The sequence below is a fragment of the Lytechinus pictus genome, chromosome 4 (genome assembly GCF_037042905.1).
Source record: "Lytechinus pictus isolate F3 Inbred chromosome 4, Lp3.0, whole genome shotgun sequence".
NCBI lineage: Eukaryota > Metazoa > Echinodermata > Echinoidea > Temnopleuroida > Toxopneustidae > Lytechinus > Lytechinus pictus.
The window spans coordinates 10,941,625-11,065,690 of NC_087248.1; the positions used below are offsets into that span (position 1 = coordinate 10,941,625).

Sequence of the window (124,066 nt, forward strand, 5' to 3'; positions counted from 1 at the left end):
CATATAATCGTCACCAATGGTTTAACGTCGTATGGATCGCCTTTGCCGACGACGTCCTACTTACGAAAGTGACTGGCGCGTATAATCTGGAGAGATTGAAGAGCGCCATCATATTCAACAACAACAACAACTTTCTTATTTATTTTTGACTGGGCGTTGTGGCGTGCGCCTGTAATCCAAGCTGTGGGGAAGTTACAAATTGATGCAGAGGTTCGAGGTTCGAGCCCTGGTCACATCTTTCGGATGGTGACGTTAAAGGTCGGTCCCAGACGTAAATAATCATATCTGATTGATACACGTCTGACAAAACTCAAATACACACACACACTTTAGAAAGTCGATTATCTGATCTGTCACAAATGTGGATGCCGTAATACTATGGATGACGGTAAAACATATGATAAGAACTCCTCTCTCAAAACGACAACAAACAATGCATAATGAAAAGGCTGAATTCTTAAGAGCAAGTCATGAGTTCATGGCATGAGTCGATGACAACTATTGTAAACAAATCGAAAAAGTTCACAGTGCCAAAAAGATCTTTGAAAGGATGGTTCATTCATATCTTATCATCTCGTTAACCTCCTTGAACAGCCATATATCAACCACTGTTGACTTAGAAATATCTTGTCATATCATACAATCACAGTCCACGCTTGATGTGTTTGAAGTAAAAACAGAAAATATTCAAATGTGAACCAGGGCAAACATAATACACGAAGAGAAATATCGCGATAAGCCTGCATGGATTCATGCTCACGTTAAAACCCGTATGTTATAACGAAGTTATTATTTTTGTAGAAGCCTGTAAACATGAACATGATGTTGGAAGTAAATATTTTTGACAGCCGCGAATCAAGAGCCCCCCCCCCCTTATTAACCTCCAAGATGATCCGTCAATGTCATGTCTATGACGGAATCCCCCCCCCTTCCTCTGGATTCGTTAAAAAATAATCTTTCTTACTTAAAAAAAAACAAGTGCACACCTAGTTCCAATAATGCAAATAGCATTTCCATTTATTTGAAAGCATGGTAAAAGAGCATTGTAGATAAAATGCCTTGCTCACGGGCATAGGTGCCGCGGCCGGGGGTCGAACCTCGGACCTTCTTACAAAAAAATGGGTTATTTCCGGGCTGCTTTTTTTTCGACGACAAAGTAACTTTGCTAAGCTGCACCAAAAAGAAAATTCTGCTCCCCCCCCCTCCTGTTATGAAATTTTGGATTGTCAATTGTCGGGGGGGGGGGGGGGGTTCATGAAAGTCGTCAGCACAGACTAAATAGCCTGCGCTGATAATTTCAGAGAAATCTTCCGTTTGGATTGGCTCAGTGCCCAGTAGTTCTGGCTTCTGACTGTTACTATGGTAACTGTAAGAGAAAGACGACTTGTCAGTGCTGACAACTTTCATGAAACGGTCCCTGATGTGCCATACAAGTAATGAAGAACGTGAAAAATGATATGTATCTTGATAATTATTGAAAAATTTGCAGATTAGAATATAATAAAAATAAGGTCCTGCAGCTTCGAAAAAAAAGAAGTTCGTAACCCCACATACTAAGACAGTGCATGGTAGTGTGGTCTAGTGGTTAGAGTATCGGACTCATGATTGAAAGGTTGTTGGTTCGAATCCCAGCTCGGCCATAATTATCTCCACTTCCACAAAAAGCCCTTAAAATGTTTCTGTCGTCTATTATATGAGGTCAGCCATCATGACTGATTAAATGTTTTTAATTAAGATTATTATATTAGTTTTAGAATTGGTTTTATACCAGCTCGGCGTTGATCCGGCAGAAAGCTGATTTACCAAGTTACTATGGTTTCAACAGAAAATATTGATCATCTAAAGATTGTACCCTCCCCCCCCCCCCTACCCTTCAAGTCTATTCTCGACATTACAAAAAAAATCTATCGTAACTTCTAGCTATTTTGAATAACAGAAAGTCGGAGAAACAATGACGGTTTGGCAAAATAACACATCAAAGAAAAAAGTCCAGATTTTGCTTTTTTTATTTTAAAAGTCACATGCGTGTGCGAGTAGCGCTCTATACGAAATATAATATAAAGTGAAACTCCAGTAAAGGAAGAATGTTTACCGGTGCATACAGCGAGACAGGCGTATTATTTTGTACTGGCTTTTATGAGAAAAAAATCTATCCATAAATCTAAGTCATCACGAACTATTAAAATAGCAATTCCTGAAACTCCACATTTTTCTGCTTTTATCGAATTCCGCCCCTTCAGTATACTGTTGGCGTGTACAAAGCCCACTCAGTTCTTTGTGAAATGAGAGAGATCAAATATGGTTATTGAAACTGAGATCGGCTAATTTGCATACAATACTTTACGAACATGATAAATGCTCAATTATTCTTTATCGAGCAATGCAGTTTTCTATGGTGAATGATGGAGTTGGAGTAGTCTAGAAAATAAATGTAGTTAGGCCTACTGATGCGAGATTTTCATAAGTACCTATTTAACGCCAAGAGGGTATTATGACCGAAAGGTAGAGAAGGGGTGGATGAGATTGTCGGTGGGTATTCTGCCTTTTAAAGTATCATTAGCAGATACACCAGTGTATGTGCCAAGCTCGAATGCATTGAGATGTATTCTATTATGTAGTGGTTATAATAACAAGGTGTTTTGATTTGAAAACATGCATTCAATGTAAATATTCATTTTGATATGAATAAATGTATTGAGTAATTTGAATTTATCTGATGTTATGTTATAAACGTCCGAATCTTGAAAGGCAATCGGATATTTAGCTTGTATGTTGATTTAATGTGTTTAGTATGTATGTACCTTTGGAAACCAATTTGAAGTAGATCTAATTTATTTGAATTTGGGGGCATAATTCAAAAAAATAACATTACTATACCGTTGATAATGGCGTGCTAACCATTTTATTTTTGTTTCTTTAGTGTTTTAGATCTACTTGAAAATATTGCTCTACATTTAAAATAACATGTACCATTGATACAGCTTGAAGGGATTTTTGTTTGTTCTAGATCTACTTAACAATATTGACCCCCCCCCCCCTCCGCGTAGGGATATTTTGCTTGTGATAGAAAATTGCACCAGACGGTGACTGCATGGCCGTTTTCTTTTACCAAGATCAATTGCCCGTTCCCTTATTAATAAACTGGTTCACATGCAAAGTGCAAGTTAACTTTCTGCCGGTTTATCGGTTTCTGTCCATGCAATGACCCGGCTAGCTGACTGCAAACTGCACGTATTTTTCACAGTGTGCAAGGAAAACTTGAATCCAATATTTTGTGGGGAAAACGACCAAAAAAGCCCGATATAGAAACAGATTTCTTCAATCTGTGAAATTAGTAAATCCAAAATGTTTTTATGCAAGTTCTCATTAAATATGTAATGGTAATTACCACAATATCAATATAATTTTTTTGACCTTCTAGGCAAATAACAGTTTTTTTTTGTTTTTTTTTCGGGGGGGGGGTGATATTCGTTTGGCAAGCAAATCCACAGAGTGACCCGCGAAATGTTCAATTTTCTTCTTGGTTGGGAGGGAGGGGGTGAACGTTATTTGCTGTAACATAAAAATGTTGTATGGTAGCTCAATGACTCTGTTTTAGGGGCCCAGAGTACCCCCCCCCCCCACCATTAGAACATTCATCCATACCCCTCTGTTCCGTTTCCTACGACCTCTGACCAACTTATCAACCACTAGAGACCTATTTTTGTTGTTGAAGTGTTATAAACTTTATTGATTACATTCAATTTGAGAGGGCAAGGTTTATATATTTATCTTTCTCGACATCGCGGGGTTTCTATGTACTTTTATAATGGCATGTTTTGATGTATCCGTATGTGACAAAAGGATGGACATTAATATTGAAAACTACAGTGTCGTCGATAAACAGATTCAAATAACATCATGTCTCGTAAAAAAACACAAATGCATATCTGCCAAGACGCCCCCCCCCCCCCAATTTGTTTTCTTCGCAAATATAGAAATACTTATCTGTATCCTATTCATATTAATTCAATTTCGGAAAGAAACATGAATTTCGTTAGCAAGTATAATACTTCGTGGACAGTCCCAAAGCCGTGATGGGGCAAATACCGAGACATTCACATTCAGCCGCCCACCCCCCCTCCACAATCGTCGGCAACGATCGAGACTCGAGTTTGGAACGTGAACAAATCGGCTTCTGGAAACAATAGGTTTATCAATTGGGGACACACCCCCAACTTGCCCTCTGACGCAATGATATGATAACAGATTAAAACTGGGTTTTTCAAGGGCACCAGGGTATAGTGGTGCTAGTCTAGCTACTCAGACTCGGTCAAAGAATCTCATAAGTGCCCAAGTTCAGGCACAGTAACATTGCTTTATGTGTGTGCGAGGGTGTGGGTGAGGGTGTGTGTGTTAATGTATTTGTTTTATTTTCTCATTGTTTGTTTCCAATATGAGATTAATTTCAAATGAATCGCCTGTCTCCCCCGATGTCGTCACTGTCTATTCGAAAATATGACCGTGATTGTTATGCAACTACTCGTGTTTCCGGCGGTTTCTTGCCCTGTTTTGAACAAAATGGGTATACATTATATAGCCTGAAATGCACTTGTTTTCTTTAACCATCCCTATTTCTGCAATTTCAAGAACACTTTCAAGATATAAACAGAAAATTACAAACGAAGGCCAGTCCAAAAAATGATATTTTTCATTTCGGGTATCAAGCTCAGTTTTTCATAAGTAGCGTACACTTCCTATTCATCATGAAAAAGGCTAAAGGTATCGCCTTTTTACAATCAATTTTGAAATGGATGTGGTGAAACCTTTATCATATAGAGAGACAATTATTAGACTCTTTACCAATTTAAATAATAGAAATGTAAACCTAAGTATCTTCATAGTCGTGTTATCCCGTTTACTCACTTTAAGTTCGACGAGTTGGTTTGCTGGGGAGGGGGTCTACCTAGTGTTTCAAAAAAAAAAATCTTCAAATATTGAACATTTCAATGGAAATCTCTGATTCATACACAAATACAGACTTTGCGCTTTTAACTTTTCATTTTCAAATCGTTTGCAATTATCTTGATTATCATGATTATCATGTGAGGTTAACAAGGTCTACACAAGTGAATCATTATACCCAATTCCAAACGGATGAATAATTATGATAACTTGGTATAACAATCAACTGAAGTATGTCGGAAAATGTCGCAAATCGACAGGTGTGTTAAGATTAAATACAGGTATGACTGATAACTTTATTCCAAGGTCATTACAATGTCACTAAACTATCAAAGAAAAGACCAGGACACAACTAGAAATTTGTGCTCTTATATAGGTCAAACACGACATACTTAACATTTCCAAGAATGATAACTTCAAACAATCATTGATAATGCTTATATGATTTTCTCTTTCTCGTGTTTTCAATATTTTAGTAGATCTGTCTATATACATACTGTCACTAGATATTGGTCAGTGTGGATGGGGTCGTCCCTTGCTATCCTCCCCCCCCCTCTATAATGTATATTTAGAGACACGTGTCTCTTAAAAAACAAAAGTTATTTAAACCTAATATCTTGCAATCAAAAACTTATGTATGTAATTTTGTTCATTTCTTTTGAAAAAAAAATGCTTATTAATTAAAGCTTTGCCTATGATAGCTGCTATCTGTATTTATATTTTTGTTTAAGCGAATTATCACTTCGTTTTCATTAAAAATTATTGTACATGATTTTTATCTGTGAATATACACTGTTAAAAAACCCTGATTTTACAGGGGAAAAAACAAGATTTTGCAGAAAGCAATAACAGAATCATTCTGTAAATTCATAAAACAGAAATTTTTCTACGATTTAACAGAACAGGTCTGTTTAAAAAGGGGAAACGTGTGTTTTATTTAAGGAAATTTGTAAGGTTCTATACACCCGAATACCAATTTCCTGTAATTTCACATGATATAATGTAAGATTACGCAATCTGGTAAGATTACGGGTGTTCTCGAAACTCTGCTGCAGGAACTTCTTTTATTTTAAGGGTAATTTTTTTTCTAACAGTGTACTGTATATGATTGTCTCAATTCATATACAGAACTGCTGCTAAAGATAAGAAAAATCTGAAATCAATTCGCAGAAAATGTTGAAAGTCCGCACCTCTCCCCATGTCCTACACTCTCTTCCCTTCTCACTTTCTCTCTCTTCTTATACATTCACTTTCTCCATCTCCTTATTGTTATGCGTCTGCTCGATCTAGTACAGACATCGAGCCATGCATCTTCATCGTGTCCACGACCGTGACCTGGACCTGACATTCTAAAGTGCATTTTATTGTATCAAAACATGAAATATTTGGTATAAATTTCATTTCGCAAGCAACAATCCATTTCCCTACTGTGAATCACTGTCATTCAGGGTCATCATGTTCTCCAGATGATTAGGAAAAATAAAACAGACAGCATGGTCTCCGCTTTTATGAATTAATCTCGTAGTAAAAACAACCGTGATTCCGCATAAATCATGTTTTTCAAAACGCAATAAAAGTGAATAATCCAGTGAATGTTCAATAAACGTAAGAAACATGACTTTAAAACAATGGTGAAGGTGAAAGGGGTAGTCAAGGCTGAACAATGTTTTATTTTAACATATACGTGACAGAATTAATCAGACAAGCATAACATTGAAAATTTCATAAAAATCGTACAAGGAATAACGAAGATATGACATTTTAATGTTTTGCATTATAGTAAAATAGCTCTATTTATGAGTTCAAGATTGTGCATTGAGCGAGATGAAGATGGCATGCCCACACATATTTTATATATTAATTTTATAAGAAGGAATTATGTTTTACTCCAATTTTGTAACAATAGGATTGACTATATACAGTTTACTGTGTGAGATAATCATTGCCAAACCCTTTTTTTTTTGTTACAAGGAGACAATTTTTTTTGCACACAGGTATGGAAATGTTAAAATGTGATTTCATAATTATAATTACATATAGGAAAAGGAAAGTGAATGTAGCAAAATATCACGTAACTTTGAAACTCAATAACTTCATTATTTTTATCAGATTTCGGTGAAATTTTCATCATGTTGATTATTGACTTTGACTCTCTCGCTCTCTCTCTACTTAGGATATAATTACTTTTAGCCTGGAGTACCCTAAGACATTGGCAACATCGGGGCATCGACATCATTGGGTATTTAATGAGAAGCTTTCTCTTGATCTTCTGTTTAAATTCATTCAATCACTATCCCAATTATTATTTTTGACGCATTTTTACTAATATTAAAGTGTTTTCTATATAGTATCTAACCTGTTATCCCTCCGTGTATATTCTGGGCCCACAACATAACACACCGAGACCATGTTAAAGTCCAAGCTATTATCATACCCAAAAGTAGAAAAACAAACTTATCCAATTACACTAATTGTAGACTTGCGTTTGATTGCAGTGCGTTTAAAATTACCTCAAACTGGCAGCGAACTGCTACTGATACACTCGAGCATGCTGATGGATAAAACAAAAAGTGAACATGCTGAAGATTTAGGATATACAGCAATGAAATCAGTGAAAGGTGAAGGCCTGAAATGTCATATCTCCAAAATATTTATATACAAACATAACATTTTCTGTGTCTGTTGTCATTTGATATTATTTTACTTCTTAAATGTCGGATTTCCAGTCATGCCATTTTGCATGACCACACGCAGATAATATTTCCGGGGGGGGGGGGGGCAAGACTCGAACATATTTTTGAAAAAATAAAATAAAAACGATATACATTTTGAAAAGAGCATTTGACAGGGTCAGACTTTACCCCTTTTTCAACATTTTCTTTTATGGCGCCGGTGAAGTGCAAAAATATGTGCGCCGCTCGGCAGTACGCCCCCCCCCCCTTTCGCCAAAAGCTGGATCTGCCTATGATATAATTCTGAAATGAATGACCTGATAAAATTTTGACCCTATAATAATTATCCTATCGACCTATACTGAAATAACAGTAATTATTATGTTCGAAGTACCAAAAGTGAGATACGTCATAGCATAATCCAAACGATATACATGTATATCCTTTGATTTTCAGCAAATTCAGCAGGAAATACAATGTCAAGATTCAGGAAACATGACAGGTATCAAGACATGGTTTAAAATATAGAAGTGAGAGTCTGTAAGACCGCAGAAACCGGATCAATTGCGTCGGTTATAGATAGCTCCAAAAACCGTATAGGATATCCGATGCGCAGAAACACTTTCTCCCACGAAAAGGTACTTTCATTCAGGGTTTATTCATTAAAAGGAAATACATACAGATAACCTCATTTGACTGCTTTGAAACAATTGTCAAATTGATAAACGTGACTTGTCATGCACTAAATTCAATTCATTGCAAGGAATTCGATACCATAGACCAGTGATTAAAATCGATAAAAGTTTAATTGAACTGCAATTGTATTTGACCTTGTTTCAACTTTGGGAGTTCTCATGCCTTTCGACTTTATGGAATCTACTGATCTATTTCGGAGAGAAATCGAGAACGGTTAAAACAAATTACAATGAGGATAAAAAAAGACAAAGGAGATCGGGGTAGGAAAAGAAAGAAAGAAAAAATTACTAAAAAGGAGGAACAGGTGGTAAGAAGAAGATATAGGAGAGGAAGGAGAAAATGGGTGGAAAAATAGCGGGGCCGGGGGAACAAGAGAGTCGATAAAGAAGAGCTTTAGCATTTTAACTGAATGATAGCTTTGCTCGTTCGGTCGCATGTTGAGAATTCAGCTAACCAGAGTATGTCTGTTTCTTCTGTGTGTGCAAGATTTTATAGGGGCAGAGGTAGTCGAAATACAACACTAAAATCAAATATGATATATACCCTTATTTGAGATCGAAATTGTCCTAACGAAGGAACTACATTAAAATTCCTTACAGTGTTCGGTGTAGTTTCCTTTTTGTTTTTCTTCTTAAAATGATCTACTACATTCATGATATTCATTTATGACTAAATTATGAGTCACTGGTCCAGCGAGCCGTTGGCATGGTTGGGTAAAAAATTGCCATGTAAAAAAATCTTATATACGTTTAACCTTCCGAAATTTTCTCAAAACGAGCAATGTCATCTATTTACATTTTTATACTTTATTGATATCAGACAGTAGTTTAGTTTGACAAGTCTGTTTCACTTTATACGGCCGAACTTTTCGAATTCTAATACATAGCTCCACCCGGACATTTCCAAAGGTACCCACCCCCATCGATCCCCCTCCCTGTTCCCATTCATTCTCTCCCTTTTTCAGAGGGGGTGGTAATTTTTCACTCCACAGAAGCTGCGTTAGCATGGTTAGAAAAAAAATTCACTCCCAGGATGTACCTTCCATTAACGAAATATTAAAAACTGAAAGGTTGTTGTATATACTATTTTATACTGTTATAAAAACAAACAGAAATGTGAATCGTAGCCCGTCATGTCCTTCACATTAGGTGTAAAAGTTATTTTACTCCATATACATGATATAGCTATAGATGATCGCATCTCAGGGCCTATTATATAGTCACCATACATCAATGTACTGAGGCATACATGATTACGCGATGACTTTCTATAACCTCATTCAGGTTGTAGGGGCTATGATCAGTGGCGTAGCCGGAAAACCTCGTCGTCGGGGCGTCAAAGTAATTCTAACGACTACAAAAGTACCACCACGTACAGGAGCACCTTCCTTTCAAAAAATATTTGACAATTACATGTAAGTCTAGATTAAAAAGAGGTCATCAAAATCATTATCAAGGGGGTACTCTGCGAAACCCTGCCAGCCCCCCCCCCCACCCCCCGTCACCGCAAAACCGTGTAAGGAGCTACAGGTTAAGAGAACAGTAATATTTGATATCTTATCAACCAATTAATAATTGATGAATTGAAAACAAATTAATTCTTAATAATAATTCATCTAGATAGATAATAATGAGTAAATTGATAATTAATAATTACATTACATAAATACATGCTCACCGACAGGTCAAAGTATACCGATTTGGGGGGAAATATTCAGGCTTAACAAGAGGGAGTAATGTGGTCTACCCACTATACCCCCCCCCCCTCCCCATCCCCACCCCGGTCTTGAAGGACTTTCACCCTAAGTCTTCAGGTGTGTGTTTCATATTATATAATCTTGTCTGACTTATGCTGTCTTCGATATACCTAACTCTATACAGTGCGTCCCAGAAAAAACGAAACCGAGATTTAGAGATGATTTATCATAACTTAATCATAAATACAATAGACAATTGACCTACCAATGTAAAGCTTAGAATCTCCTCTTTCATCTGATATTACTTAGATTATTCTTCATTCACGCATGAGTGAGCAAAAACAATTTGAAGAAAGGATACCAAAAACTAATTTGGCGGGGGGTATCTGAATTTCAAAAAGAAAATCACATAACTAAAAACTTCAATATCTGCTCTTTTGTTTGAAACCTTAATCACAGAAAATGGTCCAGAAGTAAAAAAGTTATGATCCCTCGAAACAATGCTTGTATTTCAATAATTTCATTGAATAAACATGTTTTCACTGGTTTCCCACAGAAGCTAACGCACGGTAACAAAAGACTTACTGGCTGATCGTCAACAAAACGGAGTGTCGAGTGAGTTTGAACGCTAGCCTGTAAAACCTCTTCATTTTATGAAATTATTGAATTCAAGCCTTATTTCAAATTACCAGAACTTTGTTATTTCTTGACCATTTTCTGTAATTGAGGTATCAAATTTAAGAGCAGATTTTGAACTTTTTAAAATGTGGTTTTCTTTTTAAAACCCAGATACGGCCCGCCAAGTGACTTTTTGGTATCCCCTTTACAAATTGTTTTTGCTCACTCATGCTTGAACGAGAAATAATCTAAGATGAAAGAGGAGATTCTAAGCTTTAAAATGGTAGGTCATTTGTCTATTGTATTTGTGATTAAGTTATGATAAATCATCGATAAATCTCGGTTTCGTTTTTTGTGGGACGCACTGTATATTATGCGTCACCAGTGTCACCGTGTAAGCAGGGGGGGGGGGGGGCACACTAAAACTGCAACATCGTATAAAAACCATGTAAATGATTGAATTTATTAGAAAAAATATATTTTTAAGAAATAACTGATTTTGTTGATGGTATAGTGTTGGATGCAGTGGTGCAATGAGCCCAAAATGATTGAGGGGCCAAATCTAAAAAAAAAAATCGATCTATTTCAAACGAAATGTAATTTCATTAATTTTTAAGAAAAAACAAATCGTATTTGACTCCTCTCAATTTCGTTCCTTTTGTCTTTTGTCATGCTCTTTTTTTTTTTTTGGGGGGGGGTGGATATACACTAGTGGTGTAAATCAATACGCATGTATGATTATCAATTTGCATTTCATACTGAATTGAATAAGATAAGTAAATACAAATGTAATGACCTCGTGTAATGAAAGAGATATGCTCATAAGTAGACAAACTTTTTTTTTATAATTTATCATGCGTACTGAAAGAAATTCATTATCACGTGAGCTTATATCGACTGGAACACATATCATCCCCCTTCCCCCCCCCTCTCTCTCTCTCCCATTCTATAATAGATGAAGGTTCAGTTGAATGCAATTATTACATTAGTCATTTTAGTTTACTATTTTCTAGTTACATTTGACGAAATAGTCATTTCTGAAGTTATAATGATGAGGATGACTTGGACCTATCCACGGAGGATATTGTTACTGGGGGTGCTGTGACAATGCTCAGTAACAATAGAATAATCCTCCGTGGATAGGTCCATGGATGATGATGATGATGATGTTAATGACGATGATGGGGATGATGATAATGATGATGATGATGATAATGAGAACAAAATAATAATAATCATCGTCATCATCATGATGAATTTTATGTAGCGCAGTCATTAAATCAGTATACTCTACTTTGTTTTGAAGGGAATTCATATTCCATTTGCTTATAGAATGAAACATATATGATTAGAGATGTCAGATGCACAAAGGTGACTAGTCATTCTGACTATTCTTTGTTTTTAGCTGGTCATTTCCTCCCTGTTTCTTTAATTTGGATGTATAAGCCTACATGTTACGCCACTTGATGTGTAATAAGAAGTCCGCATGTAGGCATGAGGTGGCCGACCTTTGATATTAGATTCAATCTCATATCTGATTTACGGAAATATATCCATTGTTCTCCATAGTAATCATATTTATCATCATCCTTTAACAGAGTACACCATCATGTGATCGAGTCCAGATATCAACAGCCCAAATATGGACTAATCACTGTTAATAAATGTATTGTTTCTGCGGCTTATGCATACAAAGGCCCAAGCTATAGTATGATAATATGATAATCATTTTAAATTTATTTGCGAAAGGGAAAAAAGCAATATACGCAGTCAGAAAAATGGTCCTAAATATTACAATGTATATGTCAATAACATAACAAGAAAAGTGATAACAAATACAAACAGTACTCTGATAGGAGTGACATGGTGATAAGTTTTATACAGCTGAATGTCACGTTCTTGCTTAGACCAGTGGACAAGGGAATCAATATGAGCCACATCTGTACCAATTATTGTTGTTATATTTGTAAACAATGCTAACATTCTGTAAGAATGTAAGCGGTGCAGATAAAATTATGGTATCTTTTTTTTTTTTTTAAATTTCAAATCAAATATTATCTGCTTCTGCACTTCCCCTTCTATTGTTTGAATTCCTTTCTTCTTTAAAGGTCTCTCTTTTTAGTCTTTTACCTCCATGATATATATCATGGACCTAGGTCCATGATTGTATGAAGTCAATTAAAGAACGTTGGTTGAACGGGCTATGTGTAAAATGACTATGAAGTAAACAACATAATTCTAAGTCTAAACTTCTCAATACTGGACAAATCAGACCACCTTTTGTGTTTCAAAAACTATTTGATAGTCTGTCTTCAGAGCCCTTATACCAACTGACATGGATAGAAGAAAATAAATACGTCTGAAACAAGAAGTCTATAATATGTGCCGGACCTGTTAAATGATTATAATTTCCGCAAGGACATGAAGGAAGTGATTCTTTGTTCACTAGCAAGTACAACCACCTGGCCCATATAGGGTAACTACTCTATTGAATGTTGGAATTATAGAACAATATTACGTTATCCGTTAAAAAGACGATTATACGCTTAATGTACGACCAGACATGTGGCGTAACTCGCAAATCTCGTCAGTATTTCGAATTTCCCAACCGATTGGGAGTTTTTCGCTATACGACGCACGACGAACTCAAGAACATAGAAAATATAAAGTCAAGCTGGTCAAATGCCCTTCATAACAATGAACAGCTATTAAAGAAGTCTTTGACGAAAAATTGGTGAATCAAAACTGCAGTTTCGACCAGGGCTTTGGACAAACGACATATTGCATTCCCCACCCCCCCCCCCCGTCAGCTCCGAACCTCCGGACGAAACTGCTGTTCCGGTTCATAAATTTTCGATAAAGACCTCCCAGCTGCTCTTTGTCACTTGACGGGCATCTTCAATGTATTAACTGTGTTCTTGAAAGCGTCGTGGGTATCGTTGCGAAAACTACTTAATGATGAAGCAATTAAGTTCAAGCAACACCATCAAAAGCAAAGGAAGTGAAATACCATTAATTAGTTTGAGGGTGCACTGATTTTGACGGTATGACAGAATCGAGAATGGGACATTATTCTGAGCACGTTGCCAATTTTATCAAAAAGCAACTTTTCAGATGTAAAAAATCTTCTTGGGGGAGTATTCATGACTATTATGGTGCAAAAGAAGGTGTTGCCCGATCTCACACTGACGTCATACCCGACCAATTTAAAATCACCAAAAGGATAGCGATCTCAACTTTTCATATTTTTCTTATGGTTTGTCCGATTTTGTTTTAATTATCACCTAAACACCCCTTTTCGCTAATTTGTAAAAAAAAACTCGATATGGGTTGGATTCTTCTTCAAGTCTTTGTCCATAGAACATAATTGTCTCTCCCTCCCAATAATAGCACCCCCCCCCCCTCATGTTCGTAACGCCACCAGCATGACCAGACGTGATGCAACATAACCTTGGCCTTCCTGTCCACTTTCCAAGGCTGGTAGGGCGAGACTAAGACCTTGACTTCATTTCACAATGGACACCATCCTGCCATCATAATCATATCGGTATCAAGTTTACAATAATTCCAGATTTGTTGTTATATACGTAATAATTCTTAAAAAGAAATTTCATCCTGACGTCGAGATGGGACTTAAAAAAATTGACAAAATTTCCAAGTAAAAACGACTAAACGCCATCTAAAGATAAGAGGGTAAAATGATTATTATTATGTTTTACCCTTCTTCTTTACGTCTTTATATATATATATATATATATATATATATTATGCTGCTCTCTCTCTCTCTCTATCTCTCTCTCATAATGTCGTGTATAAGAATTTCCATAAAGCCATATTTTTCAAAAGATTCAAACTGAGATTACCTTTCCATAAATTCTGAAAATAGGGCTCATTGCTCGAAGTTCTGAATATAAAGATCCATTAATATTCTTTTTATTGAAGCGATGAGTATCCCTTCTGATAAAGAATTTTCCGAAAAGTGAAATTGAGAAAACTCCCCATCAAAGAGCCAATGTGCTTGAACACAGTAATACCCCTTTCATATTGCGCCTTTCACCGGCGAACTTCACCGGCGAAGTTTGCCAGCGAAGGGGAAATTGTCCAGTATGAAAGGTACACAGGAGAACTTCACCGGTGAAGTTCGCCGGTGAACTTCTCCACCTCTAGAGGTGGAGAACTTCGCCGGCGAAACTGTTTCACCGGTGAAGTTCGCCGGTGAAAAGGCCAGTATGAAAGCAAACCGGAGAACTTCTCCTCTTTAATGACGTCAGAGGTCAATTTTTTTCTCTCCCAAAGTCCCCTGCACCGAGATTCCGCGCGCGATAGTTGCAAGCTCAGCTGAATGCTATGGCCAAGTAGATACCCTCGAACATTTTTTTTTTTCTAACAATATTTATTAAAAAGCACTTTTTACATGTATAAAATGCGCTAAGATATAAAAACAAGGTGATATTGTTTGTTTTTATCGTAATACTTCCAAAATATGTTGTAATTAATTTTTTTGATACCTTTTTGTAATAGGTTAGAAGTAATGTTTACAATTTTCTTTCGTTTGTTCTGCAATCGCCCGTTGACTTTCGCCGGGGAAGAAATGTCAGTGCGAAAGGGTACATTTTTTTCTTCGCCGGGGAAGTGAGGAATGCGAGGCGGAGAAGTTCGCCGGCGAAGTTCGCCGGTGAAAAATGAAGAGGGCACTATGAAAAGGGTATTCTAACAAGTTGTTTTAATTTTTTTAGTAATTGTTTAAACTTTTTAAACAACTTGTTCAAAAAGTTTAAACATTTGTTTAAAAAGTTTAACCAGTTGTTTAAAAAGTTTTAAACAGCAGTTGTTAGAGTGACGGGCTTAAACAACGTGCTTAGAATTTTAAACAGCGGTTATACAGTGAAGAGTTTTGTAATTTTGATAGCTTATGTTTTTACGCCTTAATTTTTATTCGTAGGTGCTGATGTACCGGGGGTTTTTTAATGGCGCGAGACGCCGCGAGATGACAAAGAATAAACCGCTCCATTCGTTTTCACACAATCATCGTCACGGAACAACTATATTTGATTGCATCACTTTCTTGAAAAAATATTGTCCAGAATTGCAATTTCTCTTTCATTTGATTTTAAAGATTGGCAAACGGTAAAAAAAAAAGAAATTCCTTCTCTCTGATCATGCGGAAATTGCAGTTTTGAATACCTGTTTTCAAACTAAACACAAAACTACGACTAAATAGGGGCCCTACATCCAGTGACATCAGAAAGATCTTTGTTATTATACATAGAAAGGATAAGATTGAGTGTCAGGTGGTATAAAATGGTTTTAAAATGTTTTAAATGTAATCAAAAAGAACAGGTGTATTAAAAAATTACCAAAGAAAACGTTTCGAGGAAGAAAATCGTTGAGGAAAATGTTACTTTTAGTGATCTTAAATCACAATATACATGTAGCAATGGGGCTACAATTCGGACGTTCTTCTCATTATAAAAAAAAATTATTAGTGATTTCTGCTGCCTCAACATTGGGATTGGGGCTACCTTCGATTAGCATTCTGCTATTATGTTAGCCCCAATTATCAAATTTATTTTATATCATAATAATTCTATTTTTCATGTCAGGTCTATTTTTTTCATGTAAATGTACTTGGCGTTGAGGTTTTGTAATGAATTCAAATCAATTCTATTCCAGCTAATGAAAGTCATTTTCAAATGCTCATAAAATTATCACCGTGTCGACATAATTTGCTCATTTTTTCTTCAAAAATTATTAGTTAAAGATTTTATGTTGGTGGATAAGGAGGTGCTATAGGATGTATAATTTTTCCACCCAATCTTTTTTAATGTATTTTTTTCATTTGGTGTTTTTTTAATACCCTCACATGCCAAATACATTGTCATATTCACACGATTTTTTTTTAATATTTATTAAAATTTCGTTGTTGTTGTGGTGTTGTGTTCTGAATCAATAAATGTCGCCTTAATCATGGTTGTTTAGGTGGATATTGCCCACTTTCTCAAATCATATGGACCTATACCATAGAGCCAATATGAGCTCGTATAGGCCCGTATTCTGAAGTCGGGTTTAAAGACCACGATCTATCTCTTTGCTGAAATTATGGGGAAACCCGGGGAAAACCAAACATTTAAATAATTTTGTTTAAATTGTATGCTTTTTATGTTTACTGTGCTCTTTCCTAATTCTTTAATCATGAAGACAACTATTTATCCTTCCTACACAGTTAAGAATGGTTTGAGAGTCAAATGAGCTGATGCATTCAACCTCTACTGTTAGAGATTTATGTCACTACTGGCTATCCCGCATAGTTAAACCACAACTCAAAAATTAAATCCGACTTTATAATACTTAGATGGTAAGTAAGGGTATATATATTTATCATTATTGTTATCGCTGTTGCCATGAGTGTGGGTGTACTCTTTTAATAGGAATATTTATGGGATGTGTTCGGTACAATGGTATACATTCATCATCATTATTGTTATCATCGTTTCGAGTGTATGCACTCTTTTCAAATGGATGTCATGGGATATGTTCGGACAATGACCGGAACAAAGGGCGTGAGACGAATCTATTCTTATGTCCACATATGACAACATTATTTTAAGAACTAAAAACCATGTGATAATGTTAGTTAATTGTCACATCCCTTAATTAAACCAGGGGAAAGAATTAAATAGGTGTGACGCGAATAACATTGCTTAGAGAAACCTATATACGGGTGGCGTTAATTTTACATTTATTATCCACATGCATGCACTCTAAATTACAGGGATTTAAAATAAGTCCAGATGGACTGTAGCTAGGGACCAATCGATTTCTGAATTTAGTTTTAATCCTAACGACTTAAATTTATATCTCAAATGATTTAAATTTAAATCTTTCGAGATTTAAAAATGAATCTTAAGGATTCAAACTAAATCCGGAATTCGATTGGTCCCTAACTACAGTCCATGTGGACTTGTTTTAAATCCCTGTAATTTAGAGTGATAAACAATATGTATTTTTTTCAATTCGAGATTAGCTTAGCTTTATCAACTTACTTCCGATAAATGAAAGATTTATAAAACAGTACCATCAATTGCTTGATCAAAGAATGTGAATTTCATGAGTTAAAAATAATGTGCATTTCACGAGTTAACAAGAAATAATGAATTGTACCTTATTGTGCTCCCAGCATGCAGCCACGGTGGGACTACTAAATCCTTGCACAATTACGGGCCTAACGTAAGCCTAATCCCAAGTTGAACTTGAAGTCCTTGAACCTTAAAAAGACATACCCTAGTCTATATAGCTAAGACGAAGCCTGTCCTCCACCCCCCCCCCCCCCGCTGTCTATAGGGCCTCATTAACCATAATTATAGACGTCCAATTAGCTGGATTCACTGAATACATATACATGTATCAGAAATCAACAACACTAATTATACCCAAAAAAAATTATGTAACATAATCTTGAACATTCTGCAACGATGACGAATATTTATAGTTTCCTGTTCAGTTCTTTTTAAATTTCAACATTATGATGGGGGCGATAGCCGAGATTCTACGTACACTTTTATAGTTCATTGCGCCCTCGACATTTCTCGCATATTCATAACCAGTCTACCAATAGTGAAAAAAAAAACTTGATAGGCAAATCTGACACATTAATTCAGTTCCTTGTATTATGTTTGCAGCCAATTTACCTCAAGGAATGAGCCATTATCGCTCAAGAACCTACTGATGCGTGTATGTTTTCGTACTGGCGAAGACTTTCGAAAATCCAATCGACTGTTGAACTGACAATAGTGTTTTGATTGTTAAAGCTTTTAATCCGATTTCACTTTTCTGGCCAGAGCGAATTTTTAACTTTCATATCGTCGCGAGTGTATACCGAGGTTTTGGGGGTACACGATTTGCAAAAAACAGGGATAGGCCTACATGGGGTTCGCTTCTGAAATTTTACTGTTATAATGGACAATGACAGTTTTAAAACAAATATATGCTAAATAATGGTGATCTGTTTCAAAAAATAGCTATACGTATGCTATAAAGGGCTATAAAGCTCCACCTCTCATTTCCATAGATAGTTGTTGCATATCAACATCAACAGTCATGTTGAAAGAAAACAGGACAGTGTGGTAGTAGATCAAAAAGTTGGCATCTACAACAGAACATTGTACAACACCGATAATGAGCATGAAGAAATTGCTGTCAGTTGATAATAATGCTATATCATCATGATCATAACCCCCCCCCCCCCCATATAGGCACGTATACAGGTGACCATCGTTTGTGTAATGCTGTACCTTGACATGATGATTTTAAAGTTTGCATGTTGAGAAAGTTTATCCAAGAATAGGTTTTTAAATCTCTGAAACATACTAACCATGATAACAAATTAGATATACATCAAAATAATTTTAGCATGTTTGCATGGGGATAATTGCAACTATATAAGCTTTATTTTTAAATTCTAAAATACAGACCCCTGTATGTAAAACATGATGTCAGACTAAAAAATGATAAAAGAGTAATTTCAAAGTTATTTTATTTCTGAGCTATTATTCCACTCCTTATATTGACTGGTGTTGATGTGTATATCCTAAAGCAAAACTGTCATTTACATGTATGAGTTTTTCAATCGCATATAATTGTCCATGAACTACATATAAACTTGACCGGTTACAAGTTAGAGGAAATGCGAACAAGAAGAATCAACCGTGACAATTGTAAGTTATGTCCATACAATTCCGACTGCCAATCAAATAACGCAACCTCATGATTTCATAAAGAGATGTATACTTTTGCTGAACTTTTGTACTTCCTTATTTTAATCACATTACCATAAAACAAACAAACTCTCTGATTTCCCTGTCGGTGCATTTCCAGTTATTTGATTTCTCTTCCCCCAATTATGTTTGGATGCTTTAGTTGATAAACTTGAAATAAGATCATAATTCCCTCCCCTTACGGTAAATGTTGATAATACAAGATTCATTTCTTCGAATTCGTATCTGCCTAAACCAAAGCTTTACTGACTGTAACTTTCTCAGCACAATTCATTCAAAGTAATGTGGTATAATGTCAAAGATAAATCCAACTTACAAAAAATTAAAATGAACTATAGATATCGAAATTGGTAAAGATTTCATACTCTTCATGACTTCCTAGAAGAGCGTAAGATATTGTAAAAACAAAGGTGACATATAGGTACAGAAGCAAAGAGTGTATACAGTCAGACTGCAGGTCCGAAGAAAGTGGCTTCTTTCATCCAAGTGATATTCATGACTTGAGATGTTTTGCATATTTAATGAGCTTGATGCGGACCAAAACACCTCTTTTCATTCGGTCATTGCTGCTCTAATTGTGCATCGAATTTCATGAATTTGGTATCATTGTAAAGAGGAAGAATCATTCTTTCAGGTCATGTGTTTGGATTTATTCAAAGATTTTGTAATATAGGTTAAAATTTTGATCTAAAATATGCTACAAAATAAATATTTTCACCTGACAAAAGCTGCTATTTTCACACTTTATTTTTGTTTGAGCCCAAATGATTTTTATATCATGATAAAGCTGAATATATATGCTTTGAAATGATATAGGTTTCAAAATAAGAATTGGTTTAATCGGGTCAAGATCACACTTTTCATTTGCCAAGTACATAAAGCAGTTTGAAAACAAGAATACTGCACTCTGATTGGTCAAAGAGACCACACAATGGCAAATTCCAACGGTCCCAGTGCCTGGGTTCGTGGGAAGGTCGCACTTCCCATGTGGTAATCTCCTCAAATACCCCGCGCCTGTAGTTCTGTGAACCTTATCCAGCCAATCAGAACTTTGGATTTCATGCAAGTACAAAATTTCAGAAATCTCGTCTTGTACCTTGGTGGGAAAAGTGTGATCTTGACCCGATTAAAAGGTGCCGCATATCAAGAGTGGCATTGTGAGAAAGTACAGAAATTCAGCTTTATGGTGATAGAGATATTATTGAGGCTCAAAATAAAAAGTTTTGCACAATTTGCAAAAGAAAACAGGGGAAGAAAATTCAGTTTTGAGGCACATGTTCGGGCCAGAAATTTACTTATTTAACAAAATATTGTATACAAAATAAATGACCAATATGAAAGAGTAACTTTTACTCTATCTGATAGTGCAATAATATTTCATTTAACTTGAGGTAAAAACAGGTAAATTCTTAGAGAAAGAAAATCTCACGAATTACGAGATTTTGCAAGGAGGAGGATTCATCCACGAGATGATTTGGATGAATCTGGCCTTTTTGCTCATTAGCATAGGGACCTGCGGTCTGACTGTATATGTTTGTTATTCAGACTGTATTCACCAAACAAAGGCAAGGAGTAGAATAAGAACATTAGTCAACATTGCTTGACGATTAACAGAACAGTCACTAAAAGAGATGACTTTATTTGCTTTTTTGTTTTTTGGTAAAGAATGAGTGTCGATGAAATTAGCTGTTAAAGGACAAGTCTACCCCAAGAAATAGTTGATTTGAATAGAAAGATAAAATCAAACATCGGATCTAAAATAAGAAAGTTATGACATTTTAAAGTTTCGCCTAATTTCACAAAACAGTTTAATATAAAAATTATGCACATCCCGGTGGGTATGCAAATGAGGGGACTGAAGACATCACCCACTCACTATTTCTTTGTATTTTATTATATGAAATATTCTCAATTTCCCCTCATTGTCATGTGAAATAAAGCGTTGCATTCCTCTCTGAACATGTCTAATTCAATTGTTATAACATTATCTGTTTCAAACAATAAGGTCCTAATCTTCAAATCTGTAAAAACTGAAATAATGTATAATTCAAACAATAAAAAACAGAAGAAATATTGAGTGAGTGACCTCATCTACTCTCTCATTTGCATATCACTGTGTTGAGCATAGAACTGTTTTTTTTTAAATAAGCGAAACTTTAAAATGTCATAACTTTCTTATTTTACATCCGATTAATGAAGTTTTAGCGTTATTCTTGTTTGATTTTTCTCTATTTATTCAAATTAACTTTTTTTTTCTGGGGTGGACTTGACCTTTAAAGTTTCACCAGGTGAAGTAATTAAAAATGACCTAAAAACTCACATGTCTTAAAAGCATCAGCCCCGTCGAGTTCGAGCATGACCACGTAGAGAACACCGAAAGAGTTGATGACGCCGAACACGACTCCATTCGTCCAGCAAGAGGCCAGGCAAACGATCCAACCCCAACCGCCTTCGGGCACCGACGTCGGTACGCTACGCCTCGTCATTGCCACCATAATCGAGCTGAAAATTAGATCAGATCGTGTTCGAGGTGGGCGTTACCTTGACAGAGGTCGACGATGTCCCGTTTTCACTTTCGGAGTCCTTAATCACCTCCTTTGATATTTTCTGCGGACTTCGGTCGAGTTGAAACAATTCAAAGTTGTAAGATCATGAAATGATTCTGTACAACTGGATGACACAAGTTCGAAGTATGACCATGAGGATGAATACACTACGACCTCTGTTCGATGCTGCCAGGCCGTCAGATCCTTGGTGGTCCAGTTGTTCAAATAAACTTTGGAAGCTTGTGAAATGTCCAACGTACATTATCCTTTCAATGCAGTCCAGCAGTAGTCACATGTAGTTGTTTCATTTATTTTTGATGCGGTTCTTTAGTTGGGGACAGCAATATGATGTTACAACTCCGTCAAAAATTAATAAAAGTTCGGAAGAGAAAATGGAAGTTTCAAATAAGTCATGTGCTGTCCGCTGGGCTTATAAAGGCCGGGGAAGAGGCTGGTATAATGCTAACGGAAGAATAAGGAAAAATGTCTTTTTCATGACGCACACCACGTTGCTTCTTTCTTCATAGTTTGACAAACTTGTCGCGACTATGGATTCTATCTATGTCAAAAATGATAACAATATTTGCTGTTGGTCAAAGTACATCGTATCTTATCAGTGATCAAATCGACTTTTGACACTAGCCGCCGCCTCCAACCGGCCAGCAATTGTCACCTCCCCGAACCTTTCCCGCCGGCTTGCCCGTGCGTTAGTGTACGGTGATACTTGAATGAACGTGAATGCGTTCGTATATGCAGTGGAATAGTACTGTGTTTATCTCGGTCAGCTGGGTCACAGCTGATCGCTGGTACTGTGATGCAATACCCATGTGCAACACTGAAACAGCGCATGCGCATTTTATGACGTACAGCATTGTGACGTAGTTGAAATTCGAGCTCTCTCGATCTCGAGCGAAAAGCATGGATAAAATGAAGAAAAAGTTAGCGTATATGAAATACAAAGCTTTGTTTGACGAAGGACAATGAAGTCGATCCATTGCCGTTCCAAAGTCCGAAAAATAACGCAACTGATATATATATATAAAAAAGTCTTCAATTTTGTTGATATATTTTCCGTTCACTTTTGGAAAAGGTGAAGACTTGGACAATAATAATAATAATAATAATAAAACATTGCTTATATAGCGCATATAACGACGATAAAATCATGTCTCTATGCGCTTTAGAAAGAAGAATAGAAAGAATGGAGAAGAAAGAAAAGCCTGTTCACAGAGGAGCAAATATATAATATCAATTAATAGGTACATGTATATCTTATTTTACAAAAAGGAATGTCTTCAAAAGGGACTTAAAGGATTCTACAGTATTAGCTTGTTTAACAATATCAGGTAATTTATTCCAAAGTTCAGCAGAGGACATTTTGAATGAACGAGCGCCGTAGAATTGAGTGTTAATTTTGGGAACTACAAGGAGAGATTTGTTGTTTGACCTTAATTTTCTTTGGGGTACAAAGATGAACTTTGCTGGAATAATACAAATACCATTATTATTGTATGTAACATGAAAATAAAAAGGAATTTCAAAAGTTCTCATCTATTTTCGTAACAGTCACCACTCTTATTTTTCTTCATCTCTTTTTTTCTACAATGACTAAAATATCTTTTCACCTAATGCGGCCCCAAATCCCTATGCTATCTTTTTTTTAAGTCTATATAAAGCCAAAACAGTTCCTACATGATTATAGCCGTATTCATATCAAGTGCAATATGCATTCACAATCACACAGGGCACCGTTGGAGACAGAGTCGATTATGCCAAGTCATGACTAACATCAAATAGGGCAAGTTATTCTCACTGGATGAACGTAGGTGGGGTCTCGAAAATAGACTACCAACTAAAACAGATAAGTGAAAAGTAGGTCATATCTGGAGCCCGTTGCATGAAGTCTTGCAACAATGGTAACTTAATCAAAATTGTAACTACCATGGAAACCTAGATTGTGATTGGATGCTGAGCATTGTTGCCAAGGTAATTACCAGGGTTCCAGAGTTGTAACTATTTTATGAAACGGCCCCCTCCCCCCCCGAGTCCCGTAGCATAAAACTTTTGCCATTAAAAAAAAAACTAAGGCAAAAGAATTGCAATTTTTTTATGGCGAAGTTTTATGCAACGGGCCCCTGGTGTACTGAATTTTGTCATCTTATCCAGTCTTTAATGAAAGAACGTACTATTTCAGGCGCGGGGATTATTGAAAACCTATAACACACTCATAGGGGAAGTTCTTCTTGATGATAAGCAGCAGACAATGAAAAATATAACTTAATGAATGTTTATCGACAGTCCTTCAGGAAAAATTCATACACTCTTAAAATTAATGGAATTAAAATGAATAAACATCGGCTGTGCTAAATGACAAACCGAACGTGGAAGAATGAAAACAAAATGAATTAAAAGCTTACATTCACTTTAGAGCCAAGAAATAATAAAACCAAGGCCTAGGGGCCTAATGAGGGGGGGGGGGTAACTTCCATTGAAGAGTGGCCCCCAAGCCCCACGTATGCCAGCGAGGGGGTGGGGTGGTAGTACTTAAAACTGAAGCTTTATGTATTATGCTAAATCTATTTCTACTGCCATACAAACTTGGTTTTGATTGGCTGCTGAGCCCTGTTGCCATGGTAGTTACCACAGAGGCAGGGTTATTGTAGTCGAAATGCGTCATAATGGATGTGATTAATTGAAAAAAATGAATGTTAGATCACTACAATAAAAACATAGAAACAGCATTGTTTAATGAGTTCATCAACGTATAACTCTCATTGGCAAAACATCCTCTTACATGTATATTCTAACAGTCCATCACAAAAACAAAACAAAACGAGAATACGTTATCAATGTTCATTTTAAATTTCAAAAGTTGTAATGAATTCAAATATACAGTGATCAAATCTAACGGCAATCAATGAAAATGGAAATATCTCAATGAAATTGAAAATTGTCAGAATGAAACATTATTGCCTAGAATACTAAAATACATTGAATGAATTGATATCAAATATTTCAATTGACAATAATAATACATTAAGAAAATACAACATTGCAATCCATAATACAGACAAATTACATCAAGGAGCAACAAAGCAGATAACTTTTCAAATCATTGGAGGGGTTGAAATGTTTCCACTCTCTTTCTCCGTTCTCCAAAAATAAAACCATCTATTTTTTTAAAAGAAGAAACACTCCACGTTGCTGCCAAAACAATTAAAATAAGTTATTCCCCTCCACAAGAGTGGCAAATACTGAGCACAGAGACATTCTTGCATATTAAGTAGTACTATTTGAAACTTTATATAAATAAGAAAATAAAATGTGAACATAAGAAGCACAAGGAATTTTCTTTTTTCAAATTTGAAGGTGGTAGTTGAAAAATATACGATATATTTATACCGAGATCTAAAATTGTCACTAATACTAAAAAAGGAAAATTTGACATAAAAGTTTTAAACATCTCCAAAATAGCTACCAATATCCAAGAAAAATTCATATCCGAAGCAAAATTTAAGTAAGGTACATTTAATTAGTAACTATATTCATTAACAGGAAATACAAGAACATTGTTTATAAAAATTGGGATTTCTCAAGTGAAGCAAAGTCAGAAGCAATCGTGACGGTGTCTACTCAAAGACAAAAATATTCTTGTTTCTCTCACCTTTCATCAAAACCAGGGGGGGTTCACAAAGATTTAAGTGCTTAATGTCAGGCCTCAGGGTGGATGCACACTTTAAACTATAACAGAACATTCCTAAATCTTTGATGATATGATAAAAATCCACATTCATTTAACAGACATTTCTCTCAAAATAATTGCTAACTGCGATGACTCAAACCTTTCTTAAAGTCATATTTCTGTGATCACTTTGAATTTTCATCATTTTACCAGCTATACTACCATTAGTATACTGTCCCAAAGCAACAGAGAGATCATGACCAAGTACTCTCTATATTAAAAGAATTCTACATTTCATTGGGTGATAGATAAAAAAAAATAAAAAAAAACAAAGACAGTCATAAAATACACTATACTGTAATAGATACAATTTTCTGAGTACATGAAATAAGCAATTCATGAAATTAACAAAATATGAAGGTAATAGTCAGGCAAAGTCATCAAAACGAGTTCCATTTACTAACTCCAATTATGCATATTTAATATAAAAAGTTCTTGTATTAAAAGGTTAGCTTTGCCTCATTTACGCTTTGGTATCCAAGCATATAAACAATTAAATATATGTTTTATATGGAGTAAAATACGGACTTCATAAAAAATTAACAAAGACATTTCAAACTCACGTTATGTGTTTACCAGTTTAACTGAGCCACAGTACACAAAGTCACAAAATTTGATATCAATCAATACTTGATATAAACTAAACTTGGGAATTCAAAACCTGTAACAAATTGGTAAATCTACAATTCAAATCATTGCCATATCAAATAAAAGATTATATCACAAAACACTAATTGTTAGAGTGATGCAATCTAAAATCTGATATGTAATATGGCTGGGTAAAATTAACTACATGTATTAGAGTGCTGAAAGTAAAAAAAATTATGGGATTGATACTTTGCTATTTACTTTTTTTTTTTCGTAAATACTTTTCAAACATAAAATGAGACATCACTTCAAGGATGTATATTTGAAGGGCTTTTTATAGTACAGAAAATAATGGCATTGGTAATAAAAAGTTACCAAATCTGAATAAGCAGTAAGATGCACATTTAACAACAAAAAAAGATCAACCATCAAACAAATGATATGACAGTAATGTTTGTTAGTTTTGAATGTTCAAAGAACAGTCAATTCAAATTCAAATCATTTAATCTTTTACCCCCCCCCCAAAAAAAAAAAAGTACTACAACAGGCTATAACTCATTAGGCATTCCATCATGTTTTCCATAACAATCATTAATTGCCTGTTCAACCAACATTGACATATGTCAGCAGATCAAAGGTTCAGGAATATAAATGTTGCTCTACTTTATATAACTTCGCAAAAGTGGTTTACGGAACACTGTGTAAAGTTCTGGAAGGACTAAGATTAAAAATTCAACTCATTAACTTTTCCGAAAAGAATACTCTAGTACTTCCCAACCTCCACTTTCTCTTTTTTTTCAATTTCACTTCTATCTTTATTCACTTTTCATCTCAGTCCTTCCAGGACTTAACACATGGTGCACCATAATCCACTTCCGCAATTGTTCATACCACCATGCAAACCTTCAAACATCTTTATATAACTTACACAGATATTGACATTTCAAACTTTGACAGTGAAACAAGGCTATTTGAAACAATTCTAATCCAATCGACCAGTCGCAAGCTTCATGTACGAGATGTCTGAATACAAGTTCATTTGGAAGTGAAGTTTGGTGAAACATCATACATAAGGAATGTTTTGATTGAAAGAGTACATTTATTACATAAAAAAGATGTATCCCTCCTGATGAATATGTTGGTACAGTCTGTGACTTGCATGAAATAACCTTTGAACTTGGAGACAGTTATCCACTATATAAATCTTTACCCCATTGCATGTCACTTGCTATAGGCGCTTGCATACCCACTCATTCACAAAACCGTCTGTAAAGCTAAGAACATATTCAATCCTTGTAGCAATTCATCAACATTTTCGTGGACAACAAGTTGTCAGATCTAAAAAATTTCCTTGATTTTGATTGGCTGAGAAGAATTGATACTATGGAAACTGTCTGATAAAATGGGACTTGTCAGATAAAACGTCTGACAAGTACTTTCATTAAGCGCTCCCCAAATTGGACCTTGACGTATAGAAGCTCTTTCATAGAGGGCATGACTTCCTAACCGAGTGCCAATCCACTCATCTGCCAACCACATCAAGGCCACTGAGTAAGGGTTTGGGAGTCAGACGCTGTCTATGTTACCTTTGGGAAGGAGAGCTTCCATTTACTTCAAGGTCCAATCTGGACTAATTCAATCCTCAAAAAGGTATACCTGATAACTTGTTTTGTGTGTTCGCATCCACCTGAACCAAATAAGTTTCCTGTATTATGAGCCATCAACCTGACGACTTATGATACATATCTTCTTTCCTCACATCAAAAGTTCTTGCAGTTTGCCTTCATACAGCAAAATCCCAAAGATCTCGGGAGAAATTCCTGCAAAAGACCTCATAAATCTGAAAGCTCTCCCGTCCAAGCCATTTTTACATTACAAAGTCATAGTAATTCAACACTTGTTAATAGTAACAATGATAATGAAAAAGGAACTCCTAAATAGTTTGATCAACCTATATATGTATTCTATTAATTTGTCTCTTGTGAGTGGCATGACAAATGTATGATTCATACCCCTTTTTTTAATATAATATGAAAACAGATTTTGAACTCCAAGCAGTCCAGTTGTAAGAAGTATATTGTCAACATTTCTATAAAAGTAAGTACCTGAGAAAATTTTGATCTCCTAGCGGTTCTAATGTACCACTGGCGTAAATCCTTGCGTCACACCTATTGTTCAGGGGGGATGATCTATTCTTCCATCCCCCCTACTTGAATAGAATGACATCACGGATTTACGCCCATGTAATGTACATTAACAAATGTCAAAAATGAAGAAACAATGCCCACAACACCAGAGAATCTGGTTTATCTTGCACAGGATTATCTACAAATCTATTCATAAATTGTTTAAAAAAAAAGAACAAAGGATTAGGGATCTTGAGTGTTACAATCAACTCCATTTCAGCAAAATAATACCCAAAAAAAGAATATTTGGTCCTTAAAAAAGGATGACATGAACAACAAAAAATAATGCTTCTGAATTCTTCTTAGAGCAGCACATCGCAGAACTGCCTAAGTCTGTAAGTTCATCATCTTGTGAAAATATGCCATTCTATTCAATTTTTCCATGAAATCATTTTCATGTGTTCTAATAGGGCATGTATGTCAAACTTGATCTATTAAAAGTCCTTTTCAATAATAAATCTGTTGGCTGCAAAAGGCAATAAATATAAATAACCCAATTTAAATGAAGAATGTACCTAATATGGTAAGTGTGAATGGTATTACATAATGCTTAACATTTAATTTATAGACATGAAGTCTGGCAAATTTCATTTCACCTTTTAAAGGTGAATTGTTCATACATATATACAATAACTCAATGATTACATTCACATAATACTGTACAGAATAAAACATACATGTATACACAATGATACATTATCAGCTGCCTTTTATATTCCAAATTTACAGATATTCAATTTCACATTGTGTTTTGTGTTCTCAAACTTTGGAAATACATGGTGTATCCTCTCCCTTGGTTCGGTTTTCTTAAATAACAGTTTTCTTAAATAAACATCTGAGAAAATACAATTTGCTTTCAATAATACTTAAACACACAAACCTACCCACAATCTTGAAAAATATGACTATATTGTTTCAGCGAGGAGTCCAGTCTGGTGGTTTGATTCAGTCATTCAAGTATAGAGATAATCTTTGTCCAAGAACAAAATGTGGTCAAATAACATTATTACACTCGCATGTATCAGATCTTTTTGGTCAGGTTAATTGTGCCCAACAACAAAACCTCTTAAACAAAAATTTATGTTTACAATAAAACATAATTAATAAAAAATAAAAAAAATAAATAAAAAAATTTGCTTTAAAACAAGCATTTTTTTACTTCAAAATTGTGTATTGTCTTATAGACATTGGCCCTGGAACACAATGTTTTGCGATTGATCATACAAATTGATTATGTAATGATTGCACACAATTATCAATTAAAATCAATCAAAATTATATGCTGTTCAACCAATCAACAAGATTTGGGTTATAGGCCCTGGCATCAAGAGAGTTCAATTAATCTGAACATTATCAAATGGACTTCTCTACTCTTAGTATACATACAGTATTCATTGCTTTGTCAGGAAAGCCTCTGGCAAGTCATAAGGTTATCAAGAATAGTGTAATTTTAGAGAAATTACGCCTATGCTATGACTATTATCGAATGCACCTTTTTGCATTCTCAGTACTGAAATACAACCATTTATCATCAAGAATATATACATGTATCAGACCCTCCACCACAAAACAAACAATACAATGCAATTTAGATTGAATAGTCTAAGGTTTTTCATAATGTAAAGAGCTGAGTTGAGAAAAAAATGTTTTCTTTACATTAAAGTTTGTTTATCCCATTTAATATATTGGATTTTGATAAGGAAAAAATGTATCTTTGGTTAAGAGTTAGCTCAACAAAGGTTGTATATTTTGCTAGTGACCAGGGCCCCGTCTTACAAAGACTTGCGATTGTTCTGATCAATCGCAACTATGGACGGCCAACAACGTCAACATCTATTATGCATGTTTGTTTCTAAATACTTTCTAGCTATGATGTAAATTCATGCATTTTTCTTTTTCTTGATAATTCACTGTGTTTCTCTCCAAAAGACATTGTGCGAATTTTCTGTAGAAAAAATCATGACCCTGGTGGATTTCCATAGAGTTACGATTGATTGGATCAATTGTAACTCTTTGTAAGACGGGGCCCCCCTTTCCCACAGATAACATTTCACATTAAGGCTTTGAAAATGTGGAAAATTGAATGGGTATAACATGCCGAGTAGGGTGTCATTTCATAATGTTTGACAAGTACGCACCACTGTACACAAACTGATGACCCTTTCTTTGTTTAAGATTGAAATTCTTATCAAAAATTATTTTGATGAAAATGTTATTGTCAAAATTGATGGGAATTAAAGAAAGTTCACTCTCATTACGATAAGTAGGAAAAATTTTGAACAATTCATATTTATTTTAGCAATAGAAAACGCCAACATTCGTACTTAACATATGAAAAACTTTGCCAATTGGCTCCTAGGACTTCTTATGAAATATGCAGCCGAGGGTAGTTTAGACTTTTGTATTTTGTCACTCAATCTGTCATGAAGCGATAGAACAAAAAACTTAAACATTACATAAAATCTACGAGGGAATGATAATTAGGCTGTTCATGTACTCTTAGACAAATACACATACACTTTTTGGCTGTACACAAACCGCCATTGGCACAACAGGAAAAAAAATATGTGCATGAAGCTATACTGTACATCTCTGAACTATCCTTGGAATATTGTATACATCTATAAATGGCTTTCTATTTCAGTTATCTTTACCAGGGTTCAGTAATTGTAAAATTTGTCATCAATAATAATAAAAAATTGTTATAAGCTAGTGCAATTTTTCAATCTGATTGGCAGAAAGTCAATTTGTTGTATAAATATCAAGATGATAATGATTCAGATAGTGATATGTATCGAGGTTTTTCTTGAAAGTGTCCTCATCCACTCTGTATAAAGCATTTCCATACTTAAAAACAAACAGGTATACAACATCAATATTATTAGTGATTCAAGAAATTTGGTTCTTAACTTTGATTCGGCATCTAAATTCAAAATGTTGCTCAGAAGCTACCATAAAAATTTTGGTTTGAAGCCTTACTGTTTAATCCTCTCATTTCTTGCATATCATTCAACTTCTTTTTTTACCACTTCTTGAGGTATTCCTTTCTCCGAATTCACTCTAACAAGAAAAAATGATACCTTTCAGAGACTAAAACATATTGTAGCACCAATTGAGAGAGAGGACAGTTTTCTAGAGTGACCCTTGTTCTCAATATCCCTTGGATGGCCATTTTAGACAGTTGTAGCTGTATACCTCTGACTCTCAAGATCACCCCATTCTCCCTTTGCAATTACACAAGGATACATCTTACCGCCTAGTTTATTTCTTCAGCTTGTACATTACGTACCACCTCCTTGAGGAAGGACCTGTATACTTGTCACATGTATTTCATTATCATATCCCTATTCAGTTCAGATATTCGGTAGTAAAACTCCTTTTCCTCAGCTTGACAGTGACAATGTAGACATACAAAGTCAATATCATGAAGGAGGTTGTGAAAAAGCTCTTTGGAAGATTTGTGCCTTTGAAAGTGTATGAAGAGACATATATATATGCAATATACAGACCTTGCGAATCAATCATAAATACCATCATAAAAAGTGACTTCATCTACTTCCATCTCTCTCTTTAATCATTTCATCGACCCGTCACTTTGTGTGCCTCTTTCATCAATAGCACTCCCACAAGGGTACGGTGCATCTTACCGCCATTTCTATTTCTTGAGTTTGTCTATGATATTACACAGCTTGAGAGCAGGACCCAGCTTCATTCCCATGTATTTCATCATCATGTCACTATTCAGAAGAAGGAATGCATTGCCATCAATTTCCTGCAATGGAAAAAAAAATGATTTTGTAAAAATTCACAGGTGAGACCTCTGTACAAGGAGTCGATGAAATGCTATCAAATATCCTGTAATAAAATATACTACTTATCAATATGCAGTTTTAGAGACAATATTTGGTTCGAAACCTGAACTTACATAAATATATGCATAAATGCAGATACATATCAGATAAAGAGGAAAGGAGTTTTAGAAATATATAGTAGTTGTCAATAACTGATGTTATTTATTTCAGAATTTACCCTCCACCAATCAAATCACGGGACTTGTGTAGCGAAGAATCAACCATGCTATAACCCTTGCCTTTTTATCATCAAATGATGTTTCAGACATCAATGTCAAGCTTAGTTTTGAGGTTATACATAGGCTATACCATGTAGGTCAACATCCAAGGTAGGTTTCAATGAGTTCATTGCATCTGTCACAGGAAATGAAAGCAATACCATGCCTGGCATAATCAAGAATTATCATAAGGACAGATAATTCTGGATTTAAAGGGGAATTCAACCCAAATAAAAACTTGTTTTTATGAGAAAAAGAAAAATCAGACAAGTTGATAGGTGAAAGTTTGAACAATATTGGAGAAACAACAAGAAAGTTATGATTTTTTTAAAGTTGTAAATATTGGTAATCACTATATACACATGGAGACTTCAAATTGGCCGCATATGGGATGTCATAGTGATGTAAGGCAAGGACTACTCTTCCATGTACTCCAATACATATTATGGCTAAAATGTCATTTTCCCCAAAAGTTTTATTTCAAATTATATATTTCTTTCATGAGGACATCAAACAATATACTACCTGGATTATATTTAGATTACTGCCCCGGGGGCATGGGTACTTAGGAGAAAACCACAAATCCCTGATAATAAAGTACATGGCCTATGGGAAAGTTGTCCTTGCCCCTTGTCATAATTTACTTACCCAGTTGCCAATTTGAACTCTACATACTATTAGTGATCTCAATTTTAAAGCAGCTATAACTTTCTTATTGCTTGTCCGATTTCGTTCAAACTTTCACCATTCTTTTTAATTCATTTTTCTCCTTCCCAACACAACATTTTATGGCCAAGGCTGGATTCCCCTTTAAAGGGTCATTTTGAAAAGATGTGATTATGGCTTTCATATCATGAAATTCTCACAATTGCAGAGCTTCCAAGTCTCCCGGATCCTGCGGGAGAATACTGGATTGCGATCCAATCTCCCGTTCTCCCGACCCCATGCCAAAATCTCCCGGATAATCAGGATTTTTAGCTGTTAAATTGTAAAATTCATACAAACGACTGTTTAACGAGTCTAGCATGTTCAACTCCCTAACACCCACGTGGAACCTCCTTATCACATTTTCATTTTACCCAGTAACTTCTACCAGTTTTTGTATAATCGTACATTGATTTCCCATGTAAATGAAGATAATTTTACTGAACGACTGGTGAAGTAGTCTAACAAGCCATTTTATTTCCGGGTTCTGCAATGTGTGTGATGAAAACTCTTCAGCGGTACTCCATGCACATGGCCCCCGATGCGCCCCGGCGCGGCTCCAGCCGGCCGCGCTGCACCGGGAAGCTCCGAGAAGGAAAGTTCACGAGCACTGCGAGGCATTTTTCGTAAGCTTGCTTGCGCCTTATTCGAGCTGAAACTGTATCAATGATGGGATTAACAAGTGGATTACTTTTACACCTAGACTTTCAGTTTCAGGAATAATTTTATTGACAATCCTGAAGAATTAGAAGCAAAGTGGAGATTTTTTCGCCTACTTTCACTTGGGTTGATCGGATTCGAACATTTTCTCTTTCGTGAGTGAGCTAGCCTCGCGCTGGCTGGCTGAGCTGTGCGAAGCACGCCCCGTCCCGATTCATCCACACTACAATCGCATCGCCAGTGACCATGGAGATCATGGAGATGGAGTCATCCAAGACCAAGACGACAAAATACTTGTCGAAGTATAAAGATACTTTTCAAGCAGAATGGGACTGTGTGACAATTTTCACAGGAATCCCTCAGAGACTTTAAACAGTCCACATTTACCATGTTTACCACTACTGCAGCCCCTTCCCCCTCTGGCCAATTAAAGGTATTTTCATGTTGAATGCATTCTTTTATGAATTATTTAAAAAATCTACTGTATTGCCTGAAGTGTATATTTAGTTAATGACAATACATGAATTCTCTCTAATGTGCATTTAATCTATCAGAATTTTTTTTGATGGTTTAGACAGCTGTCGGATACTATCAAATGTTGTTTCTTAATGTGTTTTGCTACCCAAAACTCCCATCCGTGGGACAACGTTCCGCCGCTCCCTCACAAAATCATACCTTCGCGAAATCGACTGGGTTCTATCATCCCAATGTTGGCAGCTCTGCAATTGTATTAATTAATACACATTGTATGGTTTAATGTGTGCATCCACTGCAATGTATGTAGCTGAGTAACTATATGTAGTATGTATTTACGTTCAACATCATATTTATGTCCAACATCATAATCAATTGATTTTTTTAGGTCAATCATTACCCGGGGACAAATAAATTAGCCAAAAGATTTTTAATCAGAAATCAATTTTCAATGCCCAGAATAGTCGTCCCTGAATCGGTTGTAAAATCACCTTAACAATAAAACCAACAGAAAAGTACCAAATTAAACTATATTTTGATTTGATAGTAAGATGAGTACTTACGTGTTGTCTAAACAACCCAGCATGTACTCCCATACTTGGGTCCATATTGACTACACATGCTATGACCTCCTCTATCGTCCAGTCGTTAGGGTCACTGCCAGCAGAAGGTGCTATCCTTGTCGGTGGTATTCTTGTCTGTTCTAATCTACTTTCAGTAGTTGAACTTGCAGCTGTTATAGGGGAAATAAAGACAAAATCATAATGACTTCAGTTGTGTAATGATACATGTGTTTCAAATAAACCTGTGTTTCAAGTAAACTTAGGAAAACCAAGTGTCTGAAATATAGAGTTTTGACGTGGGTTCCTTCCTTCTAATCATTTCTCACAAAACCACTCTCAACTACATGTGAACTGGGGTGGGGTACAAGCGATATGACAAGCTGTGAATAAAATTTGTTGGTAAACCTTTCAAAGTCATTTTATAAAATGTTTACTTTGTTAAAGGGGAAGTCCACCCTGACAAAAAGATTATTGTAAAAATAGCAGAAGAAATAATAAAAAATAAGGCCAAATGTTTGAGATAAATCCATCAAAGGATTAGAATTTAAATTATTTGATTGTGACGTCATATGCGAGCAGCATTCCTACATAGCGAATGGTAAAAAATCAACGAAATGTCATTTTCTCTGAAAATTGAAAACAGTTTTTTATTCTACCTTTTGTATATCAATAGACAAATCATTTCACACCCAATCATCAAAAGAAAACAAAAATATCAAAGTCATCAGGAACAATAAAAAAGTGAAAGTCATGCATTTTATATTACATAACATATGGGACACCTGCTCGTTTATGATGTCACAAATCCAAAACTTAAAATTCTATTAACTTTCTTAATCTTTATCGGATTTTCCTCAAACCTTCAATATTTTTTATCACCTTTTCTGCTATTTTTACAACAAACTATTCTTCAGGGTGAACATCCCCTTCAATAATAAGACCGCCATTATGACATAACTGGCGTTAACTGATTTTATTGTATTACTCTATTTTTAGTATTTCTATTTTTTATCATGCTGGTATTATTTGTTGTTCTCTGGTTTTTATAGTTGTTTTCTCTGTATGTTGTATGTAATGTTTTACTCTTTTTACATTGTATGATATTGTAATATTTTATTGTTAACATTTGAACAGGGCTCTCTTGTAAAGCAGTTGTATACTGAAGAGACTACCCTGGGTAAATAAAACAAAATAAATAAATAAATAAATCTCTCTTTCCATCCCCATGCTTCTCTTCATCACAATCCTATTCATCTGCCTCTCTTAAGTTCTGCCTTTCCCCTCTCTCTCACCCCTTCTTTCTTTTCTGCTCTGACCACAGAATGTATCCTCTTTCTTATTCTCTGTCGTTATTCTCCTCTGTATCTTATGACTAGGTGGTTTCCTTTCTCTATCTGGGCTTGTCAATGCATCTGGCAAACTACTCTTGAAAATAACCCCCCCCCCCCTTCCGCTTCTCCTTTCTCTTTCTCTAGCTGTAAAAGCATAATTCTTACCCTCTGTCGTTATTCTCCTCTGTATATTATGACTAGGTGGTTTCCTTTCTCTACCTGAGCTTGACACTGCATCTTGTAAACTACTCTTGAAAATGATCCCCCCCCTTCTTTCTCTTTCTGTAAAAGCATATTCTTACCCTCTGGCGTTATTCTCCTCTAAATCTTATGAATAGATTGTTTCCTTTCTCTAACTCAGCTTGTCAATGCATCTTGTAAACTACTCTTGAAAATGACCCCCCCCCCCCTTCGCTCCTCCTCTTTCTCTGGCTGTAAAAGCATATTTCTTACCCTCTGTCGTTATTCTCCTCTGTATCTTATGACTAGATGGCTTTGTTTCTCTTTCTGAATTTGTTGATGCATCTGATATACTCCTCTTCAGGCCCCCTCCCCCTGGTCTCATGTTACTAGCTCCACTATTCACAGGCCCTCTGTCATCAGAAGCTAGATGATATAAGATAAAGATAGCAAACACAATGAAATATTCCGCAAATATCCCTTATAATGTACCATAAACTATGAGTCTGTACATAAAGAAGTTTGTGGCATAAATTCGAACATAATGTGAATTATGGACGTAGAGAGGGAGAGTGATTTGACCCCTTTCCCCTTCTCTAAGCCTGGCACATCTTTGGATAACAAGCTTATAAAATAAGAAAGGGATCAGCATATTGCATTTCTGCTGAAATGACATTTTTCAGGAAATTGGAAAAAAATTAGTTTTCATAAATTGCTACACTGTATAAAACACTGATAAGTTGACAAATAAGATAATCATATTTTCTACAGTACAATTTAATTAATTTAAATCCTAGTAGGTATTTCATAGAGCTGTTTGTAATTTTTGAGCGACTTTACGAACGACTGGTGACCCTTATTTATGAATTAAATAACACCAATGAAAATCTGGTGTATATCACTTCAGGATCACCAGTCGTTCATAAACTCGCTCGTAAATTACGAACAGCTTTATAAAACACCCAACAGGAAAACAGACAGTCATAAAAGCAATGAAAATATATCAGTATTACAAATAATAAAATGCATAAGAAATTTGTAGAATAACAAAAGAATACATTCAACTTTGAAAACATATAACTATAAATAAAAAATGAGGGGTTAACCAGGCAACCTGCCTGAATTTTTACCTTGCTTTGCACACTTTGGGCAGGGACCCTGTAACGATTTATCGCTGAAGAAGTTCTCACAGCACAGAAGGTTCTCACATAACCTGTGTAACATGGCCCAGAACTCTGGTGTGTCGTCTGGGGCCTGGATGGTTGCTGAATGGCTCTCTCCACCGTATGTACCTGGAACAGGAAAATGGGTTTGTTTTGGATAGTAGGGTTAAAGCACAAATGTAATTTGAGTTGGGAAGAGAATTTTACACAGAATCTAGTTCCTTTCAGAATAGTTCATAGTTTACTTCACTCGTTAAACTTAAAAAAAAAACTAAAAAAGAAAAAGAAAAAAAGCAGCCTTGAGGATTTGGTAGGTACAACCTGACAATGTATTCTTCCATCAAACTGTTATACACTGCCTGTCATAAAAACATGGGCAACGTGTCGTGAAGTATAACAGCCAATTGATAGTATTATTTCACAACTATTTTTCATCAAACCATTTGATAACCAAGAGGAAATACAACATAATCAATCAACATTGTCTTCCTAATTGTCACCACCATGAGCATCGCCAACACCACGATCATTGCCATCATCATCATTATCATTACATGCAGCGTTACCATTCTCATCACCACAGATGCAGATGATGGGTTTGGAAAAGATGGTGGATCACCACAGATGCAGATGACAGGTTTGGAATAGACGGTGGATCAGATGACGAAGCTGAACAGAAAATGTTGGTATGAAAATGTGTTGAGGAAGGATGTTGATTATGTTTTGAGAAGGTACTTGAATTTGAGGTCGCTGGTCAGAAGGGGCCAACCGAAGAAGACATGGAAGCATTTGTGGAGAGTAGAGTGTGGGTTGAGGGAGGAGGATGTACCGAATAGAGTAAAGTGGGGGGAGAGGGAGAGGGTGAATTCTCTGAGTGCGAGGTGCATTCTGCCACCCTTGTAGTCAGGGACTAACTGGATTTTAAACCTGGATTACTATCACCATTTCCATCGCTTTCTAAATGCCTACCTCAGTCATTCACTTACCATTAACCGTGACATTGCCGTCATCGGCCTCCTCCAGGAACGTAAGAACAAGCCTTTGCTGTACGGCGCAGTCCACACATAGCTGCAGGATCTCCCTGAGAGCAGAACCGATACTGGTAGGTCCGACCTGACCACACATCACCATCCCTATCAACAACACCATCATTACCAGTACCATGACCATCATAATCATCATCCATATCTGAGTCATTCACTTACCATTAACCGTGACATTGCCGTCATCGGCCTCCTCCAGGAACGTAAGAACAAGTCTTTGCTGTACGGCGCAGTCCACACATAGCTGCAGGATCTCCCTGAGAGCAGAACTGATACTGGTAGGTCCGACCTGACCACACATCACCATCCCTATCAACAACACCATCATTACCAGTACCATGACCATCATAATCATCATCCATATCTGAGTCAATCACTTACCATTAACCGTGACATTGCCGTCATCGGCCTCTTCTAGGAAGGTAAGAACAAGTCTTTGCTGTACGGCGCAGTCAACACATAGCTGCAGTATCTCCCTGAGAGCAGAACTGATAGTGGTAGGTCCGACCTGACACGGCATCTGCCAGAGCTTATGCGGGCTCAGGTAGGGGCCGCTCACGCAGGAACTGTTCAGATGTACCAGCACTGGGAGACAGAGATATGAATTGTTCATTAATACTAAGCAAAGTTTTACATTATGGGTATAAGGGACATTGCTATGAATTTGCAATCAATCATCGATCAAAGACAGGCAACAATACTATGTCAACAAGTATCTTAAAATTCACTGCAAAATATAACTGGGGCTTATTTGTTCCTCACAACAGGTACAACATTTTTCATCTAGTCATTGCAAACTTTCAATTGCCTGTTATAAAGTACCTTGCAGAAAATATTGATACATAAATAAAAAATATCAATATTTCTTAATCAATTGATGAAACTTTATATCAACAAAATGTACAGTTTGGACTTGATTTTAGTATTACATTTTCCTTCATATTTTTTGTATGTACCTATAAATATTGAATGATTATCACTCTATCTATGATTCCCTTGAATACAATACATTTGTCTCCATGAATTTGACAATTATACAAATTTTAAGTCTGAAAAGGATAATTAAGATTTCAACTAAACATAGAAAATCAATGATCAAAAGCACCTGACACTGGACATTAACAGGCCCCATATAAGGAAAGCTTGGTGATTGATTAGAAGGCTAAAAGTATATGATTGATTACTTTCATCAGTATGAGAAATCGATCATACATATGTACATTGCAACAATTGCTGTACTATGTGCTACATGGCTCATATCTATCATAACTATTATTTTAAAACACTGACGTAACAAAATCAGTCTACAACATGCAAAAGATAGGAGATATCAAAGCTCAAATAATATTACTCTCATGTTGTCTTGGAGGCACGCCCATAAGAGGAAGGCGCTAATATTTATTTACGTAACTTGGCTTCCCCATCTTGTACAATGGTCTGTATTTGCCAGGTTAATGACCAGTTATTACCTGTAGGCTCTTCCACTGGTTCAGCTGATGGCAAGCAACTTGTGTCAGGCTCCACTTTCGTTGACAGGGCACCCCCTCCAGGTGACATTTGAGATGATGATGTTGATGAGCTGCTCACTCTTCTCACTTTGGTACTGGCTCCTAGTGACATACAGTACGAGCAAAAGATAGATTGAATATATACATAATAGCCAAAGTCACCACCACCACAAATGAAACAGCTATAACCATCACCTCCCCCCCTTCCCACCTTCCTTGTGAACACTATCACACCCAAAACCGACATATCACAACTATCAATCCAAGATAGCACAATCAATGATCAAACAAGCAACTGAAGGACACCACCATCAATTACTACCATGGCCATCTTCGCCAACACACCCCAAAAAACACATCCCTTCAGTTTTATTCGCATAAGAAATCAACCTCTTCTCAAATATCATCAATATCCCTACACCTCAACCATCCCACCACCACCATCATTACATTATCGAGGCTCTCGCCCCCATTTCACCTGGAAGTAGAAGTTAGTGTCAAATGGCTTTACAGGGGCCTACTTAAAAGATATCCCTTCCGTTTTATCAAAACCAGTCTTACTCCAAAGTAACTGCACCACAGGTTTGCTAATGGTGACATCCAGAGGTTTTGCACCCTCCTAAAGGAAGGACATCCATTGAGTTGCAGAAAGAGTTGCGTTTAAACGCAAGTAAAAAATCAATCGCAAGTCCAAAATGCGCGATGCTGATTGGTTGAAAATGAAGTTTCGCTTGATTTTTAGAGATGCGTTTGATTGCAACTCTTTCTGCAACGGGCCCCTGGTGAGCATTTCATCAAACATATAGTCAATGATTTTTACTATTGTTATAAGCTACTGTAAATCCATCCATCTGATTGGCTAAGAGCAATTTATCAAGTCTGGAAATCACTGACTAAACTTGTTATTTTCCAAGTAATTCCCCCATTTCCTAATATCACTATCACCACTAACCCTCCACCACAACCGTCCCTACCACCTTAATCTCTTCTACCAAAACTATCATCACCATGGCTGTCGCACCTGTTTTACCTGGCGGCTGCAGGTAGTGCCCCGTAGCTTTACACCATCCTACAGGAAAGATATCCCTCGAGTTGATTTCACACCAGTAATCAAAGGCGCCCCTCCAACCGTCAAACTGGACAAAGATGGTGTTGTCCTTGACCTGCCCCACCGTGGCGGGGCAGATGAGGTGGGGATTCTTACGGTCTACGGCCTCCAGCTTCATGCCCACTTTGAACTCGTTGCCCTTGGGATCGGGTGGTTCCTGAGAGATGAGAAAATCAAGAGAAAGACGAGTGGAAAATGACTTCGAAAGATCTAAAGAACATTTCTAGTTCCCGATATTTACCCCACCACAAATATGTTTTTCCATCTAAATGAAAGATAAATGACATTAAAACTATCTATTACAGTATTTTTTCGTTATCACTATTATATCATGAAAGTCCTAAGGGTCATTATGAATCGTTTGTGTATAAAGGACCTCTAAACTGCAAAGTACATTAATAATAAACTTCCAATACTTTAAAAATAAAATATAATTTTTAAAGGGAGGTGGGATGGAAATGTTCCTGCTTTATTTTTAAACAGAAAAACCCCTATGTGGAAATTTGACAGGGAAGTTTCATTCTTTGGAATAGTGAAGGTACATGTATTTTCAAGGATGCCACTTAGGCTTGATAAAAAAAAGTCTGAAAATCACCAAGAATAACTCCTTTCCTACTTAAAAAAGCATTTTCTGTGGTCAGAATAAGGTTAAAAACGTCTGAATTCAGACTTAAGGAAGTCTGAAAAGTGCCATCTCTATACTTTTACTGTTCAGTATTTGCCAAAAAGCCCAAATAGCACATACAAAATATTGATGTATGTTTACAGAGTCAGAGTACTCACTGGTTTAAATGCTTGTGTCGGTGCAATGCTGGCATTGTTGAGTGTTCTTAATAGAAACATTGGCCAAGAAGAGGCATTCATTCTGAAACCTGCAAATGGATCATAAAAACTATCAAGTTAACAACGGCATTTGAAACTATCATTAGAGCAAAATGAATACATAGTACTGTAGATTAAATGAACAAACTATAACTATAATTTCCTCTTTCTCAATTTACTCTAATCTTCTCAATCCTCTTCCTGATCAAGCCGGCATAACAATTTCCAGTAAGTTTTTGCCTAATTCATAATGGAAAATGTTCACTCTACCCTCATCCTGAATAATCTTTTACCCCATACCTGTATTCCATACATTAAGAATCTAGCTCGCCTCTTCATACATTGTACTTAATATTCATATTATACAAATATACAATGACACTCGAGGATCTGGCTAAAACTATTTGCATCGAAGGAACATCATATAGTACTATTCTCCCGAGGGCCATCGGCCCGAGGGAGAATAGTACTATGTGATGTTCCTGAGTGCAAATAGTTTTAGCCAGTTCCGAGAATGGGTCATTGTATATTTGTTTTATATCCCTTCCACTCATATGTATTCTTCATACGATATTCTTCGTTGATACCCGACTTTTACAGCAAAACGATTTTTAATAAGTCGATGATGGAACAATCGTTGAGAAGTTGAGAAAACAATAAGCCTTGCCGTATTGATCGTCTGTTCAGCGAGCGCACCTGGTTAGTAGTGCAGTGCAGCTCGCCTAAAGTTTCCCGTGGCATGCAGTAGAGAGTACCGTTGGGCTGAGCAGCGCTCTGCTCGCATCGCCCGCACAGCTCGCGAATCGAGGAGGGGGCGGGGTCAAAAAACGTATAGTTCACTTTTTCCCTAGGGAAAAAATGGACTATGCGTGACGTCAGCAAGGAAAATGAACTATTTCATGGCAAACGTTTTTCGTAGTAAAACTATTATTTTTCTCCTTGTGTACACTCTCAATACAACAATCTTAAGTAAGGGATATAATAATGAATATTTATATATGTATTTTAAAGATTATCAAGACATTGACAGTCAGGCATAATGTAAATTCCTGGGACACAAGAGAGCCTAAAATTCAAGACTATACTCTATATATTAAAAAAAAAATGATTATAATTTTTGAAGGGGTACAAGCAGAAGTATTAGAGCGTTTGATGAAAAGACTTATCAGAAGTTTAATCGAACAAAGTTTGTTTATTAAAACAGTTACTATGGTAACATCACTTTTCTGCCAATCAACATCAAGGAAAGTTGTCAGATCTGAGAAATTGTCGGACAAAAACTTTGATGAAAAACTCCCCTGAGCTGACTAAGGCTTAGAAGCGCAGCCATTGTCAACACACAATTGCTTGCGTTTCATTCTTTTGACTCCTCAGAACTGGGTACAAATATAGCACTTTGGAAACGAAAAATGCATTCCAGGGCCTGAAACATAAAGCTTGGTCGATGACCATGGAGCTGATTGACATGATTGACCATACACAACAACCAATTAATCAATCGTAAACATCCGCCCCAACATCATTCCTTATGCTTTATACCAGGGCTCCACACTAACTCTTTTTTTCTTCTGGTCCGATCTGATCATGTCGGACCAGTACATACCCAGTTTTTTTCACTTGTTACTGGACCGAACCTATAATTTACTGGTCCAAAAAATATAAAAGACACTTAAGTTTATTTTGCTGTCTTTTATGTTACTTCCCCCCCCCCCCCAATAAAACCAGCACACACACAACATAATTCATGAGAGCCATTTTTTGAGATGCCAGAGCCATTTTCATAATTTACAAAAGAGAAGAAAATATATATTGCATCAGTTAGATATAATCTTACTGGTCATGTCAGAAAATATCTGGCTTTTTCTGAAAAGTTACTGGCCCGACAGTAATTTTTACCGGTCCGGGACCGTCGGACTAGTGCCAGTGTCGCACGCTGTTTATACTACTGGGCCCGGACCCTCTGGGACAAATGTCAGTGAGAGGCCTAAATTACTTTACATGTATGTGCAATAGATTTTGATTTGGTGGTGGAAAAAAGAAAAAGGAAAGCAAAAAAAAAATCAAAAGGGGACAAAAAAAAACACTATCCACATACCAAGAGGAGGTTGGAGCATGCCACCATTTTTCTCACAATGGCCAATCGGCCTGATGTCAGACGAGTCCACCAACCTCCAGAAGTCATTCTTGTTGTCGCTTCCATCCAGTCGCAGTCTCAACCGTGGCCCGATGAGACCGACTATGGTTGCGATGCAGGTCGAGGTCACGTTGCGAGGATCGAGGGCTTCAAGTTTCATCCACAGTCCAAACTCGTTTGGTGGTGGTATCGGAGCCTGTTGTAATACCATCAATTACATAAGATGACAAACATGACCTGGGAGCCTTTTCATAAAACTGTTCGTATAAAGTTAAGAGTGATTTTAAGAACGACCGATGAACCTTTCTTACAGTATGCTAAACCATTGCCAAAGAACATTTTGCTTTTTACCATTTTCCACAAGAAAGGATCACCAGTTGTTCCTAAAGTCGCTCTTAACTTTCAAACTTATGAAACACCCACCAGAGCCCTAAAGACAGAGATCTGCCTTTATGCTGAGTTTACAAATACTATTTTCTTTCATAGATGTATGCATATCATGGTGGGTCTTAGACAAAGCTATAAAAAATGTATGAACGACTTTACGAACAAATAAGGGCCCTTTCTTGGGAACTAAAAAGACACCCAAGAAAATCTAGTAAATGTCATTTTAAATACAAGAAAGGGTCACAATTTTTGTTTAAGTCGATTGTAAGTTACAAACAGCTTAATATGAAACAACCACCAGGTAATAAATCTGATATTTTCTACATACCTGTTTGAAACATTCTGCTGGAGCACATGTTGCACCCGATTCTTTCAAATAGACATCCCAATCATAGGTCACTATTAAAATGAATAGACAGAGATATTAACCAAATGTTGTATTAAGAATAATATGGTAAAAAATATATATCTGTGGTCTTGTGATGATGATGCTTCAACATTATTTTTTAAAGGACATATTGGGGGAAAAAAGCAGAGGTACATTAAATTTCACAAATATCAATTAAATTAAATCTCCAATCTTTCAAAAGTGTGATTTTAATTGAAAGAGTACGGTAACCAAAATTATTTTTTGGCAAGATGCAAATGAGAGTGTGGATAAAGAGTACACATGTAAGAGTAGGTTCTGCACTTTGTATTTAATCATAAAAGTAATTCTACTGAATACAGTATTTTGCAGTTCACTGGCCTTGGTTTAAAGATGCATATTATATTCCCTTTGTACTCTCAGAATGATATCAGACCACAATAATACAATAGAGGTTTGACCACATAATTTGATGAATTATATTCAATGCTGGCTAGCAATATGTACTGTATACATGCAATACACAGGCAAACAACACGTGTATGTACAAGTAGCTTTTAATACAAGGGATAAATTTTTTTTAAGTTTACACTATTATCATTCTAACTTCCTTCATGAAATTATTGGAATAGCAAATCATGCGCATATATTTATCACTGTATACTGTTGACCTCTGGCTCATTGTGGCACTTGCATTTCATATTTTCCCTTAGGAAAACAAAATAATGATGGTATGAATTTAAACCTTGAGGGGAAAAGGCCAGGATATATGTATGTTCAAACCAGAATATAGTTTATTGAGCTGGGAAGGTTGCATTTTTAATGTGCATGCATAAAAATGATGGTATGCACTATGCATGTTTCCAGAGTACAGGAATTTTAAACCTTAGTTGAAAGACCTTTACTGCCCAGAGCCCAGTACAGTAGTGATCATAATTCATAAAGGACATGAAATACTACATTACATAAGTACTGCAGGCCTATAATACATGTTCTGTTGGATAGATTTGGAACTTTTTTTACATGAAAATCGATTTTGATCCAGCGCACAATCAAAATAAATATCTTGGGAATTTATTCTTTCTGATACCGGTATTCAAAACCATTTCTCAAGTAACTGCTGGTAACTTCAGCATGATCTTTGTCTGTTGATTTGTGAGATTTACAAGCTCAAAGAGTCATTTCAGAGAAAATTAAAACATAGTCACAAAATGGCGCTACATATACAGTATGTATTTTAGATACAAAATCTCAACTCAGCCAGTTTGGAAAAAAATCCAATAGCCACTAAAATTTTGTAATATTCAAATATCTAGGTGAAAATCTATATTATTGACCCTAAACCAATGGTTCACATTTGATTTGCACATTGTAGTTTTTCAGCAAACCTCCATGAAAGTAAGAAAATGCATGACAGCTACATGTATGTACATGTACAAGCACTTTTTGACATATCGGTAAAAAGAATTTGAGATGAGAGTGAAAAGATAGAATATGATTTCCTGTTTGGGGATATATCAGTGCTCAGTGCATGCTTACAACTACCCAGGTGCATCGTAACATGACTCAACCATGAGTCATATTCATGTGAATAAAAGCATACATGTCTAAGATAAATTGCGAGCATTTTGGGAGAAATACAGTATTTTCATCAGAATGAAGAAGGTGTCCTGTTACTCCTTGTAATTTTCCCCATTAGTTGAGATTAAAAAAAATCCTATATGTAGGCCTACATGTATGTGAGACTGTGTAATTAGTTAGGATACATATAAGATAGAAAGAGATGAAACAGGCACGAGCAAAATTTTGGTCCAATTTCAATGACAGTTGTTCCATTCAATAGTAACTGATCTCTCACAAATTAAAAAAAAATCATTCAAGTGAGGTTCAATGTTGTACTTCAGGGAATAATTTTCCTGGTATCGCATCGCAATTTGCTCCACATTTTTGAAAGTCTGCTATGCATTTTGTATAGCATATTTTTACATTGGACTGTACATTACTTAGTTGAGAGCCTTTTCTCTTATGACCTTAAATGCTATTCAAATTTGTAAAGCAAAATTATTCCCTGTACTTCATGTACATGTATATAAAAGTTCTCTTTATCAAATGCAAGTGAAGAAAATCATTTAAATTTGATTATATTTTAAGTAGACTCTTTAATAATGGTCATGTGACATTCACTGTACAAAACATGTAGAGTAAAATTAATAAATGTTCAATTGCACTGAAAACGAGATGGACAGAAAAGTCAACCCTACATGTATCTTCAAACAAGTCAAAATTTTAGGCAATAGAATGATTATTCATTCTGATGACATTCTATCCCGTCTACCTCTAGGGACACCTGAACAAATGGAATAAGATTCAGTGTAAGTAACACTGAATTATTAATGCAAGCACATGACTGCATGCTCCCCCAGTGGATATCAAATATTCAACGGCTGTGTTGTGACCAGCACCTCGCTTTGCATAATACGTGAGCAAACACAGGGAAGATGCTGTTTCAGTGGACAATTTATGATGCATTACAGTATGTAAAGAAACTAAGTGAATTTACATGTATTCATCTTGCAATCTATAATTTCCACAGAAATATCTCGACATGTATCTCGTATTTTATAGATTTTATGTGTAATTTCAAATTATTGTCAACAAAACGAAATTATATGTTCGCACACTTTGTTCATCTATGAATTATCAGAAATGTTATTGAATGTAAGCTACATACTGTATGTAACGATTCTGTATTTATTTTTGGTAGGAAATCAATAAAAAAAAGTTGTATTTGTATTTGAGTTATATATACATTATGATTTTAATCCTACATGTACATGCAAATTATTTTAAATGCAAAAACCTTCATTTATCGTCTCAGTTTCCCAATGTTTGCATACATGTAGCAGTTACATGATTTTTATTTGGCATTTTTAATGAACAAGTATTGAAAAAGTTACATTAAACATTAGAAATATGTATGTTAATAATTACCTGGAATCTTACTTGCTTTTGCCATGGTGGATCGATGTGGTGAGAGTGTTCTGTTTACTCAGTGGTTCTCTGCTATTTATAACATCTTACAAAAACCCTTGCCCACGATCAATTTCAAGTTACGTCAAAGCTCTGCAGACAAATATCAATGGGAGAATGGTCAGTGAACAAGATGAGAATGAATCGTGATATATATATGCATTGATCAAAAGTTGTCAAAATTTACATGATATTAAGAAATAAGATAATTGACGAGTACATCTTTAGAGGGGGGTAACATGGATTAGCCTCACTGTGACAGGGGTATTTAGAAATTTATAATATATATAGCAACCACATAATGATAAAATAATAAATAATAAAGTCTTCTACAGTACAGCTGTAGTGCCCCCACGAAATCAGGGGTTTGTGATGTGCACTCCAAAAGAAACAAAACAGTTGGAAATTATTTTTTTTTAACATTTCAAAGTGCTACATGTATAAATTATGTCGCATCACTAATGGCTAGTTTTTCAAATTAGAGAAATGTCGAGTGGGAGCTTCCTTCGAAGTCTATTTTAAGCTACAGTATGAGGATCCGATGGTACGTTCGTACAATTACCTCAAGAATTGTAATTAGTAGTTTTTCCCCTCATCAGTAGAGGTTGGTGATACCATAGCTCTATAGTACACGTACAATTTTCATTAACATCTAGAAAATAATTATCAGTATCAATGGTGCAATAAGGAATGCAAAATTCAAAAACATAGGAAAATAGTTATCATTATCCCTTCAGAATCAATTCAGAGTTCAAAACACATCAAATGATAAATTATTGAAACCAATATAAAATAAAATGAAGAGTACTGCAAGGAAATGAATAATCTCTATGCTTCCATCAACATTCGCAATACATACATCTACATGTATGCACTCAAAATTTGGGACAATGATATTTTATTTACAACCATCACTGTTGAGATTGTACGGAGGTAGAGTCCCAATGAGATTATGAGTCAAATCTCATGTTTTAAAGATCACTCATCGCCAAGCAATCATGAGTCATCCCACAATATCCAGCAAGGATGGGGTATGCTACATGTAATCAACACTCTCTTTGTAAAGTGATTTTAAAATGACCTGCGTGACCATATATATACTAGTTCCCTGCACGGAAAGCTTCTAAGTTGTTCTGTGCTATAATATACTGTAATAGCATAATAGCAAGAAGTATAATGTTATGATTTATTAATCATTCAATTTTTTTTAATAGTATAGTTCCAATCTTACTAAACCCATTTCACGAAGGGCTTCCTAACTAGAGTCCCTTGATATCGATACTATCGGTAGAAAGAGCAGACGAGACGTAGGCTTAGTCACAAAACAGCATAATTTTCATAAACAAAATTTATTATTTATTAAACTGCAAATATTGTGATGAATTGGGAAATACATCTAATCAAAATAATAGCAGAGGCAAAATATGCCACATGTACTTAAAGTGATCATTTCACTTTGTTCTGATTTAAAAAATTATCCTTTTGGTTCCTGAAAATGGGCTAAACATTAGGCTTATAGTGTAAAAATACCATCCCAAAAGTTTCAAAGTATTATATTTACAGGATCAATTTTAAAACCTTGGAGATGTAAACCAAAGTTTGAAATAATTGGGAGTTGGTTTCAATGACTATGTGTATCCAGGGAATCTGTGCACCACAACACATTAATTCTAGATGAACACAGCATGACCTACATACAGTGTGTACAAGGTATACACTGAATGTACAGTGCAGCTAATAGTGTGTGTATAGGAGATACACACAACAGATGGCAGTCAAAATAGCCAACGGACTTTTTGAATTGGAGGAAACTGGTCATAAGCTGAACTCGTCTACTAGACGGTTCTCAAAATCAGGCTAATAAATTGCTACTTGTATCTAAATTAGAGTTTTTCATCCTATATTGTGGTCTGTTTCAGGGTTTTTGAGGACAAATACATGCACTCATACGCACGTTTCCACTCAGTATGAGAATTTTTTTAATCAGCTGCTCACAAAGTTAAACGATCCCTTTAAACTATGAAGAATGGAGTATTCAATTGCTGAAAAATTGAAATTATTAATAACATGACTAAACAAAAGTGTCGCTATAAATAAAGGCGAGCACATAATACGCCCGCCTGTAACACGGAAAATGGAGTTATTGGTCAAGCAAGAAAAGTGGAAGGTGGCGACTTCATCTTTGACCTTCTGACCTCAAAATCAATAGAATTGCTGATCATACACACCAAATTATATGAGCCTAGATTAAGTTAAACTGAAGTTATTGCGTTTACAAGGACTGCAGAAGGGAAAGATAAAAACGTGTCAATGTGACCTTGACATTTGACCTTTTGACCTCAAAATCAATAGGCTTCCTGGGATCCATGCTAGTATCAAACACACCAAATTATATGAGATTAGGTTAAGTTAAAGGTCAAGTCCACCCCAGAAAATTGTTGATTTGAATGAATAGAGATAAATCAAACGAGCATAATGCTGAAAATTTGATCAAAATCGGATGTAAAATAAGAAAGTTATTTATTTTTCACAAAACAGCTATATGCACAACTCAGTGACATGCAAATGAAAGAATCGATGATGTCCATCACTCACTATTTCTTTTGTTTTTTATTGTTTGAATTATACAATATTTCAATTTTTACCAATTTGATATCAAGGACCAACTTAACAGAATCATAAAAGGTTATAACAATGGTAATGCAACATGTTCAGGGCGGAATAAAACTTTGTTTCACAGGACAATGAGGAGAAAATTTGAATATTTCATATTTCATATAATAAAATACAAAAGAAAGTGAGTGAGTGATGTCATCAGTCCCCTCATTTGCATACTGACCAGGATGTGCATATAATTGTTTTGAGAAATTAAGCGAAACTTAAAAATTTCATAACTTTCTTATTTTACATCCGATTTTGATAAAATTTTCAGTGCTATGCTTGTTGGATTTTTCTTTTTATTCAAATCAAATTTTTGTTGGGGTGGACTTGTCCTTTAAACTGAAGTTATCGCGTTTACAAGGACTGCAGAAGGGTAAGGTGATAACACGTCACCGTGACCTTGACCTTTGACCTCAAAATCAATAGGCTTCCTGGGATCTATGCTAGTATCATACACACCAAATTATATGAGCCTAGATTAAGTTAAACTGAAGTTATCGTGTTTACAAGGACTGCGGAAGGGTAAGATGAAAACAGGTCAGTGTGACCTTGACCTTTTGACCTCAAAATTGAAAGGCTTCCTGGGATCCATGCTAGTATCATACTCACCAAATTATATGAGCTTAGGTTAAGTTAAACTGAAGTTATCGCATTTACAAGGACTGCAGAAGGGTAAGGTGATAACATGTCACTGTGACCTTGAACTTTGACCTTTTGACCTCAAAATCAATAGGCTTCCTGGGATCTATGCTAGTATCATACCATCAAATTATATGAGCCTAGATTAAGTTAAACTGAAGTTATCACGTTTACAAGGACTGCAGAAGGGTAAGGTGATAACACGTCACCGTGACCTTGACCTTTGACCTCAAAATCAATAGGCTTCCTGGGATCTATGCTAGTATCATACACACCAAATTAAATGAGCCTAGATTAAGTTAAACTGAAGTTATCGTGTTTACAAGGACTGCGGAAGGGTAAGATGAAAACATGTCAGTGTGACCTTGACCTTTTGACCTCAAAATTGAAAGGCTTCCTGGGATCCATGCTAGTATCATACTCACCAAATTATATGAGCTTAGGTTAAGTTAAACTGAAGTTATCGCATTTACAAGGACTGCAGAAGGGTAAGGTGATAACATGTCACTGTGACCTTGAACTTTGACCTTTTGACCTCAAAATCAATAGGCTTCCTGGGATCTATGCTAGTATCATACCATCAAATTATATGAGCCTAGATTAAGTTAAACTGAAGTCATCACGTTTACAAGGACTGCAGAAGGGTAAAAGATGAAAACATGTCAGTGTGACCTTGACCTTTGGACCTCAAAATTGAAAGGCTTCCTGGGATCCATGCTAGTATCATACACAATAAATTATATGAGCCTAGGATAAGTTAAACTGAAGTTATCGCGTTTACAAGGACTGCAGAAGGGTAAGATGAAAACATGTCAATATGACCTTGACATTTGACCTTTTGACCTCAAAATCAAAAGGCTTCCTGGGATCTATGCTAGCATCAAACACACCAAATTATATGAGCCTAGATTGAGTTAAACTGAAGTTATCGCGTTTATAAGGACTGCAGAAGGGTGATACAGTGATACAGTGATTTTTATTTCTTATACGGCCCCTTCAGGGGCATGGAAGAAATACAATAGTGTAGCAACAAATATAGATATACATAAAAAAGTTAAAAGATAACAAAAGCTTAAAATATCAGACTTTAAAAACAAACAGGTAAAACGCAAGAATCAAAAATAAAATATATGGACTAATAACATAGGGTAAGGTGATAACACGTCACCGTGACCTTGACCTTTGACCTCAAAATCAATAGGCTTCCTGGGATCTATGCTAGTTTCATACACACCAAATTATATGAGCCTAGATTAAGTTAAACTGAAGTTATCATGTTTACAAGGACTGCAAAGGGTAGTTGAAAATATGTCACTGTAACCTTGACCTTTGACCTTTTGACCTCAAAATCAATAGGATTCCTGGGATCTATGCTGGTATCATACCATCAAATTATATGAGCCTAGATTAAGTTAAACTGAAGTTATCGCGTTTACAAGGACTGCAGAAGGGTAAGATGAAAACATGTGAGTGTGACCTTGACCTTTGACCTTTTGACCTCAAAATTAAAAGGCTTCCTGGGATTCATGCTAGTATCATACACACCAAATTATATGAGCTTAGGTTAAGTTAAATTGAAGTTATCGCGTTTACAAGGACTGCACAAGGGTAAGATGAAAACATGTCAGTGTGACCTTGACCTTTGGACCTCAAAATCGAAAAGCTTCCTGGGATCAATGCTAGTATCATACACACCAAATTATATGAGCCTAGGATAAGTTAAACTGAAGTTATCGCGTTTACAAGGACTGCAGAAGGGTAAGATGAAAATAGGTCACTGTGATCTTGACCTTTGACCTTTTGACCTCAAAATCAATAGGCTTCCTGGGATCTATGCTAGTATCATACACACCAAATTATATGAGCCTAGGTTAAGTCGAACTGAAGTTCTCGCGTTTACAAGGAAAAGTTAACAGACGGACACCGAGCGTGATATCATAATACGTCCCGTCTAGTCTAGACGGGCGTATAAAAATCACTTGTGGATGTTGAGATGGGTACCCCCGGGATCTCAAATTTTAATAGTTTAGAGAAGTAAACCATGAAGGTTTTCTTTGTAAAAGGATGATAATCATACATTTTTTTTATGATTCCAAACATCATCAAAATAGTATAACATAGGTCTACACTGTTTAAATCTTTAGATACCGAAAAATATAATTTGACAAATTTTCATGCATATAAATTAAAGATAGAATTTATCAAAATGTCGATATTCACGGAGAAGCCAACTGAAAGTGGAAAAGTCTAATTCATAAAAATAACCAATAAGAGATAGAGGATGGAGATGAATAAGATATTGGGATGATTACATAATATTAATAATAAGAATGTTGAACAAAAGAATCAGATGTGGGAATGTAATGAATAAACACATCTGAATAGGAAAGGAATGACAGGAGAAGCAGGTTGAAATTCAAATGTAAATGGATGACAACAGAAGCATCAAGAATGAATGTAAACAAAGCTGAACTAAATACCAAAGCTTGGAGTATAAATAACTAAACTATCAAAGGAAACCAAATGTCAAAATAACAGTCGTACATTACCAACAGTTTTAATAGTTTCTGTGCATTACAATTATTATTGAATGATCTATCACACCTGTTTTGTAATGTAATTTCAACTTCTATGATTGATTACGTAAGATAATAATTTTCAAATTTTGAGGCACTTTTGCATGTCAAAGTCCATCCACGTGATGCTTAGCCTTGAGGACTTCATGATATTTTTAAATATTTTGACATATATATACTTCTTCATCACGAAGCCTTGACACTCTTCCCACAGACGCATAAGCGAGACCTACACACCCGGATGGATTTCCCTAGGAAATCCATAGTTAGAGGGTGAAATCGGTTTGTACGGGTGAATTTTATTTATCTATGAACCTTCATACGCCTAGTGCGTATAAAGGGATGAAAATTATTTCATTATAAATGGCAAAAATGAGAGGTTTCTAACCGGACTGATCTCGTGTAGATCCCTCGATCCGTTTGTCAACAAAGCAAATACAATAGGCCTGACCCTTGAACCGCTTCGTTATGACATACCTTCGATCAGCTATGTTACAAAATGCCGTTTAGAAGAACAATTCATAGATAAAAATTATTATTTAACAAATATTAAAATTTAATACGTGATTATAAATTATTATTATAATACTAATACTAAGTTCCAAGGCTCACAGCAGGGGCGAGGCCGGGGGCATGTGTGAAGTACATTGCACTGAATGTTATGAATGATACCACGTACCCCAGCTCAATGATTTTTTCTACTGTGCATGCGCACTTACGTTAATCTGCTGATCCATTTATTGTATTTACACCCTAGTAATGTGAAATGTTATTGAATATTTTTTAATGAAGTATTCAATAATGAGTGATATAAAAAAGTTTTTAGTATAGATTGGAAGCTACATCAATATGAGATTAATATTAAATTTCCTAGTCTTAAGGACCTCTTAATAAATAATATTTGTATTAAACATTGGCTTTTGCCATTTCTTTTCCATTCAGTTATAACTTTAATTAGGCAATTTTCCCATTCGTTATGTACAAATGAATATTCATTTATTACCTAATTTGCATATTATTATATTTATGGTCCCAAGTAGGCCTGACTTGAAACGGATATTTCAATATTCGGATACCTGACACTGAAAACCGGACGGCGGACGGGTATCCGAAATTTTACCCTGAAATATAAAAAATAATATCCATTTGCACTTATTTGAGTTATATTTAAGATTTTCATTTATATTTGAGTTTTGAACCTATCCCATGATGGCGAGAGTCAGCGTGTGCTAATTAAAATATTTCTGAAAACCACGAAATTACGAGAAGCTGAATATTTTGGGTTGAATCTGTTTTGCAATCGGATTTGACTAATGTGAGTTAGCGTGAGGCTACGGCTACAAATGTAGATCATATGACTGTGTAAGCTATTAGTAAATGACTATTATTTGAGTATACAAGTCAGGCCTAGTTACGATCCCATTTAATGGTTGCGAGAGTATATGTGTTTATTTTTTAGTTCCGATCGAATGAAATAAGATGCAATGAATTTGACCGAGGCGAGTGTAAGTGCGAGTCTACTATTACTGAAAGTCTAAAACCAGACAGGCCTACATCATTCAGCTCATGCACGTGCTGTACTGTCTGGACGTGTCTGGAGTGAATCGTCCGATATATATTTGGTCACATTACACTCGCTACACCTTCAAATGGGATCGTACTTGGAATATTTTCATTTTCATGACGGGTTTCTCCCCATTCCCCAAATCATAGCCAAACTTCTCATTTCTCAACTTCTGAAACATAATCACACTTCTAACAAAGATTCAAGACAAGATTTAATCACAGTAACAGTAACTAATCACTTACATTCATCACCAGTAAGTTTTACTGCAAAACACATCGATTCATAACCGACCACATACCGGTACTCCGCGGGCGCACATCATAAACCTTTCTGGCACGATAACGCCTTTTAAGTATTGTTGTTTACGTGATGATGGATATCAAAATTTATAGTGGATATGCCATTTAAACTGAAATAAAGGAAAATGTGTGTTTTGTAATTTATATATTAAATATTAATTCATGAAAGAGATTTTCAATTGACAATTATCATTCTTTCATAATTCAATAATTCTACCAGAATAAAAAATGAAGTTTTGATCCTGATATAAGTTTCTACGAACAAGTTATCAAAATATAAACATACGTGAAATATTTAATATTTGCAAAAACACAAATACAATTGACATCTAGATAATGGACAGTTTCATTCTAATTAATCATTATTATTGACAGTTCAAGAAAGAAAAGGGATGATTCATTATTTTGGATTTGATAAATAAATCAAAAGAAACAAAATAAAACGGCCAATCAACATGTATTTGACGTTTACATGATTTCAAAATTATCTTCATTCTTCATTCATATCGAAAGTTGATTTGAGAAAAAAGTACTGAAAATGAATATTTCGTTACACATTTCAATTTAAATAAATTACAAAAAACAACATGACACACGCAGCCAACATTCATTCGACGTTTTCATAGTTTCAAAAATAATCATCTTCATTGGTAACCAAAGTTGCTGTGAGAAAAAGTAGAATTCATTTTGCATTTGATGAATAAATTACAAGAAACAACATGACACACGCAATCAACATTTATTCGACGTTTTCAACTTTTCATAGTTTCAAAAATAATCATCTTCATTGGTAACCAAAGTTGCTGTGAGAAAAAGTAGAATTCATTTTGCAATTGATGAATAAATTACAAGAAACAACATGACACACCCGAGTAACCCGATCAACATTTATTTGACGCTTAAATGGTTTCAAATTATCTTCATTCTTCACTCGTATTGAAAGTCGAGGTAAGAAAATATACGATGAGTTATGCATTTGAAATCATCAAAACATAAGATGGGAAAGAAAAACGATCTTAAGCGACACCATAGTAAAATCGCCATCGTTGTCAGAACGGAAGTTTCCTCCATTCACGGATGGTCATGCTCCAAAACTGATATAAAAACGATGGTTTTCGGCGGGAATATATTACCGAAGAAGATTAATTGATATTGGTGATTATATTGGCGACTAAAACTTATAAATTTTGTTGGTGAGTCTTACCAAATTTAATGAGTTTTTGTGACAGGAAGGTGGTGAATCAGTGTCCACGGATACCCGAACCCGAAAAATGAAAACCGTTATCCGTCCACGCGGGCGGAAATCGTTCGGATATCTGTTTGGTGGCAGCACTAGTCCCAAGAACAACAGATATAAAGTAAACTTAAGAACTCTGCACCTCTGTAAAATTTGGTGATTATTTGCCTATCCCTGTTCAAGTTATATCATTTTCGCATTTTAATTAGGCATTTTTCCCATTTGTTATGTACAAATGAATATTTAATTACTACCTCATTTGCATATTATTGTATATATGCTCACAAGATCAACATATATGAAAAAAATTACAAACACTACATCTGTGTGAAATTTGTGATTACCGTAAGTAACGGTGTATTAACCGCACCTTTTTCTCGGCGGGATATAAGCAAAAGTCGGGGGTGCGGTTTATACACGGTGACGGGTCTGAGCCCGCCCGCGTAGCCCCTCCCGAACATGTAAGAAGTCTGCCAGTTCACAACACATCGAGTGGCCGGCCGTAGCCGCCCAGTGCAATGTCGTTTAGAGGGGTATGAGCCGCGGGTAATGGGTAGCAATTATTATGATCTTATGATCAAATACTGTCGTAACAAATGCACCCACCTTCATGACACTAATTTCGACTTTATTCTCGATTCAAAGCAGCGAAGTTCCCTGGCTAAGTTCATAGAGACGCCAAGCATTCTCGGTAATAATTTGTCACAGCTGATTTTGGTTTTAGTGCGACTTAAGCTGGCGCTATTCATTTAATTTAACCCCTCAAAGTCCCGTTTCGCGCCAGCTTATTTTTTTTCTTTCCCGTACACCGTGCACCACGCACGATAGAGACGGCACGAAGCCGTCAAACAACTGGAAAAAATACAAATTTCTTTGTTTCTTGAACCTTCCTGTAATCCCGTATCCAAAATTCATGCTAAGACATCGAATGCTAGACAAATTCTGAAAGTGATTGTGAGGTTGTGATGCAAGAAATGTGAAAGACACAGATCACAATTTGATAAGATGTACTGGTAGTGGTACCGTATCGAAGTTTGAAATGTACATGTACAAGAAAGGCAGTGCTGTGTGTGTGTACACTGTGACTGTGAGGTGAGTGAGTGTGTAAATTGCCAATATTGGCGGGACCTTTCTTTCTTGCTAACATTTGTAGATGAATTGATCAAGAACAGCAGATTTCTGCATACTGGTAATCTCTTTGAATACTTTGAAATCTTTAACTTAGTTTTTGTTTCTTCGTACCTAAAATATGCATGTAAATGTGAGGATTTTTTTTTTTTTTTTTTTTTTTTTTTTTTTTAGTCCAAAATTGGGGGTGCGGTTTATACACGGGTGCGGTTAATACACCGTTACTTACGGTAATTGCCCATCCACTTTCAATTTAAGCCATTTTCACATATTAATTAGCTGGACTTAGTCATTTTTTGCCAACTTCCTCTGGGTCCAAAGGTGAAAATTTGTGTTTTCCCCATATTTTGAACTCCGTTAATATGGTGTTTAACATGTTAGGAACCCCCAAGGAAAAGCAACCTCTATACTTCATCAAGTTTTAAAATAGGTAGCTTTAAAAATTGCAAAAAAACATATTTTTGCCACTTTTTGGCAGAAAATCTGCCTTATTTTTTAAATTTGAATTGGCCGTATCTCGGCAACCCCTGGTCCAATTTTTATTTTCTTGGTGTCATTTTACTCGTGTTTCAGAGCTTATTCCAGATAAACTATTTAAAACTAGATTAACAACACTTTAATTTTTGGGGTGACGTCCCTACTAAAAAGGGCACCGTAATCTAGATAAGGGAATTAATGAAAATTTCAATTTTATCCAGTTATGTTTTATGAATCTTTAAAGATTTTTCTCATTTTACCTCATAAAGTAAGCTCGATCGATACATCAATTCTACAATCAGTAATAAATAAAAAATTTGATCTCCTTTGATTTATTGAAATATATGATTTTATAAAAAGTCGTCATTCAGAAATAAAACTAAAAGTAAAACTCAAGGTTCATGTGACGATGAAGACTAAATATTTTTCCGATACTATCCGATCGATATCAAAGTTCAAACTCAAAGTTCAAACAACGTCGCGGACTTGAGTTGAAATGAAAGACAAAATTGCCTTCGACTTCGTGAAACGGAAAGCGCTGATATTATTATTAGTGATATGTCGCCAATCTTCCTATCTCGGAAGAATGGTCCTAAGGACGTTCCTACGTATCGCTCATCTCGTCATGCAACAGGCCCATGGATGCTAAGCTTAGCTCATAGCTGTCTGTCAGTTCTGATCCCCCGATGGCGCGTTGGCGATCGATGGGATGGGTCCCGTCGCTCCATCTCCATCTCCATCTCCACCGGCCTGCCGCGACATCCCCGCTCGATCAGTTCAGCCGTGCTCCTCTACTCGCGCAGCTGTAATCACACCATTGGACAACCACTGAACTTATAATGATTTATATTGCTTTAAGGATTAATAATTCTCAATTGTATACTTACAAAATTACAAAATATAAAGAATTCGCATCAGAAAAACAAATTCTTACCACTTTTCCGTGATTACCGTGGCACTGGCAAGTAAAAATTGAGAGATCAATGAAGGTCTTGGAATAATCTATTTTTACAAGAGGGGATAATAACAAAGTGCTGGACAAACGAAAATTATGAAATAGGGTTTGTCTGTTTCAGAAAATGCATACAGTAAAATACTCTGAAACTTTGAAAAAGAAATAACCACATGCCCATTTCTTGCATCTAATTGAGTATAATATGGAGGGCTTTTAAACTTAATTTAATAATATTTTTCCAATGGTTTATTAGAACCCTTCAATAAGTGTTATTCGAACAGTCCTTAAAACAACGCACAGGGAACTTGCGATTTGCACGTGTATTTAAAGGACGTCTGTGCAAGGCAATCTCAAGAAATTGGAATCAACCAAGTAAATTAGATATTTTATATATATTATACATATTCTTCTGCTTTGCGACTGAACTTTTGTGGGTATTAAAGAGTGTGGACTAAGAAATGGGTGAGAATTCATGTTATTTTGTTATGAAATTGTTCGTTTACTTTGTTGTTGAAACGATATCTTTTACCATTTTGTCGTGTGTGGTCCCGCGTGTTATAAATGGTGTTTCTGAATCTGATGTAACTTAACCATCATCAACTGTACGTGTATACTGCACTGTATGGATATGGATGGCACGGGGGGGGGGGCACTCGATCAAAAAAGTAGGCCAAAAGTAGTGGGTATGTGCCGCGGGCGAGACAAAAAACGGAGGCCTTGGAGCGGGCTTATTGTAAAAAAAAAAGGAGGGTCCTCGGAACGGGCTTCGGAACGACAAGTGACGAAGTGTTTGTGAAAACGGGGGTCCTTGGTCTTGAAACGGGTCGCCTGCGTGTGATTGCGTATGCATCCCGATGGAACGGGCCTCGTGCATGCAGCAAGCCCGGCAGCACGGGCGCTTGGTGCGCTAGCGCAGATGCGATGGTCGGACAGCGCTCTGCGGCCGCTTTTCACAAAAATTGCGGATCATTGTAGCAGATCAATACGGCTGGAACGTCGTAACTGAAAATATGCGAAGCTTTTAATTTGGAGCGGATTTCTTTCTTCTTTTTTCTCGATAAGAAGAAAATGCTATGCTTTGGAGCGGCTTTCTTTGTTCTTTTTCTCAATAAGACAAAAATGCTATGCCTTGGAATGGAAATTTGAGTGTAAAACTAAAAATGGGGGTCCCCTCCGCGGCACATACCCACTATGCATTATGTACTGAGTGCCCCCCCCCCCCCCGGGATGGATGGACAGTGGCGGACCGTGACCTGGAGGAGACAAAGCATTGGAGGGGCACAGCATTGTTCACAAACAATACAGTGCCCCTCCAATGCTTTGTCTCCTCCGAATCACGGTCCGCCACTGTGGATGAATTAAGTCATTAACGACTAACGTTACTTACAATTTACATCATACTAATTACTGTGCATTTGATTTTGTACTGATTTCTGATAAAACTAAAGCAGAGGAAGAAGAAGATGCATGATGATCGGGTGTAGATCTAGAATAGGTTCAGCATTAACCTGGTTTAACTTAGCCAGGACCAGGAGGCTCCTAGAGAGTAAAAATCATTTACTAACTAACGTAGACTCTCCACGGAGCCAGGGATTCTATTGCATTCATCTACACATACCGCCAAAAAACCTCAAACTTTCGCCCCCGAGATTTTTACTTTCCTCCTAAATAATCTAGCCCTGAATCATGTAAATGGGATACAACTTCATTTCCGACATTTCTACGCTATCAATTTCATTTTTAAACAAGAATTCATCAAAAAAAAAAGAAAAATATTATGAAAAGACGAGGGAGACTCGCCCGATGTTTACGCCGCCATCTTGTTTTCTATTGTTCTTCCCCAACGTTACTGACTGAAGAATTGACATTAAAAGAGAGAAAGAATATTGATGACCAGGACTTGGGGACGAGAGAAGAGAGAAATAGAAAAAAAAGAGGGGAAGGTCGAGACTCGGAGAAGAGGATATTGATTGTTTTTGGTAAGAGAGCGAGAGAGGGGTGGTGAAGGGGAGAGGATGGGTTGATTGGAAAGAGAGAGTGGGGAATTAAGGTAAGCAAGAGACTGGAGATAAAGAAAAACAAAATCAGAATGAAAGAGTGAATTGGGAATTTACACGATATTAGATGGTATACCGGTATTGAAGCAATTAGGAATACTGGTATTAAAAATATCAATACTGAAAAAGCTTACCCAGGATATCGAAAATTCTAATTGAAAAGCTTTGATAAAAGCCTAACTTCACAAACGTAGAGGGCAGCAACACATGGCTGCCAGTTTTGCATCTCCCGCAAACAATTTTAAAATGTAAGGAATAAATCATTGGTAACGTATATTTTCAGTATTTTATTTGAAAATAAGTAGTATAAAAAAAAAGCTTAAGAGTATAAAGAAAAATGTGGCCCATCATTAAAGATGATATGTCATTTAGACCTAAATAAAATTAAAAATCAAGACAAAACACTATAGGCCCAAATTGGGCGACATGATTACACATGCGGGCTGGCACTAACATACTACTGTCGGTGAATGGGGATAGTAGTAAGATGTCAGAAATTGTCAAATGTATCCCCTGAAATGATGGTTATTCCTGTCTACATTCTGTTTTACTTGTATGTTGTAATTAATAACTAATTATTCTCAAATCTCGATCTCATGAGCTGTGTCTAACTTAAAAGAGTAATGCCATTAATCTCAGTCCAAAATACTGGAGGGATTACCAAAGAGGTACCTCAGGTGATGATTCATGTAGGCTCCACTACACTTCACTACCGCTACACCTACCCAAACCATCAGGGTACATAACTCGTTCTGAAACTCCTAATGACACTTTATTTCATCACTTTATGTGATGAAATCATAAAACTCATGCAACAATGTGACCTTACAAACAATCAAAAACTAATCTTCTTGCATTTCATCCTGTCTCACTCCTTGTCCTTGCTTCTGTCAGGCTCAAAATTGGTGATTTAAAGCCAGTAACAATTTCCTCGCACGTATTAATTCACTGCCGATTCCAAAACATCGCAAATGCAAATTGCGCATGCGCGGGTCGGGGTTTGCAGCTCAAGATCATGAATATTCATGAGTATTCCTATAGATCTGGATTGTTTCGCTATTTGCATATTCAGGGAAGTTTATCATGAGAAAAAGCTTAATTGTATGTATAACAGAAAAAAAAAAAAAAAAATATTGTTGAAGGTTTGAGAAAATCCATCAAAGAATAAAAGTTATTAGAAGTTTAATTATTGGATTTGTGATGTCATATGCAAGCAGCTTTCCTACGTACCACATGGAAAAAAATCGAAATTATGTCATTTTCTCAGATAATTGAAAATAGTTTTTAATGTACCTTCAGTATATCAATATACAAATCATCTCACACCCATTCCTAAAAAGAAAAAAAAAAGGAAAATTAATGCATACATATGGGGCAGCTGCTCATTAATGACGTCACAAATCCAAAACTTAAAACTCTAATAACTTTTAATCTTTAATGGATTTTCCTCAAACATTTATCAATTTTTAAATTATTTTTTCTGCTATTTTTACAACAAACTTTTCTTCAGGGTGAACTTCCCCTTTAATGACATCAAAGCTTGGTATGATATCCATGGGTTACTTAAAGGTCAAGTTCACGCCAGAAAAATATTAATTTTATTCAATAGAGGAAAATCAAATAAGCAGAACGCTGAAAATTTCATCAAAATCAGATGTAAAATAAGAAAGTTACAACAATTTAAAGTTTCGCTTATTTTTTACCAAACAGTTATGCACAACTCAGTGACATAAATAAGAAAGTCGATGATGTCCCTCACTCACTATTTCTTTTATTTATTGTTTGAATTCTCGCTACCCCAAATAGCGATTTCGCCGAGATCCGGGAAAATCCCTGTAACGTGCATTGCATTATGGGATAGCTTTTTCGGTATTACAACTTCCTGTTCGGAAGTCCAACGCACTGTTTTGCCATTCAGATCAACAGTGCCGTCATGCACAACAACACAACGTAGCTTTCGCTCGGAAAGTTCGTGATCACAACCCTCTCTTTCACTAACAGTTTTACAGCCTTTTCTGCTAAAGTCACTAATTCTGCCCGACGCTTTCCATTGCACGGTATTCATCTGTCAGTTTAGATTTTTTTAAGTTCCGAAACTGATTTTTATCCATTTTGTGGTCGACGAAAAATTGAACGAAATGAATGCTGTATATATTTAGTGTCTACTGTCTAGTTGAATACGATCGTGATGTCAGGCCGGTCGCTAAATGCAAAATTTTAAGATATTCATTATTTGTTTGATTTTTTATAACCAAATAAAAACATGAATAAAAATTATTGTCACGTGAAATATATTTTTTATTTTTATTTATAATTCAAATGGAATCAAAACTGACCAAATGTAATAAAAAGTATTATACTCTGTACATATTACGCTGATTGGCATCGATTTCAGCGTGGTGGAAAACTAAGTATCGCGAACCTCGCGCGAGCATGACTCTAAACCGGAAGTGGTGATGACGACCCGACGGAGTGAAAATTATCTCGTCTCGCGCATTATGAGATTTTTGTTCCTATTTGGGGTAGCGAGAATTATACAATATTTCAATTTTTACAGATTTGACAATAAGGACCAACTTGACTGAACCAAAAATGTTCAAACAGTGGTAATACCACAAGTTCAGGGAGGAATGAAACTTTGTTTCACAGGACAACAGGGAGAAAATTTGAATATTTCATATAATAAAATACAAAAGAAATAGTGAGTGAGTGCTGTCATCAGTCCCCTCATTTGCATACCAACCAGGATGTGAATATAACTGTTTGTGAATTTAAGCAAAATTTTATGTCATAACTTTCTTATTTCACATCCGATTTTGATGAAAGTTTTTGGATTTTTCTCTTTTTATTCAAATCATCTTTTTATATGCCCGTCCTAGACGGGACGTATTATGGTATCACGCTCGGTGTCCGTTCGTTAACTTTTCCTTGTAAACGCGATAACTTCAGTTCGACTTAATCTAAGCTCATATAATTTGGTGTGTATGATACTAGCATGGATCCCAGGAAGCCTATTGATTTTGAATTCAGAAGGTCGGAGGTGAAGTTGCCACCTTCCGCTTTTCTTGCTTGACCAATAAGTCAATAACTCCATTTTCCGCGTTACAGGTGGGCATATTATGTGCTCGCCTTAGCGACACTCTTGTTGTTGGGTGGACTTGTCCTTTAATATTTTTATGGCTAGATATGGATGTGATGTGCGTATTATGCATAAGAATTTTCTTACTTTTCTGCACCAGTTTTCTTTTCTTTTCCCCAGTTGTATATAAAAATGGCAGTAAGATTCACATGAACCTAATTAGGAATGAGGTGAGTGTGAATGCAAAAATGATAAGTTTAATAGAAGAAAAGACATTTTATGCATTACTTACTGTATTTCCAGTCTTATGGACTGCATGTAGCAAAACCCTGATATCCTATTAACTGTCTAATCCAATAATATTGAGCTGGCTAACCCCCCCCCCCACTAGTTTTGCCTATGGCTGCATCTGTTTTCAGGGTTTATGGTGTGTTCTTTGTTTTTGTGTTTGCCATAGATATTTTACGAAGAAAATGACTTTTGTTCTTGATTTTACAAAAAAAATTATACAAAATTATTTTCCGTCTCTTCCTTCCCATTGTTGTGCAGATTCCCAGCAATCTCACGCAGTGACTTCGACCAATAGTGCAAGGAAGAAGAAGAAGATCAAGAAGAAATCACTTTCAGGTGATCATTTAGCATCTAATAAAAACATGTACACCATCAACATACCAATGATGACAGCCATATTGTTCTAGGATGCTTGCTTTCATCAACCCATATAGGACATTTTCACCTTTTCCCCCATTTTTTTGTTCACATACAAAGTACAAACGTATTTAACCAAAGCCAGTGGAGTAATAAACAAATATTTAATAGGTTTGAGTTTTTGAATGGCACATTTTCTGCAAAATTGCTAAAGAGCCAAAAATATTGGCATTGTTTATTATACACTGTATGTTGTATACTTGATGTTGTAGCAGGAAATAGCATGAACAGGTCAATTCAGATAGTTATCCAAAGAAATCTGATACATAACATATGAAGATGATGTTGAAAAAAAAATTACCCCTTTCCCATATGCACTATTGTAGTTGATAATTAGGGGGGTGGGTGTTTGAATGTATTATGTGTGTTTAATATTTGAAAATGTATTCAGGAAGTGGCAAAAGGGCATTCTTTTCTGAATGTGCCATAACTAATTCTATCAATTTTCTTTCATGTTTCAATTCTTTTATTAGCTGAAGAGGAAACACTTTCAATTTCAATGGATGCTAACACCAATGAAATATCTACACCTGGAAACAAGAAGAAGAAAAAGAATCAGAAGCAGCAACAGGTACCAGACATTTCAGGTAATAATGAGTAGAATTGACTTCTTCATTACCAACGGTCATGATGATGAGGAGGAAGAGGATGAGGGGTATGATGATGAGGAGGAGGATGAGGGATGGTATTGTTAGTATGATGATGATGGGGGTGAAGGCAATGGTGGTGATGATGGTGGTGATGATGATGATGATGACGATGATGATGATGATGATGATGATGATGATGATGATGATGTGTATTGTGATGATGATGATGGTGATGATGATGATGATGGTGATGATGATGATGATGACGATGATGATGATGATGATGATGATGATGACGACGATGATGATGATGATGATGGTGATGATGATGATGAGGAGGAGGAGGATGATGAGGAGAAGTAGGAGGAGAAGGATAGTGATGGTAATGATGATGATATGATGATGATGATGGATGATGAAGATGATGATGATGACAACGACGATGATGATGATTATAATGCTGATGATGATGATAAGAGGAAGATGATGGTGTTGATAGTTGTGATAATATTGATGATGATAATGTGATGATGGTGATAAAAATAATGAACGTGATGATACTTCCTATTATAATGATACTTTGTTTTTATGTAGCACCTTTATAAAAGATTTCAACTTTACAGTAATCACACAGAATCATAGAAAATCATATTGTTACGACTCTGTACAAAAGATTCATTCAAAAGAATATTTACAAATACAATTCAATAAAATTCATTCCAATATTTATTTGGTCTTTTTAAAAATAACTTCCGGAATATTGTTTTATTAAGAGAAAATCTCAATTTACTGTAGATTTGACAAATTTTGTCCCTTTGTTGCATTCTTTTCCTAGATAATGAACCTCTACCTGAAGAAGAAGCAGCTCCTTCCCAAGAAAGCAAGAAATCTAAGAAGAAGAAAATGAAAAGGAAAGCTGAGAATGAAGACCAGTCTCCAGGTGAATTGATTTAATTTTTTTATTTTTATTATGATTTATGGCGCAGTCACATTTCCCCTATGGTGGCCGTACGGCAAGTCGAACATTAACATTTTTTGTACCAGCTATTATTATTTGATACATGTACATATAGTTGGTTTGAATAAGAATGAATAAAACTGCTGTTTTCTACTCGCCGTACGGCCGCCATAGGGGAAATGTGACTGCGCTATTACTGTTATTGAAGGCCAAATCTATAATTTTGCCACATGTAAGACCTCAAAATCAAGTAAATTCGGTATCTTGTTATTAGCTAGTTGGTAGAAAGAAATGGGCAAAGCTAAGATACTGTGCAGGTCTTTTGGGATTTTTTTTTCTTCGTATTTGGTGCTTGCAAGCACACACAATGGAAGCCTTGATTGTTTCTTGCCCATTGAGATGATTTTCATTTTGTCTTTAAAACTTTCAGGAATTGTTGATTGTGCACGCAGAAAAGATATGGTATACGTCTTCTGTTGGAAGTAATTTTCTTTTCTACTTTTTACAAAGTTACAAATAAATGCAGGTTGTGGTAGCGATTTTAAAATAAATTCATACAGAATCCAATTAAATGGTCATCCAAGTGTCCGTATGTATGAATTAAAAAAATTGTGCCAAAGGATTCTGGAAGAAATAGTGTAATTGCGGGGATGTAAACAAAATAAACATGTCATTTCACCAAATTGTTGGGTCTCTTACCAAGCAATGATAATACACTGTCCCATATGTTTTCATCTGTGTTGGTAATCTTCAGTGTGATTGTTTTTCAGCATGGATTTCATGATTTCACAAAGTTCAGTTTATGTAACTTTACCAGATCTAGATCTAGGATTATATGGTGACAAGTTGTTTTTACAGACTTATTCACAAAACCAGTGTTTGCTGCAACTATTTTAATACATTTATTAAAAAAATGTTCTCTGTTGACCTAGATACAAAGATACCTCGAACTGAAGAACCAGAGGATGAAGATGCAGAGAGCGAGAAAGAGAATGGGGAACAAGATGAAGATGAAGATAAAGAAGAAGCCAGTCAAGAGGAAGAAGCTGACAGTGAGTGTATTAAACAGAAGTGATTCTAGATTTAAGGAGAAGCCTGTGAACTACTCAAAAGCTGAATATATTCCTCACATGGATCGAAAAGTCTTGTTCATAGATGAGTTGTAATCTTTTTTATACTTGCTAACATAGCGTTTATATCACCTGACATTATAAGCATATTAAAGAAGCAAACATGTTGATATAATGGTGTGTTTTATTCAACCTTAAGCATGTATAACCTTATATAACCAATATGCATGCATAATAATAACAACCTTCATACATGTATATCTCTCTCTGTGACAGGTACAGAAGAGATTTTATCAGACACCAGCTTCTCCTCGCTGACGGATAAAGTTTCTGATCTGACGTTGAAGGGCGTGGCCGATATGGGATTTACTCATATGACGGAAATCCAACACAAAGCTATACCACACATGCTGGAGGGCAAGTGAGTATGAGTTCAAAATGATGGATTAGGATTAGGATTGATAAATTGCTGATGGAATACATGATAAACAAAAGGAAGATGATGATGGTGGTGATGAAGATGATGGTCATGATCATCATGGTTACTGATGATGATGCTGATGATGATGAATCAGGATGATGGAAATGATGTTGAATGCTAACGATGATTATGATGATGATGGTGGTGATAATTAAAATGGTGCTGATGATGATGACGAAGATGATGATGATGATGATGATGATGATGATGGTGATGGTGATGGTGATGGTGATGGTGATGGTGATGGTGATGGTGATGGTGATGGTGATGGTGATGGTGGTGGTGGTGGTGATGATGATGATGATGGTGGTGGTGGTGGTGGTGACGACAACGGTGATGATGATGATGATTGTATTGGTACTGATAGTGATGATGATCATGATCATGATGGTGATTATGATAATGATGACTATGATGACAATGATGTTGATCATGATAATGATCTTGATGACAGTAGTCATGACTGTGATGATAATGGTGATAATAAGTGTAAAATTCAATTGCTTTGTTGCAATGATACATACTTATACATTTTTCCTGATTTCACCAATTCCTCCACATATCATCAGAGACATTCTGGCTGCTGCGAAGACGGGAAGTGGAAAGACGTTGGCCTTCCTCATCCCTGCAGTAGAACTAATGTACAAACTCAAGTTCATGCCAAGAAATGGTGAGTTAGTGTGCATGTAGTTGGGTTTCTTTTCCCATTAAAATTTCTTATTCCAGTAAAAGCATGTAAAAAATCAAATTTGATTTTCCCTTTGTTAATAGCTGATCAAAACAGCTAGATGCAACCATTTTTGTTACGCATGGGAATTTTTAAATCCATGTAAGTTTTGTTAGTTTGAGAAATGCATTATTAATTTTTTGAACTGTTACAAAGTATAGTATAAGAATTATCTGAGGCAAGATTTTTTATGCTTATCTTTTTTTTTAAGTAGCCTAATCATTACTCCTGCTTTAACCAGTGCTTGAGCTACACCAAATTTAAACACTATTTTTTTTCAGTGATATTTTGTGAAATATTTTTATGTTGACAATGCTTACACAGATGACTTTATGGATACTGTTCTCAAAGACATCACCTTTCTGTTGAGCATTGACCATCATACACATTTCCTCCCTTACTCTCTCTGTGATCTGATACAGGTACTGGAGTACTGATCATCTCTCCAACCCGCGAGCTCTCGATGCAGACCTACGGTGTCCTCAAAGAGCTGTTGGAGCACCACTACCACACGTTTGGACTGATCATGGGCGGGACTGACCGTACCACCGAGGCCAAGAAATTGGCCAAAGGAATCAACATCATGGTGGCTACACCGGGCAGACTTCTTGACCATATGCAGGTAAGGCTCAAGTGTTTGGACAACCATTTGAATTAAAGTGGGATATTTTTTAATTCAATTCAAAGATCTGGCAGCTAGATTATATAAAGTCCATTTCTACCAAATGCCAGCTCTCCTCCAACTACCAGCTTTCCATACCAAATTTGTTGCAATCATTGTCCAAAGAATGTACTGACCACATTTCTATATGGTCGGTGAACTTCCAGCATCTTAAACAAAGCAATGTACAATTCCTGATTTATGCGAACAGAAGTTTCTGAGGTCAGACAATGACCCAAACTTTTGCTAATAATTATTCAAAGATACAGAATTTTAGACTAGCATTCTATGCCAAGCTTTATGCCAATGTTCATTCTTTCTCCTCTTTATCCTGCTTTATTCACTATGTTCCTGCTAGAACACCAACTTGAAGACAGCAACTACTCTATTTTTTTCGGAGGGCAATTTTTTGTACTGGATTATTTTTTTCTACCAATGGTTTCTGCATGTCCCAATAGAAATCTCTCTCAGTTGCCTTGTTTCCCCAAGCATTTCTCTAATACAAAAATGGCATCCATAATCATGTATACTTTCACACTCTCTACTTTCAGAACACACCACAGTTCATGTACAAGAATCTCCAGTGCCTGATCATTGATGAAGCTGATAGGATCCTAGAGGTTGGCTTTGAAGAAGAAATGAAACAGATCATCAGACTACTCCCAAGTAAGCCTTCTCTCATACTTGCTTTAGTTATAGATATACAGAGATGCCAGTCTTTTGGTTTTTGCCCAGTCTCATTTCAGGCCCTGACCGCCTTACTCTTCAAGCTTTTTCAGAGTTTTATATTTTACAGCACATTGGTTTGTGTGTGTGTGTGTGTGCTTATATTTACCTTAAGTTTGTTTGAATGAAAACCTTAATAAAAACATGTTGAAAAAAAAGTGTGTGTGTGTTTGTGATGGCTTATTTTCAGGTATAGTAAGGAGAACTGCTTGTGCTAGCCTGTTGTACACAAGCAAATGGGGGGGGGCTCAATGTGCAACGTTCTTACTGCTGCACCACATACTGGCTTAATATGTGACGTCACAATACGGTTCAATTCATTGTGCTAGGTATCATGCGGATGCGATACGCGTAGGGCCAACTTGCTGAATGCGCCCTACTGCTGCAAGTGATGTGTGCTTGAAGCAATGCTAGTGAGCTACCAGTGTTGCTGCTTTTGATTTTGCTTCCACATGGTATGTCGATGGGTTAACCTTGGAAAAATCCTATTATCATTCACATTTTCGCTAATTTCTAAGGTGACATACAATTCTTATTTGTAAAATGTTAAGTATTTCGCATTGGGTGAAAGAGAGAGACACTTTGTTCAATGAGGTGCAGCTGAGAATAGATGAGAGCATCTCTCTTTCAGCTCATGCCTATTCGTATATGGGGAGCCATGTAAATTAGGTAGAAAGAACTTGTGTATAAAGGGATATTTAGGTTGGAGTCTTTGAACTGTTTGTTTATTTCTTGGGTTTACCTTGTCATTACACCTTTAAACAATGCTATAATGCATTGCATGATTGCCTACTCACACATGAGACTGCCAGGGGCATTCCACTTGTTATAGACCAAACAGTTATTTTAGTTGCCACTACCATTATCGCTCTTTTTGAGTGAACTTTATGACTACAGATACATTTAACATTTTATTCTAAAATAATTCATCCGTCCAGAGAGAAGACAAACAGCGCTCTTCTCAGCCACCCAGACCCGCAAGACCGAGGATCTAGCGAGGATATCACTCAGGAAGGAACCAGTCTATGTAGGAGTGGATGACCATAAGGAATCAGCTACAGTCGATGGCTTGGAACAGGTAGGGGAAGGTCAAAGGTCAGAGATGACCGTGTTAGGCGTTGCTGTTGCGTCAAGCCCTTGTATGTCTCTGATATTTAGTGTGATTGACCAGTGCCCTGTCTCACAAAAAATTGTGATAGATTTTAATCAAACTTGCATTGCAATTGATCTTAAATTGATATATCTGTACTACAGAAATTTTGAACAATTACAATTTGATTTTGATCTGAATCTAAACTGAAGTCTTATCTTTTTTAACAGTATCAGTTATTGGCACTTTGACACTCATCCGAACTCTCTCATTCTTTCTTTTCTTGTGCGCCTCGAAATAGAATATTTCTAGATAGATGGCGCTATATAAATGCCTATTATTATTATTATTATTAACCCTAAATAGACTGGGCTATTTCGACGCCTAAGAAGACTGGGGGGCTGATCTCGGCCGTCGATCGCGCGATCGCGACGAAAAATTGGCACGCGCGTTACCCATGGCATTATCTACAAAACTATAATATCAAATTCTGCGAAAAATCTCATTGCTCATTAATTATGCTAATTTATGCATAAAATCATGTTTGCTCTAATTAATAAAATAATGCCCCTAAAATGCTAATTTTTGTTTCACATACTCTAGATAGGCATCTGATCAAATTTATTTTTTCAAAACTTTCAACATCACATTTATTTTCTTATGTATTCTATTGTTTTCTAAATTTCTTATGTATTTCTTTGTTTTTCGACTTTTTGTTTTTTATTGTTTTTTCAATGGAAATTGTCAGAAAATTTATTTTGACCATAAAAAAGGTAAAATTGATTGGATTTTAAGCAGTAAAAGGAAAAATAATGATACATTTATGAATTTTGGCTAAAAACACTATTTGCATTGGATTTGTACACAAATTCATGTTTTTTAGTAATTTTGGGTCTGCATGCACTTACGAAATGTTGCGTAATTTCGGAACCGTGTACCCGGGGGTCACAATTTTGGTCTCAAAAGTTGCGCAAGACGTGAAAGTAAAAAATCAGCGAGCGACGCGGTCAAAAAATTTCAAGCAGCGGATTTATCACGAAAAATGTCGAGGGGGGGGCTGAATCAGCCCCCCCCCCCCCAGTCTTCTTAGGGTTAAGACAGCCATGTAAGCTACTTGTATCAAGTGATATCCACTGTGGATCTAGTGGTTCTGACTCTCACCTTTTAAACAGAGGGTCGTAGGTTCAAATCCTAGCCATGGCGTGTTTACCTTCAGCAAGAAATTTTTCAACACTGCACTGCACTCCACCCAGGTGAGGTGAATGGGTACCCGGCAGGATTAATTCCTTGCATGCACTGAGCGCCGGTGATGGTAGCTGGAGCTAAAGCCGGGGTAATGATAGCAAGCACTTTGTATCCTCAGGCAAAAAGTGCTATATAAATCTAGCTATTATTATTATCATCCAAATTTGTTTGGGTGTAATACCCAGCTTTGATGTTCACAATCCTGAATTCACTTGCTAGTCAGTTTAATCAAGGATGATAGTTTGCTTCTTGTACAATTTGGTGGCCACTAAAAACAAGGTTTCACTACAGACAGAAGGCCACTATGACAGGTTTAACTATATAATTGATGTACGGTTCCTTATATTTTGATACTGACTATTAGGGCTACGTGGTGTGTTCGTCAGAGAAGCGTTTCCTCCTGCTCTTCACATTCCTAAAGAAGAATCGAAACAAGAAGGTGATGGTGTTCTTCTCTTCCTGTATGTCTGTCAAATACCACAGTGAACTACTCAACTACATAGATCTACCAGTCAACTCTATACATGTAAGTCTTGCTGTGATCAGGCCCCTGTCTTACAAAGAGTTGCGATTGATCTGATCAAATACAACTATGGAAAGCCAGCAATGTCAACATCTAGAATGCATGTTTATTCAAAATATTTTCGAGATAATGATGTATATTCATTGTTTTCTTGACAATTCAGTGTGCTTTTCTTTGTTCACAAAGTAAATTGTGCACATTCCCTATGGAAAATATTATGACATTGATGGATTTCCATATAGTTGAGATTGATTGGATCAATTGTAACTCTTTGTAAGATGGCCCCTGATGTGTAGATCGCACTGGCTCCCTCCCGCATCTTTTTTATGTTCTATCCAACAGCTACAGGCTGGTGACTGTTACGATGAGAGAAAAAAAAAATTAAAAAGCAAAAGTGGGTTTTCGGATGACCAGATATTGAAGGTGATACATGTAGGTTTATAAGAAGTGAGGCTATCTTTGATGTATGTTGACATGTATGTGTAATTCCATGGAAGATTCAGCATTTTTGTACCTCCAACCCCCATTTTCCTCCAGTCTTCTTATACTTCATATACTGCTCGAGCCATGATGATTTCAGGGCATTTCAACTTTTCATTTGAACAAGAAAACAGATTTCATAAAGATCCCGCATATAGAGGGTCTGATCCCCACATGTTATGGAATTTCCCATTTGATATCAACATCATTTCTTTGTAGTGCTAGGCAATATTTTGATAAGCACAAAATTATGCAATATTTAAAAAATATTGATTCTTCGATAATGGTTATATAATTATGTTGAGATATCGTGATAACACAAAATGACCAGAATATTGTTGATTATGAAAAGGTAATCATTATTTATTGCATTAAACCAACTCAGAACATCATAAGTCGGTACCCAAATGCCCACATCTCTTGGACAAGCACTGATGAAAGCCTTGCTTCCATTACCCTCTTCCCTGCCCTCATGTAATTGCAGCTCAGAATGAATGCAAAAAGAATTTTCAAACTCGGCAATATTTTGCTGGCAATAATCAACTAACAATGACACCGACCAGCTCTATTTCTTTGTTGATTGATCCAGGGTAAGCAGAAGCAGAGTAAGCGTACCCAGACCTTCTTCAGGTTCTGCAATGCCCAGACAGGCATCCTCCTGTGTACGGACGTCGCCGCCAGAGGTCTGGACATCCCGGCCGTTGATTGGATCGTTCAGTATGACCCGTCAGATGACCCAAAGGTCAGTGTTGTCTTGATGTCTTTCGTTGAAGCGCAATCAGGGGCAGGTGACACAAAGTTCAAAGGGGGAGCGAACTGACTGTGTGTTGTCTCTCATTGACTTATGTTATAAACAACTAGTCTTAAAATATGTAGATAACTAACAACTAATATAGTGGATAGATTAGCCCATATTTTATTTGTGTAGAGAAACTAAAAAAAAAAAAATGAGAGGAATGGTACCTGTTTTGCTATTTTTAAACATAAATATTTCGATATGAATGCATCGAGTCGTGAATTAGTGTGTTATAATTCAATTGGGTCTGTATTACAAGACTACACTGCTGAGAATGGTGCATGATGGGTAATGTATCTGGCCAGATACGAGTAGTTGAGGACTTCAAGAAGGGATATTAATGTTGCTGGTTCTTATGGCCTTTAATAGCAACTGATTGTAATGTGATAAAGCCTAAAAATTCAAAGCTTTGTGTTAGATGGGCCAAACTGTAAAATGAATGTAGTAAAATCAGCCTCTTCCATTTCCAACCTGATACGTATGTAATAATCTTGAATATAATTTTTGTACAGGGATACTTGAAATATGTTTTGTTATTTGTATGTCAAAATGTACAAAACAAACTGTAATTGTTGAAAATGGAAATAAACGAAATGAAATGAAATGAAATCAAATCAAGTTGATAATCTGATAGCCTGCCCTTGATCTGGTATAGTATGTAAGCTGATTTGTCATATGATAGAAGTGTATTGTTATTTGGACTTTGTAACAGATATGTAATGATGTGCTGTTACAGTTGACAAAGAAACTAATGCTATTTTGATAAAAAGGTTAAAAAGAAATTTTTTTTTTTTTGTAAATGCACTTTCTTGACTTATTTTTCTGCAGGAGTACATCCACAGAGTTGGACGTACGGCTCGAGGGTTAAAGGGCAAAGGTCATGCCCTCCTTATCCTGAGGCCAGAGGAGCTTGGTTTTGTACGTTACTTGAAGCATGCCAAGGTACCGCTGAATGAGTTTGAGTTCAGCTGGAGCAAGGTCTCGGATATTCAATCTCAGGTGAGAGATTCATTAGCTTTATTAGTTTTGTACAGATACACTGTAAAAAAATATTGGGTAAAATTTTTACCACCACAAGGGTAATTATGTGTCCAACCAATTTTGGGCAGTATTGTATCCAATCTGGGCAGCATATAGTCCCGTAAGGTTGAAAAATAAGCAGCAATTACTTTAGAATGGGCAAGATTTTCATCACACTGGATAAATAAAAATGCCCACTGTTGGTTGGACACATAATTACCCTTATGAAGCACTTTTACCCAATATTTTTAGAGTGTATATGATATAAAAAATACCCAATCAATAAACACAAATCCTTGTGATTAATTGTACAGTTGACATGTTTGATCGACTACATATACGATAAGTCGTCAATCGTAAATATCAGCCCTGGCTTCAGTTGCCAGAAAATGTGAATTTCTGCTCCCTGTTGTATTTTCCACCAAAGTCGTAGAGCAAATAAGGTTTACATGCATTCATACATACAACACTGTAGCTGCCACTTTGTTGAAATTTATCAAAATACCTTGTTTTATCAGAACCACAGTAGGAAATGTTTAATGAGCATAGCATTGTAGTGTATAGTTTGCAATGTTATCAAATCATATCAAATGGTGAAAAACTGCTAATACTGAGCAGATTTTTTTTCAATTCTACATGATGTTTATCACTCTGATTTCTTATATAAATCCTGATGACAATAATTTCCAAATTTGGCTTGACAATTATATCTGATAACCAATCAAAACTCAATATCCTTTGTGCTACTTTTTTCCATTTTACATTACGTTTGCTTTGTTTGATTTTGTTCATTCTTGCATTTACTTTTGATCAGTGCAAAAGTTACAAAAAATTTTGAGCATCATTTTATTCAGTGCCATTTTATTAATAGATCTAGTAGTTGATACATTTCAGTTTTACATGCTCTTTACCAAGTGATCTGTCCCCTTCTTTTAATGCCATGCACTACTGAAGATCTGAGTCCTATTTCATAGAGACTTGTAACAAATGCTAGATGTTTTAAAACAAGTTTACTGTTCACTATTGGCCAGCCAGATCAAATGATTTCAGGAGCTGAACATTTTTAACCCTTTCCACGCGTACTTCGCACCAATGCACACTTGGTGCCGTGCGAACTTCGCATTTCACACTCAACAAACAATGCATTGTTTCCCTCCCTGAAAATAATTCAGTACAGATGGGTTCATGGTCCAGCGCACAAAGAGTTAATTGTAAATTGGTTATTATAACGAGTTTTAGGAAATTTGCCCCAAGAGTCTTTGAGCACCAAAGAGAGACCAGCAATGTATAATTTTATGTCATGATCAAGATTTATGTCATCAAGATCACTGGACAGGACTTGCAGTTGACCCAAGAAGATATTGATTGAAGTGGGGGCATCTTGTTCTAGTGGTTATGGCACTCGTCTCTCAATCAGAGGGACGTGGGTTTGAATCCCAGCCAAGACTTGTTTTCCTTCAGCTAGAAATTTACCCACATTGTGCTGCACTCAACCCAGATGAGGTGAATGGGTACCCAGCAGAATTAATTCCTTGAAATGCACTGAGCTCTGGAAGGCTGCTTGCGCTAAAGCTGGGGTAATAATGATAATAAAATACACCTCAGAATAGATTATTTCTAGACAGCAATATAAATGCGAATTATAATTATTATTATTGATCTAATTCCTTTTTCAAACTCCCTATGTCAATAACTTGTCCAACTTTCTCATTCCTTTCAGCTGGAAAAGTTAATAGAGAAGAACTACTTCCTTCACCGGTCAGCCCAGGAGGCATACAAGGGATACGTCCGAGCATACGATGCCCACAGTCTCAAGAAGATCTATGATATCAATACCTTGGATTTACAAAAGGTTGCCAAGTCTTTTGGCTTCAAGGTCCCACCCAGCGTTGACCTCAGTATCCTTTTCATTGACCTATAACCTTTGACCTCCATTGATTCTATTTGCAAAAGTAAGAGGTTGGAATTTAACTGAGTGAAGTTTTAATATGTCGCTTTTGATATTTGTTGTTTATACTAACTGCACTCCATCAATAGTTGGTTTGTTACAACTTGATGGAGCAGAAAACAAATGGTTAAAGATCAACTGTTCTCAGGAGAAACATCCCTATTAAACAATTTTTTTTAATATAAGAATAAATCTTGCAGATATCATAAATTTATAATTGTGAAAAATTTGTCTATATTTCCATGGTAAATTATCAACAATTTCTATGAAGTATGTAAACACAACTAGTATCAGCAAGCGCACAAGTCCTGGATACATGTGTCTGATTTGCTCAAAATCAAATCGTGATTATTTTCGGAATTGCGTTTGATTGCAGTTGTGTTTGATTTGAACTCTTTCTGCAACAGATTATAGCTCATGGACAAATCACTGATAAGGTTGATTAAAGGACAAGTCCACCCCAATCAAAAGTTGATTTGAATAAAAAGAGAAAAATCCAACAAGCATAACACTGAAAATTTCATCAAAATGGGATGTAAATTAAGAAAGTTATGACATTTTAGATTTTCGCTTAATTTCATAAAACAGTTATATGCACATCCTGATCAGTATGCAAATGAGGAGACTGATGACGTCATCCACTCACTATTTCTTTTGTATTTCATTATATGAAATGTGAAATATTCTAATTTTCTCCGTATTGTCAAATGAAACAAAGATTAATTCCTTCCTGAACATGTGGAATAAGTATTGTTTTAATACTATATGGTTCAGTCAAATTGGTTCTTATCGTTAAATCTGAAAAAAAATGAAATATTGTATAATTCAAACAATAAAAAACAAAATAAATAGTGAGTGAGGGACATCATCGACTGTCTCATTTGCATGTCACTGAAATGTGCATTTAACTGTTTTGTGAAAAAAATAAGCGAAACTTTAAAATGTCATATATCTTTCTTATTTTACATCCGATTTTGATGAAATTTTTAGCGTTTTGCTTGTTTGATTTTTTTTCTATTTATTCAAATCATCATTTTTCTGGGGTGGACTTGACCTTTAAGAATCCCATTTTTGTTTCCCTGCCCTGAACGAAGTTTGGCAGAGAACTAGTAATCACTTTTCCTGTTGGTCTGTTAGTCCGTTAGTCCAGTGGTCTGTAACAAAAATGTTATTGTTCAACTTGCTCTCATTTCTTTATTTCTGCATCAGTTTTGATCGTACTTGGTTCAAATGATCCTTTGGTAATACCACCTGTGTGTTCATGAGGATGATAATGACAAAGGTCTTCTAGGGTCAAAAGATCTTATTGCAAATTGATCGGTGGAATCAGGCAAGAGTTGTGGTTTGTGAACCACCTTTTGTAATATTGTGAATGAAGCCAGGGGTCAGTGACACAAAACTAAGCAATTGATCATACTGTTGATTTGCACATTTGATTGCACAGCAGTCCCATGATCACTTAGCTTTGTGTGACCGGGCCCAGATAGATTTGATGTGGCAAGATTTTGTTTCATTTCCTTGTTCTGTTCTGGGAATCCAGGCACCTTGAATTTAACTACTATGCAGTAGTCCCGGTGGGTGTTTCATAAAGCTGTTCGTAAGTTAAGAGCGACTTTAAGAACGACTGGTGATCCTTTCTTGTTGTAAATGGTATTGAATTGGCGATTGTTTAGCGCGTATAAGGGTTCACCAGTCGTTCTTAAAGTCGCTCTTAACTTAAGAACAGCTTTTTGAAACGGCCCCTTGGGAAAGTATATGTGTGTTCATGGAAATTACATATAGATTATTTATAGCTGACAGAAAGGGAAACAAAGGTTCATAAAAACTCACAGTCAATGACTATTTCTTTGTATCTTTATATCATTTTTTGTCTCACCTGCATAGCAGAGTGAGACTATAGGCGCCGCTTTTCCGACGGCGGCGGCGACGGCGACGGCGACGGCGACGGCGGCGGCGACGGCGGCGGCGGCGGCGGCGTCAACACCAAATCTTAACCTGAGGTTAAGTTTTTGAAATGACAACATAACTTAGAAATTAAATGGACCTAGTTCATGAAACTTGGCCATAAGGTTAATCAAGTATTACTGAACATCCTGCCTGAGTTTCATGTCACATGACCAAGGTCAAAGGTCATTTAGGGTCAATGAACTTAGACCATGTTGGGGGAATCAACATCAAAATCTTAACCTAAGGTTAAGATTTTGAAATGTCATCATAACTTAGAAAATATATGGACCTAGTTCATGAAACTTATACATAAGGTTAATCAAGTATCACTAAACATCCTGCATGAGTTTCACGTCACATGACCAAGGTCAAAGGTCATTTAGGGTCAATGAACTTTGGCCGAATTGGGGGTATCTGTTGAATTACCATCATAACTTTGAAAGTTTATGGATCTGATTCATGAAACTTGGACATAATAGTAATCAAGTATTACTGAACATCCTGTGCAAGTTTCAGGCCACATGATCAAGGTCAAAGGTCATTTAGGGTCAATGAACTTTGGCCAAATTGGGGTATTTGTTGAATTACAGCCATAAATTTGAAAGTGTGTTGGTCTAGTTCATAAAACTTGGACATAATAGTAATCAAGTATCACTGAACATCCTGTGCGAGTTTCAGGTCACATGATCAAGGTCAAAGGTCATGTAAGGTCAAAGAACTTTGGCCACGTTGGGGGTATTTGTTGAATTGCCATCATATCTCTATAAGTGTATTGGTCTAGTTCATAAAACGTGGAAATAAGAGTAACCAAGTATCACTGAACATCTTGTGCGAGTTATAGTAGTTTTCAAAATCAGCACTGCTGCTATATTGAATCGCGTGATGCAGGTGAGACGGCCAGAGGCATTCCACTTGTTTTTTATAGGTTCTTCTTTTTAAATGCTCTTGTAATCCTTATATTCTCTTTAGTTTCAGTTTTGTTCTATTATGTATGAGGATGATACAGATAAGGTAAATCTGTGTGGAATAGTGGGGGGAAAAATGAAAAGAATTTGACACAAACAACTATACAGTAGATGGATTTTTTTTCTTTGACATGTTTCTTTTTGATATGTGATAATGTTATATGATAGATTATTCTTGGTTTATGTGGTGCCACACATTTTTTTTATCAGAGGTCCCTTGGTACTTTTATAAAAATGCAATAATAATTACCTCAAATATCACATCAAATATTAAAGCTGAGTACATGTTTTGCATTTTAGTGATTATTAAAGTAATTTCAGGTCCCCATTTACCTTGGTCAAGTGTGGGTATTTGCACTGCAAAAACTCTGGTGTTGATTTAACACCAGCCCGGCATCTATATATGTCCACACCAGAGAAGTGTTAAACAACACCAGTTCCTTTTGGTCTAACACCAGATAGGTGTTTATACAACACCAATTAGTATTAAAACAGTATCGGTTTGATTCCAAACTGGTGTTTGGAATACTGTTTCAATACTTCTCTGGTGTGGACATCTATAGATTCCGGGCTGGTGTTAAATCAACACCAGAGTTTTTGCAGCGTGGGGTTGATGGCTAGAGTGGGATTAGAACTCTTGACCATCTGATGGGAACACAAGAGTCAGAACCACTACACAATAACACTTCCATCTAATAATAATAATAATGATTACCTCTTGTCAAGTGCTTTTTCAAAAGTTACAAAGCACTATAAATTACAATTTGTAATATAAGATTTTTAGAACCATGATAATGCTATATAGAATGGATAATTGTGAATACATGTGAGTTTGACTAAGTCAAATGTCTTGGAAGTTGAAACCGCAGAAATGTATTCGACTAAAACAATTTTTTTTACTTAGAAGAAGTGAAAAATCTGGTCTGAAAATTTGCTTTGACTTTCAATATGCTACATTTGACTAATGGAAGGTTCAGAATTTAAGAATTTCTCATGGCGTGGATCTAAATGATCTGCTAAAATGAGTTGTTATCCTTAACCATCTTTCTCCCTCAGTGGTTTATGGCAGCAAGAAGCAGCAGCGTGAAACCAGAAAGAAGTTCAGCTATGCAGAACTCAACCAGAAGATGGCCCATAAGACTAAGATCTACAAACACATACCAGGAAAAAACAAGGACAGGAGACAGTTCTCAAGATAACAGCTGGAAGATAGCAGACCAAGATCTTCTATCAAGTCACAGGTCTGAGTCTGAGATAAGGATTGTGGACAGTTCTTAGAATCCAGATGAGGCAAGATTAAGATCTAAACACATACTAGGAAAGAACAAGGAGAGGAGACAGTATCATTGGTCTTGAGTCTCAGATAAGGATTGTGAACAGTTATTAGATTCCAGATGAGACAAGTTCTACAAACACATACCAGGAAAGGACATAAGGCAGAAGACAGTTTTTAAGATAACAGGTAGAAGATATTAGACCAAGAACTAAATTTACATCTAGGCCTAAAAGTTAAGGTTATAAATAGATCTAAATTTCCTGATGAGACAGGACCAAGATCTACAAACACGTACAAGGAATGAACTAAGACTGGAGACCATTCTCAAGGTAACATCTAGAAGATATTAGACCAAGATCTACTTTATCATCCTAGACCTAAGTTGATTATAGACAGAAGATAACAGATAAGACAAAACCAGGATTTCTAAACACTATCCTTGAAAGAGCAAAGGAAGCAGACAGTCTCTTAAGACATAAGTTATGACTTCAAGTATGACTGGTTACGTTGGCTTGCACATAATGGCCCCAGCTTTTTCTGTCTGAATATGAAAATGAACTGTTTCATAATTCTCATCAATTATTAATCCTGATTTAATTTCCCTTATACTCCACATAATCAAATGGCTTTGAAATGATTTGTGAACTCATGTGATATACAGAAATTAAGTTGAAGTTCGCTTTGAGAAAATTATCTTTATTTTCTCTTTAAAAAAATCTTGTCTCGATTCCTCCAGCTCACTTTCTCTCTTTTTCACATTCACATGCTGCTACTTATTTGTGTCGATTTTCTCCTCTTATTTTTTTTTTTGGGGGGGGGGGCAGCAGGGGGTGTAGATGAATTAAAAGTTAAAGTAATTCCACCCCAGAAAAAATATTTGAAACAATAAAGCAAAATCAATCAAGTGCAACATTGGAATCTAATCAGAATCAGTTGTGAGATAAGAAAGTTATAACATTTTGATATTTCGCTTATTTTTCACAAAACAGTTTATATGTTTAACTCAGTGATTTGCAAATGAGAGTTGATGATGTCACTTAGTCACTATTTCTTTTGTTTTTGTTATTGTATCACAATGTCTTAACTTTAAACAGATTTGACAACAAGGACCCTCTTGATTGAACCACAAAAGTGCAATTCAATGTTCAAGGAGGAATAAAGATTGTTGTACATTACCATCAGGGAAATATTAAACAATTCCTCATTTCACAAAATAAGACAACATAAATTATTGAGTGTGTGATGTCTTACATTCCCTCATTTGCATATCTACCAGGATGTGCATATAATTGTTTTGTGGAGTTAAGCAAAATTTATAAATGTCATGACTTTCTTTAATATTATATATTTGATTTTGATGATATTATCAGTGTTTAGCTTGTTTGATTTTCTCTTTTTATTATTGAAAATTCTACTTTTTGTTGTGGTGGAATTGCCCTTTGATATTCAGTAATTATAATGATTTTGTGAAAATAAGTTACCGAACACAAATTTGATAAAATAGTATGCTTTTGAAATATAAATGATACACATATTGGCAAATCCATTAATTATGCATGTCTGATCCATTATGCATGAGGACCCTTCCTGAAACCAATTTTCTCTGTTTCCTACTTCATCTTAGAAGTTGAAATGATATCATGGCCTGAGCAGTTCATAAAGTAAATGTAAAGAATGGAGAAAATTTGGGGTCAGACTAAACAAAAAAATTATGATTTTATGGTATTTCTGAAATACATATTTTCTTGGTTCTGTGAAAAATGCTCTACACATGCATAATTATGTGATATATAATACAATAAATTCACATTTTATCAAAAAAATCTTTTGAATTTTATCTTTTATTTACTATGTAGTATTTACAATTTACATGCAATATTTTTCTGAAAAAAATGTTAATGTTGCCTTTGTATTTTTGTCCTAACTTTCATGGATTTGGGGGTTGGTGAAAAATGATATTCTTGATGTTGAATTGTGAACATGAAATGATTTTTGGAAAATGACACCACAAGTATAATTAAAAGAATGATCTGAATAAGTATGTTTTAATAGAAGCAGAAAATATAGAGAAAAATATTGGTAAAGGTTTTTTGAAAGTCTTTCAAAAGATATGTAGTTATGAATTTTTAAAGTTTAGGATTTGTGACATCACTAACGAGCAGCTCCTCCGTATGCCATGTCAGGTATGTTCCCCAAAATGACATTCTCTCAAAATATTTTAAGTAGTTTTATCATCAGACACATCTCATAACCCCTTCAGTAGAAAAATATTTTCAGGATGTTCCATAAAAAAATTGAATTTGTATTGGGCCTATATGATATATTTGGGAGTTGCCAGCATATGACATCAAAAATAAAAAACTTGACAAATTCATAAGTCTCTTGTGATTTGATAGATTTTAATCAAACCTGTACCAATATTAATCTCTATTTTTTCTGCTTACCATATTGGTGTGAACATCCCCTTTAACCTGAGAGGATTGGATTCAAGCTCTTTCCAGTCACCTCTTTAGGTCTTTTTTATCGCCTGACGATTGGACTTAAAATCAGTATCCCGAATTCCATTTTTATATTGTACTATATGTTTATAAGTAAGTTAAATTTCTTTGCTAGGAAATATTCCAAGTTTTGTTCTTCACGAAACAATGTTTATGAACCCCATATTCAATTATTAACTTCCATAGGAATTTTATCTAAAATATTGATCTAGATTTGAAGTAGAAGCTCAGGCTTTGTAAGATATATGCTTTTGTTTGGAATTGCCCCAATACATGAAAAGACAAATACCATCATACTATAAACAGATAAATGTTTTAGTGGTTGTCAAGCCAGTGGATGAGTTGACCAATGATTAGTAAACCTTATTAAAGGAGAATGAAACTCTTGGAGCAAGTTAGCTTTTGTGAAAGCAGAAAAATCAAAGAATAAGATCAACAAAAGTTTGAGTAAAATAGGACTAGCAATAGAAGAGTTATGAGCATTTGAATGTCGAGATCACTAATGCTATGGAGATCCTCATATTGGCAATGCGACCAAGATCTATGATGTCACAGATGAACAACTCTCCCCTTTTGGACACTGAAAATATACCCCAAAACATCTCTTTTTGCTCATTCTTATCATGTGATAAATGATTCATCAATGATATAATGTTGTGAAACCTCTGTACTTGTCCTCTCATAAAGAGAACACCTCACCTTGTGATAGACTCTATAAAAGTGAGAATATAAGTGAAATAAGTACTAAAGTAATGAGGGAGTTGTACGTGTGTGACATCACAGATCTTGGTCGCATTGCCAATGGGAGGATCTACATGGCATTAGTGATCTCGACATTCAAATGCTCATAACTTTCTTATTATTCATTCAATCTTCCTCAAACTTTCAACAATATGTTTCTTTGATTTTTCTCTTCGATATGGATTCAGCTGGTTTCAAGGGTTTCATTCTCCTTTAAAGGGATACTCTTGGCTGAAGATATTTATATCTAAATAGAGTCAAATTCACCGAGCAAAATGCTGAAAATTTCATCAGAATTGGATAACAAATAAAGTTATTGAAATTTAAAGTTTAGCAATATTTTTTTAAACAGTTTGTGGTGTCATAATGAACATTCCTTAGGTGGGCCGATGATGTCACATCCCCACTTTCCTTTTTCTTATGTTATTACATGAAATCATAATTGTTTCCTTTTTTCAAACAATGTGTAAATAAATGCCGTATCTCTATTAATGAAATAATGAAATAAGTTGCAGCAATAAATAACCAATGCTCTTAATCAGTTGTCAATCCAATTGTTTTAGTTCTTGGTAGAAAAAATTTGAATAGACCTTATTTCACATAATAGAATACAAAAGAACAAGTGGGGATATGACATAATCAGTTTGCTTATTGAATATTCATGAAGACATGCCTAGAACTGTTTCACCGGAATAATGCAAATCTTTAAAATTTAATAACTTTGTTATTTGTTATCCGATTTTGATGAAATTTTCAGCATTTTGCTTTGTGAATCTTACTCTATTTATTGAGATATGAATATCTTCAGCCTGGAGTATCCCTTTAATTACATGTACACAGTATTCAGGTGGCAATCTGGACACAAGTGCTTGATACAAACGATTTTTTTATGACAAGAATTTATTATTCAACTACCAGCATACATATAGCATATATCTTAGGCACATAAACATATCTTTCTTACCACAAATTCTGCATTTCATTTTTACATGACTCGGGACAAAAAGCCAATGAAAAAATGGATCAATCTGGCCTTATCAGGCGCCATCGCAAACATTGGGAAAAATTGGGCTTTTTTTAAACAGACATTCTAGCTGATTGATGGACAGGAAGTTACGCTACATCGTAACTTGTCATGTTTCCTTGAATATTCATGAGGCATAGTCTGACTAAATAAACCGTGTTATATCGTCATTCCCTTAGATTTATTCATTAAAAAGTTATGGCTACGGTATACTGCCCTCTGGCGTCGGGTACACAAGTACTGATGGAAAAATATTACCTCCCGACTTCAACTGCAGCTCAGAATAAGTGATTAGCTGAATATCAAATGAAAACTGAATGCAGGATTGTTTTGTTTGTTCTGTTTTTTTCCATTCTAAAGTTTGGTATTATTTATGGTGCAACATGATGATGATAATGACTGAACCGATTTCTGGTCATTTCTTGCCTTGTAGCTTAGCTATCTGGTATCCATGTACTACTTATAAGCTATTATCAATTAATGACTCAACAGCACAATGTGTCCGGGAGCATTTTCATCAAACATCAACGGGTGTCCGAAACAAGCTGGCATATCTGACAACTATCATTTTTAATTGACTAAGAATCAAATGTATCTGAATGCCACTCTGCCAGCTGTCAGAGGACGGGTCTGTGCATTCCTCGTCTTTTAGCAGGAATGCCACTAAAAAAAGGCTTGTTGCGTCTTTTCCTAGCAGTTTTCCTGCCTACCCCATTTTGTTGTCTATGTATTACATTGTTTTGTCTTTGTCTAGTAATGACGTGTGAGAGCTAGTAATGAAAGACCGCTTGCAAGATTCCCGCCCAAAACACAGGACTCTGCCTTTTCACAAGGTACCCAACTTATCGACTTTAATGAAATGGTTCCCAGTTTGCAAGCATCAATTTTTGCAATGAATGTTCTGCAAACTTTCTATTGGCGAGAACATCAATTTCATGCATAGAATAGAAGCATATTGCGTAAAAAGTGCCGTTTTTTAGTATTAAAAAAAGCGACGTTAATTGCTATAATCATTGTACTCGCATAAGCATTTTTACCCCTTATTTTAGTTCTGCCTCGAAATTATGGGACATGTTATGTCCACCTCTTGCATTAAACTTGGTTTGCATAACCGTGCATCAATGTTGAAGAGTTAATTCCTCCTTCTTTTTTTAAAGAAACAATTTTAGAACATTTCATATCAATATTTTCAAGCCAAAACAATTACACCTTCACAAAAAGTACGAATTTACATTTGTTTTAATTAATGATGACATCACATTATTGCATTTGATAATTTTCAATTGGCAAAAAAGTATCACCTTACATGCACCGAAACTGAAAAATTATGCCGAGCCTCTCAAATCTAAACCTTAGTAAAGTGATCGTTTGTAAACTTACATCAAAACCGCATCCATCAGTTTTCACTTCATTGGCATGAATTAATTGTCTAACTATTGAGCAATAAAAAATAAAGGAATGCCATTTATGCGACAATAATAATCGTCATTTTTTTTATATTCTTCTTAACTTCGCTTACAATATTATACTACCAGTAAGGCCCGTAACACAAAGGTTAGCGATCAATCGTTAAATGAATTGGCCTATCAAGATCATCGTTGCATGCGCATTTTGCTCAGTAGACTGACAAGGAACCAATCTGAATTGCTCTTCCAAATTATCGGTTAAGTCACGCCAGCCACACCGACTCCACCCAGCGGCTCCGTAACAAAAGACGAGCTATCAATCGCTAAATGAACTGACAAATCAAGATCAAGTTTACACGCGCAATAGGCGAAAAATACTGACGAGGAACCACTCAGAAGTGTTCTTTCATAATTGCTATTCATCGCTAAACTTTGTGTTACGGTGCCCAGATCAGCTCAGAACTCTTAACCGTTGGTTTGGTTTGGTTTGGTTTTATTCACGATTAAAAATGCATAAATATAAACAAAATAACATTACATAATCAAATAATTAAAAAACAATATAACAAATTAACAATATAACAGTAATGAAGCTTACAATGCAGAATCGTAGGGATAGACCCGTTTCAGATTGGCTATTAATAGCCAACCTGTTCTTCCCCGGGGTCTGTTTGGAAAGGTCTGACCGACTCGATGGATTGTACAGGGGAACAGTTTAGGAAGTGCTTTCTATAGTAAATCAAAATAAATAAAAACAAAAACTAGCTACTATAAATAAAACAGTTACAAAAGCAGCATTTCTCTCGAGCACAACCAAAGGTGATTAAACTGGTGTATCAAAGGAATGCCTTAATTTACAAATCATAACTTGCGAAATGTCCTATCAAATAGCAACACAACATTGTATTACTTATCTAATTCCAAGCAGTTTATAATAAAAACAAAATCATTTCAGATCATCAATTATAAAAGATGAACAGATCCATTGAACCATATTTTTCAAATAGATTTTTTTTTTTTTCCAATTATATTTTCATGTACATTTTTCGTGATTTGATCAATTTTCATAAGGTTAGAAATGCAAAGAAAGTTTAAGGCAACGGAAGAAACTTCACTTTGAACTCAACTCAACATGGTCATGTTTAGTAATATACATCATTTTTTAACATTTTGGGTCATGTTTCCCAACCGAATTTTCCATGAAGCTATCAGAAACTGAAAACCGGTTCAACATTATATCCATTGAAGTAATGTTTTTACTCTGCAAAAATATTTCGTTCATCAAAACATTTCGTTGTATACCGATTGTATTAGTACTGTTTGCCAAAGTACTTTTGAATAGCTTCCTTCCCCGTTTATGATATCACACTTTCTGGCAGAGCAATGCAACGACACCCACTCCCTGTATGTTGCATTTAAACAAAAATGAGGAAGGGTTTTGCAGAACGGAAGATTCACGTAGCGGGAAGTGAGCTGTTGGTTGTATTTCCGTCAAGGGCTTTAATTATTTCAATCATTCCTGTTCTATGTTTTTTAAGATCATGAATATGTTAATGTATAGTTATTTCCTGGTGGAATATTATCGATATACCAGTGTACATTTATTCATTAACAAAACTAAGAATTGAGGTGATATTTCCGATTCGAGAATAAAATAATACTGAGCAATTCCGTAAAAATAATCTTCGTACAATAGTTTATTGCAAGATGGTTGAAGTAGTTAACATAACTACTTTTTTCCTCTTCAAATCTCTGCAAAAAAAGAGAGATCATAGGAAAAGGAATAAGTTCAGTATGTTGCAATATGGGAGCTCATAGAAACAAAGTTCACTCCAAAAGCTTGACGAAACAAAGTCTCAGTGAATGTTTTCAAGTACAAGATGAAATTATTATTCTTAGCTCTTATTATAGAGTTCTAGTTCTTCTTTAAATTAAAGTTCTTCAAGTGAAGTTAGTACTCGTCTTGGTCATCTTCGTCGGCTGCGTCATCGTCGACAGAGTCAACACCAACTTCTTCGTAGTCCTTCTCGAGAGCAGCCAGATCCTCACGAGCCTCAGAGAACTCTCCTTCCTCCATACCCTCTCCGACGTACCAATGGACGAAGGCACGCTTGGCGTACATCAGATCGAACTTGTGGTCGAGACGGGCCCAGGCTTCAGCAATGGCTGTGGTGTTGCTCAACATGCAGACGGCACGTTGCACCTTGGCCAAGTCGCCACCGGGTACGACTGTAGGTGGTTGGTAGTTGATACCGACCTTGAAGCCAGTGGGGCACCAATCGACGAACTGGATAGAACGTTTGGTCTTGATGTGCGCGATGGCAGCATTGACATCCTTGGGGACGACATCACCCCGGTACAGGAGACAGCAGGCCATATACTTGCCATGACGCGGGTCACATTTCACCATCTGGTTGACGGGTTCGAACAGAGAGTTAGTGATCTCGGAAACGCTCAGTTGCTCGTGGTAGGCTTTCTCAGCAGAGATTACAGGAGCATACGTAGCCAGTGGGAAATGAATCCTTGGGTAGGGAACCAAGTTGGTCTGGAACTCTGTTAGGTCAACGTTGAGGGCGCCGTCGAATCGAAGCGATGCGGTTATGGATGAGACAATCTGGCCGATCAGACGATTCAGGTTAGTGTAGGTGGGACGCTCAATGTCGAGGTTTCGACGGCAGATATCATAGATGGCCTCGTTGTCGACCATGAATGCACAATCAGAGTGCTCAAGGGTGGTGTGGGTGGTGAGAACAGAATTATAGGGCTCCACCACGGCAGTAGATACCTGGGGCGCGGGGTAAATGGCGAATTCCAACTTGGATTTCTTCCCGTAATCGACGGAGAGACGCTCCATAAGAAGAGAGGAGAATCCTGAGCCGGTACCACCACCGAAGCTGTGGAAGATGAGGAATCCCTGAAGACCTGTACATTGGTCAGCCTGAAAAAAAGAACGATATTTTAAGTCATCCCTGTTACTAAATGTCATTCCTCAACATATCATTTTAATCAAGTTTTATGGATGTTTCCTTTCGCCGTTTAATTCTGACCATGATGAGACTTTTCCATCCCCTTCCACATAGCTTTTTTATTTCCTTAACAAGCGTTATAAACAGTAAAGAAATAACTATCATATTTAACAAACTTCAGTTCCTTCCCTAGTAAACTACCTGAGAGACAGACGCCATAAGCCAAATGATCCAAAATATCTCCTCACGGACACATGGAAGCAAATTTATTCATGTTTGCACTGCGATTTTTAAAAAATGCCATTGAAATCGATTTGAGAAGAATAACCTTATAGCAATGTATAAAGAAGGGAATTCTGGACATATATATCTCACCAATTTCCTGATCTTATCCAAGACCTGGTCTACGATCTCCTTGCCGACGGTGTAGTGACCACGGGCGTAGTTGTTGGCAGCATCCTCCTTGCCGGTGATCAGCTGCTCGGGGTGGAAGAGCTGACGGTAGGTACCGGTTCGAACCTCGTCTAGAAGATGGAGAGTAAAGATGAACGTGTGGTTAGAATGGTATTAATATGTTGACTCCTATCATAAGTAACCATGGTAACGTATACCACTCGTTTTTGTCACTATAGACAAGCTTTGTTACCAGCATGTTTTTTTTGGTCAATCATTAGTATACTTTTTTGGATTTATTAATTTTATTATACCCCTTCATTCTCTCAATTCATGCCTTATGATAGCTTTTATTTTTTTTTACATGGAAGATGTTCACCTCCCCTTGACATTTTCATTCGTATGCACATGGAGGAACAATCAACATCCCCATTCTTCTTCTTCTTCTTCTTCTTCTTGTTTCCCCCTCTCTCCTTGTTGCTATCATTCTCGTACACAGCATCCTCTATCTATCCATCTCTCAGTAAACATATCATTTAACATAGTCATCACTTATCGGTCATTAAATACTTCATCGCGTGAGACGTGTTTATGACACAACGCACGGCGCTTTCAATTGACAATCATGTCATTCATGAAGTCGACAAATCATTGACATTTCTATTTCAAGAAGAACATGGTGGAACATGAGTCAGCTGTTATAGCACGTGACGACGATTGTGAGTAACATGGTCGCCAACGTTGGTTTGGTTGACGTGGAGGAGGTTAGATTTCCATGGAGAGCCCCTCAAACGATTGCAATCCATCACGACATTTGTGCAAATAAGAAACTTGGGGAGGGTGAAGATTTGAGACGGGGGGGGGGGGTACAAAATAGATGACATGAGGCGAAGAAGTTGAGAGCATGTATGCTTGGCGGATGGAGGCACATAAAGGATATACACAGACAGATGGAGGGCCCTTATACAAGTTTAAGTTCAAGTTTATTCAAACCAATCAATCAAGCGATATATTACAAAGTTTGACCAACAGAAATGTAACATTTGGGACCACAAAGAAGCAGAGCTTGACGTATGAAAAGGTCCCCAAAAGTATGTTCTGAGCAGAGGGGAGTGTGGAAAGAGTATGAGAGGGGGAACAGATGTATACAGAGTCTGACGGGAATGTGAAGATGGTTGTAGGGTTACATTCGAGAGACAAATAAGGAATCGACCCGGTTAAAGAAAATGATTTTGAGGGAGACGCGGAGAGGATGTATTGTGAAACGTCAACCCCCCCCCCCCCGCCTGCCCCCCCCCCCCCAGTTTTCATTTCTGAACATGTTAATTATTTCTTTTTCACCATTTCTCTATGTAATTCCATTCTCTTAGTCAGCGCGCTATCATGGTTATCTTCAATTAATAATATTGGCGTCCGCAAGCACTATGTAGACGAAACGAAAATTGCCTTTATCACTTTGACCATGATGACGACGCTTATCAACTTTCTGTAATCAGTATTCCAAATTGGCAAAAAAATAATTAGCTTTGCCGTACTGGAGGTAGATTCTTACTAAACAATGGAATTGAAAACAAAATGAGAAGGAAAGACAACTGGAAGAAAGCAAGGGGCAGAAGAAAAGATAAGATAGCAAGATAAAAGGGGAACTTGAAATGGTCACAACAAGATGAGGCAAGGGGTGTAATACTATTAAAGCTGTGAGCTGGGGTGATAGGGTCATGGGATGACTGCAGTGGGGCTTGTACCACTATTTAGGTGCAACAGGAAATAGAGAAACTTGTATGTTACACATACTACAGCCAAAGAAAACACTACATCATAAGTTTGTATTGGTATGGCGCCGCGTTTGCCTGGTTGCATGGGAGCTTATTTAGAGGAATGGACAGGGGGCTGAGAAATCACACCATAATGATGGACACGATAAGATAAAGCTGAACCAAGGATAGGTGAAAACAAGGAAAATAGAGTTGATACTGAAAGATGATGTATATAATTGATAAATGATTCCAATATGTTTGTGAGACAGAATGGACAACGAAGAATGGGATAGGCCAGTACACTAATAGCCTCTCCCCGAAACCATGGAATCCTCTCCTTCAATAAGGAGGCTTTGCTAGCTCACTTTTCAAGACCGACGCCCCTATAAAGGCTATAATAGGCCTACTCCATTCTTGACGCCGAGTATACATGGAATAAGAGCTGTGGAATATCTTTCAACCCCTCATCTCGCATTATCGCGAGAATTCGGTCGCAATATATTAGATTGCATGGTAAGATTCGTTATGAATTAGGATCTCGATAAATGCCTTCTTCAATTACGAGGATGTAAACAGAAGTTTATCCTCTGAAACCCATCCCGATTGCACTTGTCACCGCGATATCATTCATCAATGGTTTTGGTTTGATGGGTGGTGCGAGGATGGCGTCTTGGTTTTTTTTTCGAAAGAGTTTATTCGTTATCTTTCTGTTATGAATGACTAGGCGCTATTTTTTTGACAGTTGAAGATAATTATGGTGGTAACCGTCAGGTATAGGATAGAGTGGATGAGTATGAAGATGAAAGTTTTCACGACAAATCAATGGAGAAATATTGTACCTCATTCACCCTGCGCCGTCACCAGCATCCTCCCCCCCCCCCCCCACCGGCTTTACCCCAACTCATAAAAATATTTCTCCAAAACCAATTCACTTTTTCAAGTTTCAAAATGAATGTGAAACTTTGATATTTTCCTGATAGACGAAGGATACACAGCTCTATAGATCAGAAAGGAGAGTCAGAGACGTGGGTGGAGAAAGTTATGAAATATTGTATGAAGAAAGGTAAAGAAGGACAAAGAAATGGCAAGAACAAAGAGACCAAAAACAAAAATGAAAGAGAACTGAGAAGTAAACAAAACCAAACAGACGCGAGTTGAGAGCCCTGTTTTCACGCTGTTTTCTCCCCAAGCCCCCTAAGTATGACGAGTACAAAGTATGATAAATCCTTATGGAATGGTTGGAATGTTGCCGGTCGAGATGAAGGATCGACGCGACCCGACTAGACGCACTATTGCCCGCAGACGATATCCCAGTTTTATTTTGTTACGAACGATTATCCCCTTGGCACGCGCCAAGCATCAATTATCAATTTGCATTTCCGATGTAATGCGGAGCTGTCAAGTGCCATAAATTCGAATTCGTTGTCGGGCCCTGCCTTGATGAATGAAGCTTCGGTAGCTCCCTCAACATGTCAAAGAAAGTTCGTGATGGAACTTGGTGTAGATAACATCACATCTGGAGTCGCAGTAAATATGGTTAATGTTGTCTGAATTCGCAATAAGGACTTGGTCTGCACCAGATCCGCAGTCCCGCAATAAATAGTCCGCGCCGCAAGCGTAGCAGAGCGGAGCTTCAAGATTAGGGATGGCGCTGGTCTGGTGCTTAGCAGCGTCAAAATAACACCGGTCTGGACCTGCATGGCTATTTTAGCACGCGGCATTCCAAAAATTAAAAATTTACGACTTAGCTGGTCTACTGAAAGTGGTATGAGATGCAAGGCATGGATCATGATACCGACCAAGTAACGACATGATGATACTCTAGATATTAAACAAAATGCAATACTATTTCAAAAATACCAGTCAGAGTTTTACTGGAGTTTCGAGTCACATCTTTGTGATTCAGTTCTAGTCATTTTGATCAGATTCGGGTCATTACCCAAATTCTATCTCTTTCCACAAGTTTGACTTCTGTCTAGACAATATCGTTTGCGATCTGACTGTAACGTTCCCGTACAAAGCAACTCCCTTTATCACCACTATCTTATTTATATCGGCGGTGGTATTATAGGACGGTCGCTATGAGAACGGTACAAAATGACGTTCTCATCTGTCCTTATAACTACCGTCAGCATTTCGAAAACTCCCTATTACCACTATCACATCTATATTGACGTACTTTTCTTAACGTTCTCATACCAACCGTATAACTACCGTCCTCTTTTCGATAACTCCCCATTATCACCGCTGTTCTCATCTATATCGACGTCCTTTTCTTATAGCTCTCATACCGTCCGCCTTTAATAATAATCACCGTCCTAGTCTCAAAAACTCATTATCATCATCACTGTGAACATCTATATTGATGTTGACCCTACTTTTATTATTATTCTCATACCATCCTGAAGTACCGTCCTCGTTTCAAAAGAACCCTTTATCACCACTGTTCTCATCTATATCGATGTCCTTTTCTTAACGTTCTCATACCGACCGTCCTTATAACTATACCGTCCTCACTTCGAGAACTCCTCGTTATCACCACCTCTTTATCGTGTTCATACCGACCGTACTCAAAACTGTATAACCAAACCTCACAATTCTCATAACTATCACTATTCTACCATTACTGCACGAGACTAGCACCACCATCTTCACCACCAACAACTTTGCCATCATCTCCATTCTTCCTCAATATGCAAATTAACCAACATCCCAAATGCCACAATGATATATGTGATAGGTGCAACTTCACCCCTTTATAGGTGCATGTCTGCACCCTTCGTTCTAGTAGGGAGCAAAATTGCACCTTCAACGTTTTATTTAAATTTTTAATAATTTCCATTCGTATTGGCCATTGCTTAAGTTGCCAAGCTGTACCATTTTTTTTCTTAAAATGTTGAGTCATTATCAAATAGTAGTTGGCCTTACCGATGACGGTCGGCTCGAGATCGACGAAGATGGCACGAGGAACATGCTTTCCTGATCCTGTCTCGCTGAAGAAGGTGTTGAAGGCCTCATCGGTCGACCTTGAGGAGGAGGAGGAGTCTTTCCCATTTGGAAGATATCCATCAGGCTGGATGCCGTGCTCCAGACAGTACAATTCCCAGCATGCATTGCCAATCTGACATCCGGCTTGGCCAACGTGGACAGAGATACATTCGCGCTATTTGAAAGAAAGGGGGTATATAAGAAAAATATGAGATGTTAGATAATTGGAATCTAAAAAAGTGATTTCCAGAATTTGAAGGAATCATGGTAATTTTTGTTTGAATCAGTGATTGTTCTTCTCGATAATTTGTTACTTTACGTGATTATTCATTTTTATAATCGATATTTAGGTATACATCATTACAGGTCAAAAATGTAGTCACAAAATTCTATACAATGGGCGGGGGGTATCAGTATGTATACAGGCTTTTTATTTTACAATGGTAAGCAGGATTTTTTTTCACAAAAGGATACTATGACATTAAAATATCTTGTAATAAAACAAATCATAAAGGTGATATTCTTTAAATGACTACGGGGGGGGGGGGGTCAGACAGCAAAAAACACAATACGAAGAGTTGCAGCGTTTACCTATCACTGTGAGTGTCGAATAGCAAAAAAAAAATCTTACCGGATTTCCAACTTTCATAGCTGAAAACAAAATGATATATATCACCGGAAAATGATACAAAAATAAGACGAGCAATCCTCAACTTTTTCTTGAAGGTGTCAACTCTATCACCCTCATCTAATCAGCGACATTCAATCCCGACCGGATGCTAACATAATCGTTTATACTTCCTCAATAATTTCAAGATTAATAATTAATCAAAGAGCGGTTGGTTCAGCATCTCTATAAATATGTCAATCTACCATGAAATGGTTGAAGTCAAATATAGGTCGGTGATTATCCTCAATAAATATAATGGCAGCCAAACAGCTTTCCAACACACCTCGAATCGCAGCGTGAAAATAAATGAAGAGAACTTGGAAAGTTTCATATCTATATAAGGGTTGTTTTCGAGCGCAATATTTCATGTTGACGATAATATTATAGTTCCACATCCGTCTCCTCCAGTAAGCTACCAATTGGTCGTGAACCCCCCCCCCCCCTCTTCATCCTCTCGTCTCCGTGAAAGGTGTTGGAGTGAAAGCAGGTGTAAGGCTTTTGCGAGCAGAGATTTGGGTTGGAGATGGTACATAGTGGATAACACAAACATAATGGGTATATAATTATATCTTCTTTAGATATGAACTGACCCTTTTCATTCCATTGGAAGATTTCGTATAGTAGCCTATATGGGAGAGGGTCGTCTACCCCGCCCCCAACAGACCGAAATCCCATGAAATCGCCGCATCATCGGGGGGGGGGGGGTTAGGCAGCACTGGGGTTAGGAGGTGGCGGTGTCGGTTCATTAACATCCGACAAGACAAGTTGTCAGATCTGACAACTTAAATTTAAGGAGAAAGTTCCGATTGTTGCTGTCATATTAAACCCACAAATTTAAAAGGAAAATGGCAAAATTCAGCCTTCACATGGCATTTGATATGACAAGAAATCAAAGCGAGGACATTATTTTTTGTAGATTCCGATGACAATTCTGTTTTGTCAACGTATTATAACATGCCCAAGTTGCCCCACCCCTTCGGCTCTCACTGAATTTCAACGATTGGAATAAAGGGCAAATTTCACCGACCATAACGCCCAATTACTCGGAGAAAGGCCCCAGGTGGGCCCTTGATCTCGCCTCACACCCCATGGTGTCGAAACCATTTGCACTTCCGAAACACGAAAAATAAATGTAGGGCAAACGTGGGATTAGAAGAAAATTTGATTGAAGTCGTCACCACATCTTGTGAAGTGATGTCCATCAAATTTTGACAGGCTTTACAATTCTTATTTTGTTTCGTATAAATTTTGATAAAACTTTGACATGTTTTTTAATAGCACTTTTCCCGCCATGAACATTCGAGGCCGATCTAAGAGATATTAAACTTGAAACATTGAATGTTGATATATTAATTTCTCTTCTAAAATGACATCGAGAGAAAAGAAACATTAAATTATGACAACTACCGATAATTTATGTAAAAAATTGATGTATGTACCAATAACCTGATTATTCGATGTATAAAAGATTTATTTATCAATTAATATTTATCCTAATATTACTTTGAAGACAGGCATATCCATGATCTTCAGGAGCGGAACCAGGGGGGGGGGGCGGCGGAAGGTGAGGGCGCATCCCGTAAAATATGAAAACCTAATCGTACCAATAGAACACCACTTAGAATGCCTTCGTCATGCACCCATAGGTGATGACTTTTATTCTTCCATTTGTTTTTCTTTGCTTGTAAAATCTATCGTTAAACAAAATGCCCTTCATTTTCAACTGATAACCTTTTTTCTTCATGTTTAATTTATGTATTTATTTATTCAGTTATTTATTTATTTTCCACTTGCCATATTTTTCGGACAAGATCGCACCCAGTAAAACCAGACTCTGTTTCTGCGCCTGATATCAAATGTTATTTCATCAAAAATGTTAAACGAGCCTTGTTAGCTCCATTGGCATACTGGCGTTTTTTCTTGACTTGTACTCATGAGAGTAGAACTCAAGAATGAATAAAAGGCCAAAAAAAATATTTAAAAAACCAAGGAACAAACGGTGTGCAAATTGTGTGCAAAATTATGGCGATATTAGCCGGTGCTATGGTATTAAAATTGGGATATTATCATCATCATCACCTTCATCATCATCATCAATGATTATAATGGAAGTCAGATGAAACGTTACTAAGATATTATGAACATGGTCTGGAGAATCCCATGTTGACATCAATATAGGTCTCTTGCTTCAAAATTTCTCTTGTTCTAGAATGCCCAACTGAAACAATTAAAACCGTTTCTTGGTTGTACCATTGACCTACTACACGCAGGGAGTCATCAGCTGGAATCGAACAGCCTTATAATTGGCGGAACGCGTCACGGTGTGACCAGGTGTAGTAGAAATATAGGGTCTACAACAGCGAACAGTTGTGTCACTTATGACACATTATTGTGACAAACAACAAATTACACGCGTATGGCTGAGCTGGTGGAAGAAACTGGTGGGATATATATAATGTAGGTGTCTCTAAAGGTAGATTTATCTTTATGATACAAAGAGCTGTGTAATTAAAGGGGTTTACAGGCATTTAAAATGAAGGTTCCTGCTGTTTTCTGGTCATATTAATGCTTTTATACGATTGGGGGCATCTTCCATATATAAAAAATTGATAATAAAAAATACGCAAGGTTAAAGCCCTAATGATAATCGACTAAATAATTTGTTCAACTTTATGTCATTTATATTCACAATATTCACAATATTCCAATACTCATTATTCTCTATATTTCCTTTACATATTTCTACACTTTCCCATGCCCTCCTCGCTAACCCTTCCCTTCCACAAGACAACTTCCATTCGACTAAACCTTTTTTCATCATTGAAACCCAGACATGATAAAGTAACACTGAAGTATGCACGGCGCATTTTGAGTAGCAATAAATAATGGGGGAGCCATGTGTTGAACTTGAATTAAACTAATTATGTCGAGATATCTGACCTCATACTTCCTCAATTTGATTATTGTATTGTATTTGACCTATTTAATTACAATAATATTACAATACATTAACGATTGATCATATATAACATACTCGTTATTGTTTAATGTGTGTTTACCTTGATTAGTGTGAAGTTCTGTGAACTGGTATGGTGTGGATTTCGTCTGCAAAACTCGGTAAAATAACCATAGTAATGTAGAACAAAGAGTGGTGTAACGCTACTGCTTTCGTTACATATGATTTATCTCAAATATACCCTCGCCTGTATATTCTTTGAAAATTTTAACTTCAAGAATAGGATACCAGCCGTAATTTTGCTCCTTGCAATTCGGAATTAATATTTTTTCTTTTAATTAAAAACAACAACATTCTATCAATCGTGATTCATTCGATTATGCATCAAGCCCAGTCTGAAAATTTGTAGGACGTACAGACGTGATATACCAATAATTCATTCTCATCAATATTTTGTATAATGGATTATGCTAATTGTATATTGATTATGTATTGTAAGCAGTGTTTTGTATTGTCTTTATAACACAGAAATCAAAGCAAACTACAAGCAATTAGCGAGGCGATAAATAAGCTTACAAGAATTTAAATTACAACTTATGGTTTTGCCTTAAAATCACCGATCGTAAACGTGGTCCAGTACATACTTCCATTTCATATGGGTTTTTGTATGGTACATAGGCCTATTTTCTTGAGAAATGTAAATGCTGGGGTTCGTGTTCCTGGTTAGATTTCTTAACGGATGAAAAGACAAAGACAACCGTCGAGCAAAAATGAATTTCATCGGAAAATGCCGCAGTAGCTTTTAATCATACACGCTACATTACACCATGTATCACTACAATCTCTGGAGTACTCTATCATGTCTATTAAAGTTTTAGATATAATTTTGATCCATATTTCGACATAGTCCAGTATATAATGTGCGTTTGTTTAATCAGCGCTTGCCTGTAATATATGTACATTCTCTCCCCCCCCCCCCCCCCCCGGAGAGAATATTCAAGCAATGAGATATTTCACAGATGCCATTAGCTATTTCAGAATGTTTACGATGAATTCATATTCAACATGATTGATAGAAAATGTCCGACATCTTTCCATGCGAAATTTCTATTTTAAGTCAGCCTATACCCGTTAAAACATTACCGTGCACACTAATGAATACACATTTATGTGTGTAAAATTAACATGGGCATCATCATGAAGATACTCAATGTACAAGGAGGTAGTAGATTACTATAATGTAAATATGTTATAAGAATGGTATGGAAAATTGCCAAGTGGAAATGATTCGATTTCCTTGTTAAAAGCTAAAAAAAAAAAAAACTTAATGTTTCATGTTACATGACTGCTGAATTACATGAACACTTATTTTCACAGATAGATATCGCAGAGGCGGCGACGGGTTGCTTTTTCGATAGGGGTGGCAGCTTTTCCCCTATCAAAAAATGCATTATAAGATACACGACTCATCATTTTGATATCGCACTTATAATTATGACGTTATTTGAAAACGAATTAAAGTAAAAAGGTGTCGTTAAGAGAAAAATAGGTAAATGGCAAAGAAGAGGGCCTAATGGATTGGAACGTGATCCTCTGCCCCCCTCCCCCTCCCAGACCTGCACCACCACCATCACCACTATACCCGGATAATAATCTTTCTCTGCTTGATATTATTTCCTGATATGATATGAAAAGTTTCCTGACTGTACCAAATGTGAGATTCAGTGACTGCAATATGAATTAACTTGACCTCCTCATTTTCAAATTGGTAATCCTGCATTTGGTATGTTGTAAATGATTGCATGGCTTATATTGAAAAATGATATTTTGTGAAAAATTGAAGAAAACAAATGTTGAATTGAATTGAATTTGTGGACTGTTGTCATGGACATTTTATGGACACTGTTTTATGGACATTATTAGTCCATAACATTTCTCAAGTGATTTCTTACTGAGTCAACATCCCTCAAAACTTGTTTTAATATCGCAAATTATTAAAAATAGTTAGTTATAAATAAGTTTCAGACAAAATGAGCCCAATACTTTGTTGTTCTTTTTATCCAAAGACTCCCCCTGAAATAGCTCTTGTTCTTTAATATTACATCAAGGTAAATGTATTAATAAGGGGAATCGTAAGTTTGAAGAGGTGAGAGTGCTCAGTGACGTGAAGAGTAAGGTGAAGAGTTCTGATATCAGACAGTCTGACCCATGTAGCGTATATATATTAGCCAATAGGGGCAAGTAACCATCCCGTGTAAGGTGTAAAAGGTGGTATAGAAATAGTCATAGTCATTCCCCTTTCTAAAACAGTTTTAACTGCAGCGTAATTCTGAAACCATCAACTCCAATTAATGTCACAACCGTTTTCCAAAAAAGGAACAAACCCTGCAAATCTGGGACAAATGGACAAAGAAAGCGAAAAAATGAGTTATACATCGGCCCCTTTTTTTTCATTTATTCAATTTTTTCGATTCGTTATTGCTAAAATTTTCCTTTTCTGTTCTTTATTCACGTTTATTCATTATTTTTATTGGAGAATATTACATTCCATAGCCTATTTGAAACGATAAACCCTATCACTATGCACCAGGGGAGCGTTTCATGAAAGGATTTTATCCGACAAGTCCTGTTTTATCCGACAATTACCATAGTAACAGTACCTCTCACCCAAACAGAGGGTCGTGGGTTCGAATCCCAGCCATGGCGTAATTTCCTTCGGCAAGAAATTTATCCACATTGTGCTGCACTCGACCCAGGTGAGGTAAATGGGTACCCGGCAGGATTAATTCCTTGAATGCTTGAGCGCCTAGGCAGCCCAGCTAAAGCCGGGGTAATAATAGCAGGGCCCGCTGGGAGAACAGTTTTCGGAACTGAAGCGGCTACCCTGGGTAAATATACCGCTATTATTATTATTATTATTATAATCAGAATCAAGGAAAGTTGTCAGATCTGACAACTTGTCGGACAAAAATGTTGATGAAACGCTCCCCAGGTCCACCACTGCCACCATGATACCATCGTGCCCCTCGATTGCAGATTACACATTAATGAAGAAATGACCTCACCTTCTTAGCCCCCCCTCCAGATAACAGTACCCCCTAAATTGCTGATCACCTGACATTGACTAATGAAGATCGCATCTGTGGAATGATTTCATTCCCTGAGTCAGGTGAAGAGTCACCGTGAATGGACATGATGATGTATTAGCGTTGATGACATACCATTGGTATCTGAATAACATTAAAGTGATGACTGTGTTTACAAATATGATTAAAATGTTTTGGTTGATGATGACGATGACGATAAAGATGACAAAGTAGGTCAAGATTATGTTCGTAATGGTGATGATTATGTTGACGATGTTATTACGAAGCAGAGAGATCTTCATAAAAAGAAAATCAAGATGAGCATGCCCTCTGCAAATACATTCATGACATTAGGAAACACCAAACTAAGAAGATTCCCAATCATGCCAATCCGATGCCAAAAGAAAATGATTAAATAGGTATTGTCATTCTCTGTGATTTCTTCAGATTTCTCATTTTTTTCCCCTGGGGGCGACCTAGCTCTCTCCCATAGGCTTCTACACAAATTCGAAATTCGAAAGGGCACGCCCCACCCCCCCCCCCCCAATTACCACCAATGGGTATTATCATTAAGAAACTAAATTAGGTTGAAACGCTGAGCTATTAAAGGTATCATTATGTCAGGCAAAGTTTGTAGGATTCTTATTTTAGAACATTCTTTGGAATCAGTGGTGTGTCTCAATGTTACCAAGCCCACTGCCCTTTATTTTTCAGAAAAACGAAATGTTAAGATAAAATATGAATGTTGATGATGCTACTCTTATTCTCCTGGTAAAAGAAATGGAGATCTCATAATAGAGCCCGTATTTCGTACAAGTTGTATTGAAAGTGAAATAAGGTTATATGGAGATAGAGGCAATTAACAAACCATTGGCTTACGTGTCATTAAGAAAAGCATTATAATGCTGGTCGTAATGGCTATTAACTTTACTATTGTGGTAATTTTATCATCCAATGGTAACTTCCATGGAATCCTTCATTTCAATTGACTGTTACACTCTAAAAGTTATTGGGTAAAAGTGCTCCAAGAGGGTAATTATAATGTCCAACCAACATTGGGCATTTCTTTTGCGCATTTTTATTTATCCAGTGTGATGAAAATTTGGCCCATTCTCAAGTAATTGCTGCTTATTTTTTTAACCTTACTGGACATTATGCTTCCCGCATTGGGTAAGCTAATGCCTCAAATTGGGTGGACACATAATTACCTTCGTGGTGGTAAAGAAATTACCCAATATTTTTTCTACGACTTCAAAACCATGGTACTTTCTCTTGAACATGTTAAATGGCACATTTACTATATCATGATAATAGTACTTTGATACAACCACAACCATGACAATAATGACCCTGCATGGTTAAGTCACGATTGATAGTGTTACACTGTCTTTAGTTTCCTTTTAATTAATCATGTATTGGAAGTTATCAGGGCAATTATTAATACTTTCGATGCACTGGCTTGGGGCCATGCCCCCCCCCCCCCACCCAAAAAAGTTCAAAGTTCCACGACCAAGAAAAGGAAGGAAAAAGGAAAGTAAAAGTTGTAACATGCCATGTTATTTTCTGGATATTATGTCCAAAAAAAAGAAGAAGAAGAAGAAAGAAGGATGAGAAAGGAAAAAAGAAGACGTAAATATGGAAATTGGTCGGGTTGTGATTCACGCCAATCACGAACAAGCCTGGTGAACAGGCGCTGCATCCCTACGGAGAAAAGTATACAAACCGCATCTCAGCATCTCACAGCGGGAGAGACAAAACAAACATGTATTTGTGCGGAGGATGTATCAGACACAATCATTTGGGTTTTCATTAAACCTTCACCAATATTTTCTAACTTGTTCTGTTTTTATATAACCATCTTTTGTCGTCAGGGTGAATTTCCCCTTTAAGTCACTTGTGTCTTGTGGTTACAATGGCCAGACTTTTGTTTTCCTTATACAGCAATTACGGCAAACCACAAATAATAAATTATATATCAGTGTATTACGTGTTAATGAATATAATTTGCGACATAAAGATTGTGATGTTAGTAGCCAGAAAAAATAAACACTATAAAATCGTACTTCTATTGTAAGGCAGAGAGTTATATGTCTTCTTTTCGGGGTGATTTTTTGTAAGGAAGATGAGAATATGAAAAAGCCATAATCAGATATTCAGCGACAACAAATAAAGATACTTATTTGAAATGGATTAAACTCTAGGAATAGATCATGGTAATATAATCATACCAATGATAAATGAAAACCCATTATGTGCATTGATTTTCATGTATTATTTTAATTTTTACTTTGCGGTGTTTTTTTTTAAGGAAAGTCAAATCATATTCTTGGTGTGTAATTAAATTCATGACGATTTAATAGGGCTTGAATTATGTTAATGAAAAACAGTGATAACAAACATAGACAAAGGCGCATGCACTGTCATATAAGAGGATCAAGAAATAAAAGAATTTAAGATTTCCTTTTTTGGATTCAATTTACATTGTGGATGACGTTTTTCTTCTTGTATTTGAACCGATACTTGAAGAGAGGCATGCACGTGTAAATAACATACCTCGGATATACCGCACAAATATAATCTTGTGAATTCGGGGTAGTTTTCAAATGGGATTTAAACATTTTAAGTGAATGGAATAAGAGGACATGATTTCTCCCCCCCCCCTCTCTCTCTCTCTCTCTCTCCTTCTTTTTTTCTCTTTCGCACTCCATCATCACCATCATGACCATCATCCTCTTTCCTCAGTGTTGATTGATGATGCGATTTCGCTGAGCCAAGTGCAGCGGTGCACCCTGCCCATATTTGGAGGCAGCGAAGAGTTATTACAACTAAGATATGAAAATAGTTTATGTGAGACCACATAAACAACGTCAAGCAGCTTGAATTCCTTTTTTTATTCTCGCATCACTTTGTATCGTTCTTTTATCCTTTGTGTCGTCAGATGGAAAATTCTTTATTCAAACCCCCGAGCCCCCCTTCTATCTCTTTCCTGCACATTATTCTTATAACATGCAAGAAAACATATAATCTTAAGCTGCCAAGATTATTTTAGACCAAAGATACTCATGTATTTTCATTCAATTAGGATTTTATTCTCGCATGGTCAATCACATGACGTCAAATACTTTTTTCCCCAGGCTTGCAGTATCTTGAGTATTTTGCAATAAGCAAACGTATTTTTGCTTTCCTCATTTTAGGAATCTTTGTGTATTACTATTACCAAATCTTCCAGACAATTTTTCCTCGCTCCTCTCTTTCTCTCACCCGTTCCCAGCACATCCCTCCCCCTCTTTCTCTCGGAGGCTCTCACTGAAAACAAATCTATATAGAGAGGCTTTTATTTATCGATGTTTTCCCCTTCCCCTTTCATGCAATTTGTTCGCCTTTTGTCCATAATTCACATTGCATTTTCACATACACGTTCCAATTATTGTATGCAGGATGTAATTTCATATCTTAGGCATTTCATTAATTTATCTCAATTTAACCATGGACCTAGTAGGTCCATAATTTACTACATGAAATTCCGTCTTCTTTTTAACAAAGTCCATGCTCCCTCCATCCCGGCCCTTCCCTTGAAAATTCGTCTCCATCTCATACAGTAATCATCGCCTCGATCGTTCATGAGCACCAAATATCATTTTCGCGTTATTCTCACCACGTAATCTCCCTTAAAACACCTTCCCTCTTCGTTCACCTTTCTCGTGTTTGAAATCTCTTTCATATTTTCACCCTTGGTTGCCCGAATTCAAGATCACTTTCCCGTGAAAGGTACCCATGCATCTGTTCATCTGGGCCCGGTAACACAAAGCGTAGTAATTGATCGTGGGGCTGATTTTTACGATTGGTTGTGTTGACTGTTGTGTATGATCAATTGCAAATACTAGCTCCATGATTAATCGCTGAGCTTTGTGTAACGGGACCCTGATCATTACAGTACAACATTCATGACATTGAATCCTATACCGTATGAGGGTGGATGAATGATAAAACCGTATGTTCGGGTAAACAACGCCTCCTTCTAACATGAGTAAACTTTAATCATGCACATGATTCATGATACTATTCTCTTGACTTAAGGACATTAAATCCTGTGAAGTATAAATGTCATGAAGAAGTACACAGTATATACACAAAATAGAATAAAAATAACGTAGGGGTCGCGGAAACGGGGGTGGGGCTTGGTTGGCTTCACCCCCCACACTCCACACGCACATTAATTTTTTCCAAAACCATGTACAAAAACGTAATTCTGATAGCGATTTTTTTGCATGGTCAGCACCCCTCCCCACTTTTGGCTCACCCCCCCCCCCCTTTCAAAACCGTTCCGCGGCCCCTGCAACGAGTAGGTCTATAGCAAGTTACTTATCTATCTTTTAGCCCATTCTCCAGATTTTTGCTTTGAATAACTTGGGGATAACTCTTTTAGAATTGATGTGCTTGGAGTGTAGCACCTCGCATATTTCTGATGCAATGGTAGGCAAGGTCATGGGCGTCGGCGCAGAGGATTGTCCTTTGTTCATGGGGTACCATCTAATGTTGCGCCCCCCCAAAAAAAAATAATAATAATAATAATAGATAGATAGATAAATAAATAAAATAAATGAATGAATGAATAAATAAATGAATAAATAAATGAATGAATGGAAATAAAAATAATTCTCCGCTCTGCCGCCCATAGGCAAGGCACTGTGGGTAACTCACTGATATCTTAATTCCTTCATCATGGATATGAATGAGAATATAAAGTTATGAATTAACTCACTAGTTGTTTAACCATGTATGAGAGCTATACATGTAGTTAGAGAAGTCGTTGTGAATGGTTTCCAATGGTGACTCATGACGTGTGAATGATCGTGTTCAAACAAAGATAAGACATTGGGGATACTCGTAGGGTAGACGTAATGGGGGCGGATAGGCTGCATAACTCTACAAGGGGGGCAATTGGCGTGGGACAGGGGGCAGAGTGTCCTTCCCCCGGCAGAATTTTGTTGACCGGTCATGCCTCTCTAATCAATTTTCGGAAATGATTTTTTTCCCTATCCCGACGAGGTTTTCTAGGTTCTCCACTGGAGGGAGGGGTTCCATAAATATAATCAAAAGGAATGTTGAAAAGGGTATGGCTATAGCAAAGGGGACATAATTATGTGCATTGGATCTCAAAAATGTCAGAGGGCATGCTGCAAAACGAATTGAAATTAAACGTATATTAAAAAGTCAAACACAATTGATTATTAACCATTCAGAAACATGATACTTTCATTTTTATCCTTTTTTATTGTTGTTTTGCGATCCGGACAAGGGACTCCATGTGAAATATAGACCTATAAAGCATATCGATATACTATAGGATTATACCCCACCCCTCGGCAAGCTCCTTCAGATTGAAATGATTTCTACATTTCAAAGAAAAAACATTTAATTGCATGTATAATTCCCTTTGTTTTCGTATTGAACAAACAGGGGCCGCGGAAACGGGGGAGCCCCCACTTTTTTTGCAAAACCGTGTACAAAAATGTAAAATGTCCATCTGATTGTGATTTTTTGCATGGTCAGCCCCCCCCCCCCCCACTTTCAAAACCAATCCGCAGCCCCTGATAAACTGATAAACGTTATTTACAAACAAAAATAAAAACATCAAACAAAGATATATTCCACATTCATTCTTCTGCATGTTGGGTTATATCCTCTAGTCATGCTAGTGTAATAAGAAACTAAAACCGCAGCAATTCAGATCACGTGATACATTCGGTACTCTTGCACAAGTGCATGTCTAGGAAAATTAACCTCAAAATCGTTTTCCCAGTTTTTCCAGACAAGTCCATAACTTCACACTAGAGGCATATCAAGGAAATGATATAACCGAAGGAATGGGGACGGATATAATAAATATTTAAGAATATGCGTAGCAAAGGCAAACTGGGGCATCGAGGTCTCTTTTTCCTCATTAAGTTAAATTAGTGCTTCCATGTGAAAATAGTCTGTGATAAGATTATGGCAAATGCACATCATCAGTGATATTTCCCTAATCGTATTCATACGGTTTTTTTTGTCGATCGGAGACAGATGGAGGGTGGGGGGTGTCACCTGTAATTTAAACTAACGCATACTTTAGTATACAGAACAGCATAAGCAGATAAGGGCAATTACCCCCTCCATATCCCTCTTACCCCTCCCCCCGGGGGGGGGGGGTGGGTCACTGCCATTGAAGAGTGGACAGCATACGCGAAAATCGTCCAGACTGAAAAAGTACTCTAAACGAGGATTAAAGCAAGGAGATATCACTCTAACTATCTCCTTGATTAAAGGGCATGCCGCTATGACACTACGTGCAAATGTCCCAGATTTTGCATACTCTAGTCTAAACAGGGATTTCATATGATGATGTTTTTGATACTCTAATCGTGTTCCGCGCCTACCGGGAAAACCATCCCCCTTTTCCGCATTTTTTTTAAATCGCGGATGCTGTCCACTGGCCATGGCACTGACCCCCCCCCCCTCCCCCATTTCCGCACATCCAATCCCATCTATATAAGGTGTAGTCCTATATACTCTGTTTACTGCCCGATACATAGACTCTTCCTCGAACAATGTTAGTGTTTGATGAAATGAAATCGTTGTGTGGTTTGGTGGGTTAGACATGGGGAAAACATGTTTATGAAATAATTAATTACCAAGCGAAACTAAACACTCGATGTTCACTTGTCTTGTTTGTTATTTCTCTTTCGCGTTCATTAGTGTTGTCTCGAATTCACAGTAAATGGAACAATCTTTAGGTGGCTAACACAACATTTCCTTCTCTTCGATTCTTTTTTCACTTTACTTTTTTTTACTACACAGATCCCTTGGAGAGGACCTTAAGCCGTCGGCCCTCTGGTTGCTTGCTTACAAGCATTCATGCTTTCTTAGCAATCAGGTAAAAAAAAATCACCAACACCATCACACGGTTGGAATATTATGGAAATACTGTATCGTGTTTTAATTCATTGACGTTTTGAAATAAAGTTAGGAGAAGGCACTAATTTCTACTGGTAGCTGATGGTGGCAATAATCAGACATCCCCCCTCAAAAAGAAAATATATAAAATATACGAGAGAAATATTACAAGATGAAAAGTCAACATTTGGCTTGTTTTGGTCATTTGGGGTTATTTTTATCATGACTGTCATTGAGTTCATTGATTATAATAACGATTTGAGCTACGTTCATTATTTACGTGTCCTTTCTTTTTCTTCTAAAAACGTGAATAGGTAAGACAAATACTTATTTAGCAAGATAAAGGAATTTTAGAATTAATATCCCTCCCGTAACTCCAGTAATTGCCGATTTTTTTTTTTAAAGCTCACTCGCTCGCTTTGCCTCCTCTCACACAATTTGTCAGATATATTTAAGGAATTCAAGTCCAAAGCAAATTCTGTCCTTTTGATATCGTGAGTGTTTCGTATATAATTCACATAGGCCGAGTATGAAGTGAGCATATCATGCGCATATAGGACTGCAATGTCAATGGGTCTATAGTGTACCTGCACTTTTATGTCAAGACAGACAGACAGAGGCGAATCCAGAGGGGTCGAGGCAGGGAGATATTTACCCCTATTATTTCGTTTTTAAGTATATAGAAAAAGGAGGGAAAGGGGGTGAAATAAGGAAGAAGGGTATAAAAAAAGGTAATAAAAAGTCTGGGTCATCTAACCGACTCTATAATGCCCCGATAATTCGATTAAGGTAAAAGTCACCGTATATCAGTGTCAATATCTTATTCTTCTCTTTCACATCTCCCTTCGTGTGTATAATTTGTATTGTTTTGTTGTTGTTGTTTCTTCAGAGTAAGGAGAGGTCCGTTCGCCGTGCTCCTACCTCTATATATACTGGGGTGTTCAAACTGACACCAGTTGGTGTATCTATAGAAGACCACACCCTGAGGTGTTAAAATTACACCAGAGAGATTGAACATAATATCACCAAGCTAAATAGTGTTAAATAGTAACAACCAATTTAATGTGTTCACTCTAAAACACTGAGTACAATTTTACCCAATTTTGGGTAGAAAGTGAACATACATGTTTGCTGTGTTTTTTTTTTTTACCTCATATTGGGCAAAATGCATGTTGTTAAGGGTAACCTTCAACGCAACATTGCGTAGAATTTACAAAATATTTGGTATCTTTTTACCCAACCAACATGCATGTTCCCATTTTACCCAATATTGGGTAAACCTTTTTTTAGAAGTGTTGTAATGTTTAGATGTTGAAGTAACATTGTAAATTTAAAAGCGATACACCGGTTGGCATCAAAGTTTTTGTTTGTGCACTAATCAGATGGATGATAATCAGATCTGTCTGCTGCATGGTTTTGATTATCATGCAGCTGTATAACGATCTGGAACAGCAACACGCGTTAATTGTTTATCATGTCTATCTGACAGTGATAACATCTTGAAACCACGTCGACTCTAATCTCACAGACATGTTGACCTTAGAGGTGAGGTCATTTAAGAGCAAATGAGTGACACTGAATGTAAAATCGTCCTTTATCAATTATTAGGATTTATGAATTACATCACAATTACCCTGGACCTATACATGCTCTATATAATATGGTTTCACGTGTTGTCTTGAATTATAAAGCACCTGTGAAAATCAAGTTCATATTCAACATCATTTCTAACTCAGGTTTGGTAGAAGTGATGAAAGACAAACTGTAAGTCTAAAACGAATAATGAAAAAAATACAATTACGGTTTCATACTTTAAATTTATAAAGCGATTCATATCATGTTTGACAAATGGAAATTATATACCCAATTATATATAGATCAACCTCATTAACATTTGCCTTTATCCGACCATCTATGCCATATAGGACCTTAAATTGGAATAAAACATGACTGTAAATGTAAAGGGGCAAATGAAAACTATCAATGCGTGCATGGAATCATTCCACGTGTAAAATCAATTGGGTGAGACGAAACTCTGACTCACTCGACCTGCCGCGACCCATCGCTAACTTTATCAGATTTCGTCGCATTGTGTAAATGGGCATATTCAAAATAGGAGATGAGCTTGAATGAAGGAGTATCCCCCCCCCCCCATCCCCTTAACACACTCACACTCACATATTTTTTTTCTTCACATTTCTAATTGGGGCTTGATTCTTCATAAAACAACAGCAGACCTGCAATAATAATGATAATTAAATAATGACCATTAGGCATGTTATAGGAGCTATAGGATTAGGCTATATATTTTATGTTTGTGGGTTAACCATCTCCTTCCCTCCTCCTCCTCCTCCTTCTCCCCTTCTCCTTCTCCTCTTCCTCCCCTCCCCCTCCTCTACCTCCTTCTATTTTCTAAAATCTCGTTTATCTTCTCTCTCCCTTTCTCCCTCTCCCCTCCCTCTCTCGCTCCTCTCTATTTCTCTCTCCTTCTCTATCATCCAATCCCCTTCTCATCTGCAGTTTTACACCATTCGTGTAAACCATTCTCTTGGGAGAACCCGAAGGAATACAATACTAGTTTAAGGAACTGAGTGAGAACAGCCTCATTGAGGCTGTTCTCACTCAGTTCCTTAAACTAGTTTAGTGGAAACTAGTTTAGTGGAAACTAGTTTAACGCTAAGTGAGAACGGTCGAAGCGCTCTTGGAAGCGCTCTTCCAAACCAGTTTGGAAGACCACCTCGCGATGTAGTTTTCAAGATCGCTTCGCATCGGAAAAGTGGTTTTAGCGTAAGTGAGGACACAACCGTTCTTCGGGAAGCGATCTTCGCACATTTTGAGCGCGCTACTCCACACGACAGGTGTAGAATGCCTATGCTGCGGTTTCGAATTTCGCGCGAAACGTGTCTCCCCACTGAGAGCGTTTCCCATAGCAACAAGAGCGCTATACGTGAAGTGATTTTGAAAACCACTTTCGTGTGATCAAGTGAGAACGCTAGCAAAGCGATCTTCCAAACTGGCTTTCTGAACCGGTTCCCAGTAAACTAGTTTTAGGAACGTAGTGAGAACAGCCTCAATGATCCCCCCAACCAGAGGTACCGTACTCAGACAAGAGGTAATATTGAGATGTGTACATTCATGATGCGGTGAGGCGAAATTTGCATAGAAGTTGGAGAAAGCATAGACTTTGCGATTTCGACATCAGTTTAACCAGTACATAATGGAGTGACTCACTGCATTACGTATCTGTGTGATGAGATTGGAATGTTGAAAGCATTCGTGAATTGCTCATTCTAGAATAAAAGGGTGAATCTGTCACCCCCCCCCCCCGAAAAAGGAGCAAAAATATGCAAGAGAGAGGAGGAAGTGTTGCAGAAAGCCCTGCCCTTTGAAGAAAAAAGGAGCACGATATAAAATTAAAAATAAGATTTAAAAAAAAAAACACCGCCCCTTCCAATGGTATTTATGGATGAATTTGCACTTTTTAAAGGGCTGTGACTCCCTATCCCTATAAAAAACAAATCACAGTCCTTTGTATTTCTTTACTATATTATCATCTTAATAGTTTCAGTTTATATATTCTCTTAGAAGCATTAACATTCTTTCATTTCTTCATTTTCATTTATTGATTACTCATGTTGATGTGTGTTTTTTTTTTCTTCTTTTTGGAGATGTGCTTTTTTAGAACGACTGTAAAGTGACTTAGATGGGATGGAAAGTCTATATATGCAGGATTTTAATTTATTTTTAATTTTAATCATCTTAAACTTTTCACTTTAACTTGGCATAGGTACTCAACATTCTCTGTATACCTTCCATTTTCGTCCTGCCATCCACGACATCCCCCCCCCCCTCCACCCCACACACTCTTAAAAATGTTGGGCAACATACGGTCCACACAACAATTGGTTAAAACTTTATCCAATTCTGGGTAGTTTTACACCAATACTGTGTAGTTTTCACCCAAAGCACACATTATTGGTGTAAAACTACCCAGAATTGGATAAAGTTTTAACCAATTGTTGTGTGGACCGTATGTTGCCCAACATTTTTAAGAGTGCAGCCCTGTGAGAAAACATTACAGTTATGTTAGTCATTTCGTGTCCAACTCATACATCATTTAAAAGCAACACGTTTTCATCGCATTCAAACCACAGACCACATTCATTCATTATTCCAATCGCAGACTCTCATATTTATGCGCCCAATAGCTCTAATCAATAGATACTCTAGACACCGGATTTGGAGAAGCAAAAGGACTTTGATAAAACACACACACAAGTGAATCTTAACTACCTTTTGGCGTTTATGAGATGGCACATGAGTTGAATCCTCGATGACTCAAATATGATAATGGGAATAATTTTGTTCATGATAAATCTGTAAATTCATTAAAATGCTGTTGTTTCTAAAAGGGGATGGGGCAGTTTGTGACAATAAGTGTTTTCATTTCACTCATTCATTCAAATAAACATTTTTGCTTCAATTTTTCACAAAATATTGTTTTCCAATATGAATTATACAAAATCATTTCATAAAAGCTCCCTTCATTAACAATCTATTCGGTATATAGGTAATAACGCTAATTAATGCTTTGGGGAAGGGTGAAAACGAGGAAATATATTAACATTCCGAAGATTTTGATACTGCAGTTTTAAAATCGTCAGTAAACATTCACTTTAAATTGACATATCATGCTTAATAATTAAAAAAAAAATATTGAAAACAAACCAGAGGGGCAGATTTTTTTTCCCTTTCGTGCCAACTGGATATACCTCCAATATATTTGTAATAGAATGATTATAATCCGGTTAATGATAAACAGATTAGGGTATTTTGACCAACGCACCACTTGATCCAATTGTGCATATATCATATGGACAGTGGTATGCCCCCCCCCCCCCCATGGCATATCCGCCAAGGGAAATCGAACCCCTTTTAGTTAAGTCCCCATGATATCTTAAAAGAAACTTACACAAAATATCATGAAATAAGATCATTACTGCTACCCTTTTCCGGAAAATATCCCTCCAACATTTTTTTTGGGGGAAGCCCCCCCTCAATTTTACCGAACCCTTTATTCGCCCCGGAATCAAATTGTGTATAGACTGAGGTCTGTATCAAATGCATGTTGCTGAAGACCAACACACAGTCATGTTAACTTAACTGCCCATACTTGAAGGGGGGAAAAGCGTCAATATTTGGATATTTATAATCCTGTTATATGGACAGATCTCATAACAAGCCAATAAGGCAGGGTAGCTATCTCAATGCACTATTCAGGGTTGTATTTCTCATCCCATTCAGAGGTTGGTCGTTTTTATTTCCGCATCTCTTGAAGTTTACGACTCCACTGCCTGCAGGGGCAAGGGGGCGTGTTCCCTACTCAACCCCAGTAAAAATAGTGTTATTTTTTAAAATATCCTATCTGTGTGTCCACCGCTCCCTTTATATACCTCCGCCCCCTCTCTCTCTCACTCTCTCTCCTTTCACTCTGTTCGCATGCATGATATTACACATTGACTATGATCTATCTTTATTTTTATTTTTATCTCTTTCTCTCGTTCGATTTCTCTTTCACATACATACCCTGACATTCACCCCCCCCCCCCCCGGTCCATCACCTTAAATCTTTCTAGTTTACACACTCACACAAACACGTAGTCGATTATGAACTATTCACAAGGTAATACAGTACTAGCTGCTGTTATAAAACACTTTTGCTGGTATAAGAAGTTATATTTTTTAATATACGACTCACATAAAGTCGGGGCCCCGCCCCCAACAATGTAAGTGTCTATATAGCTGGATCAACGCTACTTAACTTGTTGCTACTTCCTCCTATTGTAAGCATAGAAAGTGGCCTTTAGATTTAGGCCTTTAACGCACATTGTCTATATACCTTTCGGTGCTCAACAATAAATCAAAAGTGGTCGTGGAACGGCTCTCCTCACACCTTTCTTCTTTTTTTTCAAAGGCGAAAATAATTACTTTTGATGTGAGTGTGTTTTGCGTGGCCAGCTCCCCCCCCCCCCACACATACACTTTCAAAACATTACCGCGGTCCCTAATTGATACTAAAATTGTGAAATTAATAACACTTAAATTTGATTAATATATATTTTTCATAATATTCAACAAGCATTCAGCAAGTTAACCTGCTGTTGCCATGAGCATCTTGTCTTGAAATACATTTCGATCAGGTCTACTGAATATTTCTTTTTTATTGCCCGCGAAGAAATCGGTGAACACGTCCCATTTGGAAACTGAAGACCAGTACTAAAAATTAGCTACGAATCATGCAGCCATGCAGCAATTCCTTTATTCTACCCCCTCCCTTTGCCCCTCTGTCTCCATCTCTCGCTCTTTCCCCCTCTCCGCCCCCCTTCATCACTTACTGTTACCCCTTACCTTATATATTTCTCCTTATTTAAAATAATTTTCCAGTCTTATGCAGTCAGATCAAATAATCATCACGATTACAGGGGCGTCTCACCGCCCTCCTTTATATACCATATAACTTTTAAAATGTCGTTTTGGTATAGAAAGACATATTGGTCATCAAAAGTTTGCAAAAAATTCACATATGATTGAAGGCACACTGATTGCCATTGCTCATGAAAATCAACAGATAATATCAACAAAATTGATATAGCACTTACCATTATTGCAGTTATTCAAGGCAAAGTTGTTTGACAAAGAATAAAAAAGGGCGTTATTAATCGACAAAGTGCACCTGGATCGCTTCGCTAGATGGAGTCCTACTTAAACAGGTCTTTGAGAAATATTATCGAAACTTTTGCTGAGATTGATTTGCTCTCGAGCTTCTTTTCCGTGGCTGTTTCAAAGTACTGCGACGGAAGGCGAAGGATTGAAACATTTACAACTCGGATTGCCGTTTTTATACCATCAGACCGCTCCTTGCGTCAAATGGACAGCAAGAAACTCAATGCACTATAGCGCCATCATGCGCCGACTAGTCAAAAGTTTTAAAGAGAAAGAACCAACGAATAATTGTATTTCTGTAGAAAGAACGAGGGGAAGATGTTATGTTTTACTAGTACAAATTGTAACTCCGAAGAGAGCTTAGAATTTGAAAACAAAATCGATTTTAGAAGTGGGTGAAGATAATAATCTGTGAGCAGATAATCTAAAAGAAATGAGAACATTTACAAGCAGCACTGCACATATACTTTATGCTCTCTAAATTCCTATGGGCCTCATTTTTTTCCATTTTTAAATATGTTAACTAAAAAAGATATCCATCTTTAATTCCTTTGTTTCCTGTTCTTTGTTTATTGAATCATGATTTATACTCCCGGGTTCTACTCGTGCTTTGAATCTCCTAGATTAGTGGATGCCTGGATAGTAACATCAATGATAACTTTTAATAGTTTTCGACAAAACTTTATCAATTAGTTTGTCTGATTTTTTCTGCTTTATTTGTAATCAACTTTATGTGCATCAGGGTGCACCGCAAAAACTGTGGTAGATGACTGCACCAGTCATTTTAATCCGGTGTTACTTTGTTGGTTTTCGTTCAACACCCATGTGTGTTAACACCTTTCGTTACTTTACGCTCTTAGGTGTTATCTTAATTCGGGGTGTAATTTCAACACATCTGGATGTGGTCCACTAGGGACACCAACTGGTGTCAGTTTTTAGGAATACTCCTCTGAGACCTTAAAATCTGAAGTAACCAAACCCATCTTTTCCAGCAACTTTTTGAATAATGTGTGTCTTAATTATTGGGGTGCCGGCGCCTTTGATTTTTTTTCTGTTTACAGAGAAATGCCGCTATACAAAATAATGCTATTCATCATCATCCAATATCATTTTATATTGTGGATTCCCCTTTAACATGTTTAAACGGTAATGAGTAGGCCAATTAATGATGCATGCCCAGCAAGAGAAGTGTATTCATCACCAGTTAGGCATGCAATATACCATGATGAATATTACGACAACAATGCTTTTCTTCGTAAGATGTCGGCTATACACTTTCGCTTTTCACAGAACTGTGTCTCTATAGCTGTCCCTCTCCTCCCTCCCTCCGCCCCCTCTATAACTCTCTCTCTCCCTCTGTTTCACTCTCTTTGTCTCTCTCTCTTTCTATGTATCTGTCTTTCTCTCTATCTCCCAATCATCCCCTTTTATTTGTATAAAGAAACTGAAATGTTTTTGAAAGGAAGACACTTATTTTGCTGTAGTTGGTAACTTAATTATTATAGCGTATGGATTGTAGTGGTGAATTAACATGCTATCATTCTAGTGGGCCTATACAATCTATTATAAGACTACACTGATCAGAATGTTGCATTATGGGAAGTGATCCTGGCCAGATAGGCTTTAAGCTCTGGTGACCCCCCCCCCCCATGCGTTTATTACTATTACAATTCATTACTACATCATAATTATGAATGTCTTCAGTAATTAAAGGCGCCAATTTCGTGAGATATTTTGTCCATCACGGGAGTGGGGGGGGGGGGGGTGAAGAGACCACCCTCTCCCATTATGTTCCTGCATAAATTTCTTAAATCGAGGGGGGCACGTCCACACCCCCACCTGGATCACCGCCAATAATGGAATAAATACTATGTTCTGGTTAAATTCTGCGATTTGTGGTTACATTTTCAGAGCTACCTATTGAGAAATTTCTAATCAATATAATTAAGGATTTTTTGTCACAGTTGAGTTTTTGTCACAGTTGAGGGCTTCACTTAGAAATAGACCACGTTTGAATCCTGGGTTTGAATTTCCGGTAATGAAACGGGGTGTCGTTCCTAGTGATCGAGGATCAAAAGATTTTCATCGGTAACTAATTGTCATTCTATGTAATTTCAGGCACTTGGGTATGAGGGGCTAATGCCTCCTCCCCGGCCCCCAATACAAAAAAAGGCATTTAAAAAGGACAAATCGTTCTAGTTAGCAGTCTGTGATAGTATTTGTCACGAAATTAGATTTTCATTTAATTTGTCTTCAGTACGCCTCCATCATGTTTCGTCCCCCCCCCCCCCCCCCCCTTTCCCCTACGCCATCACTGATTTCGGCCGGAGAATATCTCGAAATAACCTTGAACCCAAGTTTTGTTCAATGTTTGTGATTAATAAAAATGTATGAAGCATGGCGAGCAGCTGCTCTAACCTGACTTCAGTGGCGTAGGCTATGTATCGGGAGGGGCAAAGGGGCGCAACCTCTTTGGGGCGCAAGATCGAGAGACAGAAAGGGAAGAATATGGAAGAAGAATTCTCTCATAATATAGCCTAATCACCACGACAAGAAAACGACGTTGTCTAGGGTGGAATTCATAGGTAAAAAAAATTAGCATTTTTCCGTCGTCATCTAAATATTCGTGGGGGCACATTTTTTTATAACACCCCTACCCCCGGACAACGTTTTTCCCTGATCAATACGCCACTGGCATAGCTCGCTGAACTCGACTTTTTGTAGCGACATCTTGCTAGTCTTTAAATCCTAGACTCAATAGTGAAGATAGTTAATGTGACAGTGATGCACAACATTATGTCTTAATCCGGAATCCGAAGTTGAAAAATAGCAATCATAGCAACAACAACAAATCCAATAAAAAAGTAGGGACCCAATTCTAAGTACTGTATTTATTAGAAGTACTTAATTTTATTTGACCAAAGAATACCGATTGTGATAAAGACTAGCTTGGAAACACTGGTCATGTGACTGTGACTAGCAGCTAGACAGATACTGCATACTGTACCACGAAAACAAACGTCTCTCTAATGTTAGGGACAACGGTACATTCGGTATTTGCTCTATCAAAATCCCTACATACCATTGCGAGTGCGTCGAGCGCGTCCGTTGATCCTACGAAGCCCCAATAATGCATCCCTCTTGACTGATAATTTCACCCTAAATTGAGTTATTTCAGGTAGCTATGATATATTTGGCATTAAAAGGATCGGTAATTATTTGTCAGTAATTATTTAGTATTCTATATTTTCGAATGGCTTACCTCTACTTGTTCTTTGAATGGGAAAATATCGTACTTTGTCCTTGTATTCCACATGAACTGCAGAGTTTGTATGTGTATAAAGTCAATGGGGAAATTCAAACTTTTGCACACGCGACCCGTCACCATGACGTCACCAGGATTGCGTGTGAGCGAGCTAAGTTTGATTTGGGGGCGGCGCCCTCCAAAATTTAACCAATAAAAATTCTGCATTTGCTGCATCTTTTGGGATTTTCCCTAAATTCATGTCTCAGGGACCGTCTTGGAAGTGCGTGCTGAGCTGTATAATCTTTTTGAAGGACCCACCCTATTCTACTTAAAGATATTCAATTAAAACATCTTGGGGCCCGTTTTGGGACTTTTCATTCTTAAAAAAGATGGTTTTGAGACGAAGTCTTATATCTAGATTAATTTAAGAAAAAAAAATTAGTGACTTTATTGTTAAATTTTAAAATGCAAAGCAAAAACCTCCATATGACGTGTACGTGACGTAATTATCGTCATGAAGTTGAAGATCGCGCGAAGTGGTGGGAGGGGCCTATCGCGAACGTAGACCATGTATTAGTCTTGATTCAGGCAATTTTTATGATTTGTAAAGTTCGTTGAAACTCTGTAACGTTGTGAACGGATATCATCCAAATAAAATAAATGAAAATAATTTTAAAATGTGAAAGGATGAAGGCTAGCACAATCTTTCTCTTAGGAACATTCAGCCCCCCCCCCCTCCTCAGTTACAAATGTTAATCACGTGTAATCGCCGTGATACAAGGAGAGATGTTTTGGAAGGTCATGTGTGTGTGAGATATTGCACATGGCATAATGGCGGCATATACGTGTGATACAGGGAATTCTGTACAAGGATGTTTACACTTGTGTGTGAGAAGGTCTGTGACCGAGATGGTGGCATGGGAATAATGGAGTTAGAGTGGATTAAAAAACTACGTGTGTAAAGCATGGACCTGTACGTTGCAACTGCACATTCGCTCTGGGGGCTAAATCCCGGGGCTAAATTAAAATAGGGGAATCCCGGTGTGTATAGCTTGATTAGTAATCAATTGTTAAGGCCTACTAAAGTATATTTTGTTTATTAAAAAATCTAAGAAATCAATGTTTTAATTTGCAATGTTTACGCACAATATATGTATATATGCCCTCTCACAATCACACACATTTAAGATTTTATTTTTAACAGTAACATACTGATTGTTGTAAAATTAGGATACAAAAATTACTCTACGAGATGTCAGTTATTTTTTTATTTTCTAATGTATAGGCGGAGGGGGGCGGGTGGGTTCCCTCGGTCCTGCGCGCCCTTGCTCTTAGCAAAAATAAATAAATGGATATTAAAAAAAAAAAATCCTAATTGGAGAAAATTTTCCCCAAAACGTACGTATATATCTCCTATCTCCTGAATTACAATAATAATTTCTGCCAATACCTGCAAAGAATCCGTTTACACCCCCCCCCCAAAAAAAACCCTGAAAATTGGAGGCCATTTATATGATTGAGCGGAGAGTTGGAAAAAAAATGTTTTCGGTGAGAGACCCCCCCCCCCCCGCTGACTTTTACATCCGTAATCTGCTTTTTTATGGGAACATTTTTCTAACACTTCGTCTATCATGCCCTGTCATGAGTGAAAATATAGTTCAAACAGGGATATGCAATATCCCTGGTTCAAACATATGGACCTTTTAAAGCGTTGACAAAAAGTGACAAAAAAGTCACGCTATTATGGGGCTTTTATACCAATGTAACCCGATATACATGTAAATAAATTAGGTATCCAATGCGACTGTCAAATTGAATTTACATCTGATTTCAAGGGATCGATGTGCCATAGGCCTATATTGATTTTTTTTACACGGGGAGGGGGCCTACATAGCTCGTTTACATTTCTCGATTTGACTCCTTTTTCCGCCATGAGTCTCAACTTCCTACATGGGATATTATGGAGGATCGATGGGGTGGCCCTTAATTACCCCTTTTATATAGCTATCCCAGTAGAGGTCAGGGGTTGGATTCTGAATTAGGGTGGGGGTAAGGGTATCATCATGTAACAACGATCAGACGAGAATACTCACTTGTTAATTATTATATGAAAAGAGTTGCCCCCTCCTTCGGTGTCTCTGGTCGGTGCCGGTGAGTTTTCCAAAAGAAAAATATTCTGAAGTTTGCTATGGGGAACTCTTCGTCAATTTTGAGATATGACATTATTTCACTTATTTCACAAGTCATAATCATGAACATAATACAAACAAATATTACATCAGAAGAATTAACATGACGTACAAATAAGACATGGCATCATTTATTTAAATTGAATAATACGGCGAATAGAAACATGAGGGAACCTGCATTAAAAAGCAACGTTTTATTTCTTCAGTCTGCAGGATCCAAAAAAATATGAACTCTTCATGCAGGACAGCACAATAAAAATGATAATTTGATTACGTAAAGAAATGCCAAAAATATCACAACTGTAAAGAAAGTAATTTACATGGACTTTTTCGGAATAAGGAGGGTGTGAAAAAATAAGTTGTTTCTGTGAAGTTGCCGCGGTGTATACTTCAAAAGATCAATGCAGAAGGGTGTTGACAACAAAAAGAAAGTAATTTACATGGATTTTTCGGAATAAGGAGGGTGTGAAAGAATTTGTTTCTGTGAAGTTGCCGCGGTGTTGACAGACATGAAACAGCCTGTCCGATAAGGTCTTGGAAGCCAGACATTCCGTCGTCTTCGGTAGGAACATTTCATGAGATAAAATGAGTCATGTTTTTTTTTTGCGTTTTCACTTCTGATTGGGTCAAAGCATTCATGTGCTGACCAGTGAAAAGCACCCCTTTCCATTGATCTTTTGAATGATCCCATGATGGGTTAGTGTGTTCTAGCCTGAATTATATAACACGAGAATACCCCCAGGGATCCCCGAGCTGGTTGTACCCCTGCCTTTCCGTTCCAGGGAATACTCCAGATGGACGAGGGCATTTACCACATCAGGTAAGAATCATCCATTACAATTCATAATTATTAATATGTAATTCAAATTTTATTTTCCACTGCGGAAATGTTCAAACCTTATTAATGTATTTTTATGTTATAGAGAGAGAAATCGAAATAAACATCCCTAAACCTCACTTAAATTATTTTAAATTGCAGTATATACAAATATTAATTTTAAATGTTCTTAATAACTTGATTCTTTTCCATGAAAACATTTTTTTTTCATACACCGACCCACTCTTTCTAAAAAAAAAAAAAGGGAAGATACGTCCCGGTTTACGTCGTTATATATAGGCATACAGAGATAAGATCAATGGCTTTTACCGTTATCTGAGATTTTTTTTAATCATGTACGTATATAAAATAAAAAAGAATATATAGGGGGCGCCGAACCCAAAATCCCAACAATTAACTTAAACTTTTCCTTCAACCCTGCATGATGTCACTCAACACCCCCTCCCCACTCCCCCCCCCCCAAAAAAAAGATAGCAGTTACCGAGGAAAAAAACATTCATGAGCAAGGTCGACATCCCGTCCTCTTCGTAAGTGGGAACAATTTCACGGGAGAATGCTAATGGTAGAGACTGGGAGGTAGTTTTATTTTTCTTGGGGGGGAGGTAAGGCGACCGTAATCAGATCGATAAAAATATCATAACTGTCTCTACCCCCCCCCCCCCTCTTTCCTTATTTTTACGAGCGTGTAACACCTCAGTCACATTTTGATCTGATTTACGGCGGCCGTACGGTGGTCGAACACAGCCGTTTTATTCATTTCTATTCAAACTATTAGTAACCAACCCACCTAGTATGATATAGCTATTTTTTAAAATCTTTAAAACGGCTGTTTTTTTTTATTCACCGTTCTGCCACCATAGAGCAAATGTGACTGTAGTGTATCTGATATAAAAAGGAAACATTTACAGAAAATAACAGAAAAGGAAGAGGAACAAAAATAACCTATATAAATCCAAACAACTGACTCTTTTCCTCCATAATGTCCCTCAACGCCCCCACTCCCAAGACAGAGCTCCCTGTCCCTACCAGAGCATTCTCCCATAGCGTATTTCTTTGTTACGTACGAAGAGGGGGGGGGGGGGGGGGGGGGGAGAGAAAAAGAAATATGAGAACATGATCGAGTAAGGTCGACATTCAGTGGGAACAATAAAGGTGAACATATTCTCGTGGGAGAATGATCTGGTAAGGACAGCTAGGTGTGGTTTTTTTCTGGGGGCGGTAATAAGATCGAAAAATGAAAAATAAATAATCATCACTATTTTGACTTGGTCTTCACCCCCCCCAAAAAAAATTTAAGGGGGTTGAGTTGAGCCCCTGTTACCCCCCCCCCCCCTCCCCCGCGTACGCCACTGGAGCCTGCAACAGGCCTCTACCTCGGTCACATTTGTTTATACGACGGCCGTTTTATTCATTTTTATTCAAACCACGGAGCTATTTAAAATGTTAAGACGGGCGTTTTTTTTTTACTCGTCGGACGGCCTTTGCATGAGCAAATGTTCTGAGGTAGTAGGTTGCCAAAATTAAGAGACAGAGCTCATGACATGATTATCAGTTCGATGAATTAGATGTCAAATATCACCATACTCTAGATCAAATTTAAAGTAACTTAGTAAGGAATCAAATCATAACAATGCAACAATAATCTAACAACAAAAATATCTGCATTCTGCTCTTCTTCGGGCTTGATGACTTCACAAATAAATGGCACACAAGCAATATCTGAAAACAATTTAAATACTACTTTTCCCTCTCTGTTTTC

The 124,066-nt window shown here is 36.7% G+C and overlaps 4 protein-coding genes across 6 annotated transcripts; 1 reads left to right on the forward strand and 3 right to left on the reverse strand.

Annotated features, from left to right (window-relative positions):
- Positions 1-27,076: 27,076 nt before the first annotated feature.
- LOC129259035 (polycomb protein Scm-like) lies at positions 27,077-48,100 on the reverse strand. 2 transcript variants are annotated; one of them, XM_064098366.1, is made up of 11 exons: positions 47,968-48,100; positions 44,938-45,008; positions 44,184-44,418; positions 42,050-42,138; positions 41,180-41,423; positions 40,120-40,260; positions 39,032-39,235; positions 37,575-37,736; positions 36,718-36,870; positions 34,934-35,103; positions 27,077-32,234 (listed from the first exon to the last, which is right to left on the reverse strand). In XM_064098366.1, exons 1-11 carry the CDS (start codon positions 47,990-47,992, stop codon positions 32,118-32,120), a joined length of 1,611 nt encoding a protein of 536 aa, XP_063954436.1. In that variant the 5' UTR covers positions 47,993-48,100; the 3' UTR covers positions 27,077-32,117. The 2 variants fall into 2 exon arrangements, with proteins under 2 accessions (XP_063954436.1, XP_063954437.1); XM_064098367.1 differs by having other exon boundaries at positions 41,189-41,423; positions 47,968-48,097.
- Positions 48,101-59,797: 11,697 nt separating this feature from the next.
- Positions 59,798-83,713, forward strand: LOC129259034 (ATP-dependent RNA helicase DDX18-like). 2 transcript variants are annotated; one of them, XM_054897304.2, is made up of 15 exons: positions 59,798-60,007; positions 65,231-65,308; positions 65,863-65,976; positions 66,815-66,919; positions 67,870-67,989; positions 68,284-68,428; positions 69,058-69,158; positions 69,638-69,837; positions 70,428-70,542; positions 71,541-71,680; positions 73,302-73,463; positions 74,530-74,682; positions 75,565-75,735; positions 77,477-77,654; positions 81,673-83,713. In XM_054897304.2, exons 1-15 carry the CDS (start codon positions 60,004-60,006, stop codon positions 81,813-81,815), a joined length of 1,929 nt encoding a protein of 642 aa, XP_054753279.2. In that variant the 5' UTR covers positions 59,798-60,003; the 3' UTR covers positions 81,816-83,713. The 2 variants fall into 2 exon arrangements, with proteins under 2 accessions (XP_054753279.2, XP_063954438.1); XM_064098368.1 differs by having other exon boundaries at positions 59,837-60,007; positions 65,863-66,044; positions 66,753-66,919.
- A 2,307-nt stretch (positions 83,714-86,020) lies between these two features.
- LOC129259560 (tubulin alpha-8 chain-like) lies at positions 86,021-95,836 on the reverse strand. Its single transcript, XM_054897838.2, has 3 exons — positions 95,606-95,836; positions 90,903-91,051; positions 86,021-90,499 (listed from the first exon to the last, which is right to left on the reverse strand). Exon 3 carries the CDS (start codon positions 90,413-90,415, stop codon positions 89,513-89,515), a length of 903 nt encoding a protein of 300 aa, XP_054753813.2. The 5' UTR covers positions 90,416-90,499; positions 90,903-91,051; positions 95,606-95,836; the 3' UTR covers positions 86,021-89,512.
- Positions 90,717-96,314, reverse strand: LOC135153974 (uncharacterized). The gene is made up of 4 exons (XM_064098968.1): positions 96,297-96,314; positions 95,606-95,840; positions 90,903-91,051; positions 90,717-90,728 (listed from the first exon to the last, which is right to left on the reverse strand). The coding sequence occupies exons 1-4, from the start codon at positions 96,312-96,314 to the stop codon at positions 90,717-90,719; spliced, it is 414 nt and encodes a 137-aa protein (XP_063955038.1).
- Positions 96,315-124,066: the final 27,752 nt, after the last annotated feature.

What these genes read in the sequence shown, in the direction of transcription:
- LOC129259035 (XM_064098366.1), bottom strand. Translation starts at nt 47,992, where the DNA reads ATGGCAAAAGCAAGTAAGATTCCAG. An exon ending in AAAAGCAAGTAAGATTCCAG is followed by an intron (nt 45,009 to 47,967) that starts GTAATTATTAAC and finishes TCATTTTAATAG; the next exon opens with TGACCTATGATTGGGATGTC. An exon ending in CCCAAAGTGTGCAAAGCAAG is followed by an intron (nt 36,871 to 37,574) that starts GTAAAAATTCAG and finishes TATATCATCTAG; the next exon opens with CTTCTGATGACAGAGGGCCT.
- LOC129259034 (XM_054897304.2), top strand. An exon ending in CAGTCGATGGCTTGGAACAG is followed by an intron (nt 71,681 to 73,301) that starts GTAGGGGAAGGT and finishes ACTGACTATTAG; the next exon opens with GGCTACGTGGTGTGTTCGTC. An exon ending in CCCACCCAGCGTTGACCTCA is followed by an intron (nt 77,655 to 81,672) that starts GTATCCTTTTCA and finishes TTTCTCCCTCAG; the next exon opens with TGGTTTATGGCAGCAAGAAG.
- LOC129259560 (XM_054897838.2), bottom strand. Translation starts at nt 90,415, where the DNA reads ATGGAGCGTCTCTCCGTCGATTACGGGAAGAAATCCAAGTTGGAATTC.
- LOC135153974 (XM_064098968.1), bottom strand. An exon ending in TCTCGAGCCGACCGTCATCG is followed by an intron (nt 91,052 to 95,605) that starts GTAAGGCCAACT and finishes TCCATCTTCTAG; the next exon opens with ACGAGGTTCGAACCGGTACC.